This window comes from Macrotis lagotis, chromosome 3 (assembly GCF_037893015.1).
Source record: "Macrotis lagotis isolate mMagLag1 chromosome 3, bilby.v1.9.chrom.fasta, whole genome shotgun sequence".
NCBI lineage: Eukaryota > Metazoa > Chordata > Mammalia > Peramelemorphia > Peramelidae > Macrotis > Macrotis lagotis.
In genome coordinates, this window is record NC_133660.1 from 286,101,612 (window position 1) to 286,244,455 (window position 142,844).

General features: G+C 46.4%; 2 protein-coding genes and 2 long non-coding RNA genes across 4 annotated transcripts; 1 reads left to right on the forward strand and 3 right to left on the reverse strand.

The window, feature by feature from the left end:
- Nucleotides 1-470: 470 nt before the first annotated feature.
- On the forward strand, nucleotides 471-36,954 carry AHNAK (AHNAK nucleoprotein). The gene is made up of 5 exons (XM_074231302.1): nucleotides 471-556; nucleotides 15,855-15,973; nucleotides 16,645-16,801; nucleotides 16,923-17,110; nucleotides 18,531-36,954. Exons 3-5 carry the CDS (start codon nucleotides 16,645-16,647, stop codon nucleotides 36,048-36,050), a joined length of 17,865 nt encoding a protein of 5,954 aa, XP_074087403.1. The 5' UTR covers nucleotides 471-556; nucleotides 15,855-15,973; the 3' UTR covers nucleotides 36,051-36,954.
- A 28,841-nt stretch (nucleotides 36,955-65,795) lies between these two features.
- LOC141518911 (uncharacterized) lies at nucleotides 65,796-72,629 on the reverse strand. Its single transcript, XR_012477304.1, has 3 exons — nucleotides 72,402-72,629; nucleotides 70,548-70,681; nucleotides 65,796-67,169 (listed from the first exon to the last, which is right to left on the reverse strand). It is a non-coding gene; the product is annotated as an uncharacterized LOC141518911 (long non-coding RNA).
- Nucleotides 72,630-92,937: 20,308 nt separating this feature from the next.
- On the reverse strand, nucleotides 92,938-95,816 carry LOC141516643 (uncharacterized). Its single transcript, XR_012476770.1, has 3 exons — nucleotides 95,730-95,816; nucleotides 95,154-95,252; nucleotides 92,938-93,337 (listed from the first exon to the last, which is right to left on the reverse strand). It is a non-coding gene; the product is annotated as an uncharacterized LOC141516643 (long non-coding RNA).
- A 1,063-nt stretch (nucleotides 95,817-96,879) lies between these two features.
- Nucleotides 96,880-103,064, reverse strand: SCGB1A1 (secretoglobin family 1A member 1). Its single transcript, XM_074231657.1, has 4 exons — nucleotides 103,016-103,064; nucleotides 99,491-99,678; nucleotides 97,886-97,954; nucleotides 96,880-96,951 (listed from the first exon to the last, which is right to left on the reverse strand). The coding sequence occupies exons 1-4, from the start codon at nucleotides 103,062-103,064 to the stop codon at nucleotides 96,880-96,882; spliced, it is 378 nt and encodes a 125-aa protein (XP_074087758.1).
- Between the last annotated feature and the right edge of the window lie 39,780 nt (nucleotides 103,065-142,844).

The window sequence follows — 142,844 nt, forward strand, 5'->3', positions numbered from 1 at the left end:
ACGCCCTCATTAAAGGTTTAATGAAACTCTGAGCTTGTGGGAAATGGCTGTAAACTTGGAGCTGCTGCGGCCTCGGGAGGGGGAGGGCGGGGGGCGGGGGCCGGCGGGGCCCCCCCGCGCCTTCCCGGGACAGTCCTCGGGGCTGGCGGGGCTGCGGGCGGCCCGGGCTCTGTCCACTGGGGGGGCCGGGCACCCCGAGGGGAAGCCCGCTGGGGGCACCATCGGACCGTGGGGGGGGGGGCGTGACAGCCCCCCGGCTCCGGTCCCGGCCCGGCCTCGCCCGTCCCGCCGGGCTCGGCTTCCCCTCCCTGCGAGGGGCCGGCCCGGGGCCCCAGCCCGGGCCCGGGCGTCGGAGCCCCCCTGCGCGGGGCCTCAGTTTCCCCGCCCCGCCCCGCGCCCCGCCCCGCCCCGCCCCTCGGCCCCGCTACAAGAGCCGCCTCCGCGCGCGGGGCCCGGGCCACTCGCTGCTGCTCCGCCGCCGCCGCCGGGCCCGCCCCGTCCCGACCCGCAGACCCCCGCGCCCGGCCATGGCCGCGGCCCGGGGCTGAGCCCGCAGGTAGGGGCGCCGGGGCCCGGGGGGCGGGGTCCGTCTGCCTGCGGCGCCTCGGGGCCCGGGCCCCCTCGGGGTCCGCTCGGGGGGCGGCTCTGCGGGCGGCGGGAGGGTTCGGGCCGGGCGGGGCCGGGCGCGGCTCAGAGGAGCCCCCCCCCAGCTCTGCCCCGGGCGCGGGTCCTGCCGAGTCCGGAAAGTTGTCTCCGGGCCCCCCGCCCCTCCGCGCCCCCATTCCGAACCGGAGCCCTTCCCTGCGCCCCCTCCCCGGGGCGGCCCCGCCCGAGGGCCCCCCACCTCCGCCCCTAAGCCGCGGCGGCCCAGGCGCCCCGCCCCGCCCCGCGCCCCCCGGCCCCACCCTGCTCATCCCCCTCGGGTCCCGGGCCTGGAAGCTGCCAGCCCCCTGCGGGAAGTTCGCGGGGTCCCAGCCCGTGAGTGTGTGCGCGCGTGTCCGTGTGCGCAAGTGGGGTGTGCGTGTGTCTCCCAGTGTCTCTGAGTGAGTGCGAGTGTGTCTGTGCGTATGGATGTGTGCGTGCGTGTGTGTGGTGTGTGTGCGTGTGTGAGGTGTGTGTGCGTGTGTGTGTGCGTGTGTGGTGTGTGTGGTGTGTGTGTGGTGTGTGCGTGTGTGTGCGTGTGCGTGTGTGAGGTGTGTGTGTGCGTGTGTGCGCGAGTGTGTGGTGTGTGTGTGGTGTGCGTGTCTGTGTGCGTGTGTGCGCGCGTGTCTGTGTGTGCGTGTGTGTGCGCGCGCGGGTCCTGGGGGCGGGGGGCGGCGGGGGAGCGCCCCTCGGGGGGCCCGCGCGGGCTGCGCCCCCCCAGCCCCTGGCCCCCCGCCAGCAGCCTGAGGAATGCGGGGCCGGAGCCAGTGACTAATTCAAACCAGAAGTTCGGGGAGAGGGAGGAGCAGGGGCAAAACGGGGGGGCGGAGGTGGGGCTCCCAGGCTGGGGGGGCCGACTTCCCCTCCGGGCGTCTCCCGGGCGCCTGCTCCAGCTTTGGGGGACAGGGGAGGGGCTGGGGGCCCCCGCTGGAAGGCGGCGCCTCATGGAAGGGCCCCCCCACGGGGGAGGGGCGCCCCGCGCTCCCTGCTCCCGGGCGGGGGCCGGGCGGGGCTCCCGGGGAGCTGGGCGGGCCCCGGGCAGGGCCGAGGACCCAGGACAGGGCGGGCAGCAAGGCCACCCCGGGGGGCGGGGAGGGCGCGGAGCCGCAGGGGGCGCCCGGGCTCCCCGCGAGGGGCGTGTAAACGGCGACTGGGGGGGGTGGAGGACAGCTCCATGGCCCTGGCTTGTGGGGAGGGGTCGGGGGACCCCAGGGTGGGTCCCTCGGGTTCCGCTTTGGGGCTCCAGGGCGGTGACTGTCCCCAGTCGGGGGTGTGATCGCTGGAGGCGGTGAAGACTCCCCTTTGCCCTGGAGACACTTTCTCAACCTCCTCCAACTGTGGCTCCCCGAAAGGGAGGAGAGCCACACTCCCGGCCCTCAGCTCCCCTCACTTCCTGCACCCCCCAAAACGCCTCCCGTCTCCATTAGGGAGATCCCTGAGGCCCGGGGCTGGGTGTGGCACTCACTTCCCCTCCAGCAGGAGGGGGGAGCTTCCTTCCCCAACGGGGTGGGGTTGAGGAATACGCGGAGCCTGGATGGGCATTAAGTGCAGATGGAGCTGGAGAAGGCTGGGATTCCGGGCAGGGCAGACCTCCTCCGCTTGGGACCCCTGGACTGTGGTCAGCCCCTCTTCGGGCCGCCGTTAACTCCCCATCTCCTCCTCCGACCTCGCCCCCATCTCCTCCCTTCTGGCCCAGGTCTGGGGGGAGTTTGCACCCAGGACCTTGAACTCCTCAGAGCCGTTGCCTCCCGCACAGTAAGGAACACTGTGTGGCGATCCGCGGTGTCACTTTGGGAAACTGAGGAGCCATGGGGATGGTAGGGCCATAGAATCCCAGGCTAGGAGGGCTCCGGCCCATTCCGGAGATGAGAAAACTGAGTCCCAGAGAGGCCAGGCAGCATGAATGGGTGGAGTGAGAGAGGAGGGGAGGGGAACTGGCCCAGCCAACTGGGAATCCGGGGTGGTGGTCGGGACAGAGCTCTTGTCTGGTTGGCTTCCCAGCCCTGGGACCCAGATGCAAGTCAGCAGAGCCTCCCCTTTACCTCACCTGTGAAGGGGCCAGAATGCTGCCATCCCTCTCCCTCCCGGGTATAAAGAAGGCAGTTGGCATACTTTAAAATTCTACTTTGTGCTCCTAGTCATGGGCATGGGCATAGTCTCCCCCTGCCCCTTACCCTATCCCTGGAGCTCCAAGACTCCAGAGGGAGGCCATGAGGGATGGACATAATAGGGTTGCCCTATAGGGAAATGCCTGTGAAATTGGAGGGCGGGGGCTTGGCCTGCTGGGCCCTTGCAATCTCCCATAGAGCTGAATGTTCAGGAAGATTTGGGGGTGCGTGGAAGCAATTGTAGAGTTTGGGGGCTGGTCTTGGGACCAGGGTGGGGCCTGCAGAGGGAGAGCCACTTTTATCATTGGTCTCATAATGTTTACAAAGTTAAGGCATGAGACTAAGCCTAGGGATAGACTGGGGGGTGGAGGGGGCTATCAGAGCAGCAACTGCAGGGGATGGGGGTGCCTAGGGTGAGTGAGCAGGTTGGCACCCATAACCCAGATCTGAAATGGCTGTCCTTGGCAGAGGGAGCGCTCCACCCTGAGCCGGAGGAGCTGGTTGGAGTGGTTGGAGTGAAGCTGTGGGGGTGGAGGGAGGTGTGGGGTGCTGGGGCGTGGTCCTCATCCTCCCCAGGCCATGGGAGCCGATGGATCTCCTGGCTTCTCTACTTTTTTCTTTCCCATGCTTTTTGTTGGAACCCTCTATATGAAATGTGTATTGGAGAAGGGAGGTGGGCACATTAGTAACCGGAGGAAACTGGGCTTGGGTCTCTGCTGCAGCCTCGGCAGAAACAAGTCTAAGCTTCTGCCTCCTCCCTGTTCTTGGCCAGGTCCCTTCTTTATGGAGGGTGGTGTGCATTTGGATATCATCTTTGGTGGGCAGTGTTGCCCCTGTATACATGAGTCTTATAGCCAAAGAGACTGGGTGTGCCTCCGGTGTAGGTGGGTGAGGCCATGCTCAGCCACGCCACGTGGGTGGGCATGCAGCAGGAACTATGGGGGACTGGCGACAGTATGGGACCCATTAAACTCATAAACCATAGGAAAGCAGGGCTGGGCTCTCCAGACAGCAGAATATAGAATTTCGGACACATGGTGGGGAGCTTAGAACACTGACTATGGAAAGGTGGGCTTAGGATGAGGAATGTGTGGAAAAAAATGCTATTTCCCTCCCTTTTTACAGAGTGCAGAACAGTACCTGTCATTGATAGGTTGGCTGGCTTTGCCAGATTGTTTTTTGCCCCTTTCTCTCTTTATTCTTTGTTATTAGGCAGGGGCCATGGGCTTTCTGAAGCCCTCAAATTGGTCTGGGACTGCCGAGGCAGCCATAGGCAGGACTGGAAATTCAACAAATCTAGGAGCTTTTTAGGGGTGAATTAAATGTTTGACCAAATAGAGAAGACTGATTTTAAAGTTTTGACCCTTGGCAGAAAAACGGTTCCCCATCCCCATTCTAAGGGATGATCTGATAGGTAAGGGAGAAGGAGGTGTATATTTGGAAATCGAGGTGATCTTAAATACAAGTTAGACAACTTAAAAAGAAATCATGCAGACTATCACAACTGGGAGAGAACCGAGAACCTAAAACCTAGAACAAAGAATGTCAGTCTTAGAACACAAGGAGAGGGAACTTCAAACGTAGAAAATGGAAGACTAGAACCTTAGAATATAGAATGTCAGAGCTGGGAATGAGCTTAGAGCATAGAAAAAGGAGCATTAGTCTTAGAACATAAGAAGTGGGAGGGAACTTCTAAAGAACATTGGAACTTTAGAACATGGAATGTCATATCTGGGAAGGAGCTTAGAACATAAGAAGTGGGAGGGAACTTCAACTTCTAAAGAACACCAGAGCCTTAGAACATAGAGTATGTTGGGAACTTAGAGTACAGAAGATAGAATGTGAAGCAGAAGTGACCTCAGAGAGCAATGAATCCAATGCTCTCATTTTGCTGAGGGATAAGGGCTTGCCATTGTTCTATTGGGGTGCTCAGCTCTCAGTCTACCCAGGAGGGACGGCCTGGGCCCACCCAAGTGGCTGCATTCTGCCTGTGCTGTGGCTGTTGCTCTATTGTAATTCATGGCTAGTGGGTCACTGTGCGACAGTGGATGAGTCACACCACCTGTGTGGTTCTCTGCATGTGTGTGTACGTGGTGCGTCCTTGAAGTTTCTATGTCTGTTGGGTTGCACTGGTCAGCCCTTAGGAGGGCCTTCGGGGCTCTTCCAGCCCTGCCTGGGTCCAGAGAATGGGTCCATGAACCAGCCTGGGCTGTGGACAGGGCTGGAGTGGGGCAGGGCATCCTGCTGGATCCCGTCAGGGGGCCAGAGCGGAGGTTCTAGGGAAGGGGAAGTACGTGGAGTCAATCCTCATGGAGGATCTTAGGGAGGCTACGTGTCCTGGCCTAGCAGGCTGAGGGGCGGCTCTCTGGTAAGGGTATTCGGGACTGACTCTTCCAACCGAGGGCTTGGGAGCTCCTGGCAGCTAAGACCTGGGGCAAGACTCGGGTTCTTAGGCAACCCCAATAGAGATGTCACTGTCTCTGGGGGCACAAGTCCTGGAGAAGGGCAGAGAGATGAAAGAGCCTTTCTTTGCCCATCTAACTCCCAAGAAACAGGGAATTCCCCACTGGCAAAGGGGGCCCTCGGGAATAACGGATGTGAAAGTAAGGAAACATACTGAGTCTCCTGTCAAAAGGAGGAGTAGGAAGGAGGAATGTCTTCCCTCCCTCTGCCAGGACCTTCTTTTCTGGAGCTTCCCAGTGAACAGGAGGACTAAGTGAAAATGGTTAGAGAATAGAGCTGGGGGTGGGGGGGTGACGTAAGGGGGAGATGGAGCCGATAACTGGGCAGTAGGAGGGGTTGGGGTGACCCACAGCAGAGGCAGGTGTGTATCGAGATGCCCGGGAGGGCCTGTGGGAAGGGGGAGGGGAGAAGCCAGGAAGGCTGGGAGGGTGGAAAACTTCCTCCCCAGTGGGAGCTGTGGGCTGGACCAGTTGTTTCAGTCCCCTAGGGCAGGGAAGGAGGGGAACCAGATTGGCAGGTATCAACACCAAGGGAAAGGCTGATAGACAGACAGGCAGGCCCTGGGTGGCTGGGGCGCTGTTGGGAGGGGGGGAAGCTAAGCCAAGGGCGGGGTTTTTTCAAGTCTTTGAAACCCCAGTCCCCACAGAGCTTAATCACTACTTCCAGGCTCAAGTGACTGGCTTAGAGTAGGCCTTGAGATTTGTGGTGGGAGCTGGGAGTTGTTTGGCACAGAAGATAGCGCTGGTGGCCCTTAGAGCAATAATTATGAATGGGCATAGATGGAGGTGAGGGAGAATCCCCATGGGTTGAATGTATGGTTGCCCATGGGAAGATGGATGGGGTTCACGCCCATGACTGCACACAGAAGCAGTATGGGAAGGTGAAGGTCTTTAAATGCTGATTGGCAGTCATATGACCTTGGACTTGTCCTTTCCTTCCTCATCTATAAAATAAAGGAACTGGAAGATGATCTCATTTAAAACTACAACTTTAGCCTTGGACTGGTGTCTTCTATAATTCCCTCCACCTTCCTGTGATCATTAGGGTGGGCAGTGGGCTGTAAATGGTGGCTGTCCTTGGCCAACTACCAGGAAGCTGATCTCCTTCGGGTTGGAGACTTGTCAGATCCTTCTCCCATATTAAGGGGGCTTCACCTTAGATTTTGTCTCTCTTTCTGCAAAAGGAAAGTTGAAATATATCTGCCTAGCAGTCAGTCAATCATCCTTACTCCGGGTGCTGGGAATACAAAGGCAAGAGGGAAAACTATTCTCTACCCTCAGGGAGCTTCTGTTCTATCTCCTGATATTATGTGACCTTGTAGACTGGGTGCTCTTTGTCTTGGCACAGTGCTGTTCCTTTCTCCCCTGGGGACTTGGAGCAAAGTGGAATACTGGTGACCTTCAGCTTCTCTTTTAGCATTCATTTCTGATTTTGGTCTACTTCTTAGGATTTAGAACCGGAAGAAACCTTCAATGGCACACTACTTTACTGATGAGGAAACGGAGGCAAATATGGTTAATCGACTTGCCTAGGGTCACCCAATTTTTAAGTGTCTGAGGACAGATTTGAACTCAGAAAGATGAGTCTTCCCGATGCCAAGTCTGGCTCTCAAACAATATGGTGTCTTCTAGCCATTTGGTAACATACGGTTTTATAGATTGAAAGCCGACACGTCTCTCTCCACGTGGCCACTTGAGTCGGCCTCACACAGGTGGGGGCACTGGTAGAGCTGGAAGTGGAACCTGCCTCTTCTCCTCACAAATCTATGATAATTTGATTACTCCATTTAGGCCGGGGTCTGACCTCAGAGCATTGGTATTGTCCAGGTATGGGAGTATTGTTCAAGGGGGTGTCTTGGGGGAACTCGGAGGAGGCTGGCTGGGTTCATCAGAACTTTTGAAACTCTCAGAAAAAGTGGCTTCCAAAAGTTAGCTGTGTGGTCATAGGCTGTCGCTGAGGTTTTTCTTCAGTTGAATGAAAATGTGATGTTGATAGGTGGAACGCGCTCATTGCTATGTAAGAGAGTTATTGCTTTGTAATAATTATGAACATTTTTATTGCTGGATTGGAGTCAGGGATCTGGTTTATGAAGGAACTTCATAGATGGGATTAAAAAAAATCACACGTCTTGCCCTCAGAATGGACATTCAAGGTTAACTCAGGAACCTTGGAGATGTCTTCAGGCCTTTCCTAGGGGGTGGGGTGGGGGGTTATTCCATAGTCCTAGCTTGGCCTCATTCTGAAAGATTTCCAACTATCCAGCACCTGGAATGTGGAGGCGTTGGGCCAGTTTCTCTGGGCCTTGCCTATTTCTGGACCAGACGGGGCTGCCCTTGGGAGCTGGGAAGGTGGGCTGACGCTTCCCCAACTCCCTAAGAGCCAGGGTACTTTCTGGTACTTTGCGGGTCTCCCTTTATTGGTTCCCCTCTGCCCAAACTGCCAGGTTCTTGTTCCCTCTCAGTTCTGATTTTTCTGTGAGTCTTTCTTCTTTTTTCTCCCCCTGGTCTTGTAGCTCCCCATTGTTTGGGTGAATTATTTATTCAACACCTATTCTATGATCAGGCCTGGGGCCAGCTCTGAGGCGCTTACAGTCTATTGGATGAGATAAATCATAAACAGTTGCCTCCAGACTATCGATGGAGGGCCGGCCCTAGAATAAGGGGGAACCCGGAAAAGCTTGCTGTGGGAGGTGGGATTTTGTTTTATTTGGGCTTTAAATATGCAGGCCCATCTTTAGCATATCGAGTCAGCACTTTTTAAAGATACATTTTTATTTACAATTTATTTACAGTTACAAAGAGGAAATGTCATTGTTCATGTAACATGTCTCAATACGCACAGGAAATTTTATCAGGAAAACATTAGGATGAAGATGGGCAGCAGCGCTAGGAAGATGGGATTTTAGTTGAGCCCTGAAGGAAGCCACGGGGGTGGGGGGAGCAGTAGTCCGAGTGGAGGAGGGCAAGCTTCTAGGCCTAGGGGGTGGCCGGAGATAATGCCCAGAACTGAGGGGGGGGGTCTCGTTCATGAAACAGTTATGGGGGGCAGTGTCCTCGGAGTTAAGGCTTAAGGATCTTTCTCTGACGTTGTGATTTCGGTGTTCACATCTGGGGTAGGAGTATAGTATAATAAGCCTGGAAATGGGCAGGTGATGAAGGGCTCTAATTGCCCCTGTGGGTGGATATGTGGGTACTCCGGTTTTGTTTGTTTTGGTTTGCTTTGGTTTTTGTGGAGTAATAGGATTAAGATACTTGCCCAAGGTCATGCAGCTAGTAAGTAACAAGTATTTGAGGCTGGATTTGAACTCAGGTCCTCCTGACTCCAGGGCCAGTACTGCATCCCCTGCACCACTGCCTGCCCTGTGGGTGGCCCAGTTTTGTTCTCTACACTGCAGAGTGTGCCTTTGGGTCCTGGAGAACCCTGAGTCTGAACCCCAACTCTGCCCCACACAAGCTGTGGGAGGCTGGGCCAATCCCTTCCTTCTCTGGGCCTCATCTTTTCATTTAATGAGACTTTTGACTATCTTCCTCACAGGGCTCATGAGATGAGGCAATGGGAACTGATGATGGCTTTAGGAGATGGAAGGGATCTCCTGGGCCAATAAATCTGACCTGATCATCTCCAGGCGGGGAAAGGGAAGCCCAGCAAGGGGCTGAGTCTCTGGCTGTGCTGAGGGGCCTGGCTGGGATGATTCCTGATCCAAGGCTCTCTCTCTGCCGTGCCAATTAGACCACAGGCTCTGCTTCCGGCCAGAATCCTGCCAATTACCCCTGGATGCTTCCTCTCACCCAGGTGGGCAGGCCTGACACCCACCCACTGGCTTCAGTTTCCTCATCTCTATAATGATCAGGTTAGATTTAGATGACACCGGAGACATGGGCGTGTTTATACAGGCCCATGTTCATGTCCATGTGTGTATTTTGTATGCCTTTCTCAGTTACTGAAGTCCTTGGGTATATCTTTTTCTTTTCTGTATCCTTTCTCCTCTATCTCTCTCCTTCTGGGCTTGTGGATCATTCCCAAGGCTGCTTCTTCCTTCAGCCATCTCTAGGATTTCCTCTTCTCTCTCTGTCTCTCTTTCTCTACCTCTGTCTCTGTCTCTTCCCCATCCATGACAAAGTATATTTGTTTACATGCACCCACACAGAAAATTCTCTTTTCTCTTCTGCGTATGTCAGACACCAGCCCATTGGAGAATAAAGTGATAATAATCTCACTTCTCGTCATCTCCTAACCCAGATTTTCCTTACTCTCCCCATCCAGAGGCGCACATAGACAAACACAGAGGGAGAGCTTCAGCCTAAGGGGGCCAAAGGACAGTTGGGGCATTCCCAGGAGACTTATTCAAAGAGAATACAGAGGAGAGGGATGGCTACCCAGAGGTGAAAAGCCTAGAGGGAAAGATAGAGAGGAAAAGGGAGAGAAGGGGGAGAGAGAGAGAGAGAGAGAGAGAGAGAGAGAGAGAGAGAGAGACAGACAGACAGAGAGACAGAGAGACAGAGAGAGATTGAGGTTGGGCATGTCCCTTCCTGAGAGAGAGAGTGAATTGGGAGTTTGGGCAAGTCCCTTCCCTTCCCCATGCTGGGATTAGCTTCCTCCTCTGAAGATGAGGAGGTTGGGTCTCTAAAAACACCCTCCATTTTAAATCCTCTGGACACTTCTTTGTGGGGGGAGAGATTGTTTCGAGGCGCACGAGCTCTGAATTCTCTTCCTGGGTGTGTTCCTGTGGTGTGTGTGTGGTTCCCAGCTTGGCTTTGATCTTTCTCTGACGTTGTGATTTCGGTGTTCATCTGTCGACTCTCTATCCTTGCCCTATTAGGATAAAATTTCTGCCCCTAACCCTTGCTTGGGTAGATATCCTGAGGTGGTTGGGGCTCCCCTGTCAGCCCCCTCCCCACTCATGCCTCTGGAGACCACGAGTCTAAAGGCTACTCCAGCATATCCTATGTGCTCCTTTTACTTCACTCATTCATTCGTTCATTCATCCATTCATCCCTTCATCCCTTCATTCCTTCCTTCAGCAACCATTTATTCCATGATCCTGCCTCTGAGCCAGGCACTATTTGAGAGGCCAGGGATCTTTCTAGATCCAAATCAAAACAATCTCCGACCTCCAGAAGCTCATGTTCTACCTGGGAAGGGAGAGCAGAGAACACCACGTTCACAGATGAGTAAATACAAACTGTGTCTTGTGTGGGTGGGGTGGGGCTCTGCCCTGATGGGGCAGCAAAGGTCTTGTGAGGAAGGTAGTGAGGATCAGACCCCCCAGGGTAGAACCAGGCACTGTCTCTATTGATTCTAACTGGATGGGGACCCCTGTATGGGGGTGATTTTCCCTTGGGGGGAGCATCTTTATCCATGTGTGATACTCTGAGTTCATAACAGTCCCTGGACTTGGGCATGAAGCTTTGCCGAGGTTCTTAATACTATTATTTATTATTTTATTTTATTTTTATTTTAAGGCAATGAGGTTAAGAATGACTTGCCCAAGGTCACACAGCTAGGCAATTATTAAGAGTCTGAGGTCAGATTTGAACTCAGGTCCTCCTGCCTCCAGGGCCGGTGCTCTATCCACTGTGCCACCTAGCTGCTCCTGAGGTTCTTAATGCTAACTCAGATTCAGATCAACCCTTTTGCAGGCTCGAGGTCTCCTCAGACTCAGTGGGGACCTTTCCGTTCCCTCATAGGTTTCCTTCCCCTCTAGCCCACAGCTAAATGACACCTCCGGGCTGTATTTCCTGGCCTCTGCCCTTCTTTTCTGGGCTTAAAGTAGCCCTTTTTCTACCTGCTGCCCTCAAGGGCACCCCATTTACCTCAGTGGCCTTCTTGGACTTTTCTGTGGGGTCTTCCATCACAGACCTTCCCTTTGGGCAACCTTAGCATGGCACCCAGGGCTGCTGGACGAGCCTGGGTCGGGTCACTTAGGGGAGAATCTGGGGATGGGACAGGGCCCAAGCAGGGGCGGGAGAGAGACTGAGGAATGGGGGCAGATGTTGAAACTGGCAACTGATGGGTTTGTAGGCTTGGTGTTGGGAGGTTCCTTAGAGTCATCTGGTCCAAGGTATTCATTTCCTAACCCAGAAAGCTGAGACTGGAGAAGCCAGAGGATTCCGAGGCTCCAACAGCTAATGAGCTCAGAGCAGGATTAAAACTCAGATCTTGACTGCAGAGCCAGGCTTGTTCCCACTCTGCCTCCTTTGCCTCTCCAGGCCCAAGCCCACCTCCTACAAGGGCCTCAGTTTACCGGCCTCTCCGTGGCCCAGCTCTGCTTGATTCACTGGAGGTACGGTCTGAAAGAGCTCTGGTAGCCCGAGTGTTGGCAGCCCGGCCGGGGAGAACTCTGCCAAGGCCAACCTGTGGCTTCAGGCGCAACTTTGGCTCCCAAGGTGCTGGGGGGCGGGTTTGGGTGGGGGGGACAAAAGTCTCTCCTAGCCCACACTCACCAAGGAGGGGAGCAGGAGGGGGCAGCCCGAGGAAGGGGCCATTTCCCCCGGGGACTCTTGTCAGCATCAAGGGCTCTGCTAGCTGGGGGGAGAGGGAGGGGGCATTCCAGTCTGTTCTGTTGTCTTCTTGGCTCTGACTTCCCTCCCTCTTCCCCCCTCCCTGGATCTTAGCCCCCCCAAAAGGGCGATGGGGATCACATTTCAGGCGTGACCCCTGCATGTCTGAAGCTGTGATGGCTGCAATGACTCATGGGGGAAGGGGGGAGGGTGGGGCAGAGATGTGGGTGAGAGCTCACTGTCTCTCTCGTCTGTCTGAATCTCTCTCTCTCTCTCTCTCTCTCTCTCTCTCTCTCTCTCTCTCTCTCTCTCTCTCTCCCCTCACTGTCTCTCTCCTTCCCCCGTCTCTGACTCTGTGTCTCTCCTCTCTTTTTCTTTTTCCCTCTCCCTATTTCCCTTCCCCTCGTTCTCCTCCTCTTTCCTCCCTTTCCCCCCTCCCTTTTCCATTCCCCTCCCCACTCTCTCCTCTGTAACTGGATCAGCACCAGGATCCTGCATTGAGAAAAGGGTCTTAGAGAATCTGTGTATATATGTACTGGACAGGTCCCAGCTCTGGGAAGGGGCTCTTGGCTTCTTGGCCTCAGGGTTAGGCTCTCAGCCAGCCTGTGGTTTGGGTTCCATTGCTCTCTATCTCTGTTCTCCGCCCCCCCCCCCTCACTCCTCTTCCTTCCTTCTTTTTCTGTCCCTTCTCTCTGTTTCTGTCATCTCTCTGTCTCTGTCTCTCTGTCTCTCTGTCTCTCTCTCTCTGTCTCTTTCTCTCTCTCTCTTTCTCTCTCTCTCTCTCCTTGCCAGCCAAGAGAATACCTGGAGTCTTCTTAGTCTATTTGGGCAGTCCCTGGTGGGAACAGTCAGCTCACTATTCTCCATTTCTCCCCATTGGGGATCCCCTCTGACACCATTCAGGAACCAGCATTCTGAGATGCTAGGTTTGGATGCAGATGCTCGGCTCTGCTGCTAACTGTGGGTGGGACCTTCTAGAGGTTCCTCTTTGTCTTCTCTGGACCACTGCTTCCTCCTCTCCCCAGATAGCAGACTGGCCTCCACAACCCCGCAGGGTCTTTAATCAGGAGCAACAGTCATGGGCCCCTTGTGGGCCCCATTGGGCAGTGGTGCTGGGCTGGAGGCTCGGGCGGTAGAGGAAGTTTGGCTGCCTAGCCCAAGACATTTCTGGTGGGGGGTGGCGTCTCAGAGCCCACGATTTGAATCTAAACCCCTTTAACTGCAGATCTAATGCTCGGCTCTTTCTTATTTTTAAATCAATTTTTATTTACATCTTATATTTTTACATCATTAGCATTTCCTAATATAACCTCCTCCCCTTCCCAGAGAACCACTTCCTGTAACAAAGAATAAACCCAACAACCCATTGAAAAATTCTGACATTCTATACAGTCTCCCACACCCAGGATGTACCATTTGATGATGCCCTTTATACCCATACTGCCATAACCGCCACCTGCCAGGTGCCCAGACTCAATGTGAATTGGAGACATAAGGGGAAAAGACAGTGTCTTTTTTCTCAAGGAAACATGATCTTATGTGGTTACTTACAAACTCTTGGGATACTCCTTGATCCCATTCAGCGATAGCCTTTTGTACCTGACTCAATAAATATTTGTTTCCTGATTAATATTGTAGGAGAAAGTAATCTTGGCTCTGTTCCTTATCTGTACCTGTGTGACTTTGGGCAAATCCCTTCCCTTCTTGGGGCCTCAGTTTCCTCCTTTGTAAAATAAGGGAGTCAAACTAAATGACCTTTGAGATCCTTTCCAGCTGGAAGTTAGGGTTCTGATTTTGGAGTCCAAGCCTTTCATTTTACAGATGTGGAAGTTGAGGCCCAGATGGGCCACATAATTTTAAACAGGTCACAGATTGAAGGGGTGGTGAACCTGATTCGAAGCCAGGTTTTCTGACTTTGGGGTTCTGGGTCTTGCCCAGGTATTGTTAAAATACTTTTGTGAGCTTCCAGCTTATCATGCTTGAGTCTTGATTGGTCATCTCGGTTGGGATGGGGGGTGGGGGTTCTGGCTCATTGCCCAATGCAGGAAGCCTGCCCAAGGTCTGCCTTAGTGCTTTCCTGAGTCAGATGCTGCTGCCTTATAGGTTTGGGGGAGTCTCTCCTTGGACTTGGGGTTGTCTGTCTTTGTGGCCTCTGGGGAATTCAGGCCAGCTATGGGTCGTCCCTAGTCTAAAGGGTCCTGCTTAGCCTGGGGTCCTTCTGGGTCACTTTTGTCAGTGCTTCTGGAGCTCAAGGTAGCCCCATTCAGAGGGGAAGGTCACTGAACCTGGCCTCTTCAATTGACAGAAGAGGAAACCAAGGCCCAGGATTAAGTGATGTAGGGAATCTTTATTTAGCGTTTGAAAGGGAGTTAGAGGAGGAAACCAAGTTGGGGAGAGGTTAAATGTCTGCCCAAGGTCACGAAGAAGAATTCAAACTTAGTTCTTAATGATATCTGATGTTTAATTCACTGTACCACCTAGCACCTAGATGCCTCTGACCAAACCTAGACTGAACCTCTGGGTTTGTGGATTTTGTCTGTTTGTTTTTTTTAGTAAACAAGTAATTTTTAACATTAATTTTTTATAAGATTTTGAATTCCAAATTTTTCTTCCTCTCTCCCTTCCCCCTCCCTCAAATGGCAGACAATTTGATGTAGATTAGACATGTACAATCATGTTAAACTGATTTCCACATCAGTCATGTTGTGAAAGAAGAAACAGAACAGGGGCAGCTAGGTGGTGCAGTGGATGGAGCACCAGCCCTGGAGTCAGGAGACCCTGAGTTCAAATTTGACCTCAGACACTTAATGCTTACTTAACTGTGTGACCTTGGGCAAGTCACATAACTCTACTGCCTTGAAAAAAAAAACAAAAAAAGAGCCACAAATAACAAAAAAACAATGAAATAGTATGCTACAACCTACATTAGGACTCCATAGTTCTTTCTCAGGATGGAGGTGCCATTTTGTGTCATGAATCTTTTAGAACTATCTTGGATGGGACTTCAGAATAGTAACCTAAATCCTGGGGATAGGAGGACCGAACCAATACCATGTCTAATCCAATAAGCACCTCACTTGGTGTTGCTAGTGTATGTCCCTAAACAGCCTGGAACTGAGAAGTTATGCTATATCTTCACTGGTTTGGGGAAGATGGTACCAATGTCGCTGTTTGACCTGGGTTGGCCTGCCCTCATGTCTCTGGCTCCCTAATCATTTAAAAGAAGTCCTCCACCACGTGGCCCCATCTACCTTCTTAGCATTATTATGCCTGACCCTTCTCCACAAACTATGATTCAGTCACTCTGGTCTTCTCTCTGGTCCTTACACAAGACACTCCCCATTTGGCCCTGCCGACTTTTGCCCTGCCCGGAATGTTCTCCCTTTCCACTGACTTTTAGAATCCTTGAATTGCTCCAATGTTCTATTCAAGTCTTCCCTCCGAAGGCTTTCTTGATTCTACCCAATTGTCACTTCCCTCTCTCCAAATCACCTTGTATTAATTATATCTGTTTGGAAAATATCCATATCCATATATATATATATATATATATATATATATATATATATATGTTTATACACAGACATTAGATAGTATATCCCATTCTAACATACGATTCTAAGGTATTATCTATACCAGAACATATGGTATATATAATGACAAGTGATGTATTTTTATATATCATATTCCCATGCTTGTCTCCCGTCTTCCCTCTTGGAACTTAAGCTTCTTGAAGAGAGGGAGTCATTGAGTTTTGTCTTCCTTTCCCTGGCAAACTAGCACAATGCCCGACCCATGATAGAGACTTAATAAAAGTTTGACTGGCTGATTGACTGGAGGCATCTTCTTTTTCTTTGGGGTAGTTACAGATGATTCCAGAAAATGATAATTCCCATTTCTATAACATACTGAGGTTTGCAAAGAACAAAACGAAACAAAACAAAAATCCATGGCTTGCAACCACTCTATGGTGCAAGCATTATATCATTTTTTACAGATAGGGAAGGTGAGGCTCTGGGAGGGGAGGTGATAGCCCAGTGAATGTCCGAGAAGAGGCAGATCAAACCTAGCTGCCTTTGGCTTTAAGTCCAACACTTCATTCTTCTACAGGAACTAACCTCAACGTCAACTTTGCTTTCAGACTAAGGTGGTGGGACAGAGACTCCTGAAGAGAGAGAGAGAAGACAGAGGACGAACAAAAGCTGAAGGAGGGGCGGGTTCCTGGCAAGGCTTTCGCTCCCAAATAAATTTCTGTAAAAGGTTGGTAAGCAAGAGGATTGAGAGAGAACTGGTGAGGGCTGGGGGTGTCTGCTGACTAGGCATCGTGGAGTGGGAGGGGCTTGGGCAGAAGGGGGAGCTCATGGTCATGGAGGCTCACAGGTCACTGGTCCTTATGGACCTCAGTTTCCTCATTTGTAAAATGATTGGTTTGGATGAGGTGGTCTCTGAAGTCCCATGGTCGATGGCTATTGGCCTCCAGGGGTCTAGAGGACTCCAAGAAGAGATACCTTTTTCTAACCATGGAGGTCAATGCCTTTTCAACTTTTGGTCTTAGTTGCCTAAGACATAGAAAGGAAAAGTGATTTGACAGTATGAATCAAGGGCAGAACTTGAACCCAGATCTTCCTCTGTTCACTAGACCTCCTTTGAGGTCTCATCCAGTTCTGAATGTTAGCACCCTATTAGCATATTCTAACTGTCCCATCTCCCGGTGTGGGTGGGTTCTTGGTCAGTAGAGTTCCTGTAATAGAAGAACAGAAGTTCCATGAGGTAAGGACTGTTTCATTTTTTGTCTTTGTATTCCTAGCACTTCCCACGTGGCCTTTCATACAGTTGGTGTCTAATAAATGTTTGTTGAATTGAACTCCTAGCCAGGGAAGTCCCTTTGTCTTTGCCCTGATCAGTCTGTGCCAACTTCATTGATATTGCAGATGGAGAAGGAAGAAGAACCCACAAGAGAGCTGCTCTTGCCCAACTGGCAGGGCAGTGGTTCCCATGGCCTAACCATTGAGCAGACAGATGATGGTGTCTTTGTACAACAAGTCGTGCAGAATTCCCCTGCGGCCCGCACGGGTGTTGTCAAGGAGGGTAAGGGACCAGCTGCTCCTGGGCGGAGGGGATGGACAGCATGAGCCCTGGCAGAGGGCAGGGGTGGGTAAATAAGAGAGAGGGAGACTCTTGGCTTCATTTCTTGTCACTTCTGCTCCAGGGGACCAGATTGTGGGGGCCACCATCTACTTTGACAATCTGCAGTCGGGTGAGGTGACACAGCTTCTGAATACCATGGGGCACCACACAGTGGGCCTGAAGCTGCACCGCAAGGGAGACCGTTCCCCAGAGCCCGGCCAGTCCTGGTCCCATGACAGCGCCTTCGGACGATGCTCTGAGGTAGTGCTGGTGAGTATCTCTCTGAATCCTACTCCTCTGTCTCCATCATCTCTCTCTTCCTCACTCTCTTGGTCTTCTTCTCCTCTTGACCTTGTCAGGCTCTTGCAATCACTTTGCTGGCCTGTCCTAATCTCAAAGGGGCCACCACTGGACCCACAACTGGTCTACCCTTTAATCAGTCAATTAACATTTGCTCTGACAGTATATGCTGGGGATAGAATGACTAAAAATGAAACAATCCCTGCCCTCAAGAATCTCGTATTTTATTAGAAGAGAAAACACACACCTATCTATAGACATATCCAAGACACATATACCTTAGGAGGGACTCACACCCTTGCTGGCTTGAAGTCTCCTCCAGAAGATCAGTTGTTTAGTGATATGTTCTAGATGGGTCCTTTGAGGAACCCCAGTGGTCATCCACAGTCCCATAGATGGCCTCTCACTTAAAAGAGCTCATCCCCCAACACAGATCTTGGCTCTTCTCAGCTTGAGAGGTGATCTTCAAGTCTTCAAAGGTGACTTGGAACGAGAGGTTCCTCAGGGTTGGATGTCTGAGCTTAGCTGGGTTAGTCAGTCATGTAACAAGCATTCATTAAGTCTCTACTAATTGCCAGGCACTAAGGTTACAAAGAAAGGCAATCCTCCAAATAAAAACCAATACCCCCCCCCAAACCCTCCCAAAACAATAAAAATCTGACATAGAATGCCTACTTGATGTCTTCACTGGAGCATGGGTCTGTGGGCACAGCCTTTGAGAAAACAGGGCCCTCTCCTAATCACGATTGCGAATGAGAGAAGAAAGGCAGTGAGGAATGCAGGTTGTATTTAGCAAGTGAGAAAATGAGCAGCCAGCCAGTCCCTCGACAATGTATGGGCACTTTTGCACTCACCCTGTGAACCTAATTTTTACTTCTAAAAATAAAAAGGCAAGAAGAAACCTGACTTGTCCCTTGTCCAAATTAAGCAAATCTCTCTGAGCATTGCCCAGGATAGGCATACTATTTCAGTTCTCATTTGGGTCTCTAAAATGTCTCAGGTTCTGGCAATATTTAGTCAGTTGACTAGAATTCCTCATTTTTTTTTTTTTTTTACCGATTGGTGGTGGATATTGGTAAGATTGCACAATGATATGAGTTTTCTTTTCTCTCAGATTCCATGTCGACCCAACAACCTTTTCTCCCTTCATTCTTTCCCAGTTTACTCCTATCTTTCTATATTAGGGTCTCCCCTTGGCTTCTGTTTCTTTCCATCAATACCCTATAGCCCAGCCTCTGCTTTGTCCCTTGTGGATCTCCCCAAAGGGCTCTGTGGGGCTCCGTGTCCAGACTCCGGAAGACAGGAAAACAGGTTGTTAGCTGGCCTCTGATTGAGCCTATGGCAGACTCAGACTCAGTTGCACCCTTTGGTGTGGTATCTCTTTCTGCAGAGCGGGGATGACGAGGAGTACCAACGGATCTACACCACGAAAATCAAGCCGCGACTGAAGTCGGAGGATGGGCTGGAAGGCATCGAGCTTGGGGAGACCCAGAGTCGCACCATTACAGTGACCAGAAAGGTCACTGCCTACACAGTGGATGTGACAGGGCGAGAGGGGGCCAGGGAGATTGATATCAACAGCCCTGAGTTCAAAATCAAGATTCCAAAGCATGAACTGACCGAAATTTCCAAGATGGACGTGGAGACCGAGCATGGGAAGACTGTGATAAGGCTGCCGCAAAGTCCCGGAACGACTATTCAGACCACAGGCTACACTGTTGACTTTAGAGGAACTGGCCCAGAGCTTCCGGGGATTGGGGGAGCTGGAGCAGGTCACTCCAAGGTCCAGATCACCACTCCTGGGATCCAGGTGGAAGGCTTGGGTGGTAAGGGCCTGAAGGTAGAAGGAAAGCCAGAAGTCTCTGTCCATACCAAAGTCCCTGCTTCTGTTGACTTAGGAAGCAAAGGGGGAGCTGTCACTGGCCCTGGGGTCCAGGTGCCAGGAATGAATGTTTCATCTTCACTTGGAGGCGGTAGTGTTGATCTCCAGCGCCCATCCATAGATAACATAACCATTCCCACCATGAAGTTACCCAAGTTTGGCTTCTCAGCAGCAGGGTCTGAGGTTCAGGGCCCAGAGGTAGGCCTGGATGTTTGCTCACCTGGCATCTCTGTGGGGCCTGGGAGTGATGGTTCAGCTGTGGCCATGAGTGGGAATGTCAAGGGTCCTAAACTGGAAGTCACAGCTCCATCTGTCCATGTTGAGGGAGTCAAAGGAAATCTGAAGGGTCCTACAATCACCACCCCAACCTTGGAGGGTGTCAAGCTTCCGGGAGTTGGGGGCTTGGACGTTTCTGCATCCAAAGGAAATGTCAGCATCAAAGGCCCCTCAGTGGAGCTTGGAGCTCCAGAAATTGATTCTCATGCGGTCGGTGGAAAACTGAAAATGCCTCAAATGAAAGTCCCTAAGTTTTCTGTGTCTGGTTCCAAAGGGGAAGGTGCTGCTGTGGATATAAAACTTCCTGAGGGAGAAGTGAACCTTCCCAGTGTCGCTGGGAATGTTAGCCTGCCAGAGGTGGCCATCAGTGGGCCAGAAGGGAAAATCAAAGACCCTAAATGCAAGACTCCAGAAATGATCATTCAAAAACCTAAAATCTCCATGCAAGATGTAGACCTGAGCCTCAGGTCTCCCAAACTGAAAGGGGACGTGAAGATTTCAGGTCCAGGAATACAAGGGGATATAAAAGGTCCTCAGATAGACATGAAAGAGCCGACAGTAGACATTAAGGCACCTGGCCTAGAAGGGTCCCTGACCGGGCCCAAGATTGGCAGCCCATCTGGGAAAATGGGGACCTGCAAAATCAGTATGACTGATGTTGATTTGAATGTAGGTACACCCAAAATAAAGGGCCAGGTGGACATGACCCTCCCGAAGATAGAAGGGCAAGTCAAAGGCCCTGAGATGGACATCAAAGGCCCCAAAGTGGACGTCAGCACCCCAGATATGGATGTCCATGGACCTGAGTGGCACCTAAAGATGCCCAAGATGAAGATGCCCAAGTTTGGTGTCAAAGGGGAGGGGCCAGAGGTCGATGTGAGCCTGCCCAAGGGAGGAATCAATGTTTCAGGTCCCAGTCTCGACGTTGCAGCTCCACAAGTCAATCTTGAAGGCCCAGAGGGAAAGGTGAAAGGGCCTGGCATCAAGGTACCAGATATAAACATCAAGACCCCAAAGATCTCCATGCCAGAGGTAGATTTGCATCTGAAAGGGACAAAGGTGAAAGGAGAATATGATGTTACCGTTCCAAAGCTGGAAGGGGATCTGAAAGGCCCCAAAGTGGATGTCAGTGCTCCAGATGTGGAACTCCATGGGCCAGAGTGGAACCTCAAGATGCCCAAGATGAAGATGCCCAAATTCAGCATGCCAGGGTTCAAGGCAGAGGGTCCTGAGGTAGATGTGAATCTCCCCAAGGCAGACATTGATATTTCTGGGCCCAAAGTGGACATTGAAGCTCCAGATGTGAATGTAGAGGTCCCAGAAGGGAAACTGAAGGGTCCCAAGTTTAAGATGCCCGAGATGAATATCAAGGCTCCCAAGATTTCTATGCCAGACTTGCATTTGAAGGGCCCCAAGGTGAAGGGAGAATATGATGTGACCCCTCCAAAAGTAGAAGGAGAGGTGAAAGTTCCAGATGTGGAACTGAAAGGGGCCAAAGTGGATGTCAGTGCCCCAGATGTGGAGCTCCATGGTCCAGAGTGGAACCTCAAGATGCCCAAGGTGAAGATGCCCAAGTTCAGCATGCCTGGGTTCAAGGGGGAAGGACCAGATATGGATGTGAGCCTGCCCAAAGGAGATGTTGACATTTCTGGGCCCAAGGTGGACATTGATGTTCCAGATGTGAATATTGAAGGGCCAGAAGGAAAAATCAAAGGCCCTAAATTTAAGATGCCTGAGATGAATGTTAAGGCCCCAAAGATTTCTATGCCAGAAGTGGATTTGCATGTGAAAGCCCCCAAAGTGAAGGGAGAATATGATGTTTCTGTTCCCAAACTGGAAGGAGATCTGAAAGGCCCTAAAGTAGATGTCAGTGCCCCAGATGTGGATGTCCATGGGCCAGAGTGGAACTTGAAGATGCCCAAGATGAAGATGCCCAAGTTCAGCATGCCAGGGTTCAAGGGGGAGGGTCCAGATGTGGATGTGAGCCTGCCCAAAGCAGATGTTGACATTTCTGGGCCCAAGGTGGACATTGATGTTCCAGATGTGGACATTGAAGGTCCAGAAGAGAAACTGAAGGGCCCCAAGTTTAAGATGCCTGAAATGCACTTCAAGGCTCCCAAGGTCTCTATGCCAGATGTTAACCTGAATCTTAAGGGCCCCAAACTAAAAGGGGATGTGGATGTGTCTGTGCCCAAGATAGAAGGTGATATGAAGGTTCCTGATGTGGACCTCAAGGGCCCCAAAGTGGATGTCAGTGCTCCAGATGTGGATGTCCATGGGCCAGAGTGGAACTTGAAGATGCCCAAGATGAAGATGCCCAAGTTCAGCATGCCAGGGTTCAAGGGAGAGGGTCCAGATGTAGATGTGAATCTCCCTAAAGCAAATGTTGACATTTCTGGACCCAAGGTGGACATTGATGTTCCAGATGTGGACATTGAAGGGCCAGAAGGAAAACTGAAGGGCCCCAAGTTTAAGATGCCTGACATGCACTTCAAGGCTCCCAAGATCTCCATGCCAGATGTAGACTTGCATTTGAAAGGTCCTAAAATGAAGGGAGACATGGATGTGGATGCGTCTGTGCCCAAGATAGAAGGTGACATGAAGGTTCCTGATGTGGGCATCAAGGGACCTAAGTTGGACATTAATGCCCCAGATGTGGATGTCCATGGACCAGAGTGGAACCTGAAGATGCCCAAGATGAAGATGCCCAAATTCAGCATGCCTGGGTTCAAGGGAGAGGGTCCAGATGTGGATGTGAGCCTGCCCAAAGCAGATGTTGACATTTCTGGGCCCAAGGTGGACATTGATGTTCCAGATGTGGACATTGAAGGGCCAGAAGGAAAACTGAAGGGCCCCAAGTTTAAGATGCCTGACATGCACTTCAAGGCCCCCAAGATCTCTATGCCCGATGTTAACCTGAATCTTAAAGGCCCTAAAATGAAAGGAGATGTAGATGTGTCCATGCCTAAGATAGAAGGAGATGTGAAGGTTCCTGATGTGGACCTCAAAGGCCCCAAACTGGATGTCAGTGCTCCAGATGTGGACATCCATGGGCCAGAGTGGAACTTGAAGATGCCCAAGATGAAGATGCCCAAGTTCAGCATGCCAGGGTTCAAGGGAGAGGGCCCAGATGTGGATATGAGCCTGCCCAAAGCAGATGTTGACATTTCTGGGCCTAAGGTGGACATTGATGTTCCAGATGTGGATATTGAAGGGCCAGATGCCAAACTGAAGGGCCCCAAGTTTAAGATGCCTGACATGCACTTCAAGGCCCCCAAGATCTCTATGCCAGATGTTAACCTGAATCTTAAGGGCCCCAAACTAAAAGGGGATGTGGATGTGTCCGTGCCCAAGATAGAAGGTGATATGAAGGTTCCTGATGTGGACATCAAGGGTCCCAAACTGGATGTCAGTGCTCCAGATGTGGATGTCCATGGGCCAGAGTGGAACTTGAAGATGCCCAAAGTGAAGATGCCCAAGTTCAGCATGCCAGGGTTCAAGGGGGAGGGCCCAGAGGTGGATGTGAACCTTCCCAAGGCAGATGTTGACATCTCTGGACCTAAGGTGGACATAAATGCTCCAGGTGTTAATATCGAAGGTCCAGATGCAAAATTTAAAAGTCCCAAATTCAAGATGCCTGAAATGAACATAAAACCTCAAAAGATCCCTGTGCCAGATGTTGGCTTGCATTTGAAAGGTCCTAAGGTGAAGGGAGACTATGATCTCAAAGCTCCAAAGATAGAAGGTAAAATGGAGGTGCCAGATGTGGAACTGAAAGGTCCCAAGGTGGACATCAATGCCCCTGATGTGGACGTCCATGGGCCAGACTGGCATCTGAAAATGCCCAAGATGAAGATGCCCAAGTTCAACATGCCAGGGTTCAAGGGAGAGAGCCCAGATATTGATGTCAACCTTCCCAAGGCAGACATCAATATCTCAGGCCCCAAGGTGGACATTGAGACTCCAGATGTGAATATAGAAGGCCCAGAGGGAAAGATCAAAGGCCCCAAGTTCAAGATGCCCAGTATGACTATCCAGACACACAAAATTTCTATGCCTGATGTTGGACTCAATTTGAAATCACCCAAATTAAAGGGTGATCTGGATGTTTCTCTGCCCAAAGTAGAAGGAGACTTGACAGGTCCTAAGGTTGACTTAAAAGCCCCCAAGGTGGACGTGGACATAGGTGAGGTTGATCTTGAAGGTCCAGAAGGAAAGATAAAAGGTCCTAAGTTTAAGATGCCTGACATGCACTTCAAAGCCCCTAAGATCTCCATGCCAAATGTGGATCTACATTTGAAAGGTCCCAAAGTGAAGGGAGACATGGATGTGGATGTGTCTGTACCCAAGATAGAAGGTGATGTGAAGGTTCCTGATGTGGACATTAAAGGCCCCAAGTTGGACATTAATGCCCCAGATGTGGATGTCCATGGACCAGAGTGGAACTTGAAGATGCCCAAGATGAAGATGCCCAAGTTCAGCATGCCTGGGTTCAAGGGGGAGGGTCCAGAAGTGGATGTGAGCCTCCCTAAGGCAGATGTTGACATTTCTGGGCCCAAGGTGGACATTGATGTTCCAGATGTGGACATTGAAGGACCAGAAGGGAAACTGAAGGGCCCCAAGTTCAAGATGCCAAAGCTGAACATCAAAACTCCAAAAATATCCATGCCTGATGTGGACCTGAATTTAAAAGCTCCCAAATTGAAAGGAGAGATGGATGTATCTGCTCCAGACCTGGAGGGAGATTTGAAAGGTCCTCAAGTTAATATCAAGGGACCCAGTGTCGATGTCGAGGTGCCTGATGTAGACTTGGAATGCCCAGATGCCAAACTGAAGGGCCCCAAGTTCAAGATGCCTGACATGCACTTCAAGGCTCCCAAGATCTCCATGCCAGATGTGGACTTGCATCTGAAAGGCCCCAAATTGAAGGGGGATGTAGATGTGTCTGTGCCCAAGTTGGAGGGAGATATCAAGGGTCCCAGTGTGGATGTTGAGGTGCCTGATGTGGACTTGGAGTGCCCAGATGCCAAACTCAAGGGCCCCAAGTTCAAGATGCCCGACATGCACTTCAAGGCTCCCAAGATCTCCATGCCAAATGTGGACCTTCATTTGAAGGGTCCCAAAGTGAAGGGAGACATGGATGTGGATGTGTCTGTGCCCAAGATAGAAGGAGATATGAAGGTTCCAGATGTGGACATTAAAGGGCCCAAGCTGGACATAAATGCCCCAGATGTGGATGTCCATGGGCCAGAGTGGAACTTGAAAATGCCCAAGATGAAGATGCCTAAGTTCAGCATGCCTGGGTTCAAGGGGGAGGGTCCAGATGTGGATGTGAACTTGCCCAAAGCAGACATTGACATTTCTGGGCCCAAGGTGGACATTGATGTTCCAGATGTGGACTTGGAGTGCCCAGATGCCAAACTGAAGGGCCCCAAGTTCAAGATGCCTGACATGCACTTCAAGGCCCCCAAGATCTCCATGCCAGATGTGGACTTGCATCTGAAAGGCCCCAAATTGAAGGGGGATGTAGATGTGTCTGTGCCCAAGTTGGAGGGAGATATCAAAGGTCCCAGTGTGGATGTCGAGGTGCCTGATGTAGACTTGGAGTGCCCAGATGCCAAACTCAAGGGCCCCAAGTTCAAGATGCCTGATATGCATTTCAAGGCTCCCAAGATCTCCATGCCAAATGTGGATTTTCATTTGAAAGGTCCCAAAGTGAAGGGAGACATGGATGTGGATGTGTCTGTGCCCAAGATAGAAGGAGATATGAAGGTTCCAGATGTGGACATTAAAGGGCCCAAGCTGGACATAAATGCCCCAGATGTGGATGTCCATGGGCCAGAGTGGAACTTGAAAATGCCCAAGATGAAGATGCCTAAGTTCAGCATGCCTGGGTTCAAGGGGGAGGGTCCAGATGTGGATGTGAACTTGCCCAAAGCAGACATTGACATTTCTGGGCCCAAGGTGGACATTGATGTTCCAGATGTGGACTTGGAGTGCCCAGATGCCAAACTGAAGGGCCCCAAGTTCAAGATGCCTGACATGCACTTCAAGGCCCCCAAGATCTCCATGCCAGATGTGGACTTGCATCTGAAAGGCCCCAAATTGAAGGGGGATGTAGATGTGTCTGTGCCCAAGTTGGAGGGAGATATCAAAGGTCCCAGTGTGGATGTCGAGGTGCCTGATGTGGACTTGGAGTGCCCAGATGCCAAACTCAAGGGCCCCAAGTTCAAGATGCCTGATATGCATTTCAAGGCTCCCAAGATCTCCATGCCAAATGTGGATTTTCATTTGAGAGGTCCCAAAGTGAAGGGAGACATGGATGTGGATGTGTCTGTGCCCAAGATAGAAGGAGATATGAAGGTTCCAGATGTGGACATTAAAGGGCCCAAGCTGGACATAAATGCCCCAGATGTGGATGTCCATGGGCCAGAGTGGAACTTGAAAATGCCCAAGATGAAGATGCCTAAGTTCAGCATGCCTGGGTTCAAGGGGGAGGGTCCAGATGTGGATGTGAACTTGCCCAAAGCAGACATTGACATTTCTGGGCCCAAGGTGGACATTGATGTTCCAGATGTGGACTTGGAGTGCCCAGATGCCAAACTGAAGGGCCCCAAGTTCAAGATGCCCGACATGCACTTCAAGGCTCCCAAGATCTCCATGCCAGATGTGGACTTGCATCTGAAAGGCCCCAAATTGAAGGGGGATGTAGATGTGTCTGTGCCCAAGTTAGAGGGAGATATCAAAGGTCCCAGTGTGGATGTCGAGGTGCCTGATGTGGACTTGGAGTGCCCAGATGCCAAACTCAAGGGCCCCAAGTTCAAGATGCCTGATATGCATTTCAAGGCTCCCAAGATCTCCATGCCAGATGTGGATTTCAATTTGAAGGGCCCTAAGATCAAAGGAGATGTTGATGTCTCTGTCCCCAAAATTGAAGGCCCAGACTTGGATGTTAAAGGTCCCAAGTTAGATGTTGACATGCCAGATGTGAATATTGAAGGTCCTGAAGGCAAGTGGAAAAGTCCCAAATTTAAGATGCCTGACATGCACTTCAAGGCCCCCAAGATCTCCATGCCAGATGTGGACCTTCATTTGAAAAGTCCCAAAGTGAAGGGAGATGTGGATGTGGATGTGTCTGTGCCAAAGCTAGAAGGTGATGTGAAGCTTCCTGATGTGGACCTCAAGGGCCCCAAATTGGATGTCAGTGCTCCAGATGTGGATGTCCATGGGCCAGAGTGGAACCTCAAGATGCCCAAGATGAAGATGCCCAAGTTCAGCATGCCTGGGTTCAAGGGAGAGGGCCCAGATGTGGATGTGAACCTGCCTAAAGGAGATATTAATATTTCAGGGCCCAAAGTAGATATTGATGCTCCTGATGTGAATATAGAAGGTCCAGAGGGAAAGATCAAAGGCCCCAAGTTCAAGATGCCTGAGATGAACATCAAGGCCCCCAAAATCTCCATGCCAGACTTTGACTTGCATCTGAAAGGCCCCAAAGTGAAGGGAGATATGGACGTGTCTGTGCCCAAGATAGAAGGTGATATGAAGGGTCCTGATGTGGACCTCAAGGGCCCCAAACTGGATATTGGCGCTCCAGATGTAGATGTCCATGGGCCAGATTGGAACTTGAAGATGCCCAAGATGAAGATGCCCAAGTTCAGCATGCCAGGGTTCAAGGGGGAGGGTCCAGATGTGGATGTGAGTCTCCCTAAAGCAAATGTTGACATTTCTGGACCCAAGGTGGACATTGATGTTCCAGATGTGGACATTGAAGGGCCAGAAGGAAAACTGAAGGGCCCCAAGTTTAAGATGCCTGACATGCACTTCAAGGCTCCCAAGATCTCCATGCCAGATGTAGACTTGCATTTGAAAGGTCCTAAAATGAAGGGAGACATGGATGTGGATGTGTCTGTGCCCAAGATAGAAGGTGACATGAAGGTTCCTGATGTGGATATCAAGGGACCTAAGTTAGACATTAATGCCCCAGATGTGGATGTCCATGGACCAGACTGGCATCTGAAAATGCCCAAGGTGAAGATGCCCAAGTTCAGCATGCCAGGCTTCAAGGGTGAGGGCCCAGAGGTGGATGTGAATCTGCCCAAGGCAGACATTGATATTTCGGGACCTAATGTGGACATTGAGGCTCCAGATGTGAATATCGAAGGGCCAGAAGGGAAGTGGAAAAGTCCCAAGTTTAAGATGCCTGATATACATTTTAAAACTCCAAAGATCTCAATGCCAGAAATAGACCTTAATCTGAAAGGACCCAAAGTAAAAGGAGATGTAGATCTTTCAGTCCCTAAGTTGGAAGGGGACATCAAAGGCCCTGAAGTTGACATCAAGGGCCCCAAAGTGGATGTCAGTGCACCAGATGTGGATGTCCATGGGCCAGATTGGAATCTAAAGATGCCCAAGATGAAGATGCCCAAGTTCAGCATGCCAGGCTTCAAAGGAGAGGGCCCAGAGGTGGATGTGAACTTGCCCAAGGCAGACATTGACATATCTGGTCCCAAGGTGGACATTGAGACTCCAGATGTGAATATAGAAGGCCCAGAGGGAAAGATCAAAGGCCCCAAGTTCAAGATGCCTGAGATGAACATCAAGGCCCCCAAGATCTCCATGCCTGACTTTGACTTGCATCTGAAAGGCCCCAAAGTGAAGGGAGATGTGGATGTTTCTCTGCCCAAAGTGGAAGGGGAGATGAATGTGCCAGATGTGGAACTGAAAGGTCCTAAGGTGGACATCAATGCCCCAGATGTGGATGTCCATGGACCAGATTGGAACTTGAAAATGCCCAAAATGAAGATGCCCAAGTTCAGCATGCCAGGGTTTAAGGGAGAGGGCCCAGAGGTGGATGTGAACCTGCCCAAAGCAGACATTGACATTTCTGGACCCAAAGTGGACATCGAGGCTCCAGATGTGAATATCGAAGGCCCAGAGGGAAAGATCAAAGGCCCCAAGTTCAAGATGCCTGAGATGAACATCAAGGCCCCCAAGATCTCCATGCCAGATTTTGACTTGCATTTAAAAGGCCCCAAAGTGAAGGGAGATGTGGATGTGTCTGTGCCGAAGATAGAAGGAGAGGTGAAAGTGCCAGATGTGGATCTGAAAGGTCCTAAGGTGGACATCAATGCCCCAGATGTGGATGTCCATGGGCCAGATTGGAACTTGAAAATGCCCAAGATGAAAATGCCTAAGTTCAGCATGCCAGGGTTCAAGGGAGAGGGCCCCGAAGTGGATGTGAACCTGCCCAAAGCAGATATTGACATTTCTGCACCTAAAGTGGACATTGAGCCTCCAGACATTAATATTGAAGGTCCAGATGCAAAAATGAAAGGCCCCAAGTTTAAAATGCCTGAGATGAATATTAAGGCTCCCAAGATCTCAATGCCCGACTTGGACCTCAATCTTAAAGGTCCTAAAATAAAAGGTGACATGGATGTGACCCTTCCAAAGGTAGAGGGTGATTTGACAGGGCCATCTCTTGACATCAAAGGCCCCAAAATGGACATTGATGCCCCAGATATCGACATCCATGGCAAAAGTCCAAAACTTAAGATGCCCGACATGCATGTCAACATGCCCAAGATTTCCATGCCGGAGATTGACCTGAATTTGAAAGGTCCCAAAATCAAGGGAGATGTCGATGTCTCTGGACCCAAATTAGAAGGTGACCTCAAAGGTCCCAAAGTGGACATAAAAGGCCCAGAGGTTGACATTGCAGCCCCTAAAATCAACATCGAGGGGAAATCAAAGAAATCTCGTTTCAAGCTCCCCAAGTTTCACTTCTCAGGCCCCAAAGTTCAAACCCCAGAGGTGGATGCCAAACTCAAAAAACCAGAAGTTGACATTGCAGGCCCCAAAATGGATATAAATGCCCCTGATGTGGAAGTGCAGGGCAAAGCAAAAGGCTCAAAGTTCAAAATGCCCTTTCTGAGCATTTCTTCACCCAAGGTCTCTATGCCAGATGTAGAGTTAAACCTGAAAAGCCCCAAAGTGAAGGGAGACCTGGATGTTGCAGGCCCAACCTTGGAAGGCGATTTGAAAGGACCTCAAGTCGATCTTAAGGCACCAGAAGTTCATCTTGAAGCTCCTGATGTGGACGTCCATGGCCCAGACTTTAATGTGAAGATGCCCAAGATGAAGATACCCAAGTTCAGCATGCCAGGGTTCAAAGGAGAGGGCCCAGAGGTGGATGTGAACCTGCCCAAAGCAGACATTGACATTTCTGGACCAAAGGTGGACATCGAGGGTCCAGATATAAATCTAGAAGGCCCAGAGGGGAAGCTCAAAGGCCCCAAGCTCAAGATGCCTGAGATGAACATCAAGGCCCCCAAGATCTCCATGCCAGATTTTGACTTGCACCTGAAAGGCCCCAAAGTGAAGGGAGATGTGGATATTTCTCTGCCCAAAGTGGAAGGTGATTTAAAGGGCCCTGAGCTAGACATCAAGGCCCCCAAAGTGGACATTGATGTTCCAGATGTGGATATTGAGGGCCCAGAAGGGAAACTGAAAGGTCCCAAGTTCAAGATGCCAGACATGCATTTCCATGCCCCCAAGATCTCCATGCCCGACATTGATCTGAACCTGAAGGGGCCAAAACTGAAGGGAGATGTCGATGTATCCCTTCCCAAGGTGGAGGGGGATCTGAAAGGCCCTGAGGTTGACATCAAGGGTCCCAAAGTAGACATCAATGCCCCAGATGTGGATGTTCATGGCCCAGACTGGAACTTGAAAATGCCCAAGGTGAAGATGCCTAAGTTCAGCATGCCAGGCTTCAAGGGTGAGGGCCCAGAGGTGGATGTGAACCTGCCCAAAGCAGACATTGACATTTCAGGCCCCAAGGTGGACATCGAGGCTCCAGATGTGAATATCGAAGGCCCAGAAGGGAAGCTCAAAGGCCCCAAGTTCAAGATGCCTGAGATGAACATCAAGGCCCCCAAGATCTCCATGCCTGACTTTGACTTGCATCTGAAAGGCCCCAAAGTGAAGGGAGATGTGGATGTATCAGTTCCTAAAATAGAAGGAGAAGTGAAAGTTCCAGATGTGGACATCAAAGGTCCTAAAGTGGACATTGAGGCCCCAGATGTAGATGTTCATGGGCCAGATTGGAACTTGAAGATGCCCAAGATGAAGATGCCCAAGTTCAGCATGCCAGGGTTCAAAGGGGAAGGCCCAGAGGTCGATGTAAATCTGCCCAAGACTGATCTTGATATTTCAGGTCCAAAAGTGGACATTGATGTCCCTAATTTGGAAATTGAGGGTCCAGAGGGTAAAATAAAAGGCCCCAAGTTTAAAATGCCAGACATGCACATCAAGGCCCCTAAGATTTCTATGCCTGATATTGACTTGAACCTGAAAGGTCCCAAGATGAAGGGAGACATTGATGTGTCTCTTCCCAAAATGGAAGGTGATCTGAAAGGTCCTCAAGTGGATATCAAAGGCCCCAAGTTGGACATAGATACCCCTGATCTTGACATTCATGGCCCAGAAGGAAAACTGAAGGGACCCAAATTCAAAATGCCTGACCTCCATCTCAAGGCACCTAAAGTCTCTATGCCAGATATGGACCTGAACCTAAAGGGGCCAAAGCTCAAGGGGGATGTTGATGTGTCCCTTCCCAAGGTGGAGGGGGATCTGAAAGGCCCTGAGGTTGACATCAAGGGTCCCAAAGTAGACATCAATGCCCCAGATGTGGATGTCCATGGCCCAGACTGGAACTTGAAAATGCCCAAGGTGAAGATGCCTAAGTTCAGCATGCCAGGCTTCAAGGGTGAGGGCCCAGAGGTGGATGTGAACCTGCCCAAAGCAGACATTGACATTTCAGGCCCCAAGGTGGACATCGAGGTTCCAGATGTGAATATCGAAGGCCCAGAAGGGAAGCTCAAAGGCCCCAAGTTCAAGATGCCCGAGATGAACATCAAGGCCCCCAAGATCTCCATGCCTGACTTTGACTTGCATCTGAAAGGCCCCAAAGTGAAGGGAGATGTGGATGTTTCTCTGCCCAAAGTGGAAGGTGATTTAAAGGGTCCTGAACTAGACATCAAGGGCCCCAAAATGGACATTGATGTTCCAGATGTGGATATTGAGGGCCCAGAAGGGAAACTGAAAGGTCCCAAGTTCAAGATGCCAGACATGCACATCAAAGCCCCTAAAATTTCCATGCCAGACTTTGACTTGAATCTGAAAGGGCCAAAGATAAAAGGAGATGTTGACGCCTCTCTTCCCAAGGTGGGGGGAGACCTCAAAGGGCCCCAAGTGGATATCAAAGGTCCTGAGCTGGACATTGAGGGTCCCGAGGGGAAACTAAAAGGTCCCAAGTTCCACATGCCTGATGTTCATTTCAAGACCCCCCAAATTTCCATGAGTGAAATTGACTTGAACCTGAAAGGCCCCAAGATGAAGGGAGACATTGATGTGTCTCTTCCCAAAGTGGGAGGAGAACTGAAAGGTCCACAAGTGGATATCAAAGGCCCCAAGTTGGACATAGATACCCCTGACCTTGACATTCATGGGCCAGAAGGAAAGCTGAAGGGACCCAAATTCAAAATGCCTGACCTCCATCTCAAGGCGCCCAAAGTCTCTATGCCAGATGTGGACCTGAACCTAAAGGGGCCAAAGCTCAAGGGGGATGTTGATGTGTCCCTTCCCAAGGTGGAGGGGGATCTGAAAGGCCCTGAGGTTGACATCAAGGGTCCCAAAGTAGACATCAATGCCCCAGATGTGGATGTCCATGGCCCAGACTGGAACTTGAAAATGCCCAAGGTGAAGATGCCTAAGTTCAGCATGCCAGGCTTCAAGGGTGAGGGCCCAGAGGTGGATGTGAACCTGCCCAAAGCAGACATTGACATTTCAGGCCCCAAGGTGGACATCGAGGTTCCAGATGTGAATATCGAAGGCCCAGAAGGGAAGCTCAAAGGCCCCAAGTTCAAGATGCCCGAGATGAACATCAAGGCCCCCAAGATCTCCATGCCTGACTTTGACTTGCATCTGAAAGGCCCCAAAGTGAAGGGAGATGTGGATGTTTCTCTGCCCAAAGTGGAAGGTGATTTAAAGGGTCCTGAACTAGACATCAAGGGCCCCAAAATGGACATTGATGTTCCAGATGTGGATATTGAGGGCCCAGAAGGGAAACTGAAAGGTCCCAAGTTCAAGATGCCAGACATGCATTTCCACGCCCCCAAGATCTCCATGCCAGACTTTGACTTGAACCTTAAAGGCCCTAAGCTGAAAGGAGATGTTGATGTGTCCCTTCCCAAGGTGGAGGGAGATCTGAAAGGTCCTGAGGTTGACATCAAGGGTCCCAAAGTAGACATCAATGCCCCAGATGTGGATGTCCATGGCCCAGACTGGAACTTGAAAATGCCCAAGGTGAAGATGCCCAAGTTCAGCATGCCAGGCTTCAAGGGTGAGGGCCCAGAGGTGGATGTGAACCTGCCCAAAGCAGACATTGACATTTCAGGTCCCAAGGTGGACATCGAGGCCCCTGACCTAAGTATTGAAGGGCCTGAAGGGAAACTTAAGGGTCCCAAGTTCAAGATGCCTGAGGTGAACATCAAGGCCCCCAAGATCTCCATGCCAGATATGGACTTGAATTTGAAAGGGCCCAAATTAACGGGAGATTTTGACATGTCTGTCCCCAAGGTTGAAGGTAATCTGAAGGGTCCTGATGTTGACTTCCAGGGTCCCAGTTTGGATCTCCATGGCCCTGATGCCAAATTAAGTGGCCCCAAATTGAAAATGCCATCTATAGACATTTCTGGGCCCAAAGTATCTGCTCCTGATGTCGACTTACATCTCAAATCACCCAAGTTTGGCATTTCTGGTCCCAAGATAGAAGGTGGTGACTTGGACCTGAAAGGTCCCAAGCTGGACTTGGAAGCACCAGGTTTGGATATCGAGAGTCCGGACCTGAACATTGAGGGGCCAGATGTTAAAATTCCAAAATTTAAGAAGCCTAAATTCGGTTTTGGGGCTAAAGGTCCAAAGGCTGACATCAAGTCCCCTTCGTTAGATGTCACTGTTCCAGAAGCAGGGCTGAATGTTGAGTCTCCGGACATCAACATCAGTGGAAAGGGCAAGAAAATGAAATTTAAAATGCCCAAGATCCACATGAGTGGCCCTAAAATCAAGGCCAAAAAACAGGGATTTGATGTGAATGTTCCTGAGGGAGAGATTGATGCCAGTCTCAAAACTCCAGATTTGGACATCAATGTGGCAGCACCCGATGCTTCTCTTAAGGTTGATGCGAAATCTCCCAAAACTAAGAAACCAATGTTTGGGAAAATGTACTTCCCTGATGTGGAATTTGATATTAAATCTCCCAAATTCAAAGCAGAGGCCCCACTTCCTAGTCCCAAATTGGAAGGGGAGATACAAACACCTGGACTGGAAATTTCATCTCCAGGAATTAAAGCTGGCCTCAAGGGACCTGGACTGGAGGTTGGGTCTGTTGGCCTCAGCGGGAATCTTCCCAGTGCTAGCATGGAAGGGCCCGACATCCATCTGAAGACACCAAAATTCAAGGGGCCAGGTGGGAGCATAGATTTCTCAGGGCCAAAGCTAGAGGGAGATCTGAAAGCCAACTTGGATGCCTCTGATATCAACATTGAAGTCCCTGATGCCAAAATCAAAGCTCCCTCCTTTGGCATCTCATCTCCTCAAGTAACTATCCCTGATGTGAATGTCAACTTGAAGGGACCAAAGGTAAAGGGTGATGTCCCCAAAGTGGAATTGGAAGGACCAGATGTTGATCTTAAGGCTCCAGATGCAAAAATCCAGTTCCCTAAATTTTCCTTGCCCAAGATTGGAGTACCTGGTCTGAAGGTGGAGGGTGGGGGAGCTGATGTTCACGGCCAGCTCCCCTCTCTTGAAGGAGGTGTGAGTGCCCCTAACCTCAAGTTTGAAGGGCCTGATGTGTCGGTAAAAGGGGACCTGCCTTCCATGAACCTCTCTGGCCCGGATCTTGGCTTGAATTTGAAAGGACCAAAGCTGAAGGGAGATCTGGATCTTTCTGGAGGCGTTGTGGGTCCCAAGGTGAGTGTGGACACTCCATGTCTTGACCTCAAAGGAGTTGGTGGGAAACTGAAGATGGAAGGTGGTGGCAGATTTTCTACAGAGGGAGGAGTGAAAGTTCCTGGTGTCGACATGAATTTAGAGACTCCAAAATTGAATGTCAGTGGGTCTGATGTGAGCCTGAAGGGACCAAATCTGAAGGGAGGCTTGGATTTGGCTGGTGACCTCAAGTGTCCCAAAGTATCAGTGGATGCCCCAGCCGTCGGTTTGGAGGCATCTGGAGGGGCGATTAAACTTCCCCAAATGAAGCTGCCCCATTTTGGCATATCCTCTCAGGGGTCTAATTTGGATGTGAATGTCGCAGGGCCAGAGCTGAAGGGGCCTGGGATGGACGTTCACCTCAGAGGTGTGGACTTGAAAGGGCCTCAAATCTCATCTGATGTGGACTTTAACTTGGAAGGACCAAAAATAAAAGGGGGCTTTGGGGCCAGTGGAGACATCAAGAGTCCTACTGTGGGAGTGGGTCTTGGGGGCATCAATGTCAAAGGCTTGGAAGGAAGTATCCAGGCCCCTGATGTTAAGTTGCCCAGATGTGAAGCAGAGCTGCCAGATGTGAATGTCAAACTGCCAAAGGGAAAGCTTTCGGGTTCGGGAATTGGTCTTCATGGGGCTGGTCCTGATGTGAATATTCAGGGACCTGCCTTCAATCTCTCAGCCCCTGAGGTCTCTGCATCAGACTTGGGAGGGATCGGTTTGAAGGGACCGAAAATCCAAGGAGGTGTGGATGTTTCTGGAGGTCTCAAAGCTCCAGACCTCAGCATGGGAGGAGGACAGGTGAATATAAAGGGTGTGGGTGGAGAATGGAAAGGGCCACAGGTCTCTTCTGCTCTTGACCTGGATGTGCCAAAGCTGGCTGGTGGGATCCATGTTTCAGGACCAAAAGTAGAAGGAGGAATTAAGGGAGGCCAGGTGGGACTTCAAGCTCCTGGGGTGGATGTGTCTGGCCCTCAAGTTCACTTGGAAAGTGGCTCTGGACGAGTAACCTTCCCCAAGATGAAGATTCCCAAGTTCACCTCCTCAGGACGGGAGCTAGTGGGCAGAGAAGTTGGGGTGGATGTGAATTTCCCGAACGTGGAAGGCAGCATCCAGGTGGGAGCTGGGGAAGTGGAATGGGAGGAAGCAGATATCAAACTCAAAAAGTCCAAAATCAAAATGCCTAAATTTACCTTTTCCAAAGCCAAAGGCAAGGGGAGTGCCACAAGCTCTCCAGAAGTGTCTATCTCGGGTTCTAAAGGAGACCTCAAGAGCTCAAAGGCCAGTCTGGGGTCCTTAGAAGGGGAGGTCGAGGCTGAGGCAACCTCACCAAAAGGGAAATTTTCCTTTTTTAAGAACAAAAAGCCCCGTCACCGGTCCAACTCCTTCAGTGATGAGAGGGAGCATTCTGCTCCGGTCACTCCCACGGGCACCCTAGAGTTTGGAAGTGGGGAAGTGTCCATCGAAGGTGGAAAGGTCAAAGGGAAACATGGCAAACTGAAGTTTGGCACCTTTGGTGGCCTGGGGTCAAAGAGTAAAGGTCACTATGAAGTCACAGGGAGTGATGAGGAGACTGGGAAGCTCCAGGGAAGTGGGGTGTCCTTGGCCTCCAAGAAGTCCAGGCTATCTTCGTCATCAAGTAACGATAGCGGGACGAAAGTGGGCGGACAGTTAACAGAGGAGTTGACTGTTTCTAAAAAATAAGACAAGAGGTCCTTGAATGTCTGCTCCTGTGTGTATATATATAAATATATAATTACAGTAGGTAGGTTTCTGTGAGTTTGTATATAAACTTCCAAAGGTTGACTCAAGGTCAAAATCTGCAATGAAAATGGAGGCCTGACCAGCACTTGGTTTGACCCAAGGTTAGGCTTGGAGAGTCTGGGGCTGTGGGAAGAACAAGAAAAGAAGGTGAATTTTTTTTCCACTTCAGCCTATTTGCAAAGTAAGCAGTATTTGCCTTTCTAAGACTTCAGTTTGCTCATTAAATGCTGAGAGCATCTGTTTACTAAGCAAGCCTTGTGTTTATCACTTTCATTTTTACAGAATATTTTCAGTTGTTGGGGTCATAGAAATCTGACGTCCAGTTGAATGCCTTTTTTTGGGGGGGGTAGGTTTTTGTTTGCAAGGGATAGGAGGGTGGGGTGGGAGTAGGGGGTGGGAGAGGGTGGGTCAAGACTTCCATTTTGGCCACCAAGGATGGAGGATATTCCAAAATTGTTTAATTGGCGTACACCAAGATGGCGGAGAGAAGTCTTTCCCAGGAAAATTGGTGGTTTGGTTTTTTTTTTGGTGGGGGGGGATGGTGCCTTTTGGCACATCAGTTCTCCCCCGCTCCAAGCTGGTAATTCTGACCAGTTTTGGGGGCTCCTGGTGAGAGGGGTTAGACTGCTTCTGGCTTCTTAGTGACTGACCCACTTGACTGGGGTTTACATACTTTGTACTATACGAGACGTTTTTACCGGTGACTGCCACTTTTCCGATATTTGTCATTGACGCTTTTTTAATAAATCTTACCCGATTAAGAATCCAGCACTTTAATACCAAATTAATTCAGAATGTAAGAAAATTCAAGCTGTAAAATGCAAATAAAACCGCTAACAAGTAATCTGGATGCCTCCTGTCTCTCTGGGTTCAATCCCATGGTGGAGGGAGGGAAAGCAGGGAGATGGGAACGGATCACTTTCTCCCCCCAAACTCACCCCAGTTTGCTCAAGGTCCCTGATTTCTTCGCAAATGAATCCCCAACTCACAGAGTTTGGGCACCCTTTAGCCCCCAAGTCACAGAGCTTTGGCATCCATTGCCTCCATGTCTTCTAGACATTCACAGAGGCGACCACATGGGCTTCAGTGGCAGAATTGGGATTGAAGCATTTCTGAGTCCTCGGGGAAGGTCTCCTTCCACTTCCCAGTCCTTGGACAGTTCTCAGTTTTCAGGGACAGCAGTTTTATGATGGTGACAAAAATGCTTCAGAAAATAAAGATTATAGGCTCTTAGAGGTGGAAAGAACTTTAGAAGTCAATCAGACTTATTTTCCAGATGAAGAAACTGAGGCTCAGAGAGGACAAGTCACTTGTCTAAACTCCCATGCTATCTTCCAGGTTGCTTAAGGCCTCATGTTCCAAGCTAGGAGATTGAGTTTATAATAGACAGGGCTATGGATACCCAGAGGGTGGGTTTGGAGGGGTTTATAAAAAGAGGGTATTCTTAGAAGCCCACCATGTCAGAAATAGGGAGGGAGTCTTGTCAGACATAGCTCTAACTAGTGGTTTTGGGAGCTGGCATGAAATGTGTCCTCTGGTCATCTTTTTGAAGCTGGGACCATAGTTAGGGACAGAATGAGGGGAGACCATGGTAGCTCACCTCCTTGTTTGTCCCCCAGACCCCTTCAGTATCTGCCAGGAAGACTAGTGTAGGGGCCAGATGGCTGAACTCTTCTTACAAACTAGGAGCTAACTTGGTTGTTTCTACACTGCTGATTGGGTGTGAGGGCTCTGTGGGCACTGCCAAGCTGGAAGGAAACTTAAAGTTGTTTACCATGGATGGTCAGAGCTGCAAGGGAACTTAGAACATGGAATGTCAGAGCTTGGAGGAAACTTAGAATATCAGAATATGGAGTACTTGAGTTGGAAGGGACCTTGGAACAGGGAATGTCAGAGCTGGGAGGGACCTTAGAACTAAATGTCAGAGCTGGGAGGGACTTTAGAATATGAAATGTGAGAGATGGAAGAGACCTTAGAACAGGGAATGTCAGAGCTGGGAGGGACCTTAGAATATCTGAACATGGAGTACAGAGCTGGAAGGGACCTTAGAACTTGGAATGCAGGCTAATCCCCTTAGGAATTGTGTGGAAACAGAGAGGAGAGAGAGAGAGAGAGAGAGAGAGAGAGAGAGAGAGAGAGAGAGAGAGAGAGAGAGAGAGAGAGACCTCTATGACTACAGGCTCACTTTACATTTGTCAGGAGATGAGAACATGAAACAGTTCTGGAAGTGGTGGGGTGGATGGATAAAAGCTCAAAGCCATCAGGATGGAAAGGAAGAGGAAAAGGTTGTCCAGGCCAAGTGGCTTTTGGACTCCAAGATTCCTCCACCTTGGAGTGATACCAAGTTTATCATTAATAGATGCTTTTGTTCACTTGTGGACCAAAGCTCCAGCCTTCTCAGTGTCACTGATGGATGACATTTCCCATAAGACCTTCATGGACTTAAATCTGGCCAGGACCCTGGAGATCATCAGGTCTAATTCATTTTAAAGGTGGGTAAAGTAAGGTTCAGAAAGGCATCCTGGGATGATCATTTAGAGCTGGAAGGGACCTTAGACGTCAACCCAAGGATGAGACTGAGGATCAGCAAGAAGTCCTTGGCTCAAAGTCACACAGCTGGGAAACTACAGAGCTGGAAATGGATGCCAAATCCTCCTCTCCATCTTCTAGGCTTCCATCATCCCACACAACCCCTCTCTTCTTTTCTCCCTATAGAATCAAGAACCCACTTTTCTGATTCTGAAACTCCTCTCATTGTAGGAAAAATGATGATGATGATGATGATGACCCTTACTTCTACTTCTACTGTGTTTTATGCTCTTTGAGAATTTCTCTCTATAAACTAGTGATCAAGAATAAATGTGATCATTCAAATGAATCATCTAAAAATTTTAAAATGAGGTCACTCTCCAGCCCCAAACTCCACACTTCTTATAATTTGTTTTAAAATATACCTATTGACTTTATTTTTCAAAAATTCAAAATAAATATTTTATTATTGATGCTTTAAAAAAAAAATCAGTGTCATTTCCCAAGACTCATCCCCCTTTCTCCTGTAACACAAATAAAATAAATAAATCAAACAAAGCAGCCCATTGGCCATGTCTGACCTGCCTATGACCCACTCCCAGGAAAGGAGGATCAGGTTGACTTCACTGCCATTCCTCTGGAATTTTGGGTATCGGCCATTGTACTGAATTGGAATTCTGATACTTCTCCATTTTGTTTTCCTTTTTCTCTTGGATCAATCCATCCAATAAGCATGTAAGCCACTGGGCTGAGCATAGACCAAAGCAGAGTCAGTTCTGGCCCTCAGGGAGCTGACAGTCTAGTGGGGAAGACAGCACGTGCAGATATAGGTAGATGCAAAAGAGATACAAGATAATTTGGTGTGTGTGGGGTGAGCCAAAATGACTTTGGGTGGAAGGCAGTCCTTGGGTTGGGCTTTGATGTGAACTCGGGACTCTGGGACATAGGGAATAGAGGGGGGGCTTCCAGGCGGAGGGGACAGCCAGGGCAAAGGAGGGTATCATGGGTGAGGGATGGAGGTAAGAACAGTTTGATTGAACCAGAGTGTGTGTGTAGTTCAGGGGTGGGGACTCATTGACAGAGACACGATGGTTAAACCCATGCGGAAGGAAGCGTTCATCAAGAGAGAGAGTAGAGAAGGGGGCTCAGGTGACTAATATCACTTAGTCATATTTAAAATGTGTCTGGTGTCATATCTCATCCCTTGCACTTGATGTGCTAATAGCCAGAAGAAGAGCTGGTGGTCCTAGAGTACTTGAGGTTTGCACAATAAATCCTTACAAGAGCCCTGAGAGGCTGGTGCAATTATTTCTCTATTTCTCAGATGAGGAAACAGAGAAAAAGTGACCTGCTCAAGGTCACACAGTATCTGAGGCCTTCCAAGACCAGGAAGCACAATCACAGACAGAGTACAGAGCTCATCTGAGGTCCCTCCCCTTGTTCCAGCTGTCTCTGAAGCTGCTGCACAGAGGGGCTTTGGGTCGTTTTCTGTGGATACTGGGTTAGGAGGAGGAACTTGAGTAAAGGGAGGGTGAGACCTGGAGGGGAAATGGAAGCAGTGCTTTTTGCAAGCAACTTAAAGGGGACCCCCAGGGCCTGGCCCAAGAGGGAGGGAAGGGAGGGCCCTCTGAATGAGATGGAGGAGGAGGTGGGGACCAGGGATCCCCCTCCCCAATTTTCCACCTTCAGCTTGTAGCTAGTCACAGAGAGGTTATAAATCTTCAAGCAGCATAGAAATGAAAGGCATTATGACCACCGCCTCTGGGCCTCAGGGAGGCTTTCAGCTTTGCCCTAATAATTCATTTAAATGCCCATTTCTGCAATAATAATAACGGAGTGCTCTGAAGGGCTTCCTGTCCATTATCTTTCATAAGGCGTATTGTTGAAATTATCCTGCCATTACACAGCCGAAGAAACTGAGACTCAGAAAGGGTCATCAACTGGTCCCTAGTCACTGGGTGAGTAAAGAGGTTTTGGAGGTGAGCTTTTAACTCAAGCCTCCCTGCCTCCCCTTCAGTACTCTGGTCTTCCACACTGTAAGATCCTGGCGTAGGGAGGTAGGGCCGGGGTTATCATTCTCATTTTACAGAAGTGGAAGCTGAGGCTTAGGTAACTTGCTCATGGTCAACTTCCCCAACCGAGGTGTGGAAGGAACCCACCCTTCCATTTTAGAGAACGGATCAATTCTGTAAGCACTCAGGAGGCACCCACTGTTCCAGGTTCTGCCTAGAGAACATACTTGGGGCTAGGGGGGTGGTGGGACAGGTGGCACATTGTGTGTAAGGGAGACCAAGGAAGCTGGAACTTCATATTGCATGAAGGGAGTAATGTGAAGTCTCATGGCCAATAGAGGTATTTGGATTTTATTCAAAGGCAATAGGGAGCCACAGAAGTTTCTTTAGTGAGGGAAGATTGGGGTGAGACCTCTGCATGACTAAGATTAACTTAATAACTGTATGGAGGATGGACTAAAGAAGGGAGAGAAGAGGCTATTTTCTTAGCTCCTGTAAGAGGTGAGGAGGACCTTGGGGCCAGTGGCTATGTGAGGGGGAGAAGCTGTGGAGAGAAAAGTGAGGAGGCAGTTGGTATGGGAGATGAGAGAAGGGAAGAATCAGGGACGAGGATGGTGCTCTAGAAAGAAGGTTGGAAGGAAGGACGAATGAGAATAGTTCTGCTGAGCTTTGAGAGGCCTCTGTGACACCTAGGTGATGATGTCCAGTAGACTGCTGGGGGCGTGGGACTGGAACTCAGGACAGGGGGGAGGGCTTTCAAATGTGGGTTTCATGGTCATTGAATAAATGCAAGAGTTAAATTTATGGGAATTGGTGAAATTAGTGAGAAAGAGAAGAGATGAGGGAAGGAGGGATGGTGAGAGAAATGGAGAGGGAGACAGAGGGGAGAAGAGAAACAGAGACAGAGAGATAAGAGAGAGGGAGAGAGAGGGAAGGAAGGAGAGACAGAGAGACAAAGGGACAGAGAAATAAGAGAGAGAGACAGACAGAGTAAGAGAGACAAAGGAGAGAGAGACAGATAGAGAAGGACAGAGAGACAGATACAGAGAGACAGTGAGATAAGAGAGATAAAGACAGAGAGAGAGACACACAGAGACAGAGAGAGAAAGAGACAGAGACAGAGAGAAACAGAGAGACAAAAAAGAGAGAGAAGAGGCAGATATAAGCAGAGAGAGGGGGAGGGGGGAGAAGAACGGAAAGGAGATCAGAGAGGAGAAGCAGAGACCCAGAGAAGAGAAAGAAAGACAGAAAGGAGAGAGAGATTAGAGTTCCTCAAAGAAACATGGAGGAGAGACAGACAGAAAGAGAGCATAGACAGAAAATGGAGAGAGAGAGAGAGACAGAGAGATAGAGACAGAGATAGAGACTGAAAGACAAAGACTGCGACACAGAGACTCAGACACAAATACAGAGATACAGAGAGAGCCCTGGGGGACCCCCCCTCCAAAGGAGGCAGATAAAGGAGGCTGAGGGAGGAGGGATCTAGGAGATGACAGGGTCAGGAAAAGCAGAGAAGGGAGATGATCCAGGAAGAGCTGACTGCCAGTGTCAGAGAGGGAGAGGTCACTGGATTGGCCAATTCAGAGATAGTCGGTGACCTTGGAGGGAGCGATTTCGTTGAGTGATGAGGTTGGAAACCCAATCTAAGAGGCTGAGAGTTGAGTGAGAGCAGAGGAAGTAGAGGAAACGAGTAGAGACAGCTTTTCCCTAGTTGGACTGTGAATGGTAGTGAGGGGAGATAAAGGAGGGCTCCCCCCTGGTCCCCCGACCCCGGGGAGACGCCAGACTGGAGTGAAGGATTTTCTAACGAGCCTAAGTAGTTGAGGCAGACACCGTGCCCTTTCCATTCTGCCATCCCATCTTGCCCCTGTGTTAGAGCCTGGGGTGCTGGGTGCCTGGAGCCACAGGCCGGGCCCTGAGTGCCCCCTCTTAATGGCAGGCCTGGGCTCTCCCTTTCTGGAATCTTTTCCACTTGGTAATTATGGTTCCCAAGGGAGAGTAACTATAATCACACCATTTACGTTTAATTATACCTACCAGGCTCAAATCCACATTGGTCCTGGGGCCCTTGGAGGCCCTGGCATGGGCACCGTCCCAGAAAAGGGACAAGGTGCCCCATAGCTGGTATGAGTAGGGGGAATGGTGCAGTTCCGGGTGCCCCTCTGGCCTACTAGTTCCTGGCACCTCCCCAGTGGCCAGATGCCCAGCTCTCTACTCTTAGGGGAGTCCTGGAATTAGTGGAATTTGAGCCAAGTGGGGGAGGGGGGTCTGGGATATTTGTCTTTCCTCTTTTAACTCTTACCCATTTATTATGGAAAAAGGGTTGAGAGCTAGAGAAATGGTGTTAACAAAGCCCCAGAGATGTGGTGGGAACAGATTTAGATGGGAAGTCTATATAGGAAAAACAGGAAACAGAACAGATGTAGCTGAGACAATACTGAACTGGGATACAGAGGACCTGAGTCCCTGTCCCATTTGGGCCAAGTGACCAGTTTGGCGACTTTAGGGAATCTGATTCGGCAAACTTTTATGAAATGTCTTCAATTTTTGTTTTTTATTTTTGCAAGGCAATGGGGTTAAGTGACTTGCCCAAGGTCACACACCTAAGTAAGTATTAAGTGCCTGAGACAGAATTTGAACTCAGGTCCTCCCGACTCCAGAGCTGGTAAAAACTTTGAATGTTTGAGACACTGTAGACAATAGAGAAGCTGCTTCTCCTCCCTGGACCCCAATTTCCTCAAATGGGCTGATAAAGATCCTTCTGCCGCTAAGGCTCCTGAGAGTTCTTGGTCTGAAGAAGCCATGTGGCTGGAACAGATGGCTCATGGAGAACTCCCTTATCGATATCAGCTCCGGGATCTTGGACAAGTGTCTTGACTGCCCTGAGTCCACAGATAGCTGCCAGCTCTGGCCCCCACTCCAGAAGAAAAGAACCTATTGGTCTTAGATGCACAAGAGCAGCCAAGGCAATGAAAGTCAGCAGCTTATGATGGAAAGACTCAGCACTGCAAAATCTGGGTTCAAGAACTGTTTCTGAGTCTGGCTGTGTGACCTTGGGCAAGTCACTGATCTTTTTCAGAGCCTCATTGTCCTCACTAGCCAAATGGGGAGAGTGGGATTCCCTGCTTCACAAAGCCATGGGAAAGAAAGGATTTAGTCAATCTGAAGGTTTAACCAAAAAGGAGGTTCCTGTTGGTTTTTAATAATTGTACTTTTTGCATGAAGGTATTCTGGTGTAGGCCATGCCAGGCCCAGGTCAACCTGCCCTGCTTGATGTCAGCTTCGTTGAAGCTTGGGTTGGGGCCTCAGGAAGGAGGGGTGGATGGGCAGGAAGGGGGGGCATGACACAGGGCTGGCAGGAAGCTTCTGACATGGCTGCTCCATCCTCCCTCCCTCCCTTACCTGTAGCCTCAGGTTCCTCTGAGGAGGGAAGGGAAGGGATGGGATGGGAGCAAGGAGAAAGGAGGGGCTGAAGCTGAGGGAGGACAGAGCCTGGGTCCCTGGGGAGTTGAGCAAGTCTCCCACTTTCTATATTCTATACTTAATTTCTCTCTACAACAACCAGTGTCAGCAGCATGGTTTTGGTTGGAGCTGGATGGCAAACTCACCTAATATAGCTCTCCCAGAGTGAGTGAGGCCCTTCACCTGCTCAGTCCTCAGTTTCCTCTTCTGTACACTAAGGGGGTTAAATTGGATTGTCTCTGAGGTCTCTGCCAGCTCCAAGTTTATGAAATCAAAATCAAATTGTCTGCAGGTAGAGCCAGAAACTCCGAATTATTGACAATCGGTTTTTTAAAATTCATGTGCTCCCTTCAGTTTGGTAGTGGTGGGGGCTCCAGGCCCCCCTCCAGGCTTTTTTGCTTTGGTGGATTTGAGTTATTGCCTTCCCTATTGAAGTCCTACTTTTAGAGGCAATATATCTGGGTCCAAATCCCACCAGGTCTGGACCTGAATAGCCCAGACCAACTCACTTAACCTTTAGGTGGTTCATTCCCCTCTGGATCAATCAAAGGAAATCATTTCCTAACAATTAGAACTGTCCAAAGCAGAATGGGCTGCTTGGTGGGTGGTGATGGCTCCCCTCTCACTGGAGGGCTCTAGTAGAGAAGGACCACCTCTTGTTAGCAATGTTCATTGTTGGGGAGGCTCCTCTTCATGTACTGACTAGACTAGATGGACATTGGGGTCCCCTCCAACTCAGAGATGCTGTTCTGTAATTCTGAGATGATGGACTAATGAGGGGGTCCTAGTGGACCCCTACTATCCATATTCAAAAAGGTTGGGATTTAAAGACACTGGATTGGGCAGCTAGGTGGCACAGTGGATACAGCACCGGCCCTGGAGTCAGGAGGACCTGAGTTCAAATGTGACCTCAGACACTTAATAATTCCCTAGCTATGTGACCTTGGGCAAGTCACTTAACCCCATTGCCTTAAATAAATTTTAAAAAAAGAAGGGATGGAGAACAAATACTCCTGCAGCCCAGGTAGCCAATAGACAAGTAGCACTCATGTCACGTGTCCAGTTGCTGGGCAGATTTTGCTCAGGCCTTTCCCTGCCCCTCCTTAACTCTTGGTGCTGTTGGGGTTTGGGCAGCCACAGCCCAGTCTGGGGGCCCAGTCCTCCTCCTCTTCCTCCTGGAACCTGGGAGCACCCCAAGGGTACAAGGGGGGGCAGCAAAAGAGAAGAGGAGAAAGCTGAGGTGGGGAGCATCCTTTCCTTGCAGTACTAATAACTCACCTTCTAAGCTATAGAAAATTTTGTTCACTACTATAAATTTTTTATTGATGTTTTCTTCTTCCAGTGACATGTTATGAAGGTTTCCTACATTCATCCACTTGCATATTTATGTTACACAATTTCCCCCCCTTCCCACCCCATCCCCCTCAACAGTCTAGTGAACATTTTGCATGTACATTTGTTTAACATGTTTACATATTAATTTTCTGTAGGAGGAATTAGGACAAAGAAAAAAGGAAAAAACCATGAGCTAGGGAAGGAAAACATAAGAGAAATTTTAAAAAGTGAACAAAGTGTTTACTCAGATTCTGTAGGTTTGGTTTTGCTTTTCTTCTTCTGGATGTGGATGGCATTGTCCCTAACAGGTCTCCCAGGTTATCCTAGCTTTCTGAACTGCTGAGAGGGCCTACATCCATCAACGTTGACTAACTCACAATGTCTTTGTTAATGTGGATAATGAGTTAAAACACTGATTTAGGGAGGACAAGGGACTCTGTTTACCTGTTACATGAGAGATGAGGTTCTCTTTAAACTCTCTCTGGACTCTGGTATCCCATGTTCTAAGACAGGAGGCAGTGCTGGGGAGCTTCCATTCCCCTCTCAGCTCTGATTTCTACATTTTTCAAGCCCCCCTCTTGCCCTATATTTTATCTTCTCTGAGCTTTCCTTGTCTTAGGCTTCTCCCAGCTTGGACAGGCTGTGTTGTAAAATCCTTTTCCCCTCTTCACCCCGACTTAGACATGTTAGGTTCTAGGCTCTCAGGACCCTTTCCCTTCCTCAAATTCTGTGTTCTCTCAGTCCTTTTTTTCTTGGGACTTGTCTTCCATCGCACAGATGCTTTCTCATTTGAAGTTAATTTTTTTTCTTCTAGAAATGATGATACCTCTGCTGCCTGGCTGGCACACTACCCACCTGTTCCTCCTTTCTTACATATTCAGCTCCTCTCCTGAGTACCTTTAACTGTGGCTTCTGGCTGCCCAAGGGATCTCTGAATCTTCTCTCTCCACACTTCTCTCTTAGTCTGTCACTTCCCATCCTTCCCTCCATCAAAACATCCAGGTACCATTAGCTAGAGCTAAAGGGGTCATCTAATATTGATAATAGTGATAGCGAACATCTCTATTCTGACTGTTCTGAGATTTGCAAGGTACTTAACATACATTACCTCAATCGATCTAATCCAACCCCTCATTTCCTCATTTTACAGCCGGGGAAACTGAGGCCTGAGGAAGGGAAGTGACTTTTCTGGAGTTTCCCCAGTGGCAGAATCCAGTTGGAGGCCAACTCACCTGTGGCTCCTTTCTTCAGGGGACAGGTGTTCCCAAATGGAATAAAATAATTTACAATAAAGATATTAAAGACTTAATTGCCCTTTCTCCCTGGGAGTTATTTGTGTTTGTGACAGGAAATTCAGGAGGTAAGAAATCTTTTGGGCAGGGTCCCTTTCCATGGAGTAGGTGATACTTTTCTTTTCCTTCTTTCTGAGGATCAAGCCTAGAGTTGGCAAAATCTTTCCCTTCCGGGCTCCCCAGACCTCTCTGATTCATCTCCACCCCCCAACTCCCACCAAAATCTATCTCAGATGTCATCACTTTTAAGAAGCTTTCCCGTGTTTCATGGTTTTTTGATGTCCTATGGATTTAGAGATTTAGAACTGGAAAGAATTTAGGTTTTATATAGTGACTGACTAGATTCTATTCAAAGTCTTCATTTTCCAGAAGAAACTGAGGCACAGGTGAGGAAAGTGACTGATTGGAGGTCACTCAGGTAATAAGGAGCAGAGCTGGGATTTGAACCCAGATCTTTGGACTGCATGACTTCTGTGCAACCCCTCTACCCAACACACACACAGACACACAGACACACAGACAGACAGACACACACAGACACACAGACACACACACACACACACACACACCCCCTCTGTAGAGTCATGCTGCACTGCCGGAAAACAAAAGAAACTTGGAGATCATCCCTCTGAAGGTTGCTGCTGCTGGTTCCCTCCTAGGGCTGTTGGGCTGGGCTGGGAGAGGCCTTCTTGCCATCGACACCCCGCATTTTTCACATAGTGAAACATCCAGGGCCAAATGAACATTTTGACTCAAGAAGTGGGGCTGGTTTGTTTTTTATTTCTTCTTTCTCCAGACCGGGTATCTGCAGCTGTCCAGGAGGGAAGCCACTCCCTCTGAATTCATACTGTTTTTGGCTGTTCTCCTATGTTTGAAGTAATTCTCCAACCTAAAAATGGGGAATGGCACGGCCCTGAGTGTGCATCGTCAACAGAAACTTTCACTTCGTGGAACATTTCCCATTTGGTGGTTCTTGCAGGCTGAGTAGAAAAACAATTTTTCTGATCATATGGACCCTCATGTTTTTAGAACTCCCATTTCTAGAGGACTTACAAAGTGCTTTCCTCGCAAAGGGCCTGAAGACATATTATGTGGTCTAGAACCCAAGACTCTGGGTTTCAGGGTTTTTTAAGAGCTGCTCAATTTGCTACGTGACCCACCCAAAGGGGAACATCTCCAAAAACCTTGCAACATCCAGGTTTCTAAAAAGTTTTGAAGGGGCAGCTAGGTGGCACAGTGGATAGAGACCCAGCCCTGGAGTCAGGAGGACCTGAGTTCAAATCCGACCTCAGACACTTAAAAATGACCTAGCTGTGTGGCCTTGGACAAGCCACTTCACCCCATTGCCTTGCAAAAACCTAAAAAAAAAAAGCTTTGAGATCCCACACAAGCACTTTGGGTAGCAGTATAGTTAATATAGGACAGTTTCTGTAATCTGACAAAAAAAATCAAACTGATAAGACCCTGTAAAACAACACGGTCTAGTGTTGGAGCTCTTAAATGATCAAGACAATTCTCCTTTCTCTGCAGTATAAATCCACTTCCCCAGGGACCTATGCTGTCCTCCAGGCCTACACTGATTGCAATCCCTGGTGGGGAAGGCATTCAAGGTTTCTGGAGCAGTGGGTCCTCCCCATGTGTCTGTACAATTCACATGGCCTATAGGGACAGTGAAGACCAAGTTCTGGCTGCACCCCCCCACCCCAGTCTTTTGTGGCTCATCAGTTCTAGTTTCTCCCTTTGCTCAGACATCGTCCTTTGGGGCCAAGACTTTCGCCCAGCTCCACCCTCTGTTGCCACCTCTGGAGACCCAGGCTTCTCCAGAGGGGCTATGGGACTGAAGGGTGGGGCAGGCTCCCTTCCCCAGAACAAGAGACTCTGTCTGAATGAACAGAGCTGGTGTTCTCCATCTGCTTCATCATTCTTTTTAAAGGTCAAGTCCAATGGCAGATTCCAAGTATAGGAACTGACCACAAGTCAATAAATCATGTGGTTTTTGATGTGGTTTGAAGGGTCAAGGAACCCAGCAGGGGCATTCCTTACTAAGGTCTGGACTGACCTTTTCCAGGTGTTAACACCTTCTGGAGACTCATGAAGGATTCAGGAGGGGCTCCCACAGTTCCACAGCATTATTGTTCCTCTGCTGAAGTGAGCATTATTACTCAAATTTAGTAGATGAAGAAACTGAGGCTTAGAGGGGTTATTATGTGTCTCATCCATCCATTGTCACACAATCAGAAAAGACCTGAGTCAGGATTCGAATCCAAGTCTTTTTTTCTATTCCATACTGGCTGATAATGCTTCTTCATTTCCAAAGGAAATATTTGGTCTTATATTTTTGGCCAAAAGTCTGACTATCAGACTCATGAATATCAAGGACATTCATGAGTTTTTTGTCTTGTGAAAGAGGTGGGGTGGAGAGAAAGAGAGATAGAAGGTGAAAAGAGAGAGAGGGAGAGGGGAAGGGAGGAAGGGAGGGAGAGAAAAAGAGAGAGAAATAGCTATTTGCATTTAAAAAATAACAATGATGAAATGAGGTGGGCCAGTGGATAGAGCCCTGGGCTTAGAGTCAGAAAGATTCATCTTCCTGAGTTCAAATTCAGCCATAGACACTTAGATGTGACCCTGGGCAAGTCACTTTACCCTTTTTGCCTCAGTTTCCTCTTCTGTAAAATGAGTTAAAGAAAGAAATGCCTAGCCACTCCAGTATCTTTGCCAAGAAGACCCAAACCAGGTCATGAAGACTTGGATCAGCCTGAAACAATTTATTATAACAACAAAAATAATCTTGATAATGACTCAAAACTATGTAATTCTAGTAGTAATATAATAGCCCCAAGAATCCTCAAAGTCAGCTTTATTTCTACCAAAATGAGTAGTCCTGCTGTGAATTAATGATCAATAATTTTTTTTGCAAGGCAATGGGGCTAAGTGGCTTGCCCAAGGCCACACAGCTAGGTCATTATTAAGTGTCCAAGGTTGGATTTGAACTCAGGTCCTCCTGACTCCGGGGCCGGTGCTCTATAGTGATCAATAATTGATAATCTGCCCCAGAGGCCAGTGAAGGGGCAACAGTGTTAGGTATGTCAACTTCAGCAATTTTGAAGCATATTGTATTTTCCCAGTACTAGAGGGCCCCAAACTCTGCCCCAAGTATGGCCGTAGAGACAGAAATATCAGATGCTTGAACCCTACTAGCCCCCCAGTTCATGTATGCTGATGGTTATTATTCATTAATATTTTTTAAAATTTTAAGACATACATCAACCATAAGCATTCAAATAAACTAAAAAGAAAAATGCTCATACACATGAGAAAGAATAAATTCTAACTGACATTATTTTTGAGAGCACATATTAACTAAAAACAGAGCAAACATATTCTGTATGAACCTGTGTTCTTTCTTATTTTCTTTCTCCTATTTATTAAGATGTGATTTAGGGGTGGCTAGGTGGTGCAGTGGATAGAGCACCAGCCCCGGAGTCAGGAGGACCTGAGTTCAAATGTGACCTCAGACACTTAGTAATGACCTAGCTGTGTGGCCTTGGGCAAGTTACTTAACCCCATTGCCTTGCCAAAAAAACCCTAAAAAAGATATGATTTATTGGTTCTTCTATTTATAGCTCTTCCTGATGGACTCCACCTCTAGTAACAGAGACATAGTTAAATAAGATAGATCATGAATGACCTCAACCACACCTGGCAATGCATGTTTCATTCCACACTCATGGGCCCCCGTGTCTCTGTTCAGAGTTGGGGGCTCATTTCATAATCAGGCCTCTGGGGCTAAAATTGGTCATTCCATGGGTCCTGATCCTGCTGTCTTTAAATATTTTTTCCCTCTATGTTATTATGGTCACTGTGTGTTATTCTGTTTTCTTCTCTTTGAATCAGTTCATACCAGTACCCTCAAATTTCTCCACCTTTTTCACATATCTTTTTCCGGTATGTCTTTTTTTTTCCTGTTGAGTCTATTATTATTACTCATCTCACAAGACTGTGTGAGGAGAACACACAACAAGCCTTAGAGAGTTCAAAGAATGGAATGATTGAGGCCAGTCACTGACACAGGTGGCACCTTCATGTCCCAACAGATGGTTTCATGAGTTTCTACACTTAGCCAGACTGGTCTGTGAATGACTGGTGTCCTGGAGCCTTTTCATCTTGGGAGGATTCCCTGGAATCTCCCTCCAGAACCTGGTGCTACCTCTGTCTTAGTGAGGAATCAAAGGAGGGCCTTCATCTTGTAGAACAATGGAATTGGAATGTTTCTTTCTCCCTCTTCTACTTCTTCTCTTCCTTTCCCCCTTCCTCCTCCTCCTTCTCTTCTTTCTCCCCCTCTACTTCCTCCCCTTTCCTCCTCCTTTCTCCTCCCCTCCTCCTCCCCTTCTTCCTCTTTCCTTTTCTCCTCCTCTCACTATCTTATGCCTTCTTTTCCTCTTCCCCTTCTTCTCCCTCTCCTCCTTTCCCTCCCTTTCTTTCTCCCTTCCTCAGCTCTTCTCCTCTTCTATCATTCTCCTTCTCTGTCTTCTTTTGTCCTTTCTTTCTCAGGTCTGAAGTCTTCATTCCCTCTTGGGTTAGAATGAGACTTTTGATCCTTTCTTCCTTTCCCCTCTCCCCAGATCATTGGAAGCAGAGCCTCCCCCTCCCACTGCTTCCCTCAGAGATGCAGGACAAACTCACTCTGAGTTCCTTTGGTTGGGCCGGCCGGAGCACCAATATGCCTCTATGGACTTTTCCTCCTAAGGTTTTAGAGAAGATACTAGCAATCTGGAGACAAGGAGGGTACAGAGGAAGAGGAAAGGGGGCACAACTAGGTCAACATTTTTTACCTTAAGAGGTAGTGTGGTACAATAGAAAGCGGGCTGAATTTGGAATAAGAGGACCAAAATGCGAATTCTGTCATTTACTAGCTCTGTGACCTTGAGCAAGTCATTTCTCAGAACCTCAGTTTCCTAATCTGTGAAATGATGAGCTCAGATTAGATGACCTCTTTTCCAACTCTAAATCTATGATCCTACTAGTCACTCCTCCTGCTTCTTGTGCCTCAGTTTCCTCATCTGTAAAAAGACAGGGTTGAAATAGATGACCTTCCAAGAGTAAACTGGTGGTTCTATGGTTCTTTGCAACAGGACTTCTTCACCGGGGGCCCATGAACTTGTTTCTATTATTATTTCGATGAGTATATTTCAATAGGATTGGTTTCCATTTTAATGGTCTGGTATTTATTTTACCCACTTGAAAACATGATTTTTGAGAAAGGGGACCCAAGGTCATCAGACTGCCTGCTCAAGGGGTCCTGAGCACATCAAAAACATTTCTAGATTGCTTTATGACTCCCAGTATGGAAGCTTCCTCTACCAAAAAGGTCAGTGTAATGCACTGCAATCGATAGTCCTAAGAAGCTGTCTGGGGCCTTGAGAGCTGAGATGCCCAAGATCACAGTGCCAGTGCTGAGACAGGGCTTCCTGACTCCAAGGCTATATCTCTGTCCACTAGTTCAGGTTGCCTCTCATGAGGTTATCATCCCATTTTGTTGTTGTTCATCCTTCGTTTCTCGAAGAGAACCAATGACATCAATGGATGATGATGGGTGCTGAGGCGACTTGTGCAATCCCTGACCTCACTCTCCCTTCCAGACTCTTCCCTCCTCTTTGGTCTTGCCTCTGGACTTTGATCCCATTTTCCAGATCAGACTCTTTGGACTTGGGGGTGCAAAGCCAGTAGCGGCTCTCTATGTCTCCTTGCACCTGACATGTAGGGTAAACAACAAAGCAAAAGAAACTCCCTCTGAAAAACAGGCCCCACTCTTAGAACCGTGGCCTCGGTCTGGCTGATTTTGGAAACCTGCATTTCCCATCTCCAGCTGAGGCGGACTTTGTGTTCCCTGTTTATTGCTATTCCCTGACTATGCAAGGAAGCCGACCTCTTCCTCCAGTCAAGGAAACAGAGAGAAGAGGACATCGGCCTCCCCTGGCTGCCAGAGGGCCTGGCCCATAGCAGCCTGGAACAATGGCATTGTGTGCCGGCCAGGGGAACTTGGCTGTAAAGCCTGCCCATGTGAGCTGCTCACTGTTTGCTCTGGCGGACTCTATGGCATTCACTCTTAGCCTTTCTTACAAGAGCCTCACCCAGCCCTTTGAGGGACCCTCCAAACCAGGAGGAATCTGAGGCCTTGTTGGTCCCCTACCCCGGTTCAGGAACTGCAAGGGATTGTGATCCATGGCCAAGGGGTCATCCAATAGTAACTCGAGAGCTGGAGTCATCCTATTCGACTCCTTCATTTTAACAAAGGGGAAACTGAGGCCCAGAGCTTCCAAGCTCCCATAGGGAAGCACTGAAGGGGAGATTTGAACCCGGGTTCTAATTCTACAACCATTGTCCTGGATTTCATTGGAAATCCAAAGAGCTGTACCCTGTGTTTGGGGCACGGAGGAGGTTGCTCCCAAAGCCCCTCGGAGGGGCTGCCGTTTCTTGGACATCATCAGCAGGGGAGAAAAACAATGTGATGTCAGATCACTTTTGTGCTGAGTGGGCATCCCCAGCCTAAAGCCGTATTGTTGCTGAAGCTTCAGCTGACAGCTGGGCACTTGTCCCAGGGCCCCCGTCCTGAATGGAGGGAACACAAGGGCAGATGGAAAGATTAAATACTGCCACAGGGGAACACTGTCCTGGGAGTCGACAAATTGATTCTTCGACTTTAAAGTGGAGAAAATGAATCTGAGGCTCTTTCCAACTCTCACATTCACTCTCTGCCCTAACACTCCATGGTCTCGCCCTCTCTGGACCATGTTCCAAGTGTTTCAGCCGCAACAGCCTCAGAGACCCAAGAGCTGAGGTTCAAATCTGAGAGAAGAGTCTAGAATTCATTTTACATTTGGGAAAACTGAGGCACAGAGATGGGAAATGACTTGCCAAGTGGGGCACCAACTTAGGTTCTCTGACCCCCAACCCAGTTTAATGTCCATAGTCTTAGATCACAGAACATCAAGATTGGGAGGGATGTTGGGACACAGAACTCGAATATCAGAACTGGAAGGAGCCTTTACAAACCTCCAGCTCTTCAGTCACATGTTCTTATAATAATAATGGCTAACGTTTTGATGTGCCAAACACTTTAAAATTATTATCTCATTGTCTGCCCAAGGAAAGAGCTTATAAATGTTTAATGGTTGATGGATTCATCCTTACAACAACCCTGTAAGGAAAGGAAGGTGCAGTTCTTCCCTTTTACAGTTGAGGAAACTGAGGCAAACAGGGTGAAGTGACTCATCCGGGGTCACTCAGCCAATAAGTGTCTGAGACTGGATTTGAACTCAGATCTTCCCGACTCTCCTGCAAGTCTTGGAACAGAGGGGAATGCATTCCATACCCCCTCCCTGTCCTAGAGCTCTGCAGGGTTCTCTCAGGGACAGCCCAGCACGTAGGCTTGTGAGGAAGCAGGTTCAGACATGAGTGGGAGCATCCCACAAACCAGACTTCTTTGGCAGGCAAAACATATGGGGCAACCAGTTTGTACCAGCCATCTGGCGCTGGTGACAACAACTGGGGTACCATCAAGAAGCAGTTGGCCCTTATTCTAAGCCAGGAGATGAGCTTTGAGGGTCTCCAGGGAGGCTTCAGTCAGCCCCCAAATGTCCCCTCCTCTGGCAGTTCGCTAAGACCATCACCGCCTCATTGCTTTGGGTTCAGCCTCAGTCTCCACATATTGCCTTCTTGTAAAATGCAGACTTCTCCCGGGACTAATAATACTGATATTTGACCCGTAAGTCTCCAGAATGCTTCCCTCCCAAGAATCCTGCGCTGAAGGTATTTCTAGAGCTACGAGAAGAAAAGGCCAAGAATAAGGCCTTCTCCTTGGACTCTGCCCAGAGCAGACCACCTGTAGACCACATTTTGGGAAGGACATTGAATAGCTAGAGAGTCTCCAGAGGAAGAGGAAGGGTCTTGGGTCTATGTGATATGAGGAGGGTCTGAAGGAGGGAGCCAGGGAGGTGCCATCTGGAGAGGAGAAAACTTGGGGACAACAGTTGCTGTCTGCTTTGTTTGGGGGTTTGGCATATGGAAGAAGGATTAGCTTTGTTCTGGTTAGGCCCCAGAGGAATGAATCTGGAGCCACGAGGGGAAATTGCAAAGAGGAAAATTTAAGCTTGATGTCCCGTCAGACTTCCTAACAGGGACCGCCATCCAAAAGAGGCCGCAGCTCTGGGGAGGTCGTCCAAGTCTTTGCCTGCATGTAAGCAGGCTGCTTGTAGGGAATGAATGAATGAACGAACGAACGAATGAATGAATGAATGAAAAAGTTCTATGTCCCAAATAAATGCTGCACTATATACAGTCTACCCAAATAAGGACAGTCCTTGCCTTCAGGAAGCTTGCATTCTGTTAGGGAAGATAACCTATAGAGGGGATGGTGGCCAAATGGTTAGGAAAGAATGGAGTTGTAGAGGGGTTAGATGGAGGAAACTTTTCCAGGAATAATGTCAGAGTTGATTTGATTATGGAAAGGGGGTGTGTGGAGGACAGGAAATAAGGGTGTGGAAAAAGAACAGCTGAGGAGAAGTCTAGAGAATGAAATGACTCAGTGCCTGGAGCCCCAGGGTGAGTGACTGAGGCAAGCCACCAATCTAGACCCAGATGTAGGTCCCAGGAAGGAAAGGGTTAAGTCCTCTCCTTCCTTTTTCTATTTTAGATTGTGGGAGCTGGCCTAGGAGATTCCTTCCAATTCTGAAATCCAGTGAAAACCCACCATCTCTGTTTTACAGATGAGTAAACTGAGTCACATTGCTCAAAGACCCACGTATCTCAGGAATGGAGGATGGGGCTGTGTGTGGTCAAGGAGGGATGGAAGGAGGCAGTTTGTGGGGGAGAAGGGGGAGAGGAAATGAGGGTGGGAGATGATCAGGTGATCAGGGTCCTCTGGGAGACTCTTCAGGTCTTGAACTGTGGATGTGAAATTGCTTGCCACCTTCATTCCATGAAATTCGGGCCTCTGAGCTTGTGAGAAGTCAAAAGATGGTGTCTTGGGGTGGGGGTGTGTGCTAAGGGTAGAGAGACTTCCCTTGGTTATGTTTAAAGACAAGGGAAAAATAGGTCCCCCAGAGCGTACCCAACCCAGAGAAGGTTGAGTCATCTTTAGCATCTTCCCCTTTCCCTTTCCTGCTTCCTTTCGTTCCCCTTCCCCCATCCCTCCACCACCACCCTTGCCTCATTACCCCAGTGCTGATCCAATCTCCAGACTTGGGTTTAATGGGGAAAAGTCCTGGTTCTTTAGTCAAAGACCCTGAGTTCAAATGCTACCTGATGCTTACTCCTTATGTGATTTTGGGAAAGCCCTTCCTGGGTCTCAGTTTCTTCATCTGTAAAACGAACTCCCTTCAAGTGTAAAATCTACGATTCTCATTTGACCTCCCTCAGTTTCCTCATTTGTAAAATGAGCTTACTTCATGTTACAATGGGGAAAAGTCTTGTTTATTCTCCATGTGACCTATAGGGCAAGAAGATGCTTTAACCTCCTTGGACCTCAGCTTCCCAATTTGTAAAATTAGTGAAGTGGACCAACTGACCTCTGAGTTCTAGGTGTATGATCTATCTTCTATGACCTCCACATCCTCCACGGGTCCAGGACTCTTCTCTAAAAAGAAGACAATGGCCAGGGCACTGACTCTGGAGTCAGAGATCTGAGTTACTTACTCTCCCTGGGCCTTAATTTCCTCATTTGTAAAATGAGGCAGTTCAATCAGATTGCTTCCAAGGTCCCTTTAGGTCTGTGTACGTTTTCTCCCTCTCTCCCATCATCTCCCCAAGTCTTATTTTCTGCTTCTTTGGACAGGAGTCTGCCCCACCCCTTCCACTCTCAGCTGGTAGGGGAAGGGAGTGGCAGGCAAGCCTAGTCCTCTGGAGACTCTCTCCCTCCAACTTGTCCAGCTGGTTGGAGGAGAAGTGAGGGAGGGTCTGCCTCCCCCTCACTTCCACCCTCCTTGCCTTTGAAGTGTTCTGGAGGGAATCTCTTGGAGGATCTTTTTTAGTGGATTATGGAATGTCAGAGCTGGGAAGGGCCTTAAAACCCCAGAAGATAAGGGTTGAAGGAACATTAAAGCATAGAATGTCAGCTCAGGGAAGATTCTTAGAACATAGCACTGCGAGGTGTTATTGGAATACGGAAGGCCAGAGGGACCAGAAAGCAAAACTGGACACGTCTGTCCCATAGAAAGGAAATAGAGTCAGGGCAGGTCTGAAGATGACTCACAGGCTAATAATGTAGCCAGGGTCTGCTCTTCCCACCCTCTCATGGTGATGCTTCCTGTTGGGCCAGAACAACTTCTGGGGCTCATCGGCCTGTTCTGCGGTGGTCTCCTTTCCTTCTCCCAGAGTCCCAGTCTCCCAGGGGCTCCCTTACTGGCTTTTGGGTCAGTCTGGACCAGAGGGGCCACACAGAGATGCCCCCGTAGTTGCCTAGTGCTCCTCCAGCTGCTGAACTAGCCTCCTGAAGTGAAGATGGCAAAGCCAATATGAAAAGGGAAAGTTGGATGTGGCTTTGGACGCACCCATGAGAAGCAGAGGCCAACCAAGTCCGCCTCTGGGTCCTAGAAGCAACTTGGCAGACCGGAGTGTCTGATAATAGCCCTGACGGTCAACTCCCTCATCTCACTGGGCTGCTTCCTGCTGATCCATGAGCAGTGGGCAGGAGGGCCACTAGGATTGGAGAGGGAGGCTGCAGCTTAGATCCTGAAGTCATATCCCTATGGACCACCATATCCCTTGGACCACAGCCTGCCTCAGTTTCTCTATCTTTAAAAAAAGGAGTTTGTACCCTGGAACCCCAAATGCCTTCTATCTCTATACCCTAGGATCCTTAGTTTGGCCATTCAAGGCTCTCCTAGCATCTAGCCTCTCTTTTCCTCTCCCTCCATTTTAGTATCCAATTCCCTTTTCGATATTCTGCTTTAGCCAAACTGAATGAGTCTCTCTCTCTCTCTCTCTCTCTCTCTCTCTCTCTCTCTCTCTCTCTCTCTCTCTCTCTGTCACACAGCTAGGTAATTATTAAGTATTTGAGGCCTGATTTGAACCCAGGTCCTCCTGACTCCAAGACAGGTACTCTATCTACTGAATCACCTAGCTGCCCCCAGATTCTTTCTAAGCTCAGTTCAGGTTCCTACATGAGACCGTTCTAAGGTTCCCCCTTCCCAAAACTGACTTGGATTAATTTGTTCACATCCTGTATATGATATTCTTAACTATGAAATGGTTGTTCTCCCTCTCCTCTCCCTCCTCTAGAATGGAAGCCCCTTGAGGGCAGGGTCCCATTCTCACTTTTGTCTCTACATTTTCAGGGTTTAGCCTAGTATCTGGCCCAGGATCACAGGATGATTTAATAAATACTATTGAATCTTGAGTAATTGATTGAAATCTTGCCTGTCCTCCAAAGGCTCATTAAAGCAGCCTTTCCTCAGGGGAGCCTTTCTTGGCATCTCCCCATAAGTCTGTAATGTCTTTCCCCATCTTGGGCCTTACTTGGTGATGAACTTGGGGATCATTTTGGCCACCGCTTATCCATTTATAAGTCATGCACCTCTTAGACTGGGCCCTATGGAGACAAGGTCTATAGGTTACAAACTGGACCTTCCCCCCAACCTTTCTAATTTTCTACACCTTACACCCCCACCCCCAAGTAACCAGGCAGCCAGAAACACAGGTCTCCTTGCTCTTCTTTCAACAAGATCCACCATTCCCCACTGCAGGCAAGGAAACCTTTCCCTATTCCCCTCAGACCAGCTGACCTGCTACTGCTACAACCTGGAGATAAATGAACACAAGTCATTTTTAGTTATGGTTGTCTCCCCCTCTTAGACTGGGAGCCTCTAAGAGAGGGTCTGGTTCTTAGTGGAGGGTATGGCCCTTAGTAGGTGTTTAATAAATATTGGTTACCTGACTAACTAAACCTATAGTTCTACATCCCTAAGGAGGGGCAACTGGGTCTTTGACACAGGGCACCAATATTTAGAGGTTTCTCCAAAAGCAATTGAATTTATTGCCTAATTTTCATTAACAAAAACAATTAAACTAAGAAGCTGCTCATTGAACTGAATTGAACTTAAGTTTCCAGATTTGAGGCTTCCTTTGTCACTGCACCTCCTCATTTCTCACCCCTGTGGAGGGTTCTTTTTGGGGGGGAGGGGTGCTACTTGTCCTAGGGAGGAAAATTGCTAATTAAGGGTCTGCCTCTTGTCTCTGTTGTGCTTTGCATCATCATACATTTTTACTGAATTTGTTGAATTGAAATACTTTAGTATTCACTATCCCCATTTTGTGGATGTGGACACTGAGACATGGAGAGGAAAAATAATCCATCCAGATTCTCCAGGATAAGTCTCAGAACTGGGAGCAAGGCCCACGCCCCCTGGTTTTCCTGGTGTCCTGCCCAGCCTTCTTGTAAATCTCCACCCTCCTCCATGACTGAACTGTGAAGCAGTTTGTGGGGAGCTTTGGGCTCCCAGCTCCTCCTGTACCAAGGATTCCCACTAGCCCTGATTGTGCAATGGGATTTTCAACAATCCCATAAAGTTTTATTGTATTTGCTGTGGGGAGAGAGGGATACCAATTTCCAGATTTCTTCCTTTCTTCCCAGGTCCCCTGGGAGATGGTGCAAGGTAGACAAGGAACCCATGCAGATAAACCTACAAACAACACTACTGGATAACTGTGAGGTCTCTAGGGGGAGATAATGATCACCCCTGGAATCTGATGACTGAAGCCAGAAGACCTCCGAGGTCATGATGTCCCAACCCCTCATTTAACAGAGCAGGTCCAAGGAGCTAAGGTTTCCCCAGGTAACCAGGGAGCAGATCTGGGATTTGAATGGAAGGTCATGTGGTTCAGGGTAAAGAATGATGGACCTCTTGGGCACTTGTGTTGGAGGCCTGGCTCTGCCATGGGCTCTTTATGTGACCTTAGGGAAGTCCCTTCCTGCCTTTGAGTCTCAGTTTCCTCATCTGTCAAATAGGGATAATTAAAACCCCTACTTCCCAGGGTTATGGTAAGGCTCAGTGAGATAACCTATGTAAAGGACTTTGTAAATTCTGAAGCCTGATGTCGATGAAAGTACTCGGGGCTCCTCTGATCATGAAAGAACTGGTGGACGTGATCCCTTAAGTCTTGCCGGAGATGCTTGAAAGATCATGGAACATCATCACAAGATTGGCGATGGACACATGTCATCCTGGTTTTCAAAAGACACAAGAGAACTGTCAGCAAACCACAGGCTACAGAGTGTGACTTGGTTTCCCAAGTAGAGATCCTTGCTGAACATCCAGTCGGTCAATAGTCAGTAAGCATCCATTGAGAACCTAATGCGTTTCAGACACTATGCTAAGCTCTGGAGGTACAAAAGGAGACAAAAAGTCTAAGAGGGGGAGATGACAGCAGCTAAAAATGACATGTCCCTTTATCTCCAGGTTATATCAATAGAGGGTTGGCTGGTCTGAGGGGGCTGGGGAAAAGTTTCCTTGTCTGCAGTGGGGGTTGGTGGATCTTGTTGAAAGAAGAGCAAGGAGGCCTGTGGTTCTGGCTGCCTAGTTACTTGGGGGTAGGAGGTATAGGGTGTAGAAAATTTCCCCTAGATTTTAGTGAAGCTTTAGATAAACTATCTCCTACTATTGTGGGAAAGATGGAGAGATATAGACCAGATTCCATCATTTTGTTCAATCAGAAGACTTCAGAATTGGTAGAATGGCTAGACACAAAGAATAGCTGTTAATGGCACAATGTCCTCATGTCAAATGGTGCAATATTTTTTTTTAGGTTTTTTTGCAAGGCAAATGGGGTTAAGTGGCTTGCCCAAGGCCACACGACTAGGTAATCATTAAGTGTCTGAGATTGTATTTGAACCCAGGTAGTCCTGACTCCAGGGCCGGTGCTTTATCCACTGCGCCACCTAGCCGCCCCAAAATGGCCCCTAGCTGCCCCCAAATGGTGCAATATTGTAGAGATCTTTGACCGTTTAATATTGTAGAGTTCCCTCTGGAGTCACTCTCCCAACTTGCAATTGAACTCAATTGCTATTGGAATCACTAATCTTGGTTCTAGGGGTAACCCTGAGGGGCTAACATTTCTATTTCTTATAGCTTTTGAGTCCCCACTGGTGTTGCCCTTGAGCTAATTGACTCAGTTAGTTTTTAGAAAAGGTATTTACTGAGTTGGAGGTAGGTACAAAACATTCTCCCTAAACCTTGGGGGTGCATTCTCACAAATCCATACAGTGACCCTGGGTAAAGTAGGCCCATACTTAAAATATAATGTCAGCTAGGCATGTGTGGAGAGAACATATATGTCAAAGGGAAACTTCCTAACCCCTAGCCTTTTTCTCCCTTTTGTGGAATCTCTCTTAGGGGTAGCTTTTTCCTAGGCTTTGAGAGTTAGTGTCTTTTTAGACCATTATCACTTTTCTATGCTCTAAGGGACTATCATGCTTCCTGATACCACTTGTCCTTGGATCTCCATCTTCAATATGTCTTTCTACCATTCTTCCTTGTGTGTGTGTGTGTGTGTGTGTGTGTGAGAGAGAGATTGTCCAAGGTCACGTAGCTAATAAGTATCAAGTGTCTGAGGCTGGATTTGAACTCAGGTCCTCCTGATTCCAGGGTTGGTGCTCTATCCACTTCACCACCTATCTGCCCTGTCTTTCTACCATTCTGATGAATACTGCCCCCATTGCCATCCAGCTCCTTCTGCCAGTGGGGCCTCTGATGGGACCTACCAATCTTCCAAGCTCACAAAATCATCCAGATGTTTCCATCATGGAATATTTGTTCACCTCAACGAGAAAAAGCACAGAGAGGCTAAAACGGTCATGTGCTCACAGCCACCATGGCCCAAGGAAGCAGCTAAAATGAAACACCCCAGCTCTAAAGCCAAGAGGCTTTATAAAGAAAGAGGGGTGGGTCCCCCTTTTATATGCCATTGAGTTTTGGCTCATAAACCCCCTGAATCATCAATTATTCCAACTCAACAGCCAATTAACGAATTCTTCATCATAATTTCAAACCCCTGAGTCATTGTGGTTGGAAGTGGTCTCACTCCAAGATTCTACAGAATTGCTTGGATTGGAACCAGTCAGGGAATATCTGTGAATTCTCTAAGGATTAGTCCCCACAGCCCAGCCCACACCCATTGCAACATTTTTAACAGCAATATAGATTAAAAAAAACCCAGATGATATACATATCCAGTGTGCAAAATGACCCCAAACACATTAGAAGACAGTCAGCCTCCCAGAAGAGGCTGACAATCTAGAACAGTGGCCTGGATCTAATAAGAGGAAATTCAATAAGGTTAAATATATAGTCTGGAGGTTGGCACAAGCTATCCGTTTCACAATGGGAGAGGGGGAAGCAGCCTCTGAGGGTCTGAGTGAATGCAAAGTGGCGGTCCCCAAAACTGATGTCATGTTGAACTTCACTGAGAGGGGAGTCACTTTCAAAAATAGGAAGATGAGTCCCATGGTATCCTCATTTGGGGTAGTGAGTTAGCGTCTTTAAAAAGAATGAGGAAAAATAGAAAGAATACAAAGGATTGCAACAAGGACTGGGAAGAGCCTTGAGTACAGGAAAGAAGAGCTGAAGGTACTGGGTATGTTTATCCTGGACAAGAGAAGACTTGGTGAGGTGTGATTGTCATCTTCCAATGTTTAACGACCGTCAGAGGAATAGGTTGGTTTTGTTTGGCCTTCAGAAGGCAGAACTAGAGCTATGGGGAAGGCTAAAGAGGCTGATTTAGGCTGGATACAAAAAGAAAGTTCCAAAGTCGGATGGGCGGCCTTGGGTGCCGGGCTCTCCTTCTCTGAAGAGCTTAAGACAAAGGCCAGAGACATCCACTAGTCAGTCAGCCTTGTTATCAGGGAATCCTTTAGCATATCTTTTGGGCTGGGCTACTTGCTGAGCACCCTTTTCACAGTCCAATTCTGGGATCTGGGTGATTTTGTGTAGTAGATGGAAGACTGGTTTTGGAATTGGGAAAAACCTGGGTTTGAATCCTGTCTCAAACATCTCCTTACTATCCAGGTGACCTTCGGTCTTTGGGCCTTAGTTTTCATTTGTTCATTGAGGATGTTCGTTTTGAAGGTCTTTTAACTATATGTTTGGCTCAGTTACCCTCAGTTTCCTCATCTGTGAAATGGGGATAACAGGAACACCTCCTGCCTCATGTGGTAGTTGTGAGGATTCCATGAGAAAAGTGTAAAAATGCTGTAGATTGCTCTAGGACTATGAGCTATCTATCTTCTGGGGCAAAGCTTTTCCGGGGCCTCGATGGGAGGCAGGCTTCTCTTTCCTGTCTAGTGGGCGGCGGACTCCTTAAGAAACACAAATAATAGCTAATACGGTATTGCACTTGAACTTCAGAACAGCTCCAGGAGGCTGGAGCTATCATTTTCCCCCTTTGACAGATGAAGAAACTGAAGCTGAAAAGGCATTAGCGCCTGCTGGGCAAATGTGAGTCTTCTCCCTATTCTCAGAAGAAGGAAACAGACACAAAGAGTCCAGCTAAGTCAATATTAAAGGCAAAATTTGAACTCGGGTCTTTCTGACTCCAAGTCTCTCATTCTACCCATTTATCCCCTTGCTGAGGGCACAGTAGAGTGGAGTGGGAAAAGCCCTGGATGATAACAGATGTCCTTGGCTTCATTTACGATTCTTTTTTTTTGTTCTTTTTTATTTTGAATCTCATTCATCTGCCCAGCTGTTCTCCGTCTAGAGAAAGGTCCTATTTGTGGATTACTTTTCATCTTTTTTTATTGTGAATTGAACAATCACCTTCAAACACAAACATCTCTAGACACAAAGAACTGGGAAGAAGACCAAACCATATAAGAAGCTCTGGCCTCCTTCTGTGTGCAATGATTGTGTAAAGAAATAGAGGCAGGTATGGATGGCATATACAATTTGACAAGGACACATCATTTATCTCACTCTCCCTTCTCCCCCTCTGCCTCTTCTATGCATTATTGTTTTCTGTTTTCGAAAGGCAATGGGATTAAGTGACTTGCCCAAGGTCTCATAGCTAGGTCATCATTAAGTGTCTGAGGCTGGATTTGAGCTCAGGTCCTCTTGATTCCAGCACCACCTGGCTGCCCCCTGCCTCTATGCATTTTAAAAAAAATGTTTTTCCACATTGTTCATTACCTAGCGACCCACCTCTTCATACCATCCCTTTAAAAATTAGGGGGGAAATGGGGTGGCTAGGTGGTGCAGTGGATAAAGCACAGGCCCTGGAGTTAGGAGTACCTGGGTTCAAATCCGGTCTCAGACACTTAATAATGACCTAGCTGTGTGGCCTTGGGCAAGCCACTTAACCCCATTTGCCTTGCAAAAACCTAAAAAATAAACTAGGGGGGCGTCTCCCTTGAAATAGAGAAGCTGTAAGCTATTAGAACCTTAAAACAGTGTGTTTATCCAAGTAAACAGATCTTTGTCTAGTGAAATGGTCATGTGTGTGAATGGCTTGTCAGTTTTTTCTTTTTTTTTTATTGTGAGCTTAACTATTGTGACCCTTCCAACACAAACATTTTTATATACAAAGAATGAGCAAGAGGACTCCGTGGAATAAGAAAATGTAGATTTCCATTGTGTACATTTTTGGTAGATATATAGGTATATTATTTATAATTATTTATTATTTATTTATATTTATATTATTTATATATTGTTATATATTTTATTTATAATGGTTTATAAATATACATGAATATAAACAATACGTTGCCTATTGATGTTCAGTCATTAAGTTGCATTCATAACTCCATGGACCACAGCATGCAAACCTTTTCTATCCTCCATTACCTCTCAAAGTCTGTTCAGGCTCATGTTCATCACTTCCATGATGTTATCCATCCATCTCATCCTCTGCCTCCCTTCATTTCTTTTGTCTTCAATCTCCCCCCATCATTAGATCTTTTCCGATGAGTCCCATCTTCTCATTGGGAGGTCAAAGTAAGCTTCAACTTCAGCATTTGACCTTATTAATTTCCTTAAGTATTGAGTCATTTGATGTCTTTGCTGACCCAAAGTCTTCTCCAATACCCTAATTTGGTAATACCAATTCTGCTGCTAGTCCAACTCTCACAGTTCTGCCAGGCTGGCTATTGGAAAAACCATTCAGATCTTTGTCAGTAAGGCGATGCCTCTGCTTTTCAGTCTGCTGTCCATATTTGTTGTGGTGGTTTTCCTTCCAAAGAGAAAATGTCTTTTAATTTTATGACTGAAATCTCTATCTTCAGTGATCTCTGAGCCCAAGAATAGAAAATCCTTGCCATATTCCTATCGCCCAATCTGGGAAATGTATGGGCACCCTTACCTCATGTTTTTGTTGACAGGTAAACACATTTTGAACTAGAAAGCACAAAAAATAGGAATAGTGACATTGCTCCCATTTCTTCTCCCTCTATTTTCCAGGAAGGGATTGGACCAGTGGCCAAGATCTTAATTTTTTGGATGATAAGCTTCAAGCCAGCTTATAGACCCCCTCCTCTATCCACCTCATCAAGAGGCTTTTTAATTCCCCTTCCCTTTCTGCCATTAGACTGTTCTCATCTGCAGATAGGAGCCTGGTGATCGGAGTTTCCGATTCATTCTGCCTGGTATTTTGCAAGATGTGCTCTGAATAGAAATTAAATCTAAAAGGCGCCAATAGATAGCCTTATCACGCTCATTTCCCAATCTTCAACCAATCATTTGTTCCATGTTTGCTTCTAGTTGCTCCTCCTTGTCCTACAGACAGGTTCCTCTAGAGACAAAGAAGATAATCTGGTGCTCCCATCCTCTTTGAGGACTTGCTACATTTGAAAAACGAGCCTATATGTGAATATATTTACATAACTATATATATATATACTGTATAAATATCCATTTTAATTATATATTTAAAAATATTTATCTTTATGTTCCTTTCTTCACTTTTTTAAAGAATTTATGAAAATGTTTCATTGCTGCTTTTTTCCCCGTTTATCGCTACATAACTCACCTCCCCGCACCCCTCCCTTAAAAAAAAGACATAGTGTTCCAGTAGCCTTAGTGTGGTTTGGAGCTGTTTAAGCTTGAAAACTGAATGTGTTATCAGACTAACAAGTGAACACATCGGTCACGTCTGAACACAAAAGCCCAGCTCCTTCTGTCCCTCCAGTGCATCACCCCCTGCCAAGGGGTGGGAAGTTTGTTTCCCCATGGAGCTTTTGAAGTTGTGCTGCATTCCTGCCTTGGCCAGATTCCTGAAGTCTTTCAAAATTGTTCTCATTCACTCCCTAATTGGGGATCAGATTGTGGTCTTTGTATCAGCTGGATCACTGTTAAATCCATAATAATAATAAAAAAAAAAAACCCCAACCAAACCACATTTTGTTTTTTAAAGAGGAAAGAAAATGTCTTGGCACTTGGATTCCAATTCTAGTTCCAACTCTTATAAGCCCTGTGACTTCCGGGCAGGTCCCTTTGCCTTTCTGTGACTCAGTTTGCCCAGCTGAAAAATGGACATAGTCCCACTTGCTGAATCTTTCAGGTTTGTTAAGGGCGGGAGGTACCTGCTAAGTGTGAAAGCTTTACAGAAATGAGACCTGTGGTTATTGCTGTTTTATTAATCCAAGGCAATAGTCACTCTGGGGGAGCCAAAGACCCACCAAGGTGCTGATTAGGCAGAAGATGAACAGGCCAAGGTCAGCTTCTAGCCTCCAGCTCAGATACAGATGAGAAAAGATGGTGGTGGTTGTCTCTGTAATAATAGTAGCAATACGAATGACTCTGATGATAATAATAGTGAGGATTGTGGCAACATTCCTAATAACAGCCCAAGCAGAGATAAGTTTCACTGTGGTCCCCTTGTTGTTCCCCTACAAACCACACTCCTACCTACCAATCTGGGAAATGGGTACAATGTGTGGGCAGCCCTACCTCATGTGCTTGTTGAAAGGTAAACACATTTTGAACTAGAAAGCACAAAAATATAGGAATTTTCAGTTTTCTATGGGGAGAGAGAACTGAGCCATGGCAAAGTATCAATGACCCCTTCCTTCCCACTTTCACTCTTTAGAACCCCCCCCCACCCCAAATCAGCTTAGCCAGGGCTGTAATGGAAAAAACAGTACAGGATGTTTGTGATCTGAGACCCTGAGTCATCGACAGGATCCTAGACCTAGGGCTGGAAAGGCCCTCAGAGAGCATTGAGTCCAAGTGAAGTGATTTGCCCAAGGCCACACAACCAAGAAGCCGTAAAGCTGAGATCTGAATCCAGCTCCTGAGAGTCCTGCTGACTCTACATCGACGGTCCTCTGATGCTTGGCTCTCTCAAGGCCTGAAAACCCTCTTACATGTGAAGTGAGTGTCTTCTGGAAGGAATGCCAAAGGAAGGAGGCTCCGGGTATCCGGGTTCAAGTCGGTTCTAACCAGCTACCCCAAAAGAGAAGGAAGCATACTCAATTAGTCAATCAACTACCGCTTATGAGGTTCCTACTGTGTGTTGGGGTGGGCTGGGCTGGGGGCTGCAAAGACAGCCCCTGCCTCTTTGGGAAGGTCAGGCTAACGAGGGGGTCAACAGTCAAAACAGCATCAACCAGGGGACTTGGAGAGAATCCCCCCCAGAGAGGCTGAGAGGGCCAGGGGCCTGGGCTAGACTGGGGGGTCAAGGCGACAGAGGGAGGAGAGGCTCCCAGAAAGGAGTGACACAACCGGCAGCTGGGAGGAGGAGAGAGAGGCAGGGAGGGGCCCCGGAAACTCCCACATTTCCAGCTGCTCCAGAGAGAAAACGTTAGGGCTGCGGTTGAAGCCTTCTTTGGAATGGGCCCCAGGGCCCGGCCCTTGGCAGGCTGCGCAAGGGGGGCCCATTCCGAGGGGGCTTTCAGCTTCCTCTGTTCCCCCTGGGAGGGCCATTTACAAAGAGCAGAAAACTGAGGCTTGGAGGGAGGGGACTTGTCCAGGGTCCTGGGAAAGGTGGATCCCAACTCTGAGGTCCCCTGTGCCCCACCCACCCTCACACAGGAGGAAGCCGAGAGACACCCTCAGAAAGACTTTGGGGGCATCCAGACACAGATAGATTGTGGCTTTCTCTCGATAAGCAACTCTCTCTCTCTCTCTCTCTCTCTCTCTCTCTCTCTCTCTCTCTCTCTTTCTGTCTTTTTCTCTCTGTCTCTCTCTGTTTTTCTCTGTCTCTGTGACACACACACAACACACACACACACACACACACACACACACACACAAACACACACACAGACACTCCTTGGAGAGAGCAGGCTCCCATCTTACCAAATCAATCCCCCTAGACTCCAATCTTGAAGGACCCCATGAATATCAGTGCTCCCACCATGGACTCATGTGGAAAAGTGGGGAGAATCTACGTCTGATTCCTGCCCCAGACATTTCCTTACCCTTCTGGATCTCAATTTCTTCATCTGCAAAATGGGGACAATGCTGCCGCTAGAATCTGCCTTGTGGTAAGAATTCAACGAAGACATGCTGGGAGCTTTGCAATGAGCTTCCTTGGTTATCTAGACAAGCAGACTCATGGTTCAGCCCTCAGTTTGCCAGAAAATACCATGGCTTGCATTCCGCTGATCTAGCCCTTAAGATCCCAGGCTCCACTTCATCCCAGAAGTCAGAGGCTACATGCAGAAAGACTTTGCCACTATGCATTTTGAACACCTCAGTATTTCCCATGCGGTCTCAACATCTCTCCCATCCTGATATTCTGCCTTTTTATTGTGGTGGGTTTTGAGGGAGAACGCCAACCATCCATCCCTGGGACCTTCTCTTGGCTCTTGTGCTGGTCCTCACACAATGACCCAACAGTCCCCAAGGAGGGCTGGTCCCCAGGGAAAACTAAAGCCACCTTTGTCTCTCCAGTTCACAACCCCTGAGTCATCCCTGACTCTTCCCTCTTCCTAATAGATAGTTACTGACTCTTTGGTAATTCTGGTGCCCAAACTTCTCATGAATTCATCTCCTTCCTTCTCATCACAGGACTGCCACCCTTGTCTGGGGCCTCATCATTCCTCTCTTAGATTACTGGAATAGGCTCCTAATTGAACTTCCCCATTCAGACTTTCCCTCTCCTAATCCACACAAGTTGCCAAATGAATCGCCCTTGGGCATGGGTGGTACCGTGCCACTTTTCTACTCAAGACCTTATAGAATAAAATACAAATTCTTCATCTTGCCATCTAAAGTTTTGCCTTAAGAAAACTCATAGTTGATAAGCAAATATTTATTATATCGTCACATTTAATTATTAATAATGTACAGATAAACACACACATACATTCACATATTTCTCTCCCCAGGCAGCTACTTACATTTTTTTAAGCCAGGAAGAATTTCAGCCTGCCAATCAAAAAAGGCACCTCCAGTGGAATTCTTCTGACTGAAGACATCTTGGGCTATGCTATTGGTGTAGTTTTATTTTGGTTCTTTTGTATGTATTTGAATCACAGATACTAGATTCAGTGATTTTCAACTATTAAAATAAAAAAGATGACTGAAACCATGAATGAACCGATGAATTATATAATGAATAAGAATAAGAATAATGAAAAATCTAAAAAAAATGATTAATAATGACACTATTTCTAACCCTTTCAGATGACCTTATCTGCTCTACTGTATAATTAAACTTCTTCAAATTAATAAACTATGGATGTGTCTACTTTATGCCAGGCTCAGCAAATTACAAATAAGCAAAAGAGAATCCTTGCCCTCTTGGAGCTTACAATCTACTGGAAGAAGGCAATACACCAAATGTTTCATGGCTACTCGTTGACTGACTAAAGTCATATTCTGGTTTTTGCCTCTCTCAGTTGGCCTTCTTGAACTCTGTTTTCCCAAGAAAACTAGATAATGAGCTGTGTCCTGAGTTTGATCCTCCCATTTCCCATCTCCATGCCTGGATACCCTTGCTTTTCCCCTCTGCTATTCAAAAGCCTCATCTTTCTTCTAGATTTACAAGGACCCTAAACCTTTCCTGATCTCCCTAAATGTTAACATTTTCTCCCTCATTTTTTTTTTGGTTATGTATAGGAGAATGTAAGCACCTTGAGGACAGGGATTATATCATTTTTTTCTTTTTTATTCACAATGTTTGACCATAATAAAAGAATTAATATTTATTGAATTGAATTGAATTTGATGCCCCCTTTCCTTTTTTTGCAGTACCTTCCATGATCAATTGATTAATAGTTCAATAAACATTTGTTAAAGGCCTACTATATGTTAGACCTGGTGCTAAAGCTCATCATGAGCCAACCTCTTCTTGCCTTTCTGATACCTTATGCACCCTGATATCTATCCGCTTGGGCTACTTGCAGTTCCTCAAACACATCACTTCATCTCCTGTCTCCACTCCTTTGCCTCGGCAGAGCCCCCTGCCTAGTAGGTTTGATGTCTGGCTCCTGGCTTTTCTGGCTTCATTCAAGATTGGATCTCTAATCCACCTTTTGCAGAGACCTTTCTTACTCTCTCCAGCTGCTAATGATTTTTAACCCCTTCAGGTTACCCTGTCTACCCTGTCTATTTTATCTGGTATGGACCACCCCATTGGAATACAGATTGTGTGTGTGTGCGTGCGTGTGTGTGTGTGTGTGTGTGTGTGTGTGTGTATGTGTGTGTGTGTAAGTTCATATGAGTTCATGGGCTTACGGTTTAACCTTTCTTGGAATCTCCATTGTAGAGATCTTTAATAAATAGTTGCTGATCGACTGTTTAACGGACTAGGATGATACCAAGACCAAGGATCCACTGTTCTTGCCTTCAAGGCCTTCCATTCTAAACACTCACCTGGAACTCTGCTCTAGAAGGACCAGGCCCTCTCAGGAGCCCCTTAGGTCTTGGAAGTGTCCACCCCAGTTGCCCTGCCCAATTCTTCCTGGCTGATGGCGCCATCTGCTTTCCCACAGGTGGGGCTTCTGTACCTGGACATGAATATTCAGAGGATACGCCATGAACCTCTCTTCTTACTGAACAGAGAAGCTTTTCATCTTGCTTCTGGAAAGGGGAACAAATTCCTGGGCGACCAGGTCAGGAAGAGGCAAATCCCAGGAGCCACTGGACCACCGGGGCAGTGCCTGGGCACCCTGGTCCACCTGGGGCTGGCACACAAGACTCTGCTTATGTCCATAAGCTCCCTGCCTCTCCCTCCCAGTTGGCTATGGGGCTGGTCAGTGAGGCTCGGCCCACTCTCCCCAGCACAGAAACTGCTTTGAAGGTTCATGGTTGTGATGACCACAGTTTGTTCTGGGGAGGGACCTTCTGGGAATCATTGCAGACACTCACGTCCTTCACCAATCCCCCCCCCCCCGATGCCTCACAGTGGGGTTGGGGGAGGGGTTCCTAGGACTTTGTGGAGATTCTTCAGGCATATATCAGGGCTGAGAGCAGACCCTGGGAAATGCTAGGAAGACTCAGAGGTAATAGGAATAGGCCTATCACCGTCCATCCTTCTGAGGCCAATGGAATGACCTTCCAGAAGCCCTTCTCCATATCATTTCCATAGGTATTCCTATGGGTTTTAAGAGGGGGGCAGTCTCCCTTTGTGATCCTTGGAAACTGCCTCCTGAAGCAGATTGGGTTGTTGCTGATCATTTTTTCCCCAGATCTTTCTGACCCCATTTGTAGTTTTCTTGGCAGAGATATTGGAGTGCTTCACTCTTTCCTTCTCCAGCTCATTTTACAGATGAGAAAACTGAGGTAAGCAGAGTGAAGTGACTTGCTCAGGGTCACTAGTTTAGCTAGTGTCTGGGGCAAGATTTGAACTGACTCAAGCTGCCCAAAGCACATTGGACCTTCTCTCTAATTTTTGATCGTCTGCTTTGACCGTCTGTTTGATTTGCCAGTGAAATATACAGTAGTCATGTGTTAGGGCAGGACTCGAATCCAGCCCCTCCTGCCTCCCACTGGGGCACCCACTCCTCCATTACCATGACACTAGACAGATGTGACTCAGAGCTGTCTCAGCAACCTGGCTAGGATGAGGATAGAGGCAGCGGGCATCTTTGTGAGCCAAGACACAAATGTGTTTCAAAATAATATACACTCAGAACCAGGACTTCCTGGCTCTGCCATTAGTCATGGGTCTGGTTTCACCTTTCTCATCCATAAAATGGGGGCACTTCTCCTTGCTCCATTGTTAAGGTTGGAGTCTGAGGACTCAGATTTGAATTCTACTGTGGGCCCTTGGGCAAGTCTATTCCCTTCCCTGGGCCTCATTTTCCTCATCTGTAAAATTAGAGGGGTTGCTCCCTTGCTGCTCTGTAATCCCACCACCTGGGGGGATTTTAAGCAAAGTCTTGGCAGATATTAGGGCTCCACATGACTGTGGGGCTGAGCCCAGGACTGAAGGATGTGCCCCCGCCCCCTACTCCTTAGGCCCTATGCCTCCCCATGGTACGTGACCATTCCTTTTCCCTTTAATGTTGAGGGGAAACTGGTAGGGGGCCCTGCAGTCCCTCATGCACAGTGGGACCATTGGAGGGGGGGCACAGGCCATTTCCTGGTCCCTCCCTTCTCTCTCTGGCAAGACTCCTCCATGATCTCTGCTACCTAGAAGCAAAGCCTCATCCTCTGGCCCAGTTATGGATTGGGGGGTGGGGTGGGAAAGGAAAGGCCGATGTGGAAAAAAAGAAGGAAATTTACCTAGGGCTCCATAACTGGTCAGAGCAGACCGGCAGCACAATTCCAGAGACCTGGAGAGCAGGCTGGCTCTGGTACCTCGAGGATGCTACCGGGAGCCAAACTGTGCCCTTGGCGTCCCCTTGGGGGAGGACCTGACTCAGTCCTGGCCGGGGAGGCTTGCCAGAGGTGGAGGCAGGGAAGTCGGGGTGGTCCGAGGTCCGGCCCGTTCCTTCTCAGTTCCTGGGCCGCCTCCTTGGCAGGAGTGGAAGGAGATCTGATCGCTGCCAAGCCAACTAGGGTTGCTGGCTCAGCCCCGGCTCCTTGGGTCTCCTCCCTCTTCCTCTAATATCCTAGAACGTCATGATTGGAAGGAAGATTGGGATGGGGATCACAGATTCGGAGCTGGCAGGGGCCCTAGAGACCAGCTAGCCCACCCTATCTGCTTTTGTGTTGAGTTTATTCAGACTCAGGAGCCGTAGGCCACACAAGGCCAACTAATTCCTGGAGACCAACCTGTAATGGACCCCAGTTCTCCCTACTGAATCCCCAACAAATGCTTTTCCAGACTTCTTTTGAAAACTTCCAATGACCTTGACGGTCAGCTCACTACCTCCCAAAGTAGTGCATTATACCTTTGTTCACTCTAATTATTCAAATATTTTTTTCTTCTTTGGAAGCCAAATCTACCCATTGTTCCTAGGTAGGCTGGCTCTGCTCAAACAGAAGTTTAATCTCCCTTCCATATGACAGCTCCTGAAATGTTTGAAGACAACTGCACTATCCTTTCCTTCTCCAAGATAAACATCCCTGTTTCCTTCAACTGAAAATCATATGGCCGGGCCTTCGAGCCCTTCCCCCTGCTCCCCCCCACCACCAGTAGGAGCTCTCAACCCCATCGACCTCCTTTCTAAAATGGGGCGCCAAGAGCTGAAGGGAATGCCCCAGGTGTGGCTGGGTGTGGGCAGAGGACAGGAGCGCCAGCATCTCCCCCGTTCTGAGCACCACTCTGCTCCAATGGAGGCTTAGGTGGTGTTTACTTTTGGGGAGCAGCCATGTCGGCCGTTGACTCATATTAAATCTGAAATAAAACCTTTACTGCTTTTTCAGGAGTAACTGCTGCCTTGGTTTTTGGTTGTTATGTTTCAATTTTCTTGTATGTATTTGTCAGTGAACATAGATTTATCAGAGCATTGAATCTGGAATCAGGAGTTCCTTAGTTCAAATCCTGTCTTCTTAGCTGTGTAAACTTTGGTTAAGTCATTTCACCTCTGTTTGCCTCAGTTTTCTTATCTGAAAAATGAGAAAAATAATAGTGCTTCTCTCCCAGAGTTATTATAAGGATCAGAGAAGACAATTTTTGTATAAATCCTTGCTATTATCATGTTTATCCTCCCCACCCCCATCCAGTAAACTGTAAGAGCCTAGAAAGTAGGGACAGTTTCGTTTTTTTGTCTTTTTATCTCTAGTGCTTGGTACATTTTTTTTCCTGATTTGATCTGTGATTTCATTGATATAAGGAGTTCCTTTGTGTGTGTGTGTGGGGGGGGGGGGTTCTCTTTATCAGTGTGGAAATTGAGACATCTACCTGAGATACAGAGAAGAGAGCTGACTTGGCCAAGATTTCTTGGCTCTTGGCATTGGTGATGGAACTCAAACCCAGGTCTTCTGGAATCTGAGGCTGACTCTTTAGCTACAGTTCTCTGATATAAGTAAATTGGATTGATCATTTTCTTTCTTTTTAAATTATTACAGTTTTATTCAAAATAATAATAAAAAAAAACCTTCCAGGGTATGCCCCGGATTCTGTGCAGATGGATTGATCATTTTCAATTCTGGTTTATTCGATTTAATGGGATGTTCTAGTTTTGAGGGTCTTGTTATCCAAAGCATTAAATATTTCTCCTTTCTTCGGACCCTCATCTGTAGATTTGATAAGTGCCTGATCAGTGCCTGCAAACATCTTACTGTTACGAAACAGAAGAGATGCATTCAGGCTTCCTTCCCAGGTGACCCTGACCCTAGGGTGTGCTGGTAAATGTTTAACAACCAGCTCTCTAAAGGCAACAAAAAAAGTATGCAGGCTACTTTTGTCCATTTAATCTGCATTATGAATACTTTCTCAAATAATAAATCAAGGCCCAGTTTGTAATTGTTCATTAAAATTAAACATTGGCTCTCTGGGAGGTAAGTGCTGACATCGCCTGCCCTTGCCTCGACCTTTTAATGATGCCTAGGCATCATCGAACCAGGTCTGAGTGTACCTAACTGCCCAGTCATTTACTCTCCATCTTTTCATCTTCTTGGAAAGTCATGGTCAAATGCTTTCCTAACATCCAGGCCAACTCCATCCCATCTCTGGGACTCTCTGGCATTCTTCTCTGTTGGAAGTCACTGGTCTGGCAATGATCTAAGCCTGATGGGCACATGGAGGAGAGGCGATGAGGTTGAATGGGAAGAACCCTTGACTGGAAGTTGGAATTTAATTAATTCAACTCAGTTCAACAAACATTAACCACATGCCTTCTTTGCATGGGACTCTGCATGAGGATTCTGGGGATACAACTATTAAAAATGAACCAATCCCTTCTCTTAGGAAATGGACCCTGGGAGGAAGGGAAGAATGCAGAAAGATAGAAAAGGGGGCAGGGGTTGGGGGGAGCCTGACATGTGGTCAATCCCCGGATTCCCTGGGCTTCAGCTTTGTAACGAGGCCCCCGAGGTCTCCCCCACAAGACCATGATTCCTGTCCTTAGAGAACTGACTGTAGAAATGGAGGAGACCAGGAGCACCCCCAAAACAAAGAGAAGCCTAGTCAGTGTAGTCAGGCAGAAAGGCCCACGTGGTCCCTGAGCAAGCACAGCCTGAGCTTCCTCTGGTGGATACGCCCTGCTGGCACACTGCCCAGGGTGAGGACGGCGATGGCTCAGCCACCAGATGTTTGCCAGAAGGGTTTGAATCACCATGGGCTAAGCAGGCCAGAGAGGAGCAGTTGGAGTGGAGGGAGATCGGCCCTCACATCCTGGGGCTTTGTGAGTCCTCACTCACAGGGAGGATGGACGCCGGACCAGCTCTGGCCTGGCATCCTGGGAATTTACTCCGCCTACTTTGAGCCAGAGTACCCTGAGAGGGGGTTGTTGGGGTTGGCCGTCCAAAAGTCTAAAATGACTAAGCAGTTCCTGACAGGGTCAGAGTCTTTTTCTGTGGGAACTGTCAGTGGCAAAGAGGGAAGACATGAAGCCTCATCCAGGATGTAGCACCTTCCTTCGGAGTGACCTGGGGCAGGAAGTCACTCAACCTCTTTTTTCTGAAATTCTGATGCTTTTTCACTGGATATCATCATCATCATTCTTGGCTTTGCCTGTATCCCTCACCCAATGGGTCTTTTCTGGTAACAAAGAAAAACAGTGAAGCAAACCCAACCTACCCTGTGACCATACCTGTCGATGTAGGCAGCATTCTGTACCTACAGTCCCCCACCTACCCAAGGAAGGGAAGGAAGCACATTTCCTGATGTTTTCCTCTGGTTCTGAGATGTCATACAATCTGGTTTTGTTTGGCCTCACTTCTCTGCTGATCACAATAGCTTAATTCTGAGTACAGAGTATAGGGTTTGGGTCACTGACTTACATTTGATTTGGAAAACCAAACAAAAAAACCCAAAAAAATTGACTGAAAAAAACTGGTGGTGTCTCTGACCACTCATACATCCTTGGATAGGTCAGATCAACTCTCTAGGTGCTATATCATCCTGACATTCAAAAGAAAGGTTTTGAATTCTAGGAACTGGCATCATTCCTTCCCTGTTCATTCATTCATCAAATAATATTTCATTAAAGTGCCTGGGGACCCAGGTAGAGGAAGCTTAGGTGACCCGGTGGATGGAACTCTGAGACTGGAATCAGGAAGACCTCATTTCAGATATATACTAGCCATTTGACCCCAGACAAGTTACTTAAAAAAAACCCCCCAAGGCCTCTACCTGCCTCAGTTTCCTCTGCTGTAAAATAGGAATAATAATAGTGCCCATTTATCAAGGTCCTTATGAGATAATATTTGTAAACATGCTTAGCAAATGTTCTTGGTACATTATGTAATGTAAATATACATAACAGATGCCTAATAAATGCTAAATTTTTCCTTTCAGGCATGATGCAAAACACTGAGTAACTCCTGTTCTGTTGGGATCTGTGCCACATCCACATATAAGCAATTAAAATATGGACAAAATAAGTGTAAAGCCATTTCTGGGAGTGGGGTAGGAACAAAAAACTTGGAGCTCTTGGAACCATTGTCTTTCAATATAGGAACTTCCAAGTTCTTCTGAAACTATCTGAGGAAAAAAAAGACACTACTTGGGGGAATTCAGGGGTCCCCCAGAAAGAGGAGAAAACTCGGGATCCGGAGAGGTCCAGTCCCTGGAGGCCACCCTTAGATTCGCTTTCTTTTTTTCTCATTCACTCAGCACCTAAAGCCAACTTGGAGGTTTTACACATGGGTGCAGTGAGAGCTCTGGAGCTGGGACAACTCAGGCCCCCACAGCCAACCCCTTCCCTGCAAGGCCAGATGCAAATGGTCTAGGGGAGGGGGACTCAGAGAATTCAAGGAATGAGGTAGGGTTTCCTCTTACTTGAGAGGCTACTTTCTTTGCCTCTCTGGATTCTTTGCCAAATCTCTGATTTTCTCTTTCATCGTCATCAATCATTGATAAGTAACTTGTTAAGTTTTCACAACGCATCGGCCTAAATCCTAACCGTCTCTCTTTGGGATCTTGAGCACATCTCCATACCTCTAAATCTCAGTTTCTGCATCTGTAAAATGAGAAAAATAATGTCTTCATTCATTGGTCCACAGGATTGTTCAAAGGAAAAGCAGTTGCTGATCCTTAAGGAAATGGGAGAAAAACCCTCTAGATGTCCATTCTCCCCTTCCCCACTGGATCTTAGTAGACAGTTTCCTGAGCTGCTGTCCATCCAACTTCTAGGTCCATCAGTCCATCAACAGTCAATGAATGACTAACAAGGATTCTTAAAGGCTTACTGTAGAGAAAGTAGAGAAAGGGGGGAAAAAATAGGTTCCCTGCCTCATAGGAGCTCATGTTCTAATGGGAGAGAGAGGGCACCATCTTGGAAGCCTGGCCATCTCGGGTGGCCATGCCACAGATCATGTTCCCCTCCTCATCAGGGCGGGACTTTGGGGATTGTGAGGAGCTTTGTAGCAATGAGCTCACATCGGTGAGGTTCAGTTTGGGGACTTGTTTTCAATCATGATCTCTATCATTGAGGGAAACCCTGCAAATGAACATCTGCGTGTGGTTCATTGCTAGCTTTTGATAGGGGAGTCATCAGTTCCCCTGCTAAAAATAAACATTTCAACATAGAACAGGCTGATTCAGAGGCAGCAAGGAATAGAAAAGTGACTCATATAGGAGTTCTGTTAGCAGAATTAAGATATATCATCATTTTGGTGAATGCCAATTTCTGCCTCCCTACCCAGGGTTTTTGGGGGCGGCTAGGTGGAGGAATGGATAAAACACTGGGCCTTCTTGAGTTCAAATCTGGCCTCAGACACTGACTAGCTGTGTGACCTTAGGCAGGTCATTTATCCTGTTTGAAATGAACTGGAGAAGGAGATGGTCAACCAGTAACTTTACCAGTAACTTTAAGAAAACCCCAAATGGGGTCATGGAAAAATCAGACACGGTTGAAATGATTTAACAACGGCCCAGGTTTTAGTCACAGTTCCTATTCTGATGGCACCAATTTGTCAACCATGGGCTTAATTCACTGAGGTCTTGAGTCTGTTGGCGGGTTGGGCTTGTGGTCTGAAACTCCCTTTCTCTTTTGATCTTGTAGGTCTTCACAGCATCCATTCCTTGTGGCTCTGGCTTGACTCTACACTAAACCATGTCACCCAACAGTCACTGCCTCTGCTGCTTCCTCCTAGCCTCTCCCTCCTTCCTCCTTCTTTATCTTTGCAGCTCTAGCTCCCCAACTTTGTTTGTGCCTGTCCTTCTGGACGTGCAGTGGGTCTCCCTGAGTCAAAGGGCAGAGGGATGCTGGTCTCTTATCATCAGAAGAATGTGGTTAAATTCTTAGTTGTTAAAGAAATAGGAGTAGGTCCAGGGAATCCAAGTGATTATGGAATCCTTTGGAAAACAGAGGCCATTGTGGAAAGGTTAGAGGACCGTGTAGCCTGGATAAGAGAAAGGGAAGGATAATTTACTGACAGCTTCAAGGATATGGATGGTGTGGACAAGAATGATGATGTTCTTTGCCTTGAGAGAAGAGCCAGGCTTGTCATGATGGAATGAGCTTGTTTGGAGCCAGAAGACCGGGTCACCATTTTGGCTTCCCTGCTTACCAGTCCTGTGTCTGTTTTCCTTCTCCACATCTCTCGTTCTTCCTTTGATTAGAGATTAGATGATCTCAAAGATGATCGTGAAGCTCTCAGATTTGGGTGCTGACTTCCAATATGGGATATTCTGAGAGCTTGAATGTTTTTAGATTCTTTGTCTGATTAAGAAGAAATATACTTATGAAAACCATGAACATAAAAAACCTTAAAAAACCTGGAATTTTAATTATTATTAGAGGGAATTAGGCAATGTTTGAAGCCAGAGTGCTAGATTGAGAATGAGGAAGGCCCAAGGCCTAGTGCTGCCTCAGAAACATTAGCTATATGACCTGGGACCAGTCATTTGACCCATCCCAGCCTTAGTTTCCTCATCTGTCAAATGAGGTATTATAATAATAGTACCCATTTCATAGGTTTGTTGTGAGGGTCAAATAAGATAATATTTGTACAGCTTTTGCAAACCCTAAAACTCTCTCTATGTGGCTACTACTTCTACTATTATCAATTTTCAACAAATTGAAAAAAAATTCCCAACAAACACTGAAGTCTGTCACTCCAATGTACAAACTCCCACTTCTAGTTTAGTTTAGTTTGAAGGGGTCATGCTATTAGAGATGGGGACCTGGAAGGCCAACAGAGCCCACCTGTCTGATTTTACCATTGAGGAAACTGGGGTCCAGAAAAGGTCAACCCAAGGTCATGAAGGTAGAAATCGGCAGAGGTAGGTTTTGAACTCAATCTTCGGACTCCAAGTTCAGAGCCCCTTTAGGCCTATATCAGACATTATACATGTTAATTAGAGTCTGTGAATTTTGTTTAATGTGATGCCACATCCATCTTTCCCAATAATTGACACATTCTGTACACACACATCATTTCTTTGGGGAACTTCCACAGGAAATTATTAGGTTAAAAGTTACAAATGTCTCTGCAGCTCCTGTTCCCCGTTGCCCTATTGGGCTCTGGCAAGATACTGCAAATACTCCTGGGAAAGTTCTGGTCCTTGCTAGTGGGGGTTTTCTCATTTTGATGTACATTGGCTGCTTGATGGTTCAGGTGCATGATGGTTCCCCACAATGTTTTAGTTTGCATTTCCCTAATTGCTGGAGAGGCTGTGCCTTATTTACGTGGGATGATTTATGGTATTTGGTTCCTGGAGCATAAACTGTCCGAAGGAACAACTGTTTTGCCTTCAACTTGCTAAAGTACTTGAATGGGCGGCTTGTTGTGGGAGGGTAGGAATATTTTCAAATTCAAGACAACCATCTAGGTGATTCAGTCATTTACCTGCCAGAAGGCAGGGGCCTTGGGTCAGAAGTCATGGGATCTCTAAGTCCCTGCCAGTTCCATGACTGTATTTTATTGTTCTCTGACTCCCACCAGAAATGACTGTGATTGGGGCTGTGTGTGTGTGTGTGTGTGTGTGTGTGTGTGTGTGTGTACACTTGTGTGTGTACACTTGTGTATGCATGTCCTAAATGGCTTGAAGGTCAGTCTTACCATTAGTAGAGGATCCAGGGGAAAAGTTGAGTCCTGGAAAAGGGATTCCACGATACTGGGACCCTAGGGTGCACTGAAGGTGAGCTGTTATAGTGAGAAGGAAGAATGCCCTTCCAAATATTTGTATCCTGAGGCAAGGCCCCATTGGTCCCATGCTAGTTACACCTCTGACTCACTCTGGGGCAACAGACTGAACCCAGAATTTTCTGGCTTAATGGTAGGATCATCTTTCCCTTCTAATTTTAAGTTCCTTGTACTCTGTGTGTGCCAGGTGCTTAATAAATGGTTGTTTTATAAGGATAACACACCAAAATGATATTAATTGTAGTAAAAAATTTCCATTTTGATTCCTACCCTAACCATTGTCCTAGAGTCATGTTAATTCTGGCTATCACATTTGGAGATATTTATGCTTACAAACCTTTTCTATGCTTTTCTCTTTACAAATAGGATTCTCTTGACTCTCTTTGCTTTCTTACTGGCCCTTTGGAAACTCGACCTTCTTACGGAGGCTGTGTCTGAATCTCTCACTAAAACCCAACATGGGTGAAGTGAGGAAAGGGGGTAAGGTTAGTCCTTCCACTGAGAAGAGGGTGGGTGGGGGATGGGAAGGGGAAGGCTCCTCCAAAGAGATAAAGTTGCCCCAATGTGAAGCCTTATTTATGAAGTTGGTTGAGGAAGAGGGGATGATGAAGGTTAAGGACTTCCTGAAGAGCTGCCTCCCTTGCACCCAGGGAGGGCCATGATCTATGTTCTTCTGTACTGAAAGGGCTTAGCCTTGACCTGTTGGGCTCGAGGGCAGAAACACCAGAAACGTACAAGGAGACAAATTTCATCATGATTTGGGTTTGACATAACAAACTAGGGGTCACGGGAAACAATTCCCCAAAACTGGGGATTTCCCAAAGTTTCTTAGGACTTAGTCTTATTCCCCAACTTGGGGAGTCATTCCCCAGTCACTAGACATTGATTTTGTTCCTGGGTCTTGGCTACTACAAAAAGTGCTACCTTTAATATTTTGGTGTTTTGGGGACCTTTCATTTTATCGACGACCTCCCCAAAGTGTAATTCTAGTTGTGGGATCTTGGGGTCAAAGGCCAGAGACTTTTAAACTCCTTTCTGACCTAATTACAAATTGCTTACCATTGTGACTGACTCCTTTCATGCTCTACCAACCGTGTATCTATCCTTGTCTGTCCACCACCTCTTTGAGCATGGACTTGTTGACATCTTTGGTCATCTCCTGAGAGAATGATGGGGTGATACCAGTCACCTGGAGAATGACAATAGATGGGGTTCCAGAGAAGGGGAAGGATAACCCCAAAGACCCCAGCTTCTGGAATAAAAATTCCCTACTTGAAAGAGAAGGGATAGGTGGGATGGAAAGGAAGGGGACTTGTTAGATTGGAGGGACACGGCTGAGAAGGAACAGGTTGATGAACCAGAAAGACCAGATCAGAAAAACCAGTTTGTGAAACTTTTTCTGTACTGTGAGATGATCAATTAAACAGACAGATAGTGAAAGATTAGGATTAACTGGATCTGTGATTTCTTTGATAAGAGAAATCCCCAGATAAGGAAATAGCCTCTCCCCGAGCAAGTGGGCACCATTTCTGCAACCCTAGCCTTAGAGTTGACCAGAATACCCAGAGGTTAAGTGACTTGCCCAGGGTCACGCAGAAATAAGTAAGAAGTCCTACATCCAGGACTTTCTGGTTCCCAACCTGGCTCTGTGTCCGCTACCCCAGGCGAGAGGGGAAGCTGGTTTTGTACATGTGACACCCAGCGCCATATTTTTGCTTCAGGGAAGGCACACCTGGATCCAGCGTGGGAACCTAGGCAGGGAGCGACACCCACATGTTTTTAAGCAAGGACCCTGGGCTCAAAGGAAACCACCCCCCTCTCAAAGCGGATCCTGGTCTCTGCTCTTTGTGGGGTGTTGTCTCCAAACGGGAAATTACATCTCTCGGTTCCAAAGCAAACAGAGCCACACAACTACCCAAACACCTTTCACCAGGTGGCATTTATGAAGTGTGAGTCATTCCACTCATTTTAGAGAGTAGGAAACTGAGGCCACAGAATGAGCCCCCTCATTCAAGGTCCCACAGTTAGGAAGAGGCAGCATGGATAGAGTGCTTGTCTGGACCCAGGAAGACCTGAGTTCAAATCTGAATGGAGATCACTTGGTAGCTGTGTGATCTTGGACAAGTCACTTAACTTCTCTCTGCCTCAGTTTCCTCCTATGTAAAAATGAGTTGGAGAGGGAAATGACCAACCCCTCCCTATTATCTTTGCCAAGAAGACCCCCAACAGGGGTCATGACTAAAATGATGGAACCCTCACAGAGCTTTGGGACTCAGTCTCAAGACTTTGAGAGTCTGAAACCGAGTCCTTGATTGCATTGGAAATCCTCATACAGCATTTCTGCCTATATTCCTTTTTTGCCAAATGTCTTCATTTTCAAAGAGGAGATGTGCTTTTGGTCAGAGCAGGCCTAGGTCAGATCAGCTGATTTTTGTTGACTCAAGGATCAGTTGATGCTGTTTCCTCCATTCTTTCCTCTCTCCTGATTTTAATTTGTTTTCCTTTTAATCAATTCCTCTTTTCCCTCTTCCATTACTTTTTGTTTGTTTGTTTTTTGCAAGGCAATGGGGTTAAGTGACTTGCCCAAGGTCACACAGCAAGGTAATTATTAAGTGTCTGAGGCCGGATTTGAGTTCAGGTCCTCTCCAGGGCTGGTGCTCTATCCACTGCACCACCCAGCTGCCCCCAAGTTGGTTTTTGATTAATCATTTTTCTTTGTTATGAGAGGAGAAACACGTCTAAAATGGATTGTAATGTAAAAATCCTTATTCTCTTGCCTCCTGGGGAGGTCAGAAGACCCAAGTTCAAATTCAGTTCTGTTCTGTATTAGTCACAATCTCTCATTAGCTCAGTAATCCATTTCCCCAGGGTCATAGATTTAGGTTTGGAGGGGACCCTAGGAACCATTGATGCCATACTCCTCATTTTACAGATGAGGAAACTGAGGCACAGTACAGCTAACATGATTTGCCCAGTCACTCAACTTGAAGAAGTATTTGATCACAGATCTCATAGAGTTCTAACCATAACAGCATGATGTCTTGTGCTGATGCAGCCTCAGTTCAATTTTAATCTAAAGCTTTAAAGAGCACTAAGATTTTTGGGACACCTTTTATAGTCAGACAATAAACATTTATTAACCACTTACTATGTGGCCAGGCACTGGGAGTATAAAAAAGAGGCAAAAAATAGTCCCTGCCCTTAGGGAGCTTACAACCTAAGTTTTAAAATGTTAAATTACTTTTATTTCCACTTCATCCTTTGGTAGATGAGAAAAATAATTATAAAAATACATACATACAAAGCAAGCTATAGATAGGATAAAGGGGAAATATTAACAAAGGGGGAGATACTGGAGTTGGGACTTAAGTCCCTGGAGTTGGGACTTAAAGGTTGATGGGCGGGGCAGCTAGGTGGCCCAGTGGATGGAGTACCAGCCCCAGGGTCGGGGGACCTAGTTCAAATCTGACCTCAGATACTTGATAGGTACTTGCTGTGTGACCTTGGACAAGTCACTTTGTCTCATCGCCTTGCAAAAACAAACCAAAAAAGGAGGAAAGATGCTGGAGAGATGAGGAAGGAGACGATGCCAGTCTTGGAGGATGTGAACCTGGGGAAGATATCCTGTTCCTCTCTCAGGACCTGGGCATCTCTCTAAGGCTAGCCATGGCAGGCGGCTGTCCACCTGATGGGGTGGATGGAGCTTTTTTTACCGGACAGTTCCCTTCTACTAAGGAGATCACCGATCAAATGAAGCTGTAGTATTAGAAAGTAGCATTAAGTGGCATTGAACTCTACTTTCTTCAGGGCTAGAATCATTTTTTTTTTCCCTAGAAAGAGGAAGGAAGAGGCGGTAGGTCAGAACAAAATCCCCATACAGACCTCTTAGGTGTGGCTACACTTGAGTAAGAATGGAAGAACAGGGGCTTAGATCAGCATTTACAGAGGAGGAAACTGAGGCTTAGAGAGAAGAGACTTCCGGAGGTTGCACAGCCAGTAAGTTACCCGATGACCCAGTGTTCATTCCACAGAGATATCCTATTGGTGAGGAGCCGGAGGTGTTTGTCACCGGGCTTTCTCCTGATGACACAGCATTCTTAGACATTCTTTCCAGTCCTGGTCATACGTGACTCACCTCACTGATCATGGTAGGATAATGGAGCCATGCTTCCCATGGCCACTTCCAGGCTCTCCTATCATTTACTTGGAATCTCTCCTCCACTGAGATTCATTCAATTGACATTTGTCACTCAGTGAAGGTTTGGGGGGCTGTTATCCATCGACCCTCTGGTCCCTCTCCTTCCTTCCTCAATGAATTCCATTCCTGACTCACTGTGATCCAACAGATCTCATGGGATAATTACTATCTCTCATCAGATGAATGTCAGATCTATTTTTCAGCCCTAACCTCTCTCCTGACCTCCAGTTTCACATTACTAAGAGTCCACTGAGGGCCTTGGACTGGATGTCCCTCAGGCATCTCAGATGCCACGTATTCAAAACTAAACTCATTCTCTTTCCTCCCAAATCTTTTCTTCTTCCAGACTTCACCATTTTCAAGGGCACACCACCATCTTGCATTTACCCTTGTGTGATCGCCCCTGGCTGTGATCCTTGACTCCTCATCCATATAATCAATCTGTTGCCAAAACTGGTCTATTCCATCTTCTCAATATCTCCTGTTTATGTCCCCTTTTCTTCATTCATAGAGTCACACCCACCCTGGTGCCGGCCCACATTACCTCATGCTGAGACTATTGCAACAGTTTGCTATTCATCTTCTGCTTCTCATCTTCATTCTATCTTCCATTCGTTTGCCAAAGTGATTTTTCTAAAGCTTAGGTCTGACCGCATCAGCCTTCTCATCTTGAGTGAGCACCAGTGGCTCCTGATTACTTCCAAGATCAATATAAAATCCTCTCTTTGGCTTTTAAAGTCCTCCACGCCCTGGCCTTCCTCTCCTGTTTTCTTAAACCTTGTTCTCCTCTGCACATTCTGCAGCCCATTGGCAATGGCCTTCATCTTCCAACTCTTGCCTTTCACTGGCAATACCTGAAGTTTCCCATCTCCTGTCTTCTGGAGCTTCCTTCAGGACTTTGCAAGAGGTCTTCATACCTCTCTCACCCCCAAACTGTTAGAGCCTCCTCTGCCATTCATGTAGTCTATCTTCTCCATTATTAGAACACAGAAGGCAGAGACTGGGGGGCATTTTGCTTTTATGAACCTTCCCAATACCTTCTCATCTTGCCTGACCTGTAATAGGGCTTACTATTGTTGGTGATCTCGAATCAGACCTGCCTTTCTTGGACGGTTTTGTCTGTTCCTGTTCAGCCTGGAAAGAAGGATCATGGAGTCACAGAATGAGAATCACATTTAGCTGTATGACCTTGGTTAAGTCACTTAAGCCTGATTATCTCATATCCAGGACCATCTGCAGTCATCCCGATTCCCATCTGGTCACTGAACCCAGATGGCTCTGGAGAAGAAAGTGAGACTGGTGACTTAGTACAGCACCCCCCCCCCAAAAAACCAATTTATGGCATCACGTCTTTCATGTCAGGGTCTTCTTCAAGAATGAAGGACAAGGGGTGGCTAGGTGGCACAGTGGATAGAGCACCAGCCCTGGGGTCAGGAGGGCCTGAGCTCCAATCCAGCCTCAGAGGCTTCATAATTACTTAGCTGCATGACCTTGGGCAAGTCACTTAACCCCACTGCCTGAACAACAACAACAAAATTACAGTTGCAGAAGTGAATACCTGCCCTTCTGGGCTTTCTAGTTTTTGACTGATTTGAGGTCACACGACTCAAAAATGATAAAGTTGCTCTTCAAACCCAGGACCTCTGACACCCAGTCTGCTGGATCCTGCTGCCTCTGGGTGAAACTCAAAGACCGCCATACCCAGGGGCTCTCCACAGTGCAGGGATCTGAAAAATTGACTTGGAAAATATTTTGGTGGTTGTTATCACAGTATAATTGACTTCCTTTGTAACCCCGTGTGTTTCAGTTTACACATTTAAAATCATGAATCTGACCACACGAAAAACTGAAGAATCCCAATTTCCTCATTTTGCAGATCAGGAAACCGAGACTCAGCGCAATGAAAGCAATGAAACATTGTTCAAAGTCATACAGGTCACGGGCAGCAGCTTAGATTATAAGCCTAGGCTCTCCCTCTCCAAAGCTAGTGCCTTTCTGGTAATCTTGAACTTAACCGCCCAACACAATCCAGTGACACTGGCCTCTAGCTCTGGGCTCTGGGGATTTTTTCTGGCTCATCTCCGGCTCACCTCTTTCCTTGGGTTCTTTCAGGTCCCAGCTAAAATCCGTCTCCTCCAAGAAACCTTTCTGGATCTTTCTTAATTCAGGTTCCTTCCTGCTCTACATTATCTCCACTTTATCCTGTATATAGCTTGTGTGTGTGTATATATATATATGTATATGATATGTACATGTGTATCTGCATGCATATGTTTATTATTTATAAGAATACATACATATATGTGTATATGTATAATTTATTTGCTGTTGTCACCATTCAATTGTGAGCTCCCTGAAGGAGAAGGAACTGTCTTTTGCCTTTTTTAAATTTCTACTTCTTAAAAGAATTCCTGGAACATTTTGTTGTTATTCTTCAGCTGTTTCAGTCATGCCTAACTTTCTGAGATCCCATTTGGGGTTTTCTTGGAAAAAGATGCTGAAGTGCTCTGCCATTTCCTTCTCCAACCCATTTATAGATGAGGAAACTGAGGTAGACAGAGTGAGGGGACTTGCTCAGAGTCATTCAGCTAATAAGTATTTGAGGTCATATTTGAACTCAGGTCTTCCTGATTCCAGGCCCAGGAACTCTATCCTCCGTACCACCTAGCTACCCTTCCTGTCCCCTAGTGCCTAATAAATAATTATTGATTGACTGATTAGTGGCCTTTCCTTTATGATATCTTGACTTTAGAGAAGACTTAAGAATCACTAGAACGATTAATAAAAGAGCTATCTCCGTCTCTGGAAACAGAATTGTTTTTCCAAATTCATTCCAGTTCAACCTAGAAGAAGAGAGATACCCTAAACCAACACTCAAAAGGTGAAGGCAGTCATATTAATTAACCCCAAATAGGGGTTCCTGGAGGAATCTGAGAGCTGTGGTTATGAAGCCTCCTGGGGAGAAAGGAAGGTGAAGAAAATTATGGCCCCAAATAGAACTAGAAATTCATCCTCATTTCACACAAAAATATTGTCACATGTATTTCTGATAACATAGTTTCATGTTTGATATTTCAGAGGGAACAATACTCTAATGTAGAAATGTTCTCAGAGAACTCTATTCATGGGGTGAATGGTCTGGGAAAAAATGTGCTGGCATCAGTCAACCCTCGAGGTGCTTTTCTGGCTTGTGATTCATTTATGGGACCATTTTTGAATTTCGCCATTTCCTTCAGTCAAAGTTATATAGGATGGAAGTCATAAGAACAGGGAATTTGAAGCCCCTTCATAGCATAGATGGGAAAACTGAAGATCAGAGATGCAAAATAACTTGCTTGAGGTTGCACAGTTATTCAATACATCTATTAAACATCTAATTACATGGATTCACGTCTCCCACCTGTTGGAGCATGTACCCAGGACTCTAAATGTGTACAACAGAAGTTTGATGAAAGAACTAGCAAAATGTCTGGCACATAGAAGGCACTTAATAAAAGTTTATTTGCTCTCTTCCTCTCTCCCTTTCCTAACTCGAACCCAAACCCTAAATTCCAGACCCTAACCCTAATTTCCGAACCCTAACCTAATCCTAACTTTAATTTCCCAACCCAAACCCTAACCCTAACCCTAACTCTAACCCTAACCCTAATTTCTAATTTTATTTTCCCGACCCTAACCCTAAATCCTAACCCTGATTTCTAATGCTAACCCTAAACCCTAACCCACCAAATGCTTCTCTTCTCTTACATAATGAAGTCAGGGACTTCTTAACTTAGTGTCCCCACGATGAGGCTTCTTCACCTAGCTTTGTGCTGGATGCCTTCTCCAACTGCTTGGTGAAGCCTGTAGACCCCTTTCTCAATTGTGTTTTTAGGTAATTGAAGGAAATGCTAAATGTCAGGCAGATGCTGCTTTCCCATCCAGGTTTGTGGGTCCCTGAAATCTGTGCCTGGATTCCTTGGGGAGTGGTTGTGGTAGGGGTGAGCTGGAGCCAGCTCAGAACCTTGATCCAATTGTGAAAATGTCGGTGTCAGCAGTTACACACTGGAAATTGGCAAATGATACGAGTCAAGGCTTGATTTATTGTCTGGTCGATTGTCTCAACTTACACGATGGAGAAGATGTTAACATTGCAGGTTAATCTTATGTGTTGTACATACTTTTGTTTTTCCCTTCTGGAGAGGCTGTTGTTAAATATTATCCATGCTTGCTGACTTTTACGGCCAACTAATCATTTTGCCTTTCATTTACTATGAACGTACCCTACTTTTATTTCTTTCCAGGTTGAGATGATGTTTAGAGTTTTCCTTGCATCTTCTGAACAGTTGTTAAAGGTCCTTTTGCTGGAAAGAAACTATCTTCCCAAGTCTGACTAATCTAAAGCCAGGGCCATTTTCTAGGGCCATAAGCAAAATCTGCCCTTGGTTTTGCCAAGACAATTTTGTCTTCTGAAGCCAACTCGGAATTTTTAGAATTATTTTCCTTTGACCTTCTTTTATGGAAATCATGGTTTGGTACTGGGATCAGGACTTGGGGCTGAGGCCTAATCTGCCATTAGACAATAAATACTATTGGACAAACCTCTTCTCTACTCTTGATCTCTACTCCACAGAATCATGGGATTTCAGAGAGGAGAGCGATCTCAGTGGTCGTTTAGTCTAACATACCTGGAAAAGAATCCCTTCTACTCTATCTTTATAAAATTTTCTTTTATTTATTTAAGGCAATGGGGTTGAGTGACTTACCCAAGGTCACACAGCAAAGCAATTTTAAGTGTCTGAGGCCAAATTTGAACTTAGATTCTCCTGACTCCAGGGTCAGTACTTTATCCACTATGCCACCTAGCTGCTCCCCGCCTTCTCTTCTATCCTTAACTAGTGGTTATTCCTTTGGTCAAAAATCACCCTCCACTGAAGGAAAGCCCACGATTCTACTTGCAAACAGTCCTATTTACTCCTTTTCCTTGGCATTTGTCTCAAATTCATCTCTTTGCTATTTCTTGTTCTACCCTCCATGGCAGAACAACAAGGCTAATTCCTTTTTCCCCTCTCTGTTAGAGATTAAAAAGGTTAGACAGAGGAAGAGGTTGGCACTGCAGTCAGACGACTTGAGTTCAAATCCCAATTCAATGTTTACAACTTGTGGGAAACAAGGCAAGTCCCTAGTCCTGAGTTTCTCAATCTGTAAAATGAGGGAGTTGAATGAGACAGCTTCTGAGTTCCCTTCCAGTGAGAGATCTACAAAGCCTAAAAATCTAAGGGATATTTTTTGTGTGTGTATGTGTTTGTGAATGTATACATATGAATGGAACATGCTATTTTGTTATTAATACTCAAACCTCTTTAGAAGGGTGCTGGCCCCTTTTGTCATCCCAAATGACTACTATGATAGATAGGCATGGATGGCACATTTGTAGTCCAAATCTGCTATTTTGCACAAACAGAAGCTCTTAATGTTTTCTTCACACAGGAAACAAATGTTTTCTTTGGTTACTTTGCGGCCAATCCCTCGCAACTGCAGGAAGCCTTGATATTTATAGGTTTCCCTTTGCACCAGCTATGCAAGGGTTGGATCTCTCCCAAGACAGGAACCCCGATTGAAGCAAGCCGTCCTTTTATCTTTGGTGTTGACAGGCCTTGGGAGACGTTTTGATTTTAGGCTGTTGGAGTGAATTTCATTGCCTTTTGAAGCTGTCTTGGGGTTGGTCGGGTACTAGATATCACAAATTCAGGACATAATTCAGTCAGTAAGTCAGCAAGCATCAGAGAAGGACTTAAATGTTAGAGACAAAAATGCAAGCAAGAGCCCATATTCTAAAAGGGAAAGCTAACACACAAGATGGGGGAGATGAAAAACAGAGGTGGATGGGGTAGAGGTACCTAGACTGAATTCAGAGAATCATAGATGGTTATTCTGGGGACTGGCCCCAAATGGAAATTACAGAAAGAACTTACCCATGGGAGAAGGGGGTTAGAGGGATGCTGGGGCTCAGGAGGGCTGTGTTCCCACTGACTTTGTCCAGTCTTGAGGATGTCTCATAAATGATAACCCTTTGGTTATAACTTAACCCAGAAGGTAATTGTCTAGGTGACTATAGAAAAGGAAAAGGACCCTCATGTTCATATGTAAGGTAGCAACTAGATGGTGCAGTGAAAAGATCATTATGTCTGGCATCTGGAAGACCAGAGTTCAAATGTGGCCTCAGACACTTACTAGCTTGTTGTGTAGTGTGACTTTGGGCAAGTCACTTAATCTTTTTTTTTTTTTGCAAGGTAATGGAGATAGAGTGGATGACATTTTTTTTTTTACAAGGCAATAAGGGCTAAGTAACTTGCCCATGGCTACATAGCTAGGTCAATATTAAGTGTCTAAGTCAAGATTTGAATTTAGCTCCTCCTGACTGTACCGCCTAGCTGCCCCCTGCACACTCTAATTCTTTTTTTGTTTTTTATTGGCATGGCAATGGTATTAAGTAACTTGCCCAATGTCACACAGCTAGGTCATTATTAAGTGTCTGAGGCAGGATTTGAACTTAGGTCCTTCTGACTCCAGGGCCGGTGCTCTATCCACTGCACTACCCAGCTGTCCCCGTCAGTTAATCTTTGCTCCCATTTTTTCATCTGTGAAATGGGGAATATAAGTATATTTGGGAGGATCAAACGAGAGTATCTATGGAAAAGGCTTCTCAAACCTTAAAGGATAATATAAATGCTAGCTCTTGTAATGAGTATTATTAAAAACTCAGGCTAGCAAATTATGCAATGCAGGACAAGTTTCATTCATCTCAGAATACACAATCTTAAGTGATCTGTCCAGTATTGTGCTAGATGATGAGGATAAAATTCACCTGGCCTCTATCTTCCCCTGGGACTGATACAGACTTCCAAATTTATGGTTCATCCTTATTTAGAACGAGGATAGGATATGATGTCTAGAGAGCAATCTCTCTCCCCTGCAACCCCCATATAGTCCAACTCATATCACTGATGAATGTCAAAAGTTTGGGTTTGCTCCTCCCCATCATGGCTTTATCCTCTGCCATTCCAAACCCTGTGCTTGCCACCCAAAGGTAGTTTTGTGGCAGAAACTCTTTTCTCTCTAGTACACATAGTTCAGGAATTTGGTGTTGCTCAAGAACTTTTCTTCTGGGAGCTGAGATTTACCTCTTTTCTAGGAACCTCTGCCATCAGTAATACCACCCCTTTGGTTTCAGATGATTCCCTACTTTCCTGGGCCTGGAACAAGCTTGCCCAGAGAGGTTCCACAGGTGTGCAGTCTTCTCTTTCTTAGTAAACTATTCAAAGTCCCTGGAGGCCAGGGGTTTTTAACTTTTGTTGTGTTAGGGATCCCTTTGGTAGTCCTTATGGACTCCTTTTCAGAATCCATGGTTTAATGATTTGAATAATGAATAAAAGAAAAGTGGATTACACATACAACCAATGAGGTAATTTCCCCTCCCCATTCAAATTCATGGACTCCCTGGAGTCTAAGGGATCTGAGAATCTCATCTGCTCTGAGTCCCTCAGCTCTATCCATCTGGCTTTCTCATAAAGATCAAGTCCAAGAGTATATCCCAGTGTGGATGAACTGACTCTGCTTCAATCAACCTCCATTGGTGTCAGTGGGTTCAAAAGTACCCAGAGAAGGATGAGTTTAGATTGCATCAAGAAGACATTTTCAGGGCAGCTAGGTGGTGCAGTGGATAAAGCACCGGCTCTGGAGTCAGAAGTACCTGGGTTCAAATCCAGTCTCAGACACTTAATAATTACCTAGCTGTGTAGCCTTGGGCAAGCCACTTAACCCCATTTGCCTTGCAAAAAAAAAAACCCTAAAAAAAAAGAAAGAAAGAAAAGGGAGGGAAGGGAGGCAGGGAGAAAAATGTGGGACTCAAAATCTTACTGAAAAATGAATGCTGTGGGGTGGCTAGGTGGCACAGTGGATAAATCACGGGCCCTGGAGTCAGGAGTACCTGGGTTCAAATCCGGCCTCAGACACTTAATAATTACCTAGCTGTGTGGCCTTGGGCAAGCCACTTAACCCCATTTGCCTTGAAAAAAACCCTAAAAAACAAGACATTTTCAATGTTTGGAGACAAGGTGGTGCAGTGGAAAGAGCACCAGCCCCAGAGTCAGGAGGACCTGAGTTCAAGACTGGCCTCAGACACTGGACACTTACCAACTGTGTGACCTTGAGCAAGTAACTTAACCCCATTGCCTAGCAAAAACAAAACAAAAGGACAATTGAAGGATGCTAGGTAGAAAAGGGACATTAGATGAGAGTATAATCCCTAGTTTTACAGATGAGTAAACTGAGGCCAGGAGAAGTGACTCAGCCTCACACAGGATCAGATAGGTGGTGGGTGGTGGAGCCAAGATGTGATCCCAGGTCCTGTGATTCTGGCCACTGCACCACACTGCCACCTCCTCACCTTTTAATCTTGTTAATTTAGAGATCAGGGAGAACCCTTTGTCCAGGCTTTTCATGGACACACCCTCTACACATCTTCTCGGGAGTTAAGACTGGAAGAGACCTCCCTTTGCAGGAGCAATATGATATTGTGGAGTGAGGAGACCTGAATTCAAACTTGATCCCTCAGAATCACTTTGCTGCCAATCATGTCTTCTCTTAGGCCCCTTCCAGTCCTGGTGCGTTGGGCCTCTGTTTCCTAAATGTGCGTGTTCTTGTCAGCTATTTTGGGACAAATGGTAGGCGCCCAGCAGGGATGCTGTTATTGTTCAGTCGTGTCCGACTCTGTGTTTTCTTAGTAGATTCTGGGGCGGGTCACCAAGTCCTTCTCCAGCTCACTTGACAGATAAGGAAACTGAAACAGACCAGATAAAATGATTTCTTCTGTGTCCCGTAGCTTAAGTGACTGAGGCTACATTTGAACTCAGGCCTTTCTAACTCCAAGGGCCCACACTCTATCCATTGCACCATTCTGCCCCTAGGATTGTAGCTAGAAATCTTTTCACCTGGGGAAGGAGGGAAGGGGAAAGATACAAGTTCTAACACAGAGGAGTACAGTACAATTGTCCCTTCAGTCTGAAGACCTGGATTCAAATCTGATCCCTGAGTGAATTTGGGCAAGTCTCTCCCCCCTCTGGGCCTCGGTTTCCTCATTTGTAAAGAGGGGGTTGGACTTGGTGGCCCCTGAGGTCCCATCCAGTTCTGAAGCTGTGATCCTAGAATTGCATTCTTTCTGCTTCTGGACATAAACATAGGATGATCTGTTGTCCCCGAGAATAGAAAACAAGTCCCAAAGCCTGAATTCAGCGTCTATCAGATGAGGAGGAGCCCCAGATTAGAGCCCTAGCTCTGCCAACAAGACATAGAAGTCTTGCGGGTCTCTGTTATCACATCTGAGCAGTGGGGAGGCTGAACCCAGTGACCTCCAAGATCTTTCCCAGCTTGTCCCTTCTAGCCATGGAGGTCTGTGATTCTATTAGAATCTTCCTCCTTTCTAAGCCCCAGTTCTTCTCCGGTCACAAAGGGGCGAGGTGGAAGGGTGGATGGATGTTGACTATCTCTGAGGCTCTGACACCCTGTGAGCTTTAATTCTGTAGTGGGATCATGGTCAGGCCTGGAGTCAAGGAGACATGGGTGCAACCCAGTATTCGGGGGGGGGGCTCAGTTCTTAGCTCTCACTGCCCCAACTTACATCTGAGCCTGGACATGGCAGGGCAGGCACTAAGCTGCTAGGGCAGAAGGTGTCTGACTGGAGGTCCTTCTGAGTCAGAGGTCATGTTCCCATGATATCTCTGGTTTGAATTTTTAAACTCCCCTGAATAGTACTGGTGGATTTAGCTCTGCTTCCCACCCCCAGCCTGCAGAGGCAGGTTGCTCTGGGTGGGAGGGAAATTAGGGCGATTTCACACTGGTTGCCCCAACTGTGCCAGCCCTGGGCAGAGCTCTGAGAAGGGGCTTGTTTACAGTCTTCACTAGTAGGTCCAGTGACTCCCCAGGCTGCCAGATGAACAACAAAATGAGGCCCAGTTAAAAGTAACTTTCAAGAGACAAAATCATCTAATCAGGGAATGGGCTTAGTTCCCCTCTGGCCTCAGCTTGGGCTTTGGGGTTGCACTAGAGCCAATGATAAAATGTGAAAAGTCCCAAGTGGGTGCCTATCCTAAGTAATTTACCCAAGGTCACACAACTAGTGAGCATTGGATAGTGCATTCAAACCCAGTGGCTAGGATTCTAAAGCCAGCATTGGAGGAGAGCTAAGCTTCTCTAAGTTCTGTTATATTCTGTTCAAAGGACTCTTCCCTTGTTCAAAGGGCTCTCTGGTTCTCAGAGTTCATATTCCAAGGACCTTCCTTTCCAGATTCCAAGATTCTATTCAGCTCTAATATTCCATTTTCTAAGGTCTTTCTCAGTTCTCATATTCCATTTTTAAGTGCCCTCTCAGCCTTGACATTCCATGTTCCAAGGACCCTCCCCAGTTCTAAAATTCCATGTTCCGAGATCTCACCCAACTCTGACATTCATCATATGATCCAAAGACCCTCTTGGCTTGGCTTGGACCCCCTATGTTCCAAGGATCTTTCTAGTCTGGACAGTCTGTGTTCTAAGGTTCCTCCCTCCCAGCCCTCACCCAAGGTCCCGTGTTGGACGGCCCCTCTAAGTTCTCTATTTACCATCTTCAGCTGGGTGGGGTAGTTGAAATTCCTAAGCAGCCTCGGTGGGACCTTGTTCCATGCCGCCACCTAGGGGATGTTCTGTGCCACGTCACCTGGCTGTTGGGAGAAGAAAGTGCCTTCTGATCCTCTGTTCTGTTAACCGGGGACCTCCTCACTCTCGCAGGTAGATTTGCTGGTTTTCTCTCCAACCAGGTCCTGACAGCGCCCCCCCCCCCCCAACCCTTTCCCCCAGGACGAGATTCCATCCTTCCTAAGAAATGAAAATCTTGGGAAATTCCTGGTCCCACCAGCCTCCTGGCCAGCTGGTCTACCTGGACCAGTTCTTCTCAGCTTCCCATGGATCCAGGTCCTTTTGAAGTTTTTCGAGTGATCCAGGTCACTCTATCACGGAACACTAGAGCCTATAAAGTGGCTACTGCTGATAGTTCACACATATAGCTCCTACTGTTCATTAGGCACTGTACAAGCATTATCTCGTTTGATCCTATCAACAAACCTAGGGTGGGCAAAGGTGCTATTTCCCCCCCATTTATATATGGAGAAACTGAGGCAAATAGAGGTCAAGTGACTTACCTAGGACCACAGGACAGATTTGAATTGGGTCTTCCTGCTTCCAGGTCTGGCTTCTATCCATTGTGCCACCTGGCTGCCTCGTTTCCCTGTCACAGGTAAGAGATCAATCACGTAATAAATATTTATTAGACACAACAGGGGAAGCCCCATGGGGAATGCTCAGAGGGCTTTAATTTGGTTTGGATCCTCACCAAGAAAGCAGAAGAAGATTGTGGGAGAAATCAGAATGTTTAAGACGTGGGGTTGGGTACCTTGGCTAATGTGATAAAAAAATAATATGAGCAGTGTAGGAGAGGATGTGAGAAAACTGGGACATTAATACACCGTTGATGGAGTTGTGAACTGATCCTACCATTCTGGGGAGCAATCTGGAACTATGCCCAAAGGGCAATCAAGCTGATTGCTCCAACAATACTAGGCCCATTTGTCAAAAATATTTATAGCAACTCTTTTTTGTGGTAGCAAAGAATTGGAAATTGAGGGGATGTCCATTAGTTGGGGAATGACTGATTGGGGTGTGATGGAAGAATTTTGTGCTATAGGAAATGATGAAGGGGATAAATTCAGATAAACCTGGGAATATTTCTATGAACTTATGCAAAGTAAAGTGAGCAAAGCCAGGAAAACTTTGTATTAAAAGAAACCAGCAACAGGGACAATCAATTGTGAATGACTTAGCTCTTCTCAGCAATAGAGTGATCCAAGACAACTTCTAAAGCCTCATGATGAAAGATGCTATCTACCTCTGGAGAAAGAGCAGATGGCATCTGAATGCAGATCAAAGCATGTTATTTTTCACTATTTTTTTTGTGGATTTTTTTTCCTTTGGTCTGTGTTTTCTTTCACAACATTACTAATCAGGGAATGTATTTTGCATGACTGAGCACGTATAGTTTAAATAATATGGCTTAATGTCTCAGGGAAGAGAGGGGGAGGGAAGGAGAGAAAGAATGTGGAACTCAAAAATTTAAAATATGTTAAAATTGTTTTTATGTGTAACTGGTAAAAAATTTTTTTTAATGTCTGCAGATGGGACTGGGGAGAGCATGTGAGGTGTTTTCAACTATTCTTCCTACTGCCACATAGAGGAAGGATTAGACCTTTCCTGCTTGGCCCCTAAGAGCAAACTAGTGCTGAGCGTACAAAAAGGTCATATACCAGGAGGAGTTTCCACAGTGGTATGGGCCACCCCCACAGGAAGGGAGCAGCCCTCAATACAGATCTGCAAGCAAAGGCTGAAAGATCACTTGAGGCAGGTGCTGTTTGTAGATAGGTCCTGGGGTCCCCTGCAAAAGTCTCAGAGGACTTTCCAGAGGAGGACATTGAAGTCCATTGTGGCTAAACAGCTCACCCATTACCTCAGAGGTGTCAGAGCTGAAATTTGTACAGGTGTAGGTTGTCCCCAGTAATTCTTTGGGGGTCCCTTCCATCTTTGAGATCCTGTGATTCCCTGCCCTGCTATCCTCTCTCCTCCCCCACCAAAGCATATTAAACTTCAAGATCATCCAGTGCAACCCCTTTAGGTGACAGATGGAGAGAGAGAGAGAGAGAGAGAGAGAGAGAGGCTGAAATGACTTGTCTAAGGTCGCACAGCCAAAGACTGCACTGCACTGCACTGCACTCGGGGAGCTAGGGAGTACCTGGCTGCTGGTCCAATTTTCCTTCTGCATTCCTCTTATTGCTTATGCCTCATCACCAAAAGAAGGAAGGAAGGCAGGTAGGAGATAAGGAGGGAAGGAGGAAAGGAAGAAATGAAAGAGGGAAGGGAGAAAGAAAGGAAGGAGAGAAGGAACAAAGGAAGAAAGGAAAGAAGGCGGGAAGATGATTGTGAGATGGTCAGTCCATCCCTGCTTAGACAGGCCAGGGCTTTTCTGGCGTGTGACAACAGTGGCACTAACCCAGATTGTAGGACCTCCTTGAATGGGCATCCATTCTATTTTAGGGGGGTCTATCAATCAAAGGATTCCATTAACCTTGTTCCCTTGGTGCTTATGCCAGGAACCAAAGGCAAAAAATGAAGTCAAGAATATTTGTGGTCAGTAAAATCGAGGGGTCTCGATCATCACCCCCCTCCCCCAATGCAGGGGAGGGAAACTGAGGCTGGTGACTGGAGGAGTGATTCTGGATGGAGGCCTCAGTCTAGATAGGAGCATCACTGGGTGTGGGGCCAGGACCAGCTTAGAGACAGTATGGACAGTCAGTGTAAAGAGCTTTGGGTCTGGAGTCTGGGGAAAAGAGGTGCAATGGATTCACTGTGGGATTCAGGAATCAGAAGACCTGTGTGTGAATCCAGCCTCTCACTGACTGTGGCACTTCGGAGTTGTGTCTCCCTACCTCACATCTGTAAAATGAAGGGGTGGGACTTCAAGGCCTCTCTTGTCCCTCCTACTGAAAATCTAGGCTTCTATGGAAAGGCTTCAGATTTGGTTTGTGACTTTGAGCAAGTCCTTTCTCTCTGGGGTCCTCAGGTCCCTGCTCTGAAAATGAAAGAGGTTTAGGTTTCCTGGTCTTGAAGGTCCTTTCTAGCTCGAGACTCATAACCCTATGTCAAGAATCTGTGGGACAGGTCCCTTCACTGAAATATCACAATCTATGACCTGGGTTCAAATTCTGACTTTGTTTCTAAGGGGAGAGCTAGGTGGTGCAGTAGATAGACCACTGGCCTTGGAGTCAGGAGAACAGGAGTTTGAATCCAGTCCCAGATATTTGCCACTTAAGTAGCTGTGCAACCCTGGGCAAGTCACTTCACCCTTATCTCACACCAAGGCATCCTGACCCATTTCTGGTCTCTGCACCCAGATGGCTCCAGAGGAGAAACTGAGACTGGAGACTTAGCATGGCCCTCCTCACGCCGATATAATTTATGTGCTTGTCATGGCATCACCCCCCTGATTTCCCTGCTTCTTCGAGCAAGCTTTGCTGTCCTCATGTGGTGGGCACGAAGGTTGGGGACAACCCTTCCTCCTTAGTCTTTCTACATGTTCCCCTGGACCACCCAGGGGAGGGAGAAGAACATTTGCTTCTCCAGACTCTGACTTGTGACTTGTCCTCACTCTTGCCTTGAGTCTCTTCCCCATGGGCTTTGGTGGGAGGGCACAGTCAGGACCCTGCTCTTGCCTCCCTCCCTGCTTCTGAGCCCTCCTACCCAGGCAGCTGCAAATCCACTCAGACTCCTCCCCAGCCCTCCCTGCAGTCACCTGGGATTTCAAAAGCTCTTGCCTAACAATTTACCCTATTCCCAGATCTCTCTCTTTGTTTCCTTGTGTGGGTATGAATAGACAAAAAAGGACAAAATACATGGATTCAAATGCTTTCAGTTTATTTTGGGGAGTAAAGCCAAGGGGACAAAGATAAAAAGCTGGGCTGGGGAGAATACTGGACGGGAAACCATCGGGAACCTGGTGATCAGTAAGCTGGCATCAAGAGATGTCTGGGAAATGAAATAAGCAGACTTGACGAATATTAGCTTCTATACAATATTTTAATCTGAAAAAATACAAAAGAAAGGACATGAAAGGATAGGATTTGGACATTCTATGGCATGTCCTATGTAGCCATTTTCATGTCAGGGAAACTAAGGGATAAAGCACCATGGTGACTATTTTTTCAGGTTTTGAGGAGCGTGGACCAGTGCCCCTAGGGAGCATTGCAGATGGCACCTTTCTCCCTGGGACTTTTGCTTCTTCCCTGAATATGATGGTATTAGGAGAGGAAGGAAGAAGCTCTGACCAGTAGAGACCCCTTGGAAGGTGGATATTTACCATCAGCCTCCTTACATTCTTTTTGTTCCTGTCGGTGAGTTCATCCACCCTTTCCTTCAGTTGCTTTGCCACTGTCCTCATGTCCGAATCGGGACTGAAGCAATCAATGGTTGCCAGATGATTCTCTGGGGTGCCCATTAAGAGAGTTTCGCAGACTTGGAAAAATGATGGGCAGAGATCAGAAGAGGCTGGAATGGAAATAGAAGGGGAGCCAGGGTTTATGTGGCCATTTTCCAAGCAGGGCTGACCCACTTAAGAGGGACGCCCCCGGTCCCAGGAAGCAGAGTCTCGTAGGCCTCAAGAGGTCAGTCAGACCAGGAGGAAACGGAGACCCAGAGAAGAGAAGTGATGTCATCCAAGTCACACAGCTGATCAGTGTCTGAGTGGGTTTGGAACCAGTTAGGACTCTCAAATTGGTGTTTTCCTGCCCTCTATGCACTTGATCCCTGGTTACCTTCAGATGGACATTTTACCTTCATGGCCTCACTAATTCATTTTGTTTAATAATGATGCTGATGATAACATTAGTAATTATAAAGTTAGCTCAATCAAGCAGCAAGTGTTTGTTAATGCCATTTATTATGGCTAATAGAGACAGCTAGCCTAGAATGCTGAGTCTGGAGTGAGGAAGGCTAGGCTTCAAATCCAGCCTCAGGGAAAAACTGTGTGACCCTGGGCAAGTCACTTAACCTATGTTTGACTCCGTTTCCTCTAGTGTCAAATGGGAATACCTCACAGGGGGGCCATAGGAGATCATATCTGTCAAATGCTTAGTATCTAACACATAAAATAACCTCCAGAAGTGGTTATTTCCTTTCCTCCTTCCCTATTGGCTATTGGGCAGGACACCAGGTCCTAGACATATAACAACAAAAATGAAACAACCCCCAGCCTTCAAGGTTCATAAAAGACTCTATATAGGATGACAAATATAGTGTATATACGCACATAACCGTAAATAGATTTCTATGTAAAGATGGTTATATGTCCTATTATATATACATATTATATCCATAGGAAATCAAGGACCTTGAGCAGGAAAGATGGAAAGAGCCTTCAAAGTCACTGAGTGCAGCCCCTTCGTTCCACCAATGTGGTGAAAGAGGCTAAGAGAAATGAAAGCACTTGCCCAGAATGTCCCAGCACTAAGGGACAAGACTCAAAATCAAACTGAGAACATGTTTTTATCATTTTCTGCCTTGGTTTCTTCATCTGCAATGACACTAATCTTTGCACTTCCTGCATTTTTGTGGAGTGATAGAAAACATTGCCTCCTTCAGCAGTTTGGGGGCTCAGGAGTCCTTCAAAATAACTCAAAGTTATTAAAGACTCCCCTAGGGAACTCTGGGTGAGTTATGTCTATCAATATTTATTAGATTAGAAGTCAGAATATCTTAGAATTATGATGAAAACTGTTTTGCCTTCTCTAACCCCTTAAGTCTTGATGAATTCTGGGGGTCCCCACATCATACCTTGAGAACTTGGGACATCTTCTTTTGTTGGAGGCTTATTCTCCCCCAAGGGGGCTGTCACAGACGGCCAGGGCAACCAGACAGAAAATAATGATCAGCTTCATGGTGGAGCTGGACCAGGTTGGCGGAATCCGTGTCTGGAGAGGTGATGGAGCTGCTGCTAACGTAACCCACAAAAGGTTCACTCTTATATCCTTTGGGCAGCACCTTGTCCTTCCCCTTGGGAGATGAAGGGGGGAAGGTTTCTACTGCAATATTTACTCAGATCTCGAGTGAAAAGCATAAATATCCCACTTCTCTTTTCTGTGAAAAAAGGTCCTCCATAATGGCAACCACTTTAGGGATCACTCAAGAACTTATTTGTTTCAGAGATCACTGGACACCCTAAATGACTTGTCTGACCTCATTCCAGTTAGTCTTGAAGGTTGGGGGGGGGCACAACAGAAGGACATCAAAGAGACCTTTGGAAGGTCAGAACTTAAAGGAACCTTAAAAGAAGAATGTCAGCCTGTGTGGAACCTTTATGTCAAACTGCCTGCCCAGGAAAGGGACTCATGAAAAGAAAATTCATGTTTTGGATGAACTTTTGTTTCTGGTGGTCTTGGGGAACAGGGGGATGGCCCCAGCTGAATGCTACTTCTCACTAGGTGATCTCAGGGATATTGACATTCCTCTCTTGTAATCCCCTTTGTTGTGTTCTTTGCTCTAATCCCACTCCCCTGATTATTTTTTTTTTATTTTCTAGATTTTATTTATTTAAGTTTTACAATTTTTCCCCTTCCATTGCAGATAGCCCAAAATTGTCCCTGGTTGTTGCACTGATGGAATGAGCAAGTTCACCCCTGATTATTTTTAATTAAAATTTTTCCTCTATCACATTTAAAGATGGTTTTCAACAATGTTTTTTGTAAGATTCGAGTTCCAAAGTTTTTCTCCCTCCAAGCCTTCCTTCTAGTTTCTTCATGACAGCAAATAAACTGATACAAGTACAACTATGTTAAACACATTTCCACATTAGTCATGTTGTGAGAGAAGAATCAGAACAAAAGACAAAAAATATGAAAAGGAAAAAAACATAAAATTTAAAAAATGAAAATAGTCTGCTTTGATTTGTATTGAGTCCATAGTTCTTTCTCTGTATGTGGATGGCATTGTCTATCACAAGTCTATTGGAATTGTCTTTGATTATTGTACGACTGAGAGGAGCTAAGTCCATCATAGTTGATCATCACACAATATTACTGTGACTGAATACAATGTTATGGTTCTGCTCCCATCACTCAACATCAGTTCATGCAAATCTTCCTAGGGTTTTCTGAAACCTGCCTACTTATTTCTTTTTTTGTTTTTTCAATTACATGTTATGAAAAATTTTCAACATTCATCCACTTGCATATTTATAAATTAACTTTTTTATACTTTTTTTTATAAATTACAATTTTCTTCCACCCTCACTTCCCACCCCAAGAAGCAGTCTAGTGAATGCTGTACATGCATTTCTGTTTAATAGGTTTACATATTAGTAATTTCCACATTCATGAGGGATTAGGACTAAGGGGAAAAGAAAGAAAACCATGGGAGAGGAAGGAAAAAAACATAAGAGAAATTTTTAAAAAGTGAACATTGTGTTCATTGAAATTCTGTGGGGGTTTTTTGGTTTAGTTTCATTTATTTATTCATTCATTATTGTCTATTCATTTCTTCCTTCCTTCCTTCCTTCCTTCCTTCCTTCCTTCCTTCCTTCCTTCCTTCCTTCCTTCCTTCCTTTCTTTCTTTCTTTCTTTCTTTCTTTCTTTCTTTCTTTCTTTCTTTCTTTCTTTTTCTTTTTCTTTTTCTTTCTAATTTTGGTCTAGATGTGGATGTGGATGGTGCTGTCCATAACAGGTCTCCTAGGATTGCCCTAGCTCTTTGAATTGCTGAGAGGACTGCTCATCATTTCTTATAGAGCAATACTGTTCCATTACATTCATATAGTCATTCCCCAATGGATGGGCTTCCCCTCGATGTCCAATTCTTGGCCACTATAAGAAGAGCTGCTACAAAAATTTTATACCTCTCCCCCCTGCTTCTTCGAGGAATGCCCTAACACCGTTCACATCCATTTGCGATTGTATTGACTTTCTTTTTTTTTTTAGGGTTTTTTTTTTTGCAAGGCAAAGGGGGTTAAGTGGCTTGCCCACTAGGTAATCATTGTCTGAGACCAGATTTGAACCCAGGTACTCCTGACTCCAGGGCCGATGCTATATCCACTGCACCACCTAGCTGCCCCTTGATCATATTGACTTTCTCAGAAATGGTGGAAATTGAGGCAAGTGAAAGCAAGACCCTTCAGAAGGGCCACATAATGTGACTACACTTCTCCTAGCTGCAGGTCCAGTGCTCTAACCATTAGACCATCCTTTATTGGAGGGGTCCTGTGGGGCAACCCCATAGGGGTGGATCACCTGCCCTTATTTCCTTCATTCCTCTCACATCTCCTCTGTAAAACAAGGGTGTTTTAAAAGCTCTCTTCAGTCCCATATCTACAATCTAAGTTCCTGGGCAAATACTGGGCCGCCTCCTCAGCTAAGACCTGTCCGATGCCTCCTTGGAGGGGACAGTGGATGCAATCGTCTCTTAGTCGCGGGGAAGAAGGGAAGAGGTCAGAGGAGGGGAAAATCTGAGAGCTAGGGATCAAGTTTGTGTGGGAGGAATGGGATGAGAGAGATGCTGAATAAGATACTTATGTTTCCTTGGATGGGGCACCTCACCTCTCAGTTTCCTCACATGTAAAATGAGCATCCTTTGAATCTCTAAGAAGAAGGGGCTTAAAATAAATGCTCTAAATTCTATGGAGGTGATAAGTCTTGAGACCCATCCACTGATTTGGTGCATCTCGTGGCTAGGAGGAAGCTGAGACCCATACGGGGAATGTCTGGCTCCTCGAGTCTTATAGTCCTAGGTTACTCCAGCCTACCACGGACTGGGAGCTCACTTCCCTCTAACAGGGACCTCTTTCCTGAGATTCAGAGAAGGCAGGTCACTTGTCTCAAGTCACACAGCTAGGGAAAGATCATGGAATGGAATCCCAGGAATCTTGGGGTAGGGAGGCCTCAGGGACTTTGGGGGAAGAGAAGGTACTTTGGGACTCTGGCATACTGGTGATTTTTATGTGAAAAGTCTCACACTGGGTGGGGAAGTCAGTGCTAAGGAAGAAGTTGATTCAAAGTCTAGTTCCCCACCCCCCTTCCCCAGTGGATCAGGAATACCTTTTAAACCCCAATATCAGCATCAAGGGATGGCCCAATGGCATCTTCATAATCTTTTGGGTTGGGAAAAGGGGCCTGAACTTCCCTGGAGGTGGGGAGAGTCAGCCGGTCCTGCTGGTTTTTGAAAATGGGGTTAGACATAGCAGGAGGCAGAGCTGGGCTTGATCGGGGCCTGGAATCTGTGGTAGTGGAATTCCGGGACCCCCCAACTCTACCCCCCAACTCTGTGCTCTAGAGGCCAGGTGACAGATGAGTACTGATGGCCTGGATGCTAACCCAGTTTGCTTCTATGCTTCTTTGCCTTACTGAATTAATATCTCAAATTTACATTGGAAAGAAAGCCATCTGTGGAGGTGGAGGACCCAGGTGCGAGTTTAGTCTTTGTTCAGCCCTCTGTGGCTAAGCAGAGCAGAATGAGCCCCTTTTCCATTGGACTATCTTAGAGCAGCTAGGTGGCACTGGATAGAGCACCAGTCCTGGAGTCAGGTGGACCTGAGTTCCAATCCAGCTTCAGACACTTACTGGCTATGTGATCTTGGACTAGTCACTTCACCCAGGCTGCATCGCATCCGGAGTCATCTCCAGGCACCCTAACTAGCCACTGGACCAATGGCTCTGGAGGAGAAATTGAGGTTGGTGACTTGGCATAGCCCCCCCCCCACTCAAATCCAATTCATGTGCTTGTTATGGCATCACCTCTATGATGTCTTGGTCTTCTTTGAGAACAAAGGAGAAACATCATTATCATCAACATCATCCTCAGTACTGAAAGACACATCCCTGCCCTCCACCTCTCACTCACCTGGGATGTCACTCTCCTTTGGGTACTCTTTGGCTCATTAAAGTCCTTGCTCAGGTGAGGTACCCCTCCTGATGTGCCTTAACCAGGGCAAAAGAGGGCAGACATTCCTAATCAGGGGTGCTCAACTTCTCTCAATGCTGCCTAATCTCAGATTAACTTTCATAAGATATTGGGATCAGGGGCGGCTAGGTGGCACAGTAGATAAAGCACCAGCCCTAGAGTCAGGAGTACCTGGGTTCAAATCCAGTCTCAGACACTTAATAATGACCTAGCTGTGTGGCCTTGGGCAAGCCACTGAATCCCATTTGCCTTGAAAAACCTAAAAAAAGTTATTGGGATCATAGATTTCAAATCAGAAGGGACTTTAGAGGTCAATACCATCATTTTACAGATGAGGAAACTGAGGCTCGGAGAGATTGTGACTTACAAGGTCACGTGGGATTTGAACCTATGTCCTCTGACTCCAAACTCAAACATGCTGCTTCCTAAGCTTTCTTGGCTGCCATATTATGCCCTACACCAGTGCTCACCCATCTCAAGTTGACTGTCCATTAGATCCCCCAGATCTTTACCAAGAAGCCCGTAATGCCACCACACTTGCCTTATCTTATGTTTGGGGAACTCAGGTGCTTGGCCACTTTAGCCCATGTGGAGGATTCCCACTTAAATGTGTAAATCTCTTCCAATATTCTTCAATGTCATGAGCAATGGTTCAAGATCATGGTAAATAGACTGTGTGCCATTGCAAGCTTAGTAAATGCTTGCTGAGGGAAGTGAGTCAACGAATGGATGGACAGGTTTCTCACCTGGACAGCGACGGCCAGATCTGAGCTCCTTGTGGGGCTTGAATTCTTAGCTCTAGTACAAAAGGGAAGGGGACAAAGGAAGTCTCCCCAGCTAATATTAGCTTTCTCCTCCAGCCCCTGGCATCCCTTTTCGAATTCACCTCATTTGACCTAAATTCGCTATACAAGTTGATTTCCACTGGCAGGCTCTTGGGCACCATTCTGGAAGGCAGAGGGATTACCAAGGGGGTGGTCGTGGGTGGGGAAGGGAGGCTTGGGTCTCTTTTTCCTCTCCCGGTACAATAGGCTTAGGAGGATCAGGTAAAACCAATGGGATGTCTCTATTCTGCAGGACAGAAACTGGTTATTCCATCACCACCTTGTTCTCATCTTTGAGGACATATTGGGGTGACTTTGGAGAGCTACCAGGAAGAAAGAGGGGTTTATTTATGGTCCGATCTTTCTCATGGTGTTTTCTAATTATTACTTAATCCTAAATAGTCTTCGTTTTGCAGGTGAGTCATTGAGAGTTTCACCTTCAAAAGCAGTAAAGCCAGAAGGAGACTTGAGTTGCCAAGTTGTTCATTCTGGAAGCTTCTAAGTAAAGTGTATGTGTTGGGTGAGTGGGTTGGGAGTCCTGGGTTAAATGATGAGAATGGGAGGGTTTAGAGTTAGGATCTTCCAGCACTCACATTCATAGCCCTGAATGACTCAGGATTTCTGAGGCTTTGGGGAGAGAGCAATGGATTTGGGAACTGGAAGACTTGCTACTCGTTTCCTGTGTGATCAGATAAATTCCTTTGAGACTCAGTTTCCTTTTTTGTAGAAGGAGGGGATTGCATTAAGCATTCACAGATTTCAAGCCAGACAGTTCAACCCCTTCTTTGTGGAGTAGGAAATTGAGCCCAGAGAAGGACACTAACTTCCCCAAGGTCACACAGGCAACAGTCTGAGGAGGGATCTGAACCCATAACCACAGCTTGCTGCACACCCAGATTGTTCCTCTTTGGATCATGCTGCCTCTCAGATGGTCTCAAAGACCATCCAGCTCCAAACTCTACAATTCTAAATTTTTGGGACCCAGATGTTTCTCTCCCACACCTGGATGATTCCAAGTCTCTTAAGTGGTGTCTTTCCCTCTAGCCTTGCCCTATTCCAACCCAATTAACACAATTTAATCTTCCTAAAATGACCATTCCTCTGATCACACACATTCCAGTGTCACCCTGTGCCTCCAGGATCAAATAGTAAGGAAGGGAGGGACAGATGAATAATTTTAAAAGATACTTCTTACTTGAAAAATTAAGAAAGTAAGCCAAAAAGAAAAAAGAGGGAATGTGGTAGAGTACAAAAGACTCAGTGTTAGGGGACCTGGGTTCAAACCTCAGTGGGGTGCCTTTAGTGCTTTCTGGGTCTCAGGAAATTGAATCAAATGAGCCACAAAGCCCCTCCCAGCTTGTAACTTTTATCTATTGATGTTAACTTCCTTAGTCTAACACTCAAGGCTCTCTAAACCTTGCCCAACCAAGTCTCCAAACGATCTCCTGACCCTTCAGCTCCATGAGTTTTTACTTACTATGTACCAGGCCCCCCAAGTTAGGTGCTGGGTCACAAAGGTCTCCAGGAGAATATGGAAGACCAGTCCTACCTGGGAACAAGTAGGGGTGGGTTTGAGTGAAGGGGGGAAGAAATGAAACTCTATGGGAGTCCTCCCTCCAATCTAGGCTGATGGATCAGCTCAGTGTTCTGGTAGCACTCAAAATTGTTCCCAGCTCTGCCGGGAGCACTCTTCTCTTTTACTTGGAATCCTCCCCAGGAAGGTATTAATAGGCAAGACTCTCAATGACTCACTTGCAGAACAAAGATGATTTAGGATTAAGAAATAATGAGAAAACACCATGGGAAAGGTGAGACCGTGAACTACCCCCTCCCATTGTCTTTTCAGTGCTCCAAAGTCACCCCAACAAGTCCTCAGAGAGGATGGAATAACCAGTTTCTGTCCTGCAGAACAGAAACGTTCCATTGCCTTGACCTCCTCCACCCCTAGGTCAGAGATTATTTAAGAGAAAAGATCAGGCTCTTCCAATGGGAGCCTATGAGCAGGTACACCATCTGAACTTGAAGATTTGGGGGAAGAAACCCTGCCTAGAGGCAGGGGGATGACCTAAATGACCACACCCAGATCCCTCCGTTCTCTGTATGGGATGCTGGCTGCTGGCCAGCATTCAGAACATATGAGTGTGTGAGGTAGACTCAGAGAATCATAGAATCTTAGGGCTAGAAGCCATTTTGGCATGATCTAGTCCAACCAGAACCCCGTTGATGGTACCATTGTTGATTCTCAATTAAGGGGATTAGATCACACTTGATGAAGATTACAACAGTTTTCTGCCAAGATTATGTCATAGATTACAGCAGGGTTTAGTCCTGTCTTCTAATAAAATTCCACCCTCTGCATAGACCTTCAGGGAGTAGAATTAAAGAGCAGTTTCAGAAATACGCAGATAAGCCCAGAAATAGCTCCCTTCAGTTCCTTCTCTTATGATCTTTGGTCTGTGCTCTTTGAAGCTAAGATTCAGCAGGTTCAACAAAAATGGAAAGACTTCTAGAAGAGAGTCTAGGAGGGGACTGTGAGGTCAGCTAAAGGATGGTGGCTGCAGTCGGTGTGACTGGGATATGCGAGTTTTTTGTATGTAGGTTTTCCTTTTCCCTTCCTAGTGAGGATGCTCATTTAACACAAAATCATTCATTTAAAGAGAATTTTGTGGTCAGAAGGGACAGGAGAAAATCACTAGCTAGCTAGCTGACTGATTGACTGACTGACTGGATGAATGGATGGATGGATGGACAGTCAGATAAAGAATCTAATACTTATTTTGTGCCAGTCACTATGCTAAATTCTTTTTAAATTTTTTTTTATTTGTTGAAGGCAATGATGTTAAGTGACTTGCCCAAGGTCACACAGCTAGGCAATTATTAAGTGTCTGAAGTCAGATTTGAACTCAGTCCTCCTGCCTCCAAGGCTGGTGCTCTATCCACCATGCCACCTAGCTGCACCCTACTAAATTCTAAAAATACAAATACAAGCAGAAAAAAGAAACTAGTTCCTACTCCCAAAGAAATTCCATTCTTGTCATAGGAGACAATGCATAAAAGAGAGAGATGGAAAAGTGAGAAAGAGGAAGGGGGGAAAAGACCCATGCAGGGGAAAGATGCAAGAGATTTTGAGTCAGAACTGGTCCTGGGAGAGAAGTAAACCCAGATCTACTGACCAATCAGAGTACAGATCAGAGGGGTTGGTCTTCAGGATGAAAGGTCTGTTGGCTTAGATCTAGAGGGGACCAGAGTTGGGAACAGAGCTAGATGAGAAGGGATCGATTCTATTTTAATTTTAAGAGAAAAAACTCCTACAAATTCAGAGAAACAAATCACACTAAGTCATATAGACTAAATACCAACCAAACGAGGATATTGAGGTTCTTCATAGTGCAGGGAAACACTTTTTTTATTGACTCCCAAAGCTCATGAAAAGCCTTTGGCAATAATGGAGGCAGCCCAGCAAAACAGAAAGTGCTCAGGGGAGAGGGCCTGCTTTGATGCTCATGTGCTGTGTCCTGATCTCTGGGATCTCGGAAAATCTCAAGCACAAAGATTGCTTTGTAAAATTTGCTTGATGGGGGTCTCCCCTCTCTCCAGCTTGGAATCCCCCTTGCCCTGTTCCATCCTGAGGGTGCCATGGGGATAAGCAAAGGTAACCAAGTTAACCTTAGGGGATCAACAAAAACCGAGTTACTCAAATGGAGTCCCATCGGGTCCACTGTGGACAGCTGAATCAGGACATTTGAAAACCAAGAAAGTCCTAGTTTTATAGGGGAAAACAAACCAGGCTGGGGGTGATAGCGTGGATAGCAGGTATAAGTACCAAGCTGTGGGTGGTGGGACCCTGAGAGAAGGTAGGGAGAAGGCCTTGATATTCAGGTATTCACCTGGCAACTCCTCTTCTAGGAATCATGGTGAAGGATCACCCTCTTCATATTTGCTGGTTTCCCTCCTGTTTCCCTTCCATCTTTTTTGACCTTGATTTTTTTTTACTTTAGTGTGTGGGACTGGAGACCTTGGAAGCCCTTTTCTCCCCGGGGATGGAATTCCCTTTCCACAAAGGAAAATAAGGAGACAGAAGTGTGTGTGTGTGTGTGTGTGTGTGTGTGTGTGTGTGTGTGTGTGTGTGTGTGTGTGTGTGTAAGTATGTTATGTATATATGAGTAGGTATGTGTGTTTCTGTGTGATCAATGGAGATACTACTGTTCCAGTCCCTTTTTAAAACCCTGCTTCATTGATTTCGATTTTATTTAATAAGGCATCCACGTCATCTTCATTGGAGTGAAGGATTTCTTTTGGGTTGTGACAGTTTGGGAGGCTCTAGGGTCCCAGTGGAGATGGGGGCAGGAGCCATTTTGCTCTTTTCTGAGTTATTGAGGGAAAGGTTTGGGTTTTGCATCCTAGAGAAGACAAGATGAGACAGAACCCGGGCTTGAATGTTCTAGAGAGAAGGTGGGCAGCTGCAACAGCCAGACCAGTCTGTTCTTGCATGGGCAGAGGGGCTCAGAGCTCTCCCTGGTGGCTCCTGGCCAGACTTCTCTTGAAGGAATGATTCCAGGCCTTCCCCAGGAGGCTCCCCCTCTCTGCCTGCCCTCCCCTTTTACATCTGACCTGCCAATATGGGTAAGGTGCTCCAGGGGAGAGGACAAGCCCTGTACTTCCTTATCATATGAAGACATACTGTATGGAAAGTGTTTTGAAACCTTAAAATATTCTATGTAAATGCTATTTTATTATTGTGTCGGCAGCATCACAGATGGGCAAAGACTACAAATTGGAGTTTGATTGCTTTGTTGATTGTCTAGACTCGGGGTGATGGAAAAATGGCATCTATGAAGACCAGACTTGAGCATGGACCTGGCTTCTATCCCTTTTTGCCTCTGAGAGCCAGTTGTTAACTCATTTGCCATCAGAGAATGCCCACAACCGGCAGACGGGGCAGAGCCAGGGAAGGGGACTTCTCTGTGTCTGCCCAAGCAAGGGTAGCCAGTGGCTATGTGATCTCATAGATTTCTTCTACTTCTCCTTAGGGTGGGGCCCACTCGATTCCTCAGAATTTGGGGGGCCCTCCTGCTACCTTTCCATGTGTTCCCCTGGGTGAGGTCATCACAGATGACCTTGGACATCGGTTCTGAGGGACGCGGCACCAAGAGAATGGAGCATTTGAAGGAACCTCAGGCTATTTAGCCTGGAGAGAAGCCTGTGGGGAGGGGAGTCAGTTGGCTGTCAGCTATCATGGGCAAGAGGGACTCTACCTGGCAGAGCTCCAAATGACCGGGAGCGTCTGCAGTCCCGCTATAACAAGACCTAGCCATTCCTAAAAATCTCTCTGCTATGCCAAGAAAATCTACAGGGCTTATGGGAAAAAAGGGGTTGGCACAATGTGCAAAAACTTCATCAGTGACCAATGTTAAAGAGAGGATAGGAAGGGGGTGGCTAGGTGGCACAGTAGATAGAGCACCAGCCCTGGATTCAGGAAGACCTAAATTCAAATCCATCCTCAGATAATTGCCTAGTTATGTGATTTTGGGAAAGTCACTTCACCCCATTGCCTTGCAAAAAAAAGAAGATAGGAATTTGATTGTACAAGGACAATGGTTAAGAAATAAATAGAAACTTCAATATATAGTAGGCAGCTAGGTGATACAGTAGGTAGAATGCTAAACTTGGAGTCAGGAAAACCTGAATTCCAATCCAACTTTAGACCCTTATTAGTTATGTGACTCACATCCCCCAGTTTGCCTCAGTTTCTTCATTTGTAAAATGAACTGGAGAAGGAAGCTGCAAACCACTCCACTATCTCTGCCAAGAGAACCCCAAATGGAGTCATGAAGAGTCAGTTTTCACAACTGAAAAGACTAAACAACACCACAACATCGAGGAGTGGCATCCTTGGTTGGAGGATGCTGCTCATTTGAGCCAGACGACCACCACTCCCTGGTCAGACGTCTCCCCTTTCCACAGGTCTCACTGCATGCTGGCATCAACCCCCACTCAACCCATCTGAAAGCAAAATGATAAATAAGAAATACAAACTTCATCTTTGGCTCAAACTGTTCCCTAATAGGTCAATCATGTGAGAACAAATATATATTTTCAAAGCAAACATGATGGCAGCACTGATTGGACAGTTAGAGTCATCCCAGAGTTGAACAGATTTCTTTGAGAGGTAGTGAGGACTAAACCCTGGTGGTCTTCATGCAGAGACTGATCGATCCATTTGTCAGGTATCTTATTCTTAGATTAGATGGTTGCAGAGATTCCAGCTCTGGGGTTCTGTGAATTCCCATTTTTCTCATGCCTTAAAGTTTCTAAATCATTTTTCCCGGCAACAATCCTCTTACGGAAGGGGCACAGATTTAATGGCCTCCATTTTGCAGCTGAAGAAACTGATACTCAGAGAAGTTAGATTTAATGTTTTATCTTCCTGATGTGATCTAGTGATCTCAGACCTGCAGAATGCTTAAACAAATATATATTAGTTAGATTTAATCTCCCCCCCTTCCCATGATAATTTTCCTTTGGCAGCCTGATGAAAAAATGGATTCTTGTTTTGGTCCCACTGAGAGTTATCGTTCAGCTCTCCCATTTTCCAGCTAGGGAAACTGAGGTCCAGTGAGGGTAAGGGTCACTGCGCTGGTTTGTGTCAGACTCTGTTGTGATTCCTACTGCACTCACTGTGAGGAAATCCATAGTTTCCCATTTTCCCCTCTTTTCCAAGGGTTAGGATGGAGCCCTGTGGAGGGCTTCCTAAGTGGAACAGCAGTCAATGAGGCTTCATGTGTGGGCCAGGGGACTGGGGATGGGTCTGGCTTGGGATAGGCCAATGGCTTGCTCTGTCTTAGAGATGACACAGTGCTGGCTTCATTAAGTTTCTCCACGTCAAACATAGAGATAGCTATAGGCCAGAATGAACTTCAGAAGCCACACATCCAATGCCCTTGGTGGACAGTTGAGGGAACAGTGGCCTGTCCGAGGCCATATGGCAAGTCAGTGGCAGGGTTGGGCTGGGGAGCCTTCACAAAACTGACTGGATTATCCAGTCCTATACAGGAATGTTCTAGTAAAATCCCTTTCCCTCTCAATCTCAGGTGCCTCCTCTATAAAATGGGTTAACCTGATTTACTCCCACCCTAGGTCAAGGCAGCTGAAAATATTCATTAACCACCTTTGAAGAGGTTTGACCTCTTGGGAGATAACTATGGGTGGGCCTGAGGGCAGCCCCACCAGCTCTGCACCCAACCCAGCCCAGGCTCCTCCTCTGGATTCCTGTCTTCAAAGCTGCTCCAGGGAAGATTTGGAGCTGGAAGGGACCTCGGAATGCCCCCTCTGCTTTTTACAAATGGAGAAACTGAGGCTGAGTGATTTAGTCAGAGTCACTCTACTAGTCTCCGAGGTTAGATTTGAACTCGGGTCCTCCTGACTCCAGGGCCCATGCTCTATCCACTACACCACCAGCATGGGAAGGGCAGCCAGAGTTTTCTTGAGATAGTTTCTGGCCCGGCTTCTGACCCAGCCCTGGACAAACAGCATCCTGTGGGGAGAGGGTGCAGCCACAATCTGGGGGTGGGCTGGGAATATGGGGGAGGGGATGCAGCCACAGTCTTGGGGACCAGGAAGCAGACCTTAGCCCACTGGATCCGGGGAGGAAAGTCACCCGTGCAGAGAGGGAGAGGTGTCTGCAGGAATCTGGTTCTGTGTGGGAGTTGCCTAAGCCCTGGGCTTAGTTTACCTGCCCAAAGTTTGGGCTTATCTCTGGCCCTTCTTCAAAGGGCTCCGGCCAGGGTGGGGTCTTCCTGGATGTCGTTCAGGTATTCGGGGAGACTTAGCTGACTTTTCCAGGGGTGGAGGCAGGAGCAGCAGGTGTTTCAAGTCTGGGCTGAGCTGACTGGTGTGTGACCCTGGGCAAATCACTTCCCCTCCTCTTGAAAAGGAGGGAGTAGCCCGGGTGGCAGCCAAGGCAGGGGATGGGGCTGGAATCGTGGCCCCACTGGCTGAGCCTGTTTTCTAATCTGTAAAATGGGGATAATGAGAACCCCCATTGGAGTTTGCTGGAAGGGAAGAGGGGGCTAAAATGCAGAGAATGCCAGCAATGTGTCCTATGCTCCCCCCACCAAAGCCAGAAATGCTGGCTGGCATCCTGCTGTCTTGGGGCTGGCATCCTGCTCTCTTGGGGCTGGCACACTATTCAGAACTGGAGGTTTGTCTAATGCAATCCACTCACCTTACTGCATTTCTGCTCTCTTGGGGGAGGAGGGGTGCTGCAGGTTTTACTGAGGAAACTGAGGCACTGAGAAATTGGAAAGGACACTGGTCAGAGTAATGGGGTTGTGAGAGGGCAAGGGACTGGGGGAGGTCCTGTGGGTGGTCCTCAGGTCTGACATCCTTCTTGTCCTCAGCTATTCAGGGTAGGGCGATGGAGAGACGAGGTTCCCTGGCCCTCTTGTGGGATGGAGCCCGAGCCACCTGTGAGAAAAGGAGCCCCAGGTGGGGAGGGGCAGCTGCAGGCTGTCCACCAGGACTGTAGCGACCCTCACTGGAGAGAATTTCAGAGAGCTGTGGAGGAGTGTGGAGGGAGGGTGCAAAGGTCAGATCTGGGAGGACATCCAGGATCAGGATCTAGGGCATGCGTGTGCATGCACACACACACACACACACACACATGCACACACACACACACAAACACACACACACGCACACACACACACACACACACACACACACACACACACAGAGTCTCTTTCCTTATTTCTTTCTTACTTCATTGCAGCCCTTGAAAGGAATTTCAGGATGATTTGGGGAGAGGGTTGACTGAGAGGGCCTCAGGTATTTCTTACTCTGCAATGGGCATCATGCTGGATCCAGAGTCAGGAAGACCTGAATTCAAATCCAACCTCAGATCTTAATGAACTGTATCATCCTGGGCAAGTCACTGAACCTCTTTTTGACTCAGTTTCCTCATCTGTAAAATGGGGACAAGAACAATATCTACCTCCCCAGAGTTCTTGTGAGGAGAGAATGGGATAATGTATGTAAGGGGGAGGTAGATTTTTTTTTCTATTTTAATGACACAATTATTTTAAATGATAATTCTGTTAATAAAATATATAAGATTATTAAATAAAGTAAAAACGAGTATTATTTCACTTTCACTCCCAGAGTAAAATCCAGAAACCAGCCATTGTGTTTGTGTTTAAAACTTCCCAGTCCTCACTGGACTCTGTTTATTGGACTGTGTCTCCTTCACTCAGTAGACATTTATTAAGCCCCTTGGGTTTACCAGGCATTCTGTTAAGAGTCAATTATACAGAAAATAGTCCCTGCCCTCGGGGAGTTTACAATCGAATGAGAGCAGGACTGTCTTGGGTCACTTTTTGTATAACTGGCTCTTAACAGAGTGCTTGGTAAACCCAAGGGGCTTAATAAATGTTTATTGACAAGGGAGTCTACTTGTGCTCTGAGTGCCCTCTTGTGACTGGCAGGAATTCTGCATCCTCTTTGGCAGCCAGTTTTGCCCAGGTGTGGGGCAGTGCTGACCTGCCCAGGAAGCATCGCCTGCTGCCTCAGGAAGGCTGCCCATGAGCCAGTGGAGCCTGCTTGTCCTAAACAGTGCTCCAGGTGACCAGAGGACCCCCAGAGGGGCACCCTGAGCCCACCCCTGCTTCATGTGGGTCATTATTGGACCATGTTGCTGCAGTTATTATTAACAACTGGGATTAGGTCCTTGCTGTGTGACATCAGACAAGTCGGGTTACCTCAGTTTCCCTCTCTGTCAAATAGGAATAATAGTCTCTCCTGCCCATCTCCCAGCATGGTCCTGGGTTCATTTAGGAGACTGTATGGAGAACCTTAATAGATTGCAAAGAACCGGCAGGGTATGTCCTAAAGCTAAAGCATAGGCCTGCTCCTGTCCCTCTCTGAGCCTCAGTTTACCTATCTGTAAAATGAAAACAATATCAATGGTCATAGCACTGGGGTTCAGGGAATGCTGGCTGCTCACAAGAGCTCTCTGTGAGGATCAGAACTACACGTGTGACTGTGTCCATTAGACTCTCCGGCCCTCCATCCCCCAGTGGATGAGGCGAAAATGTGAGCCTGGAAATCCTAGCTATGAGTCCGTTGTGCCTGTGGCTCTGCAAGGTGGTCGGAAGTCCTGGCCCTGAATTCTAGCTCTGCCCTTCTGTGACCTGGGACAAGCTACTTCCCCTCTCTGGGACTCAGTTTCCTCCTCTGTAAGTTCCCTTCCAATCCTTGACCCATGACCACCGTCTGTGCAGCTTGTCTAGGACCCCAGAGCAGTCTGCCTGCTTTTCCTCCCTGGGGCTCTGGGGAACCTCTGAGGGGTGGGGGTCCCGTCCAGAGCTCTCATTCCAGTGGGATCCCTCCAATATCAGCCACTAGTGACCAGCTGCTCAGTTCCAGGGAACTACCGGACCCCCATTGCCTTGGTGCATTGGGACTGGGCTGGTTGTAGAACCTGATGAGGCCTCACTCTTGGGCACCCTGACTCTTGGCTGGCTGTCAGAGGGGCAGAAGCCCGCCTCCCCCCCAGGAATTACTCCCCTGTGAGGATTAAACCAGATAATTTTGAAAACCCTTATTAAAAGATGGTTCCCGACTTCTTAGGACCCACAACTTCCTTCGCCACAAAGGGAAGGATGGAAGCCAAGCCCCAGAGTTGAGGGGGGATGGGAAGAGGCTGCAAATGCTCAGCATCCTCTCCCCCATGGAACAGGACAAGTCCACCAAGGTGACATCAAGAGAAGAGAGGCTGAGGCCGACTACCCCCCTCCCCCAAGTTCTGGGCTGCCACCAGTAGACTGGAGCCCGTTCTAGAATGTTTATGGAGAAGGCTCCAAAGTCTCCCTAAGACACTCCCTTCACACATCAGTATTTCTCTCCCAGAAGCAGATACCCAGGCCCCTCCATCCTGGACGCTGCCCTACTGGTGTGAGTCTGGGCTCACTGGTCAGACCTGGGCTATCCACTGATGCTCACAGGATGCCATGGAGATTGCTGGCAAGGCTATTTCATTGTTCATGACCCCATTTGGGGTTTCTTGGCAAAGAAGCTGGAATGGTTTGAGTGCTTCCTTCTGAAACTCATTTTACAGATGAGGAAACTGAGGACACTAGGGTCACACAGCTAGAGGATTTGAACTCAGGTCTTCCTGGCTCTAGGCCCGGCCCTCTATCCGCTGCACTTTTAGAAGGGCTGTGTCACAGGAAAGATGGGATCCAGAGGAGGCACCCAAGCCTTGGAGATTCTAGGAACTGAAGGGACACAAAATCAGAGGGGTTATTTTGATTTACCAAAGGGTATTCTAAATAGAGGGTAAGAATCCTCCCTTTGCCTTCAAAACCCCAAAGGCAGCATCAGAAAACCCTCAATTTGGAGTTGGGAGGTCATTTGACTCACACAGGGGATAATACGGTAGGATTCGAACCCAGGCTCCTGGCTCCACATTCAGAGCCCTTTCCACTGAACAGGAGCAGATGCTTTTGGGAGAGTCTGAGGAGCCTCGGCCCTGGAGGCCATCCCTGGAGGTGTGTCCCCTTCCCATCATCACTCAGTCCAGGCAATGTCTGGGAGGTTTCTTTCCCAGCCCATCTTGGCTCAGGGAGGAATGCCCCAGGGGCAATTTAGCTTCCAGGGCGGGCTTGGAGTTGGGGCAGAATCCGAGGAATGAGGCAGGGCTTCCTCAAACTTGAGAGGCTTCATTCCTGAGTATCAGTGAACTACCACCCAAGCAGCCCCCCAGCCCAGAGGACAGGGGCTGGAGGCTGAGGCTTGCATGGTCAAGGTCCACCCTGTCTGACAGTGACTCTGAGGCAGCAGCTTGTGGTGCCCAGAACCTCTCCTCCAAACCACACGTCTATCAGCAGAGCCCTGGACTTATTCCATCTAGGTTTAAGAGAAAGAGAGAGAGAGGCGTGTTCTCGAATGTTCTTGTATGTTCCTCTGTCTGAGACAGAATCATAACTGGAAGGAATCGTGGGGGGGGGCAGGGGATGTCACAGAACCCACCCCCTTTACTCCAAAATGAAGCCTAGGGGCAGCTAGGTGATGCAGTGGATAGAGCACCGGCCCTGGAGACAGGAGGACCTGAGTTCAAATCCAGCCTCAGACACTTACTAATCACCTAGCTGAGTGATCTTTGGCAAGTCACTTAACCCCACTACCTTGCAAAAACTGGGGAAAAAAAAGAAACGAGGCCAAAATGAAGCCTAGAGAAAGGGGACAAAAATCCTACCTAAAGATGCACAGGGAGAAATTAGTCAAACTGGGGCTGCAAATGAAAAGAAAAACCATACTGATCCAGTCTAATCATTTCCAGATTAATCAGCCCCATCCTAGAGACGGAGGAAAAAAATTAAGCAAGACCAACAACCCACACAGCGTGTGACATTGCAACTGAAAAGTATGCATGCCAGCTTCCTCAGCCACAGTCCCCCACCTCTCTTGGGAAGGGAAGGAGGTGCCGTAGGCTCTTTTCTAGAGATCGGTCATTCCAGTGGCACGACCAAACACAATCTTCTTGCACCAACTCCAGAGCTCTGTCCTGGGATCCTCTTCCTTTGCCTATTGACTGTGTAGACACCACAGTCTCCCATTTACCATTGGGATAAATTGCAATGACCCCCATTTGTCATTGAAAGCCCTTCTGGCCGAAGCCCATCTTCAGGGGTTGACATCATATGACCTTGAGATGCCAGTCAAAGTGGCCCCATCCATGATATTCCACCTCCCTCCCACCTCAAGGTCTCCAGAAAAGTTGCTTCTCCTAGCTGGAATATGCCCCTCTGCCCCCTCCCCACTCCCCTTAGCATCTCCGACTTCCTCCAAGGCTTAACTGCCGGAGCCTTGGCAAGCCCCAATCCCTGGCACCACTTTGTCTCCATAATGAGTCTCTCGTTCCAATAGCGGCCGCTGCCTATCACATAGCTTGTTTTTGTTTCTCCTCCTCAACAGAATACGTTGGAGGAGATACCTGATGGTCACTCCGTGTTGTGATGAGTGATCAGGACAGTTGGGAAGATGGTGGGAGCCTCCAGGTCTGGGTATGCACCCCGCCCTGTAGCAGAAATAATAACTTAAGAAGAAAACATTCAACCAGATGCTTGAAGGACAGATCCTTATCTCCCAACCAAGCATCCTGGGTTGACCCAAGAAGTTAGGGTTGTAATTTCCTTATGGAAATTCCCATGGAACATTCTGGGAAGCCTTGCAGACTGTAAGGTTTTATGGGACAGTGAAGTCCAGGAAGAGAATATTCATTAAGAGGAGAGGGAAAGTAAACTGACCTTATGTTTGTGATGTTAAATTCTACCTAGGGGTGTTCTTTGAGCTAAGGACACCGTCAATCAAAGATGCCAACGATGAGCTGGTTGTTTTATGAGAATAACCCGAACCCCATCAAACGCTAACGATGTTAGTGTTTCCTGATACAGCATCCTCTAATGTGATCACGGAGAAGGTTCCGTTTGGTCGTTGGCTACCAGCTTCTGAGTTTAAAGGCTCAGGTAAAAACTCATGGGTGATTTCATTTTACTTTAGCTATAAATTGGAGATGCCAGTATTTTGCTTCTTCCAACGTAAGCTCATTAAGGCAGGGGCTGCTTCTTTTTGTCTTTATAGCTTTAACCTTGAATAGTAAGTATATAGTAGGCACTTCATAAATGCTTGAGGTGAGGTCATCCCACTTGTCAGTCAATCGATAAGTCCTTTTTTTAATTTATTAAGTCCTTACTCTGGACTGAGGTTGAGGATGCAGAGAAAGGCCAAATCAGTTCCTGTCCTTGAGGAGCTCACCGCCTAATGGGGAAGACAACGCACCAAGGAATTGGGGCAAATTGGAGGGAATGTGAAGGGTTGGACTCTGAGACAGGACCCTTGACCAGAGGGCAGCCCCTCTGGCCTCTGCTGCTCCCTCCTGGGCCCTGGACTGGCAGCATCTTGGGCTCTCCCCGCCCTGGGCTGGCCGGATAGGGAGGACGGACCTTGTCTAGCTGGGTTACACAGATGCTTTCTGGAGCATCTCGAGGTCAATGGGCTTTCTAGGGTGTATCTTGTTGTGAAGATGGGAATATGAGGAACCTCCTAGACTCCGGCATGCTGATGGGAGACAGATGTGAAACAACTGGACGGAAATAACAAAGCAGGGTGGGGCAGGGGCGAGAATGTGGGACTCAGAATGAAGAAGGTCCGGGTTCGAATGCTGCCTTAGACACTTAACAACTGTGGGGTTCAGGGTAAGTCATTTTTCTCTCTCTCTTGGCCTCAGTTTCCTCATCTGTAAAAAGGGGATGATACTAACTACAAGGGTGATGTGGAGAACCAAATAATATAATGTCTGTAAAGTGTTTTACAACTTCTGGAATTTTTAACCTGGGATCCATACATTAAAATTATATTTGATAACTTCAGGTATCATTTATTGTAAAATTATATATATATTTACAATAATTATATTGCAATTTAATTGAGTTCCTTTGTGATCTTACCTGTTTTATGCATTTAAAATATTATTCTGAAAGGTCCCAAGGCTTCCCCAGACTGCCCAAGGGGCCAGAAGCTGAGTTATTGGGGTTGTTAAGACTCATCACAATGAGTATTTGTGGCCTGGGAGGCCGGGCAGCTGGGGCGTTTGGGGGGGCCCGGCCCAACCTGGCGGCAGGTTCGGGCTCCCAGCCTCTCATCTGCATAGCTCGGTCTCCGGCCCCCTTGAAGGACACTTTTAGTAAACAGTCCCTGAGATTTCCAAGGCCTCTGGAATGTCTAGGGTGGGACAGGGCTTGGGGGGCAGCTGTGGATGATGAAAGAGGCCCCCAAGTGCAGATAAGAGAGGATGAGCTGGCAGGCCCAGGACAGAGAAGAGCAGATAGGAGACCAGATAGAGGCGGTGAGGTCACTCCAGAAGAATGCGCCTCATGAGTCTAGAGGGCTGAGCCCCAAAGAGGCCCAGGCAGGGAGGGTGGGTGGGGGAGGACACCAGGCCTGAGCAGACCCCCAGCCAACCCCTGGGGAGTCCGAGGCATGGCCCAGAGACACGGGCAAGGAGGGGGATCCAGGGAAGGGGGGCTGTTCCTGAGCAGAGCTGGGTCTGGGGGTTGCCCCCCTCCCCCCATGGGGTTTATCCCTTCAGTGCAACAAAGGGGGAGCAGTCCTTGAGAAGGAAGAGAATGCCGTAGAGGCCGTGGATGGGGGTGGTCACTGACTTCCACCCTCTCTTCTTGTAGATGAGGAAGCTGAGCCACAAAGGTGACTCACCAGAGGTCCTCTAAATTTGAACTCAGGACCTGGGCCTAGCAGTTCAGCTCTCCTTGCACTGGAGTGTGCAGCCTTTCAGTTGTCAACAAAGCAACAGAGTCATTTCAAGAAGAAGAGGCTGAGGCAAACGGGGTGAAGTGACTTGCCCAGGATCATACAAATTTGAACTTGGGACTCCAGGCCCGGTCCTTATCCGCTGTGGCATCCCCTAGCTGCTATCACACCAAGAAGTGGGGAAGGGGCTTCCACCAGCCGGAAAGTTCAGACATTAAAGAAAAAGAAACTCCACAAGTTGTAGAGCTGTCTAGAGCAAAGGGGAAGGAAAGCCAGCACTGCCCCTTCCTTGGGCAGCGCCTGGGGGGGCAGGAAATGAAGGACCCAGGCCCGGCCCAGGTCACACCCACTCCTGACCCTGGCCTGCCTTCCTTCTGACGCTCCCTAATCATGCCTTCTAGCTGCCTGGCTATCTCACCACCTGCTAATGGAGAGAGAAGGGACGTCGACCCCTTGCCCAGCCTCGCCAAACCATCCCTAGGAATCAGAGCTCACACCTGGGGGTTGACCAGAGAGTGCTATTTCCCTCTATTTAAGAGATATGAAAACAGACCGAGTCATAGAGCAGATAAATGTCTGAGGCAAGATTCGAACGCGGCTCTCTGGACTCTGAATGTGGCTCTCACTGATCTCTCTCTGAGTAGAGACGTGTCCTCACCCCTTCACAAACTGCAGCTGATTGGTGTGGCGCATTGTGGGAAAGGTAGAGGACTTGTGCTGGAACCTAGCTCTGTCTCTATCTGTAAGACCTTGGGCAAGTCACTTGATCTTTAATTAATCTATCATTCTATACATCTCTTTTCTTTTCCAGACCCCTTGAAAGAGCCACTTGCACTCACTGTTTCACCTCTTCCCCAGCTTTTGCAATCTGCCTTCTGATCCAGACACTTGACTAGGAGTTCTTTCCAAAGGTTCACTCGACTTTTGAAACTGGGGCCACCCCCTGCCCCTGGCTCCCATCTCCTCTCTCTGTCTCTCTGTGTCTCTCTCTCTGTCTCTCATGTCTCTGTCTCTTTCTGTTTCTATCTCTCTATCTCTGTCTCTGTCTCTCTGTGTCTCTCTCAAGTGTCTCTCTCTGTCTCTGTCTCTCTCTCTCCCCTCAGGTTCCTACAGGTGGCTGTCCCCCACTCTCCCTTCTTGTCTCTCTACGTTTCTCCCATGGTGACCCCCTCCACATTCAAGACTCCAATGCTCCTCTCTCTGGCCCTGCTCTTTCTCCTGAATGCCCAGTGCCAGCTGTGTGCCCGTAGGTTCTGTTGACATCTCACCCTCCACATGCCCAGAGCAGACCCATCGTCTCCTTTCCCCCTACCTGAATTGGCCCCTCCTTGAGTCCTCCCTACTGGCACAGGGGTGCCAGGTGTGTAGACACAGAGTCCCTCTGACTCCTCCTCTCCTGACTCTCAGGTATCTGCCTAATCTTGCTGCCATTGTTTCTGTGTCATACATCGACCTTTCTCTTTATTCACACATCCCAACTCAGGTCCAAAGTCCCGTCTTCCTCCTAACTGGTTTTTCTCCTCTCCAGTCCGGATTCCACGTGGCTGTCCAAAATCATTTTCTCATGGCACCGCTCTCACCATGTCACATCTCTACTCAAAAACTTTCTGTGGCTTCCTAGGATAAAATACAAATCTAGCATAAAAAGCCACCATCTCCAACTGAATTTCTAGTTTTGTTCCATTTGCTTTTCCTTCTTATGTCCTCTGCTTCCTACCCAAATTGAAATTATAATCCATTCCTCAAACTTGAGCATGGTGGCTGTGTGAGAGGACAGATATCATGGAGGTAGAATCCATGGAACTTGGCGACTGGCTATGGGGGTGGACTTGAGAGAGGGAGGAGTCAAAGGTAACCTCAAGTCATAGATCCAGGGGACTGGAAAGGAAATGGGGCCCTCCATGGTCATGGGCAAGTTTGGAAGAAGGAGGCTTAATGAATTCCATTTGGGACCTTTTGAGTTTGAGTGACTGAGAGGATGCCCAGGTCATCTTGCCAATGGAGAGGTAAAATGAAGGCTGGACACAAAGATGTATCATTCATCACCCGTATCAAGGAGTAAGGGGTGAGCTGCTTGTTCACAGAGGCTGAGGAGTGTGGGCAGTGAGTTCACTGACAGTTCTGGTGTTTCAAAGATGTTCAGAAGTAAAGGAGAATGAATATGTATGTGGGTCATGAGAAGGTGCTATGGTGGAAAGCCAATGGCTATAGAAAGATTTTTTAAAGCTATATTTGGGGAAAAACGAAAACCAATTAGCATCGATTATATCACTATCATGTTCCAGGTGCATGGTACCATAGGGCATGGAGTGCCAGGTCCAAAGTCAGGAAGACCTGAGTTCAAATGTGCCCTCATACACTTGCTGGGTGTGTGACCCTGGGCAAGTCACCTAATCCTGTTTGCCTCAGTTTCCCTATGTGTATCTGTAAAATGAGCCAGAGAAGCCGGAAATGACAAACTTCTCCAGTATTTTTGCCAAGAAAACTCCAGCTAGGGTCACAAAAAGTTGGACATGACTAAAACAACTAAATATTCCAGGCTCTGAGTTAGGTGCTAAGTATACAAAGAAAAGACAAAACAATCTCTGCTTATATTCTCAGGAGAGATATGCATGCACACATACATACACATATATATTTGTGCATATTCATATATGTAGACACGTATAGAATATAATATATCAAAGATATTATTTATATAGAATTTAAATAATAATGATGATGATGATGATGATGATAATCTAGTACTCATTCTATATTACTTTCTGAATTTTAGGGAAAGATCGGGTCCCCAAAGGAGTGATTCTCCTCAAGGGGAGAATCTTCATATTTTAGGGTAACACTCCTAGAAGTAAGAGTAGGAGCTGTACTCCTGTTTCTCTGGTTCAAGAGCCCCTACCAGGGTGCTTCCCATTAACAATTAGCCAGTAGACACAATGAACTCCAGTAAAGACACTTATTTAAGTTTGTGTATTGTTTTAACACAATGAGAATAAGAGTTACATGACATTTTCCCCATTAATTTGGGGCATAGTCTCCTAAAAATAGATAGAGCATCCATGAGGAGAGTGGAGGTATTGCATGGCTGCAGATTGGGTTTGTGGGGTGAGCATAAGTGAAGTGTTGAGGATGATGATGAGGCTACAAACTTTTGTGACTGGGAGGATGGTGATATTCTAAACATTAATAGGAAAGGGGTAGCTAGGTGGAGCAGTGGATAGGGCACCGGCCCTGGCAACAGGAGGACCTGAGTTCAAATCCAACCCCAGACACATAATTACTTAGCTGTGTGACCTTGGGCAAGTCAGTTAATCCCATTGTCTTGCAAAAACAGACAAAAATATCAATAGGAAAGCGGGGAAGAGAAGGTTTGAGGGAAAGAAAATGAGTTCCACTTTGAACATACTGAATTTGAGATACCTAGAGGGTATCCATTGTGACATGTCCCATAGGGGGTTGAAGATATGAATTTGAAGGTTAAAAGACACTGGGGTTAGATCTGGGAATCTTCTATATTAGAAATGATCCTCAAACCCATGAAAGACAATGCTGTCACCAAAAAAAATCCACTATCCACTGCCCCCAGGGGACAGGCAAACTAACCTTGGTGAAGCATCTGGACCTGCTGAAGAAGACATCAAGGGTGGCAGATGTTATGGTGGATCGTTTCCATATACAAGTCCTCATGACCCCCATTTTTTTGAACTCATATGGACTCATATGGATGAGCTCCTGTGGCTTTGGATTCCATTCCTGGTTCTTACTTGTTTCATAGACTCCCTTTGGAGGTACATCTCTTTTGCTTTCATTTGCTAGATCCATTGACTTGCAGTGGTGACTAGAGCTAGGACTCCATCCAGTTCAAGCCAATTGTCATATTTTCATTTTGAACATTTACCCCTTAGAAATCAACAAATGCTATGATCATGGATTGATTTTGGGCTAGACTTAAGAAAGTGATGGACAAAATGTTAATAATGCAGCCTGAACTGGAAAGTGTGGTGTGTAACCCCTTGTCCCTCCCTAAAGCAGGTATTAAACATTTAGCACAATACCTTTACTATTGCTTAGGGAGGTTCAAGAATGTTCCAGAAACATTTCTGTAAGGGTCCCTGAGATTGTTTATCAATCCTTCCCCCAACATTTGTTGTTGTTGTTAAGGAATGCTCATCTTTCCGTGGCTGCTTCAGGCTGCTTCACTGAGGTTATTGCTTTGAGGATGCTTTCCAAATCTGCTCCAGGCCACATGCCAACTCTTGGAGTTTCCATTAAGGCTGGTAGTGTAATGGTGGTCATGGGTGTCCATTGCCTTGTTGTGGCTGTTGTTTCACTGTTTATGGTCTTTCTGCTTCTTATCAATGAAATGGGAGCATTCCTTACACTGCTGACCTCCCAGGGCTGCTGAGAGGAAAATGCCCAGAAAAAAACATTGTGAGCCCTATGGAAATAACTACGCAATCAGTCTCCTTTTGGGAGTAATCATCCACTGAGAGCCTGAGATGTAGAGATGCAACTTTGCTGCCCTCTGGTGGATAGAAGAATAAAAATACAAACCATCCCTACCTGGCCTCTTCACTTAGGACAGGATTTTGTTTATTTTTGTCTCCCTCCAACCTCCCCAGAACTAAAAATCTCTTGAGGATTATGTCATAGAACTCTGCTTGGGTTGCATAGAGTAAGGACCAAATATCCATGAACTCAACGTTCATTTGCCTTTGGGAAATACTAGGGTCATTAACTTCCTTTTGTTTTCTTTAAAAAAAATTTTTTTTTTTTAAAGTAGAATTGACAAATGTCAACTTGAAAATTTCTGTGTACAAAGAAGAGGGAAAAGAGGAGCCTATATAAAACTTTTCTCTTCTATTTTGTAGCTGCTTTGTTTTAAAAAAAATGGGGGCAGCTAGGTAGAGCAATGGATAGAGCACGTGCCCTGGAATCAGGAGGATCTGAGTTCAAATACTGCCTCAGTCACTTAATAATTACCTAGCTGTGTGACCTTGGGCAAGTCACTTAACCCCTCATTCCCTTGCAAAACAAAACAAAACAGTAAATATTGTGTTTAATGTATTATCAACTGTCTTACTTGGTGCTCGGAATCTGAACTTCCTTTGACTTTCTTCTCTGCATTTATAAAGTTTCATTGACTGCTTTTTCTGCTCCTTATCTTTGTTCTCATCATTGTCTTCTTCTTCTTCTCCTCCTCCTTCTCCTTCTCCTTTTTCTTTTCCTTCTTCGCCTTCTTCACTTTCTTCTTCTTCTTTTCCATTTCTTCTCCTCCTTCTTCTCCTCTCTTCTTCTTCCTCCTCCTCCTTCAATTCAAACATTGGTTTTCTAAAAATGCAGGCTACATCCTGATCCTCTAATGGGTCACCTCTCATTTGTCTCCTGTCATGCTTGGTTATTGCATTGCCTAGAGTTCTTAAGTCTTTCAAAGCTGTTTTCCTTTATATTATTTTAGTCATTGCATACACTGCTCTCCTGCCTCTCCTCATTCCCCTCTGTATTAATTCATTGAAGTCTTCCTGGTAAAATCATAATATTTCATTACATTCATATGCCACAATTTGTTTGGTCATTCTCCATTTTGGGGGCGCTTAGTCTGTTTCCAGTTCTTTGCTATCACAAAAAGTGCTGATACAAGGATTTTTGTGAATATCAGTCTTTTCTCTCTCTTTACTTCATTGGAACATAGAAGTGGTATTTTGGGGGTCAAAAATATGCATAGTTGAATTTCTTTGGGTATATTCCAAACTACTCAATCCATAGCATCACCAACAATTCCTTAATGTACCTGTCCTCCCAAAGCTCTTTGGATAATTGCCTTTTCTCTTGTCATTTTTGCCAATTTAATGAGGTAGAACTACAACATTGTTTAATTTGCATTTCTTTGTTATTAATGATTTGGAGCAATTTTTAAATATAAGGTCACAAAGATTTAGAGTTGAAGGGGTGGACCTTAGGGGTCATCAAATCCACCCCCCTCACTTAACAGTTGAGGAAACTGAGACCTAGAGCAGGGAAATCATTAAGTCAAGGTTGATAACTTGCATTTCTTATTTTGAAAACTTCCTGTTCATATCTTTTGATCATTTATCTTTCCAAGAAAGATTATCATGAGTTTCTTTTATGTCATTGTTACTCAACTTTGTGGTTCTGGAATAAGAGGAATTGGCAAGCCTTTCAAGAGACTCTTCCTTTTTATGTAGCCACTAGTTTCTGTGTTTTGACCAATGAAATTCCCTTTTTCTTCTCTCTCTCTCTCTCTCTCTCTCTCTCTCTCTCTCTCTCTCTCTCTCTCTCTCTCTCTCTCTCTCTTTACTATGCTCTCCCAGTTGGTCAGTGGAACTTGGTCCCACTCTTCTGTTTCCAACTCTGAAGTCACGTGGGTCACTGGAAGACAACATGAAGTAGAAGCATGTCAACTCAGATCAGAGGAGCCCTGAGACTGAATCCTAGCTCTGCCACTTCTGTGAGACCTCTGGAAAGTTACTTTATTATTCTGTGCCTCTGTTTCCTTCTTTGCAAAATAGAAGTTTGGTCTAGAAACCTTCTAAGTCAGGTGTTCTCAACCTCTCTTGTGTCATATATACACCTAAAGGCTTGTCATGGTCTATGAAACCCAGGCTAAGACCCTCTGTCCTAAGATTTTTCAACTGTATTATCTCCAATCCCTCTTTAACTCTTCATATCTCTTCTTTCTTTTGGTTAGTGCCTGCTTTTGGTGTGCAGCAAACAAGCTCAATCCTTCCTAGCTCAAAGTACGCAATTAAGAAATGCTTATTAAACTGAATTTATTGAATTGAGATCCATAATTTGATCATCAAATTGTTATTGAAAACTGGATGGAACATACCAATATAAAGGAGTAAATTTTTCATAAACCTAAGCTGGGAGCTTGGACAGAGAGAAGATGGTTGTGCATACACACATACATACACACACTCACACACACACACACACACACACACACACACACAAACATACACAAGGGGCATTGGAAGGAAGCATGTGCAGGTTATGTTCCCCTCCAGGGAACCATGCAGACCCAAAGATGACAGCAGAAGCATTGTCCTGGTGGTACAGAGCTCCTGGGCTAAGCAGGTTGATTCTGGGAAGCTGGAGAATTCCTGGACAAAGTGGAAACTTTCCCTTCACTGGCGTCACTTTCTCATTCAGATTCTCTAGGGCTTGGGGGAGGCAGTCAACTTACCGGTGAGTGCTTTCCCATTTTTGATGATGATAGAAACCTAGGAAAATATTGTAAATCCTGGTTATCACTTAGTTTTTGAGTCCTTTAGGAATTCATAATAATGGCCTACATTGCTAAAAATTATTTAGTAGCTCCTTCAGTCATAACTGTCTAATTGTTATAAAAACATTTTTCATCTGTGACAATAAGCATAAACATTTTTGAAGCATTATAGGATTGTTTCTTCAGTGATTTGAACCATTTAGATCATGTCTGCAATGATTTTGGTGTTTGTATAGGGCATCCTTCATATGCTGATGGCTTCTGACAAAGCCTAATGTGTTCTTGCAGTTTGTCAACTTGTCATCACATTGTTTCCAAACTATCAGAAGCCAATTGATTTCCAAGGGTCAGTGGGATGCATACACATGCTTCTACTTGCATTCTGTACACTGTGATTGCCACTATCAGTTGTGTAATCATGAGATCACCATGTTAGCAGCACACGTGTTCTTGCAGAACAAATATTAGGCTGTTGAAGACCCCAGTTTCTGGGCACGTACAGTCACATTTTCTTGAGTCCATCCTGGACTGACACAGATACTTTTCAGGAGCAGTGTTGCCTCTTATTGAAGTATTAAGACTGATTTCTTTATTTCCTTTGTATCAGAGTGTCCTATGTTGGGCTGGGTGGTTCCTCTGTATCTCTTTGATGTCCTGGGTAGGTGGAGTTCCTGTTGACAAAGAATGGTCTTAAGCTCCCTGTGGGACCTTGGACTCTGAGTGAACATGAACACTATTGGAGCCTCATCCCCAGTTGACCCTCCAACCTCCACATATCTGTGCTCACCACCTCTATTATCCTCATCCCAGTCTCAAGTCCTGTCAGCACTACTCACCTGGATTGGGGGGTGAGGGGGGCTGCCATCCTCTCTTTGACTTTAGGAACCAGTCTGTCTTCTGCCCTGAGCTTTTTCTGATACAATACACTGGCTACACCATGGGGTCATCCGATCTGTGGATCTTCCACTTCAGTTGCTGGAGCAGCTTCTCTTCCACAGTGCCTGGGTTTGTCTCCCTTCAACTACAAAACTTTTGGGATTCCTGGGAAATGTCAACTGCTCATGGACAGGCCAAGCTAATATAATAAAAATGACAATTTTACCTAAATTAAACTACTTATTTAGTGCCCTACCAATCAAACTTCCAAAAAATTACTTTAATGAGCTAGAAAAAATTGTAACTAAATACATACGTAGAAACAAAAAGTCATTACTATCCAGGGATTTATTGAAAAAAGTTCAAAGAAGGTGGCTTAGCCTTACCAGATCTAAAGTTATATTATAAAGCATCAGTCATCAAAACTGTCTGGCAGGCTAGGAAATAGAGTAGTGGATCAGTGGAATAGATTAGGTACAAAAGAGACAGCAGGAAATGATTACAAAAATCTGCTGTTTGATAAACCCAGAGTCCAGCTTCTGGGATAAGAACTCACTCTTTGATAAAAATTGCTGGGGAAACTGGAAGATAGTTTGGCAGAAACTGGATTAGACCAACACCTCACACCCTATAACAAGATAAGATCAAAATGGGAGCAGGGTTTAGACATAAAAGACAATATTTTAAGCCAATTAGGAGATCAAGAAGTAGTTTATCTGTCATATCTATGGAAAGGGAAGCAGTTTATGACCAAGGAAGAGATGGAGAACATCATTAAAAACAAATTGGCACCAGCCCTGGAGTCAGGAGTACCTGGGTTCAAATCTGGGCTCAGACACTTAATAATTACCTAGCTGTGTGGCCTTGGGCAAGCCACTTAACCCCACTTGCCTTGCTAAAATCTAAAAAAAACAAACAAAAACAAAAAACCCCACAAATTAGATAATTTTAATTACATTAAATTAAAAAGCTTTTGCGCAAATAAAACAAAAAAAGATCAAAAAAGATGTAGTAAATTGGGAAACAATTTTTACAACTAGTATTTCTGACAAAGGATTCATTTCTAAAATATACAGAAAACTGAGTCAAATTTATAAAAAAAAAAAAGGCATTTCCCAATTAACAAATGGTCAAAGGATATGCAAAGGCAATTTACAGATGAGCAAATCAAAGTGATCCATAGTCATATGAAAAATTTCTCTAAATTATTTCTGATTAGAGAAATGCAAATTAAAACAGCTCTGAGGTACCACCTCACACCTCTCAGACTGGCCAATATGACCAGAAAGGACAATGATCAATGCTGGAAGGGATGTGGGAAATCTGGGACACTAATACATTGTTGGTAGAGCTGTGAACTCATCCAACCTTTCTGGAGAGCAGTCTGGAACTATGCCCAAAGGGCAACAAAAATGTGCATACCCTTTGACCCAGCGATACCACTACTGTGTCTATACCCTGAAGAGATGATGAAAAAGGATAAAAACATTACTTGTACAAAAATATATAGAAGCCCTATTTGTGGTGGTAAAGAATTGGAAACTGAGTGAATGTCCAACATTTGGGGAATGGCTGAACAAATTATGTTATATGTATGTCATGGAACTCTATTGGGAGTGGGATGGGAATTCAGGGAAGCCTGGAAAGACTTGCATGATGCTGAGCAAGAGGAGCAGAACCAAAAGAATATTGTATATTCTAACAGCAACAGGGGGTGATGATCAACCTTGATAGACTTGCTTATTTCATCAATGCAACAATGCAACAATCAGGGGCAATTTTAGAGTATCTGTAATGGAAAATACCATTTCTATCCAGAGAAAGAACTTTGGAGTCTAAACAAAGACCAAAGTCTATTGCCTTCAATTTTTTTAAGAAAGTATTTACGGACAATATAACATTGCTATCTCTAATATTTTATTTTCTCCTCAGGGATATGATTTCTTTCTCAACACATTCAGTTTTGATCTGCAGGTGATGGGGGAGGGAAGGGAGGGTGGGGGAAAAATTGTAAAATTCAAAACCTTACAAAAATAATAGAAACTACCATTGTATATAATTGGAAACTAATAAAATATTTAAAAAATAAAGAAATACAAATTAAAAAAACCTTTGGGATTTTGCCCTCTGGTCTGGATGTCTCTGAAATTTTCCTCATAAGAAGATTTGGGATTAATCCAAAGATGTGGTTAACATCAGCAACAGAAGAGTCAGAATCAGAGATGGCTGGGATACAATACTCTTTGGGGAAGAAGGAGGGTCAGAAGGCTAGCAATAATAAATAAGGATGGGTGGCTAGGTGGCACAGTGGATAGAGCACCGGCTCTGGAGTCAGGAGGACCTGAGTTCAAATCTGACCTCAGACACTTGATAACGACCTAGCTGTGTGGCCTTGGGCAAGCCACTTAACCCCACTGCCTTGCTAAAACCTAAATTATAATAATAATAACAATAATAATAAATAATAGGGATGGGATGAAGTAATCCAATTCTATTTTTACCACAGAAATAGGGCTCAAGGTCAACTAGGTGGCGCAACGGATAGAACACTGGCTCTGGAGTCAGGAAGAACTGAGTTCAAACTTGGCCTCAGACACTTAAGGGTTAATTGTGTGACCTTGGGAAAGTCACTTAACCTTGAATTGCCTTGCAAAACTAAAAACTAAAGCAAATAACAAACAAACAAAAAGAAATAGGCTTAAGAGTTGAGGAAAGGGGACAAAAATAGAGATGTTCTATTCCCTTCATAACTAAGGCTGTTTGGAAGGCTATTAGTATTAGCAATACCTCTGAGGTCACATAAGGATTCAAGTGATTCTATTCCACATTACACTGTAACCCACTGAAAAAAGATAACATTAATGTTTACTTCTAAAATAGCATTTGTGTTATCTAATGTACCCAATTTATTGGTCAAAAACCAAATTGTTAAACAAGATTATCCCAAAGGGAAAAAAAAGATTGATTTAAATTTATTCCTTTCTTATGTTACTATTTTTCTATGTGGTGGATTTTCAGATAAATTTGATGACAACATTGGTTACTCATTCAGTAGTTTTTATAACAGTGTAGCTGGTGTGTTTGCAATGGAAGAGAAAGAGAATCTTCCCTTGCAAAAGTTTGATTGCATGAAATCTTGGATTACTTTTAAAAATTCACACTGAATATCTATATTCTATAATGATATTCATAAATTTAGAGTTTTCACCATTGTAGGTAGAATAAAAAATTATTTTTATATATAAAATTATCTTTATTTTATAGTTATAGAAATAATTCATAAATAAAATTATATAATGTTAATTTTAATTTGCAGATTTTTTTTTCTGGGCAAAAGTTATCAGTGTAGTTGATATAAACATTTAGTGAATAAATCTAAAAGAATATTGTGAGTGGTATACTAAATCACCCTGGGATTCACAACATATTTCTTGTTGCTGTTGAAAGAACTCAGAATAACAACAAAAAATGTTAGGAATCACTGTCTGAGAGGACAGTATAGGTCCCTGCAAAGTGGGGCTACTGGGTGACATTATAAGATATGGATCATTATTTGAAGACCACTGATGGGACACTGAAACACTGATGATCAGCCACCTCTCCTTATGGCCTGTAAGAAAAAAAAATGGTGGCCCAATACTTGGATTTTTAAGGATTCTGCAGATTCTTCCAGAAGAACTTCAGGGGTTGAGTGGGGGACAGTTGGAGTTGGAGAAGAACAGACTTTTTAGCAAACTCCAAAGGATATTTTCCTTTGAAAGGAGTCAGTCCCAGTGGAGACTGGGTGGGAAGCTATGGGAAAGGAGGATTCCTAAGAACTAAACCGAACCCTCAGAGTTTCCCAATTCAGGGCCTTTAGTTGAGGCAGGAATGGAGCTGAGACTGAGTATCTTATTTTTCTCTCTTAGTTTCTTGGTTCCACAGTACTTGAAAATATAGCTTTATGTATATTTTCTGTGAGGTAAAATATCTCAAATCCAATGATCTATATAGAGTGCAGCCTATATTGGGGGCAGGTTTTAGGGGCCCTATCACCCACACTTGGGACACATGATCCACACCCGATACCTAAATTTCATTTTGGAGACTTTTTTGGGTTAATCCAATCAATGAGGCAAAGAATGGGAAACTCACCCTTTAAGGTCAAACCTCCAAGGATGAGATCCATTCTCTCTAAGATCCTGAGCCATGAGTGGTACATGTGTATTTGTTTTTCTTTGGTAAAATGTAAGCTCCTTAAGAATATGGATGGTTTCATTTTAATCTTTCTAGGGCCACATTGGGGGGATTCTATAGAGACACTAAATAAATGTGGACCGATTGGATTCTTTAGTAACTCTCCATCATTTCTCTTTGCAGGGCACTCCCAGAGTGGTACTCCAAGTCTGAAGAACTGCATAGGTCTCCGAAGGGAGGGGAGAGCTCCTCAGAGAGGGGAGGAGACCTGAGTACTTATGTGGGGGGCCCAAACCTTTTTTTTGGCTGTGATAGTGATGCAGGAGAACCCTAGACAGAGAGAGAAATAATCATAATCTTTTTCTTTTCCTGTATTACAGACAAATATTGTAATCCATACAAAATTGTTATCTTTTCCTATATTGTTATAATGCTTTCCTTTCTGTATTGACCTTGTACTGACAAGGCAAACCCCCTATTAGCAAGGAATGCACTTTACAGAGGTCCCTTTCTCAATTAGCCAACCCTTTGCCAAAAAAACCTGTTAAAACAGTTAATCTTAAAAAAAAAAAAACCCTTTAACCCTTCTCCATTCTCCCTTGTGCTAACAAAGACTCTGCCCCTCGACTAGACTGGTACTGGAGTTGGGGTGTCATAAATTCCTTAAGGCTAAAATAGAACTCTGAACTAAAGCTCTCTCCAGACATGAGCAGGGACACTACCTTATGTCATATCTTAAACCCTCAGGACTCCTCCCTGGTATCCCTCCCATCCCACATACCCCTCCCTTTAAAAAGTTTTGTCCCTCTCTATCAGACTGCTACCCTCAGCCTAGGCGCCAGCCCCTGGCAGCTGCTCCTCACTTCTCTTCTCCCCACTCCCTTCTTAACTGTCCTGACTGTGCTGCTACTATTTTCAGCCCAGTTATTCCTGCCTTCTCATCTTTCTCCTCTGCCCTCCCCGCCACCCCGCCACTATCTCTATTAAAAAAAACTCTACCTCACCGTCTCAAAGAATTTTATGAATTTACTTGTAACTTTTTTCAGTCACCAGTGAATTAAAATTTGTGGTCCTTCTCACACTCCTGGGTGGGAGAGCTGTGTGGCCAGAGAACAGGTCTTTGCAAGCCCCCTCCTCCAGCCGTGTCTACCTTTTAGACACCTGCCCTCTAGTCAGTGCTCACCAGCCTGAATACCTCTGTTAGCCTTAAGACAGAAAAGCCCCCCCCCCCTTTGATGGAGGCCTAGATGCAAACCAAATTCTGATATCCACAGGGAACAGCCTGGATGGGGCATGAGCCAGGGGAAACACTGGGCAACCCTCTCAAGTGAATTAGTCCCATTTTCCTATTGCTTCACTCTACCCCTAATCAAACCTGCAGTTCCCCAGACTCCATTCCATTTCCCCTTGTGTAGCTTCCTTCTAGATCCGAACATTCAGTCCTTGGTCTTCACAACCACCTCTAAAAGCTTGAGTTTTCTGGACGAGCCTCCTCTCCGAGTGCTCTTACCCAGGCCAGAGATCTTTTCCTCACTGATCTACACACATCTACTCTTTTCCTAGTACAATGTAAGTCGAGGCAGAGACTGTCTCTGGTTTTGCCTTTCCATTCTCCCAACCTAGCACATGGCTGGCAATCAATGGTGTGGTTGTGGAAGGGGCCCAAGTCCATCCCTGTGATCAGACTGGGGTTTCTTTTTGCCAGCTGATCCTGGATTGGCATGCAAGGTGGGGCAGTAAAGCAGTTTTGTCTGGGTCTGCACTGGGCAGAAGAGCTTGGCTCTGGGGAAAAGGAAAGAGATTGGAAGAAGTTTCACCAAAAACATGAATTAGGGGGGTCACCCAGACTTGATTTCTTGGTCGACAGAGTCTGGAGAATCATTCAACATGGGGAAACATTACCTACCAGCTGCACCTTGATTACACTTAAGAAAACCCTTTTTTCCTGCACAGCCCTCCAGAAAATTCTTCTCTTGTGGAAGTCTTTCTCCCCACAGGCAAAGGGGTTAAGCCCTTTTCTCAATCACAAAATGTTCCTGAGTTTATTTCCTCTAACTCTGGAGAACAAAGAGAGGGATTTCTGCTTCTGAAACCCGGACCAGGCGAGATAACAAAGCCAGGGAAAACACACGGCTGTTCTTTGAAAATACACTTTTATTGGTGCATAGAGAATGTTGATTAGCTTCTTATAGACTAATGAGGGAGAGCTGCCCAGCAGTAGAAATTTCACAGTAGAATGTTATTTCCAATAAAGAGAATCTGAGGAACAATTCCTCCTAAGAGCAGTAGCTTATTCCTCATCATGCTGAAACACCCAAAGGGTGTTCAGATTTTCAGGTGAGGGGGAGAAAGGGGCCAAACTCAAAATGAAGCATTGACTTTGTGGGATCTAAACAACTCCAGTCACCCTGCTCCCTGGTTCCTTGGCCTCCTGGGATAGTTGAAGTTACAGGTGATGCTGACAGGCCTGCATTAGTGGAAGCTGTTTCAGGTTCAGAGTAGGTAGGTGTAGCTGGCTGGAATTCTTTCTTTGAACCTGGGGAATCCTGTCAACAGATCTGGAGTCTTGTGCAACTTCCCCCTTTTTCTAGATGAGTCTCCCTGGATACTATTGATGAGTTCAGGCACGGGTATAGTGCTCACATGCACCTGTCTCTGGTTGCTGGGATGATGTCTATTGTTGGGGAACTATCTGACAAGAGCAGAATGGGGTTTTTCTTCTCAGGGCCTTTTCTGTGATAGGACTGACCTTCCAAGGCTTTCCTGGAACCCAGATCACAGAGATTGCTTAATCCAGTGGGGTCCCTAAGGGTCTCTTCCTATTTTTACAGTGAAGGTTGTTAACTTCTATTCCTACCTGTCTTGTCCTCTCTTCTGGATCCTTAAATGTTATATTAAAAATAGAACGAGTAGCTCCATTTTGCCTTTATCCACCATTTTGTGGAGTTCCAACTTCTGATCATGGGAAGGTCACAAGACTAACCCTCTCACCTCAGTGTTTCCTGATCCTCTTCCATAAGGAACAAGGTAGCTCTGTTGCTGCATGCTGGTTTTTCCTCCTTTAACTGTATATTAATGGTGTAGAAATCAAGGTTCTAGGTACTTGCAAGGACCATGAGCCTTGGGTCTGATTTGGTTTTGCAACTGGCTTCATTTCTAAATAATTGTCTAGAGGAGGTTGGTGTTTTTATTCCACCTTAACAGTTATGGCAACCATGAAAGGACTGAGCCTACAAGTCTCCATGGGATACTGAGATCTTAGCCAAAGGAACACCTTGGGGGCTTTGGTAAGATCTCTCCCCATGGACTTTCTTGGTGGAGAACCACCTATCCCAGGATCTGATCAGGAAACCATGGGTACAGGCTCAAGAGAGCTGACAGATCCTCTTATTGGCCTGAGATTGGGAAAGCGGAATGAGAGATCCCAATTTATGCAAAGATCAATCTGAGATATATAAGAATCTTGGATTCTAAATTTGACCTGAAGAAGGAACTTTCTATTACTGCAAGTTAAAGGCTTTGAAATTACTTTTGGAAAATTGTGAGCAACCTTGACAGCAATACTTCTATGTATATATATTCTGTGCTTTGTGACTTGGCAAATCTAATTTCTTATGGTCTGATCAGCCAAAGGAAAAAGTGTAAAGAGTGAAAACTTTTGGGGTGGTTAGGTGACCTAGTGGATAGAGCATCGGCCCTTGAGTCAGTAGTGCCTGGGTTCAAATCTGGCCTCAGACACATAATAACCTAGCTGTGTGACCTTGGGTAAGTCAATAAATCCCATTGCCCTGCCCCCCCCCAAGTGTGAAAACTTTTCTGAGGAACTTTTTTTCTTTTTTTAAAAAATTTATTTATTTATTCTTATTTTGAACAAATGATGTTTTTTATACATTACTAAAATATTCTTGTTTAAGAGTAAACATAATACCCCCTCCCCCCCCAAAATATAGACCAACATGAGCGATAAAGTAGAGAGAAAAAATTTAAAATGAAAATGAAAAATAATAAAAATAATAATAGTAGGTGTAGCCAAGTGGCACAGTGGACAGAGCACCAGCCCTGGGGCCAGGAGCACCTGAACCCAAATCTGGCCCCAGAGATCCAACAATCACCTGACTGTGTGACCCTGGGTAAGCCACCCCAACCCCATTGCCTTGCAAAAACCAAAAAAAAAGGATCCATAATAAAATAAAATAGTAATAATAATAATAATAATAATGGTGATCAGGTGGCAGACAGAGCACCGGCTTTGGAGCCAGGAGCACTGGGGTCCAAATCCAGCTGAGGAACTTTTAAAGTCTTGAGAAAGTGTCTCTGTAATTCTAAGTCTAAGTTGGAGATTGCAGAGATTAACACAGAGAAAATCTTTTTTCCCAAATCTACAGAAATTGATGACACTGTAAATGGTTAAATCTGTGACTAAAATGTAATTTTCCTATTGTGAATTTCCAAATAATGGTTTGAATATGACAAAAATCTCATGAGTTAACTTCTAGAATTTGCCCTAATAAGGAACGTGTATTCCCCCAGAATTTGGTCTTAAGTACAAAGAGAAATTAGGTTAACATACATGTTTAACAATTCTAAGTTCTGCAGTCAAATGCATATTTGCATAGAGGTGTGGTCCAGATGGAAACTAAGCCCTCCAGAATGAGATCTTTGGACACATTTATAAGAAGCAGACAAAGAATTATAAAATTATTGGAAGCAATCAATAAAATTATGTAATCAAAGGGAAGCTAGGTGGTGCAGTGGATAGAGCACCAGGAGGACCAGAGTTCAAATCCAGCCTCAGATACTTAACTGTGTTTCCTTGGGCAAGTCATTTAACCCTACTGCCTTGGAAAAAATAAAAATTATGTATTCACAAAAGATGTCATATCATATTTTATGGTTTCCTTCGCTGATTCAGGATGTCTGCTTCATGTCAGTACTGTCAGGGATGTCCCATTGAAAAAGGAATACCACCTTCTCAGCTATGTTATAAACTTCCATAAAGCATGGGATTCTCTTCCCCTTTCCAAGATGTGTCTGCCATCCTGTGACTGTGATACAATGTGAGAATTGCCATCTCTACATTGATTTATAATTTTTTTTTGGATTTTTTTTTTTTTGCAAGACAGTGGGGTTAAGTGGCTTGCCCAAGACCACGCAGCTAGGCAATTATTAAGTGTCTGAGGCTGGATTTGAACTCAGGTACTCCTGACTCCAGGACTGGTGCTTTATTCACTGTGCCACCTAGCTGCCCCATACATTGATTTATAATTAAAGAGGGGGAAAAACAAAAATCTTTTACTCTTAAATGTTTTTAATGTGCACCATAAACTTATTTGCATGACTCTCTTTGAACCATTTCAAGGGTGTATCCTCGTTTCTTAGAAACTCATGAACTCCAAAGCAGGGGAATGGGGGATGAAATGTTCAATATTTCCTGGAATTTAAATGGAAAATAGCTGTCTCCAGAAAGGTGAAACTTGCACATTATCCATCCTCAGAGCACCTGGGAGGGAGTGGCTGGAATGCAAAGGCATTGGCTTGGCTCATTAGATGAGGCACTAAAAATGCTATATATAAATGATAGTACTCTATATTGGTTTTGAGTGCAATTTGTATAGAATGTCAAAAATAATTTCCTATGTAAGATAATTTAGAGATGCATTCAATTAAATTGGTGTCTACTTGTAAGTTGCTTCATGTTTTAAATATTGTGCAAATTATCTTTGAAATTTTTTCTCATACTGAGAAATTTGAGAAACAATTGTATAGAAATATTAGAAAACTCTTGACGGTATAAAATTATGAATTGAGCTATTGAATGTAAACACATTTTAAAATTGGTAAATATTTAATGGGGCTTATATTTGCTTTAAGTGGCTAGTGGCTTACTATTGGGAGCCAAGTAGTCCAGACCCCTTCTCTGTGAGGTTCCTTAAGACTTGAACAAGACTTAGATCAGTGACAGTGTGTGAAAAAATTCTCTACCTCCCTTAATTGCTTTTCAAAGTCTTTTTTGAGCTCATCCATAGTCTGAGCCCATTTTCTGTTTCTCTTGGAGGTTTTGGATATGGAAACTTCGATTTTGTTGTCATCTGAGTATGTGTTTTGATCTTCCATGAGACTAAAGTAATTCTCTACGGTCAGATTCTTTTTTCTGTTGTTTACTCATTTCCTCAGCCCAAGACCAATCCACAGCACTTCCAAGGCTTTGGGTTTTTTTGGGGGGGACGTCCCACTGGGACCTTTATTCCTCCAAGATCTTATGCTCTCTCCCCTGTGCTTTGATGTGTAGATTCTCCCCACTTCCCTCTGCCCTGGAGCTGTAAGGAGGGGTTCTGCTTGGCTATCGTAGTATGGAAACCCAAACTACAACCTGGATCTGAGTGTAGGCAAACAGCAGAGTCCTACCTTGAGGGAGAGCAGAGAAATTTCTGCAGTCTTCCCTGACCCCCTTACCATTTCTGCCGGTGTAGACTGGTTTCTCCTGATCCTTGCTGCAGATTCTGTAGCCGGTGCTCCCTCATTCCACACTCATTCTGGTGTAGCAGAATTCTCTCCCTACCCCTTCAAGCTATTCTGAGGCTGTGCTGTGACTGGGACTTTTTCCAACTCTGGGTCTGGTGAAACACACCTTTCCTGTGGAACTTCTAAGTTATCTTGGACTAGGAAAATGTATCACTCAGTCTTTCTGTGGGTTCTGCCCCTCTAAATTTTGGATAGTTATAATTTGTTGGCCTTTGGAGTTTTGGGGGGAAGGAGTTCCCAGGAAATGCTGCCTTCATGCAGTCATCTTGGCTCTGCCCCTCATGAAAAGAATTCTAAAGCTAGATGGTGCAGTGGATAGAGCACCAGCTCTGGAGTCAGGAGGATCCAAGTTAAAATCTGACCTCAGACACTTGTCTCTTACTGTGTGACCTAAGTTCATCTTGATTGCCTCACATCCAGGGTCATATCTCCAGGTATCCTGAATCCTTACCAGGTCACTGGACCCTGATGCTCCAGAGGAGCTGATGACTCCCCCTCACTCAAACCCAATTCACCTACTTGTCCTGGCATCACCTTCCCTGATGTCTTCAAGAGCAAAGTTCCAATAACAAGTCTGAGAAACTAGAACCACAACCAATGTGGTTACTACTCTTAGGATTACTTGTTTTTATCCAATAGATTACTTGGCTATCACTTAAGAAAATGCACTTAAATAGACTGAATTGAAGTTACATCTTTAAGCCAATTCAGTAACAATATACCTTAGATGCAAAGATCACATTTTGCCTTACGGGTTAATATGCAAGATAGATATATGCCAATCTGGAGTATAGGGGCCAGAATTTTTCTGGGAGTTTTGCATCAGCTATCATGTATTCACTGTGTGTATGAAACTTCAGAATGTGATAATTCTGAATTTATAAATGAAATGTTATTTGCTCATTAACCATGTGACAGGAAAAAAATAACCTAGTCCTAAACTGTGATTAGTGCAATTATGCTCTTTGAGGTAAAATTTTGTAGGGTTGTTAATTTTGATACTAAAAGCTGCCAGAAACAATTCAACTATCAAGGCTCCATAGGATTACACAGGATCTGGCAGCATCTACATTAAGGGCTCATAGGGATTGGAATATGATATTCCAGGAGGCAAAAGATCTTGGTTTACAACCAAGAATCAATTACCCAGCAGTCTTTCAGGGGAAAAGATGGACTTTCAATGAAACAGGGGACTTTCAAACTTCCCTATTGAAACCACCAGAGCTGAACAGAAACTTTGATCTCCAAGTCCAGGACTCTGGTGAACCATAGAGGGAGTGGAAGAGAAGGACTAACCATGAGGAACTTAATGACAAACTGTTTGTATTCCTGCATGGGAAGAAGATATGGATAACTCATATGAACTTTCTCATTTATAAGAGCTGTTAGAAGGGGCATAGGGGTGGCTAGGTGACACAGTGGATAGCACACCGGCCCTGGAGTCAGGAGGACCTGAGTTTAAATCTGGCCTCAGACACTTAATAATGACCTAGCTGTGTGGTCTTGGGCAAGCTACTTAACCCCACTGCCTTGCAAAAAAACCTAAAAAAAAAGTATAGACAGGACATAGGAGAGGAATATAATGGTATAATACAGTAAAAAGATGGAGTTAATGGGTGATAAAACAAAGTACTTGGAGAAAGGGAAAGGAGATGAAGGGGCTAAGATATTTCATCTAAGAGTCAAGAAAAAGCTTTTACAATAACAGTAGAATGGGGAAGGTGAGGGGGGGGATGAGTGAGCCTTCATTCTCAACAGAAATGGCTCAGAGAGGAAATAATATACACTCAATAGAAATCTCTTACCCTCGAGAAAAAAGAGAGGGAATGGATGGGATAAGGTGGAATGGGAGGAGAAGAGGGGGAAACAGGTGATAGAAGAAAGGCAAGATCATGGGAAAGTGTACTCAGATACAGCACACTTCTGAACAGGGACAGGGTGAAAGAACAGAATAATGAGAGTGGGGAGGAAGAGAGTGGAGAAAAAACAGCTAGTAATAGCAACTGTGGGAAAAATAGTGAAGCAACTTTTCTGGTGGACTTATGACAAAGAAGGCAACACACCCCAGAGACAGAACCATTGGAATCTAAACACAGACTGAAGTATACTTTTTCTCTCTCTATTCTTGAGGTTTCTTTTTTTTGGGGGGGAGGGGTGTTTATATTTGCTCTCACAAGATTGCAATAATATAAACCCCCCATTTGATATTGTTCTGAGTTGATTTCAAGTATAATTGTCTAAATTGTCACGAGGCCATGTGCTGCCCAAAGGGAGTGCAGTCTGAGAATGCTAAAAGTAGAGATCTGACCCTGGAATAAGTGGGAGGGAATGAGCCTCTTGCCTCAGAATTAACCAGATGGGAAAACTTCCTGTTCAGAAAGAAAATAGTACAATGGGAAACTGAGTCTGGCTTATAATATCCTGTGAATAATGTGGAACTTTGCTATATGCTGCCTGTTAACTACAACTCTTTTCTGGAATCAGAGAACTTATGGGAAAGTCTCAAGACTACCTTTTCGACCTCAGTGTCTCTTGATCCTCTCTCTCCATAAGGAACAAGATACCTTGGGCCCTATATTCTCTTTACTCTGTAGAAACAAAGGTTCTAGGTCCTTGCAAGGACCAGATTTGTTGTCTTCGGGATTTAACTACTCAGTGTGTCTATTCCACCTTATCAAAAGTTAACACTTTCAGGGTCACCAAACTGAACTGCATTCAAGGGCCACAGCATTTTTAAAGCTAGGGATTTTCCAAACCCTAAAGGCTCTTCTTAAGGTAGAAACTCTCACACTTTTTTT

Bases quoted from the DNA above. Each gene is read 5' to 3' on its own strand.
- AHNAK (XM_074231302.1), top strand. From the start codon at position 16,645: ATGGAGAAGGAAGAAGAACCCACAAGAGAGCTGCTCTTGCCCAACTGG. The intron at 16,802-16,922 runs GTAAGGGACCAG...CTTCTGCTCCAG, and splicing joins CACGGGTGTTGTCAAGGAGG to GGGACCAGATTGTGGGGGCC. The intron at 17,111-18,530 runs GTGAGTATCTCT...CTCTTTCTGCAG, and splicing joins GATGCTCTGAGGTAGTGCTG to AGCGGGGATGACGAGGAGTA.
- SCGB1A1 (XM_074231657.1), bottom strand. From the start codon at position 103,064: ATGGATGTGAACGGTGTTAGGGCATTCCTCGAAGAAGCAGGGGGGAGA. The intron at 99,679-103,015 runs GTATAAAATTTT...TTTCCATTCCAG, and splicing joins CGAAGAAGCAGGGGGGAGAG to CCTCTTCTGATCTCTGCCCA. The intron at 96,952-97,885 runs GTGATGCTCCTA...CTTTGCTTGCAG, and splicing joins TGGTCCTGGCCCCACACCCA to ATCTGTATTGAGGGCTGCTC.